This window comes from Phascolarctos cinereus, unplaced genomic scaffold (genome assembly GCF_003287225.1).
Source record: "Phascolarctos cinereus isolate Bilbo 61053 unplaced genomic scaffold, phaCin_HiC Scaffold_5;HRSCAF=322, whole genome shotgun sequence".
NCBI classification, from domain to species: domain Eukaryota; kingdom Metazoa; phylum Chordata; class Mammalia; order Diprotodontia; family Phascolarctidae; genus Phascolarctos; species Phascolarctos cinereus.
Window position 1 is genome coordinate 321,454,509 of NW_027555958.1, and position 144,179 is coordinate 321,598,687.

Here is a 144,179-nt window from a genome sequence, read left to right on the forward strand (position 1 = left end):
GGACAAGGAGTAACTCCTGTAGCTATGTGACCTTGACCAAGTCACTCCCCTCTGTGGGCATCAGTTTTTTCATCTGGAAAATGGATATTGGGCTGGATAATGATTAAGATATTAACTAGCTCTGCCATTCTGTGAGAATAGGATAATGGACCTCACACCTCAAAGTAGCCTCCTTCCTCTCCTGATTGAATGGTTCTTTCCAGAACTTCCATTTAAGGAGGGTACCCAGGCCAATTAGTTCTTCATTTCTCACCAAGCTGCACCTCGGACTTCTCTACCATGTCTCCAGCAACCTCTTCATCCTGGAATTCACATATTGAAAGCCCTTGCTGCCTCTCTCTATGATTGGGTGGCTTCTCCAGGGACTTCTATTTGAGGAGGGTACAAAATCTATTCATGTTTTCATTTCTAACCTGGCTGCACTCCCAGATGTCTCCACCATGCCCCAATCTGGCTGTCTTCATCCTTGCCCCCCTTTTCTACCCCCTTTTATGTGTTGCTTTTCCCTATTAAAATGTAAGCTCCTTGAGGGTAGGAACTATCTTTATTTTTACTTATATTTGTATTCCCAGTACTTAGCCCTGTGCCTGGCATATAATAAGCACTTAATAAATTCTAGTCAACTGACTGACTGTGACCTAGTGAATAAGTACTGACATTGGAATAAGGAAGCACTGGGTTCAAAACCTGATTTCAACATTTATTTGCTGTTTAATCATGGACAAGTTGGGCAACTAGGTGGTGCAGCGGAGACTGCCCTGTGCTTGGAAGCAGAAAGACTAATCTTCTTGAGTTCAAATCCAGCTTCAGACACTGACTAGCCATGTGACCCTGGACAAGTCACCTAACTCTGTTTGCCTCTGTTTCCTCATCTATAAAATGAGCTGAAGAAGGAAATAGCAGCCCAATCCACTGTCATTGCCAAGAAAATCTTAAATGGAAACACAAAGAGTCAGACAACCGGAAAATAACTCAACAACAAAAGGTTGGAATGTGGTCCAATTGGGTCTAAGGCCACAAATTTTGTCTCCACAGAGGCTGGTTAGCTAGACCCTGTTCTGCCCCATAAATCACCCCTCTAATCTTAGCCAACCAACTCAATCAACAATCAGCTTTTTAAAAAATGTATTACAGTCCCTCTTGTGCAGATCCCTGGCTTAAGTTCTTGGGAAAAGTCAGCATTTAGAAAAGACAAAGTCCTGTCATGGAACTGTCTAGTTGGGGAGCCTGCCCACAAATGAAGTTTGGAGTGGGGTGGAGCTTGGGGATGGGGGAGAGAACATGGATGGACTAGTGTAAATCCATTCCCACTGTTGGAAACGCACCTCAGAGTGACTGTCCATATGGGGTAGGGGCTGCTGTCAAAACCAAAACCAACATTCTTGAATATTTCTCTCAGTCCCACCACCACCCCTTCAGTACTTAGCCTTACATCGCTATTACCTGCCATGCTACTCCCACAACTATTGCAAATGAAGCAATAGGAAAATCACAGAAGAAATCCTCACCTACATTCTCCAGCCCCAGGGCCTTCCCCATTCCCTTCCCTCTCCACATCTGCCACACCTCAGGTTCAGCCCTACCCAGTTGCCCTCTCCTTTGACTCATAGGGAAGGCATGGTCTGCTGTGTACTGTCCTCCTCTCAATCCACTCTCAATGATCCACATGTGGCTTATCTGCCTCCTGGATTATGTTCAACCACATTTGATCCCAGGCTAGTTTCCCTCTATCCCTCAGCCCACCTCTAAACAATATCCTTCACTGCTAATTGGTTAGAAGAAACCTAGGAAAGATAGCTTCACTAGAGCCAAGTACAAAAAGAGAGAAGAGAAAACTTCTCCAAAACAGAAGAAAAATCAAGAAGTACTTTCAATTTTAGATCATCTATATCTCAAGCTTTCCTCCATTCACTCATCCAACCAACATTATTAACCATCTACTCTGTAGTATATGACCACAGCTATCTAGTGTTTGATAAACCCGAAGATCCAAGCTTTTGGAATAAGAACTCACTATTTGACACAAATTGCTGGGAAAACTGGAAAGCAGTTTTGCAAGACTAGGTATAAACTAACCTTAACTCATATATCAAAATGGGTACATGATTTAGATACAAAGGGTGATAATGTAAGCAAATTAGAGAAGCATAGAAAAAAATTACCTGTCAGATCTACGGATAAGGGAAGAATTTATGACCAAGTAAGAGGTAGAGAAGATCACAGAAAGTAAAATGGATAATTTCAATTACATTAAATTTAAAAGGTTTTGCACAAACAAATCCAATGCAGACAAAATTATATGGAAAGCAGAAAACTGGGAGGGGGAGAATTTTACAGGAAGTTTCTCCGATAAAGGCTTCATTTCTCAAAAATTTGGGAAGTGAGTCAAATTTATGAGAATAGGAGTCATTACCTGGTTGATAAATGGTCAAAGGATATGAACAGGCAGTTTTCAGACAAAAAAGCAAAGCTATCTATAGTCATTTTTTTTTAAAAAAGTTCTAAATCACTGCTTATTAGAGAAATGCAAATTAAAATAACTATGAGGTGCCACCTCCTACTTTTAACATTGGCTAACATGACAGGAAAAGAAATGACAAATGTTGAAGGTGATGTGGAAAAATTAGGATACTAATGCACTGTTTAGAGTCATGAACTGGTCTAACCATTTTGGAGAACAATTTGGAACTTTGTGCAAAGGTCTAGAAAACTATGTACACACTTTGACCCAACAATTCCACTAATACGTTTATACGCTAAAGAGATCAAAGGAAAAGGAAAAGGACCTATATGAAAAAAAATATTTATAGCAGCTCTTTTTGTGGTGACAAAGAATTGGAAGCTGAGGGGATGCCAATCAATTGGGAATGGCTGAACAAATTGTGATGGAATACTATTGTGCCATAAGAAATGACAAACAGGATGATTTCAGGAAAATCTGAAAAGGTTTACATGAACTGATGGAAAGTGACATGATCAGAACCAGGAGAACATTGCACACAGTAAAAGCAATTTTGTGCAATAAGTAACTGTGAGTGACTTGATTATTCTGATCAATCCAATGGCCTAAAACAATTCCAAAGGACTTATGAGGAAATATGCTATCCACCTCCCAAGAGAGAACTGATGGAATCTGAGTGCAGATTGAAGCAGAATTTTTTCACTTTATTTTTCTTTCTTTGCTTTTGCAACATGAGTAACCTGGAAATGTTTTGCAGGATTTCCAGTGTGTAATTAATACCACATTTCTTGCCTTCTCAAAGGGTGGAGGAGAGAACTCAGAACTCAACATTTTTTTAAATGAATGTTAAAAATAATTTTTTTTTAAGAAACAACTAGTGTGTGCAGAGCACTATGCTAGAAGATGGTGAAGTTACAGCGTTTAGAAAACCACAGAATCACAATTTTTGAGTTGGAAGGGACCTCGCTAGCCATCTTGTCCAATCCACAAGCCCAAGAACTCTACCATTATAACAACCAACAAATAGTTGTTTAGCCTGTACTTGAATAGCTCCAAGGAGGGTGAACCCACCAACTCTTCAAACAGCTGATTCGACCTTTGGAGATCTCTGATTAGTAGGAAATTTTCCCTGACATAAAGTCTTAATTTAGCTCCTTTGCAGCTTCTACCCACTGCTATTGAGTCTACCCTCTGGGACAAAATTGAAAAAGTCTAATCACTCCTCCACATGACAGTCTTTCAAATATGAGAGCACAATTTTCACGTCCTCATGAATTGTTTCTTCTCCAGGCTAGCACCATAAACTCCACGCCCCTCAACATTGTGGCTGCCCTTCTCTGAACACTTTGCAGGTTATCAACATCCTTCATAAACCATAGTGCCCAGAACTGAACACAGTATTCCAGATGAGTTCTGATGAGAGCAGAGCACAGTGGGACTATAATCTCCTATTCCTTGAAGTTCGGCTTCTTTTAATGTAGCCCCAAATCATATTAGCCTTTTTTGGCCGCCACCTCACGATGCTGACTCACACTGAACTTGTGATCCACTAAAATCCCCAGATCTTTTTCAAAATAATTGCTATCCATTCATACCTCCCTTACCTTATAATTTTTTTATACCCAAATGCAAGACTCTACATTTATTCCTACATCTTATTAGATGATAGCCAATGCTTTAGGCCGCCAAGAATCTTGACTGTCATCTAATGTGTTAGTAATCCCTCTCAGCTTTGTGTTATCTGCAAGTGGGATGAGCACATCTTCTACACCTCATGCAAATCACTGATAAAAATGTTATGCAGCCCAAGGTCAAGCACAGATTCCTAGCATACTCTGCTAGATACCTTCTGCCACATTGACATTGCAATATTACCAATTACTCTTTGAGTCCAGCCAGTCAACCCTGTATGAATTCACCTTATTGCTGTCTAATCTATATTTGACCATCTTGTCCACAAGAAGAGGGAGAGATATTTATCCAAAGCTTTGCTAAAATCTAGGTAAACTATAACTAAAGTACTCTCCTTGTCTGCCAATTTAAAAAAGGAAATGAGGTTAGTCTGACATGACCTGTTCTTAATGAAGTTCCTTGTAATTGCTTCTTGCTTCTTTTTCAAATATTTACCAACCATTTCTTTAATGACTCATTCTAAAATTTTCCCAGGAATCAAAATAAAGCTCACTAACCTATAGTCTTTTCTTTTAAAAAAAAAATTGGGACATCTGCCTTTCTCCAATCTTGCAGCACCACTATCATTTTCCATGATCCATTTCCCCTCCTTTCTTGGAGCTTACATTCTAGTTTCATTGTTCGGTCGTTTCAATGTTTGGTGACCCCATTTGGGGTTTGTTTGTTGGTTGGTTTGTTTGGTTTTTTTTTTAGTGAGGCAATTGGGGTTAAGCGACTTGCCCAGAGTCACACAGCTAGTGAGTGTTATGTGTCTGAGGTCGTATTTGAACTCAGGTTCTCCCGACTTCAGGGCCGCTGCTCTATCCACTGCGCCATGTAGCTGCCCAATTTGGGGTTTTCTTGGCAAAGATGCTGGAGTGCTTTGCCATTTCCTTCTCCAGTTCATTTTACAGATGAGGAAACTGAAGCAAACAGGGTTAAATGACTTGTCCAAGGTCACACAGCTCATCACTGTTGAGGTTGGATTTGAACTCAGGTCTTCCTGACTCCAGGCTTCCCCCTGTATTCTAGTAGGGGGATTAAAAATCTTAGCAGCACTTAGCATAATGCCTGGCATATAGCAGATGTCAATAAATGCTTGTTGATTGATTAAAAACACATTCACAGATAACTAATACACAACATTTCATGATAAGTGCATTGGAAAGGACCTCTTAAATAATCAAAGCAAACACTAAATGTCCATTAGGGATTGGTAAAAAATAAAGTTGTGATTATTTTGCCATCCAGGTTCACAGACCCCCCTGATTGCAAACATCTATGAATGAACCATTGATTAAGAACCACAGAGCTAGAAGGTAGCATTTGAGTTGGAGTTTACAAGCAGAACAGGAGTCTACAGGTGAAGACAGGGACGTCTTAGACACAGGAGACCACATGAAGCAGGGTGGGAAAGAACAGAGTGGATAACAATCCAGGCTGACTGGTCCACAGAATTCATGAAAGGGAAGACTACGTGATAAGGCTGGAAATATGAGGTGACATCAGATTTGGGGGGGGGGCAATTAAAATCCAGGCAAAGGAGTTCAAATTTTACTTCTGGGTCTACTGGGAGCCACTGGGATCTTGTGAACAGAATAGGAGTGACATGGCCAGATGTAAGGATGTAATTAGTAAAAGTAGCCCATTTTCAGTTTTCAATTAGACTTCTTCACAGTTTCAAGAGCAGAGTTCTCCCATTCTCCATCCTTGAGAGACCCCTTCCTATCTCAAACTATTGTGGAATAACCCCACTCCCACCCTGCCTGCAGGATGTCACCCCTCCAGTCCCACCTCAGATGGATTTCATCTTGCAGCCTGACACACCCTCCTCCTAATTACCTGGTTGGCATACTCCTTGACTATAACTCATCGTTAAATGTCTAGTATTTCTTAGTCACTGTCTTCGAAAAACCAGCTAGACTGGAATCACCTAATGGGCTTCCCTCCCACTGAGCCTCCTTGAGTCCAGATGAAAGCGTCTGAAACATCTTCACAGTTGGGGATCTCCACCCAATCCTCACTCCTCCCCTTAGCTAGTCCAACTGCAACAGCCTCTTGGGGAGCAGAGGCAAGTTTGGGGAGCCTGGGCTCATTGTTCTGAACCTCACATACTTCTTTTTTCTTTTCTTTTCTTTTCTTTTTTTTTTTTTGCTTTATGTTTAGGCAATTGGGTTGAGTGACTTGCCCAAAGTCACACAGCCAGTAAGTGTCAAGTGTCTAAGGCTAGATTTGAACTCAGGTCCTCATGGCTCCAGGGCCAGTGCTCTATCCATTGCACAATCTAGCTGCTCACAACCTCATATACTTCTGTTCTCCCATTTTAAATTGGTTTGGGTCTAGAATAATAATAATGACAACAGGAACAATGATATTACACACATATACCACACCTTAAGGTTTACAAAGCTATTTCCCAAAAATAACCCAGTGAGGAAAGTAGTCAGTAAATCTATGATTATTTCCTTTTTTATAGATGAGAAAACTGAAGCTCAGAGAAGTTAGGGGGAGATGCCCAAATTTACACATTTAACATCAGAGCCAGGATTAAAATCCAGGTCTCTTGATTTCAAGAGGGAGAGATAGAGAGAAAATAGAAATAGAAGAGAGACAGGGAGAGGGAGAGGAGAGAAAGAGGGGAAGAAGAGAGGGGAGGATAGGGTTACTACTGGAAGTCTTCAAGAAAAAAATCAGATCAATTGCCATTTGTCAAAATGCTGTAGCCAAGGATGAACTTTGAGGTCCCTTAACATGTTGAGAGAGAGAAGGATCATAGAATCATGACCATGAAATTTAGATACGGAAATAACCTCAGAAGCCATCTCATCTGAGTCTCTCATCTTTCCATATGAGGAAATTGAGACCCAGAGAGATAAAGTAACCTGCCCACTTTCACATGGAGAAGAAAGAGAAGAGGAGGAAGAGGGTAAGATAAGTCATGGAAAAAGGAGATTTCATAGAATAGGGGGAAGGTTAACAAGAAAGAAAGATAGGAAACAGAGAAAGGGGGGATATGCCCTTCCACTTAAAAACATTCATGCACACATGTGCATATACACATGTATACACACACACACGCGCGCGCTTGCGCGCGCGTATGCATGCACACAATTTTGTGAGCACCTTAAGGTCAAGGTCTCTCTATTGCCTCTTTGTGTACTCCCAAGTGCTTAGCACAGTCTGATACATAGTGGATGCTTAATAAATATTTATTGACTGACTAACACCAACACAGGCATTACAGTAATTGTGCATCCATTTCCTTTTGGCTCAGAAGTTCTGTGATTCTAACCTGGAGGAATAAAAACAGATATCCCCTTTGGGGAGTAAAGGAGGAAGAGCCTGGCTGATGAAGGCATTGCATTTTCCCGTTTCAACATGAATGTGTTTGGTCCAATCAGGGAGAGAGGTTCCAGGCCACATCCCTCCTATTTACCACACACCGTGGCCAGTTCTGGAACATATTGTAGGGTTGTGGAACACCCACTCTGCGATAAATGTTTCCTTTCCACCTGGTTCCACGTGCCTGTGACTGCTCTCCTCCCTTCCCACCCTGACACAGCCTAGTTAATACCAACTGGAGCCAAAATATCATTAGGAAGCACATATTGCTGCCAACAAATTCAGCTTATGCCCGCCTAAAACAAACAGGAATTATTCGGGGATCAGAGGCCATCTGGGCTCAACTGAGTCTGATTTCCAACAACAACATCCCTACTACCCCAGATCAGTGGTGAAAGAAAAAAGAGGGAGGGAAGGAAGGGAGGGAGGGAGGAAGGAAGGAAGGAAGGAAGGAACGAAGGAAGGAAGGAAGGAAGGAAGGAAGGAAGGAAGGAAGGAAGGAAGGAAGGAAGGAAGGAAGGAAGGAAGGAAGGAAGAAGGAAGGAAGGAAGGAAGGAGGAAGAAGGAGGGAGGAAGGAGGGAAGGAAGGAGGGAAGAAAGGAAGGAAGGAAGGAGGGAAGGAAGGAAGGAAGGAGGGAAGGAAGGAAGGAAGGAGGGAAGGAGGAAGGAAGGAGGGAAGGAAGGAAGGAGGGAAGGAAGGGGGAGGGGGAGGAGGTAGGAAGGAAGGAGGAAGGAAGGGAGGGAGGGAGGTAGGAAGGAAGGAGGAAGGAAGGAAGGAGGGAGGGAGGGAGGAGAGGAGGAAGGAAGGAAGGAAGGAAGGAAGGAAGGAAGGAAGGAAGGAAGGAAGGAAGGAAGGAAGGAGGGAAGGAGGGAGGGAAGGAAGGAAGGAAGGAAGGGAGGTAGAAGGAAGGAAGGAAGGAAGGAAGGAGGGAGGAGGAGGAGAGGGAAGGAAGGAAGGAAGGAAGGAAGGAAGGAAGGAAGGAAGGAAGGAAGGAAGGAAGGAAGGAAGGAAGGAAGAGGAAGGAGGGAGGGAAGAAGGAAGGAGGGAAGGAAGGAGGGAAGGAAGGAGGGAAGGAAGGAGGAAGAGGAAGGAAGGAAGGAGGAGGGAAGGAAGGAGGGAAGGAAGGGAAGGAGGGAAGGAAGGAGGGAAGGAAGGGAGGGAGGGAGGAAGGAAGGAAGGAAGGAGGGAGGGAAGGAGGGAAGGAAGGAAGGAGGGAAGGAAGGAAGGAAGGAAGGAAGGAAGGAAGGAAGAAGGAAGGAAGGAAGGGAGAAGGAGGAGGGAGGAGGAAGAAGGAAGGAAGGAGGAAGGGAGGAGGAGGGAGGAGGGAGGAGGAAGGAAGGAAGGAAGGAAGGAAGGAAGGAAGGAAGGAAGGAAGAAGGAAGGAAGGAAGGAAGGAAGGAAGGAGGAAGGAAGGAAGGAGGGAAGGAGGGAAGGAAGGAAGGAAGGAGGGAAGGAAGGAAGAAGGAAGGAAGGAAGGAAGGAAGAAGGAAGGAAGGAAGGAAGGAAGGAAGGAAGGAAGGAAGGAAGGAGGGAAGGAAGGAGGGAGGGAAGGAAGGAGGGAGGGAAGGAAGGAGGGAAGGAAGGAAGGAAGGAAGGAAGGAAGGAAGGAAGGAAGGAAGGAAGGAAGGAAGGAAGGAGGGAAGGAGGGAAGGAGGGAAGGAGGGAAGGAGGGAAGGAGGGAAGGAAGGAAGGGAGGAAGGATATCTCCTTCAGAGGTAGATGCTATTATGATCTTCCTTGTATAGTTGACTAAAAAGAGGTTAAGTGACTTACTCAAGGTCACACAGCTAGGAAGTGTGGGAGGCCAGGTTTGAACTCAGGCCTTCCTCGCTTCAGGCCCAGTGCTGTATCCACAGCACCACCTGCCTGCCTCTAAGGCGGCCTGGGACAGAGCTATAAGCAGCAGTTTGCAGATCTGTGGCGAGCAGTTGCTGAGGCTGGGGGTGTGGGAGGTTCACCTGGCACACAAGCTTGGGAAGGAACATGCATCTCACAATACTAAGAAGTTTCTTTACTCCTGAGCAGCAAAGAAGCGTGCCATTAGACAGTGCTTTAGGTGACCTCTAAATTACCGCCCTGATTGCCAGCACAGTGGACAGAGCACTAGGTAATCAGGGAAACCTGAGTTTAAATCTAGCCTTAGACACTTACCACGTAACCCTGGACAGGTCATTTAGTTGCTGTCTGCCTCAGTTTCTCAACTGTAAAATGGGGCTAGTAATAAATAGCACCCGCCTTCCAGGATTGTTGCGAGTCACAAAGGAGAAGATGTTTGCAAAGTGCTTAGCACGGCGCCTGGCATATAGCAGAAGCTTAGCAGATGCTTGTTTCTTTCCTTCCTGTGTATAAAGAATTTTCACGTAGATGATCTCATTCAACATCAGCTGTTGGAAGGAGACAAGAAAAGTATCATTATTCCTTTTTTTTAATCCAATGTGAAAACTGAGGCTGAAGCCAGTGCCTTGACTTGGCCAAAGTCATACAACTGGTCAATGGCAGTTCCAGGATCTGAACCCAAAGTTCCTCACTCTATTGCTCTTTCCTCTGAACCACACTGCCTCAAATTCAGGACTTGACACTCTAAGTCCAGCCCTCTCCAGTACATGGCAGGCATGGGAACAGCTGGTAAAAGATTTAACAACTAGATCCCTGAGGGAAAAAAAATTGTACCCACAACACACTTCTTAGTTTCATCTGCATTATTACTGTTTTCTCCATCACTTTATGAAGTCTAGACAAATAACAAAGCAATAAATCAAGCCCTGATTTGGAGTGTTTGATGATTTCTGAGGTATAAACACTCACACTGAAAATTTAACAATCAGCTCACTCTCTAACTGGTAAGAGCCGCTCTGGCACAGCCTTTCATGGATGTGAAGGAACATGTGGTCCGTAGGGCCTGTAAATTGATTGGAAAATATCTCTTCCTTAGTGTACATTGCAAGTAATAGACTGTCTTTTTGAAGAGTCATTCAGTATTACAAAAGAGAAATATCACATTGCCATTTTCCAGTGTCAAACATCCTTCTGTAGTTACTTCCTTGGTAAGGCATAGCCTGTGTTAGAAAGTCTCCCTCTCCTTGTCCGAGTCCTGTTCTGATGGCATGTTCGGGGATCTCACAGGAAGAATATGGAAGGATGAGAATGAGAACGTCTGTAGCTCACCACCCCGTGCTGGATAGACTGAGGTTTGCTGTAAAGCTTAACAGAAAGGAGTCTGGGCTGGCTAGGAGGAAAAACCACTGGGCTTTCACACATTCATTGGGAAAGAGCATAAAATACAAAGCACAGTTACAGAGGGCATCATTAAGTCTCTTTGGGTTTCAGTCACCCCCTTTACAAAATGGAAAGATCAGGCCTTCTGCCACCTTACACCACAAGGTGCAAGGATGGGATGAGGTAGAATGAGGTCATGGGAAAACACTTTGAAAAGTATGACATGCTATAGACATGTTGTTTTTATTATTTTTGTTGTTCAGTCATTTTTCAGTCATGTCCTGACTCTTCATGACCCCATTTGGGGTTTCCTTGGCAAAGATAATAGAGTGGTTTGCCATTTCCTTCTCCAGTTTATTTTACAGATGAGGAAACTGAGGCAAAGAGGGTGAAGTTACTTGCCCAGGGTTATACAGCTAGCAAGTTGTCTGAGGCCAAATTTGAACGCAGGAAGATGAGTCTTCCTAACTCCAGGACTGGCACTCTACCCACTGAGAGTTTTTATTAGTATCATTTTATTATGTTACAACAGATGGGTTTTTTTTAAATTTTCATATCGTGATGGAAAATGCTATCCACATCCAGAGAAAGAACTATGGAGTCTGAATGCAGATCAAAGCATACTATTTTCTCTCCTCTTTTTGTTATTTTTTCTTTTCTCTTGGGTTCTGATACTTCTTTCACAACACGACTAATGTGGAAATACACTTAATATGACTATACATGTATAGCCTATATCAGATTGCTTGCCATCTTGGGGAGGGGGAAAGAGAGGGAGGGAGAAAAAAGTTCAGATCTCAAAATCTTATGAAAGTGAACTTTAGAAACTGTCTTTACACGTAATTGGAAAAAATAAAATATTATTAAATGTTAGAAAAAAATTGTCATAGTACAAACACACTGTGTGTGTGTGACAAGAGTTTCTCCTCCAGAAGTTCACATTGCTGAGGGCTCCTTTTACTCCTCCTTCTTCTGTCTTCTCATTTTCCAGAAATTCCCTTTCTTCTAGATCATGAACACAGAAAAGGAGGGTTAGCCAGGGACCCCCGAATAAATACTCTTCATAATACCTGCTCCCCACTGAAATGACAAGTGCCTTTTTTGTTCAGGAGAAGCATGTGCAAAGTGCAATGTATTGCTATCTAAAAGCATAAGCAAGACCCTGTATCCTCCCTCATGCTAATTCCCAGCCTTTTGCATCAAGCAAGGGGATGGCTAAGAGTCAGGTTTGCCAGCATTAACCAATATGAGATACCAAGCATCCCTTGTGAACAGAAACCTGCCTTGGGCTCTGGGGGAAGATCCAGGAGGAAAAGACATAGTTCCTGCCTTCAAGAAGTCTCCAGTTGGTTGGGGTATCAGGATTGGAAGAAGACATAGACTCCATGATTGAGAAGATCCCAGTTTGATGAGAGACAGGGAATACTTCCGGGTTACAGACAGAGACAAAGAAGTAATTGCAGCTTAATCATCAGAGCACAGAAAGGATGTGGAGAATTAGTGGAAGTGAAACAGGAGGTGGGAAGCAGTATCAAAGCAGGCTTCCTAAAATGGAAGAGTTTGAACAGAAAGAAGTGAAGAGGATCAGGAAGACATGACCCTTTCTGCTAGTGGGGCAAGGGAGGTCTATGGGTATGATTCAGTAATTGTCATATGCATGTATAGATATAGATATATATGATATATTCACATGTATGTACACACACATACATCATACGCTCTCAGGGTCTCAAAGTTGTAATATTGCCCTTCTGTCGAAGAGGAACACTACGGCACCCACAATCACTTGGGGTTGGAAATGGGGAGGAGCCACGCTATTATGAAGAATCTCATTGACGCGGCTGTATCCTATGCAAAGTTAAGTAAACAGGACTAGGAGAACATTGTATACAGTAACCGTAATATTCCAAGAATAATCAACTATGAAAGATTTAGCTGCTCTGATCAGTAGAATGATCCAATGTAATTCCAAAGGACTCAAGAAAGAGAAGTGATGAGCTCAGAGTGCAAATTGAAGCATTTTTTCACTTTCTTCATTTTTCTTGCTTTTTTTCCTCTCTCTTTTTTTTTTTTGCAATATGGCTAATGTAGAAATATGTTTTGCATGACTTCATATGTACAATGGATATTCTATTTCTTGCCTTCTCAATGAGTAGAGCAGGGGGTGGAGGGAGGGAAAGAAATTGGAACTCATTAGCTAAAAACAAAAAAAGTGACTGTATCATAGTTGACACAAACCAAGACCTTGGAAGTTGGTGGGAGGAGCCCAGAGCAGCCCAAAGTGTAATGAGAAGAACCAAGAAATTGGGTTTTTAACTGAGTTAGGAGAAATTCAAGCCTAAGAAATTCTATAAGTCAAGATGTTGGTTCCATGTTGGAATCAGAACAAATTACCTGCTAATGGGGGCAAGGAAGCTACTCTAGTTATTAGGCACCACGCCTGTTAATCTGTTGCCAAATTAGGGAATTTGAAGGTGATTTATGAGCAGCTTCTAGGCTGCTTGTAAAATTGCCGTCTGCTGTATGATTTTATATGCAGTCCTCTCTTTTCTCTTTTCTTCTTTGCACATAAAAGTACTCATGTTTGTTAATGTTTATCAAGTTTATAATTTTTTTATTCTGACTGTAACAAAAACTAAATAAAATAAGCATTTCCATATGTGAAATAGACAGAAAAAGAGAATTGCACATGATGAGATTTTTTTTAAAGTATGTAAATGTGTCCTCTTTGACATTTTACCTCTTTTATTTTTTTCACTTTATAGAATTATATTTTTTCCAATTACGTGTAAAGATATTTTCCAACATTCACTTTTATAAGATTTTGGGTTCCAAATTTTTTTCCCCCTTCCCCTCTTCCTTCGCACCTCCCCAAGATGGCAAGTAATCTGATATAGGCTGCATCTGTACAATCATGTTAAACATATTTCCACATTAGCATGATGAAATTTGAGAATTGCTACTAGTAAAGGTCAAATTTTAGAATAAACAGAAGTATAATAGAACACCCCTCTCCCCATTTCCTCCAATGGAGTTGGAACTGGACCCCAGGCTCGGATTGGAATCTAGGCAGCATTCACTTTCCTACCTGGAGTGGCCTGCTTTTCCACAAGGATGTCCCAGGGTAGAGAAATAGCTGATGTGAAGGCTCATATGCAGAAGAAAAAGTTGGGAGGCTGGTGTCAGATCTGCCCCAGACAAATTTGGGAGGCTGGTATCAGATTTGCCCTCCCTACCTCCATGCCCCAGTCAGAAGATGCTGACAGACAAGTCCCAGGACCAAGAGGAAGTAAGAGGTAAAGAAGCAGGTTGGTTGTAGACATACTCAGTGTTTGAAGTGGGGCCAGGTCTTGATTTTATCATACAGGGCCTGCCCTGGGGACAGCGTGTTGACAACATCACTGTGTCCCACCAGAAGGTAGTCAGGAATCAAATAGCCTTTGTCCACTGCACACTGGATCAAGTCCTGGGCCACCTTCAGGGCTGCAGCATTGGGAGAAGTTCCTGAAAAACACCACCGCCCAGACCATCTAAAATTTGCCATGGCCGTCAGCTCAGGGGACATACATTTTCCTCCGTGATGGACCAAGGATTCACATACGTGGTTCACACCCAGTAGCCTATGGACACATCTAAGATTTGGGCCCAAGATCTCCTAGCACCAAAGTCCCTCCAATAAAATGATTTGTTTAACTCTTTTAGGATCCCTTATTTCATCCAACCTTCTGCAAGAAACCTTTGCCAGTCCTCCTTAAACTGGTGCTTTCTCTTTGAGATTAACTCCAATTCATCTTTTCTATGTCTTATTTATGCATAGTTGTTTGCATGTTTTCTCCCCAGTTAGAATGTGAGCTACTGGAGGGCAGGGAATGGTTAATTTTCTGCTTAACCTGGTACCTGGCACATAGCAAGTACTTAATAAACAACTTCTTGAAGGATTGCTTGTCCGCACTGAAAGGGTTATATTACTTCCTATACTGTCCCAGGAGATGCCCTGGGGAGAACCAGAACTGGGAATACAAACAGTAATATTTCCATTAGCTTCATGCATATTAACCTAGGGAGCACACAGCTCAATAGAAAACGTGTGGTCTCCGGGGTATGAAGACCTGAGTTCAGATTTTACCTCTGATGCTTACCATGTGACCTTGGACAAGGTTACTAATCAGCCTGAGCCTCAGTTTCCTCACCTGTAAAATAAGAGGCTTGGACCAGAGGACCTTGGAGGTCCCTTTCAGCCTTAAATCTTAGACCAAATACACCATTTAGAGGAAGCGTGTTACCTCAGGCAAACGGCCTGCCAAGCACCTAGCCCACCCATTCCCATGCCATCTTTGCACCCTGTTCTGCCTCACTTGGCATGTGCTCTGGGGAGTCTGATTCTTTTTGATGTCAGACAAAGCTTATCCAAATAGGGACTGGAAAAGTGAAAGTTTCTTTCTAAAAAGACAGGAAAGAGATCTATGGAGTTCCATAATAGTAACAGTAATAATTAATACACATGTTAGTTTTCAAAGTGCTTTACATAATACTCATTGGTGCCTCGCAACAACCTTATACCACAGGTACTATTATCCCCATTTTACAAATTGGGAAACTGAGGCTGAGAGAGGTTAAATGACTTGCCCATGGCCACCCAGCTGATCAAAGACAAGATTTTAACCTCAGTCTTCCAGATTCTATCAGGAAGATAAAACTGTAATCAGAAAGTTTTGTTGTGTTTTTTTGTTTGTTTGTTTGTTTTGCTAGGAAATGGGATTAAGTGACTTGCCCAGGGTCACACAGCTAGTCAGTGTTCTGTGTCTGAGGCTGGATTTGAACTCAAATCCTCCTGAATCCAGGGCCGGTGCTCTATCTATTGCACCACCTAGCTGCCTTGGTTGTGTTTTTTCTTAATAAACTTTCAAACTTAATCCAAATTATTATTTTAATTATGCTCTATTTTGGCACCATCTGCAAACTCTCTCTCCTCCCCTTATCCCTATTATTTGGCAACCAAGAACTGACAGCATCTGCCAGATTATTCTGAAATTTTACTACAAAACACGTGGAGATGTAGAAAGGAAATTGTCCCCTCCCGCCCTCATTCCTTAAAGGAAATAGCAACTCCAACCTCCTCTCAGAATGAAAACAAAAGAGGCATCATAACAGCTGGATTGAGATGTAATGCATGTCTCCTTGGGGCACAAATGCCTGATAGAATTCCCCTTTCGACCAAGCAAAATTCAAACTTCAGTTTTGGGCATAAGCGCCACCAAAGTGAGCACCAAAGGCAAATTCAAAGTCAATCTGTCTCTAGGTTGCACACAGAGTGTGGCACACAGAGTGTGGTTAATAAATGTCTTCCATTCATTCATTCACTCAGTCATCACAAAGAGACGTCTCACTGCCCAATAAATGTAGAATTCTGGCGTGTCCTGGATGCACCACTCTCATTGCCCATCACCCACACCCCGCACCCACTGACTGCCCGCAAGCCTCTTCCTTACCGGTGAACAAGCCAATGAAAGCGATTCCCAGACCGATGTCATTGTAGCCGTAAGTGTGAGAGCCCTCGGTGTCCCAGCCCACTCCTTCATACACTCTACCATCCTCACCTACCAGGAAACTAAAGAGGACATAGAAAGGATATTGCTATCAGAATAGGGGGAAAGAGCATCAGAAAGCAGAGAGGTTTTCATCCTGATGAAAGATTGTGTTAAATTAAGTGGGACTTGACTTGGAATCCAGGAATCATTATCAACTAGGAAAGAACAGAGCTTGTAGGGGGAAGGGAGGGGTTGATGAGAGGAAGGGAAAGAGTATTAAAGGGAAAAGGGCAAGTATCTATTAAAGGGATAAGGACACCATACTACAGGGGAAAGAGTGTTGTGTTTTCAGTTGTGTTAGACTCTTTGTGAACTCACTTTCTTTGGTAGAGATAATGGAGTGGTTTGCCATTTCCTTCTCTGGCTTATTTTACAGATGAAGAAATTAAGGCAGACAGGACTAAGTGACTTGCCCAGGGTCACACAGCTCATAAGTGTCTGAGGCCAGATTTGAATTCAGGAAGGGGAAAGAGTTCTGGATCTAAAACCAGAGGGCCTGGCCTCAAATCCCAGCTCTACTTACTCCCTGTGTAACCTTGGGTAAATTACTTGACCTCTCTGGGCCTTGGGTTTCTTTCTACAAAATAAGATAATGGGGCTAGATGATCTCTAAGATTTTTTTCAAATTCTAAATCCAATATACATTTGAAAGTGAACATTTTTTTAATCCAACCAGTGATTTCATTGGGACACAGGTCAGGGCCTGCTTTCTAACTTTTAGTCTTAGAGAGTTATAGAAATTAATTAATTTGTCCAGAATCACATAACCACTATGGTTTGCCACAGTAGCCAAGTCCAAGACAGGACTTGAACCCAGGTCTTCCTGACTCAGAAACCAGTTTTCTAATCAACGTGCAAATGCTGCCTCTTGAACACAGGCTACTCAGTAATAGACTGATGTCCAACTTGAAAGAGCTGACTCAGGTTCAAGACGAATTCAAATCAGAAAATACTGGATATTGGACTGGTTTGCCATTTCCTTCTCTGGCTCATTTGACAGATGAGGAAACTGAGGCAAACAGGGTTAAGTGACTTGCCCAGGGTCACATAGCTAGCGTCTGAGGCCAGATTTGAATCCAGGTATCCCTGACTCCAGGCCCAGCGCTCCATTCGCACTGTCCACCGTCCACCTATCTGCCCCTGATGTTGACCAATGTAATTAGATGTACTTCTTCCCCCATTAGACTATAAGCTCCATGAGGGCAGGCACCCTATCTCACCTAAACTTTGCATCTTTTCCAGTATCTACCCCGGTGATCTTCCTAATCATGGTTTGTTGCAGGGATCAATTCATAAGCAGCCCACCCGGCTGTCTATGGAGGAAAATAGAAAAGGGATTGTCACGCGTCTTACTTGTAACCTATGTCACAGAATTTCATCCTGTCGATGTGATAGGACTGGATGTCTCGAACCATTATCTTGCACTCTTCAGTCACATTGCAACGATGGCCTGCAGTGTGGATAATGATGACATACTTGGCTGGCCCAAGCAGCTTAGTGCAATAAGTTTCTCGGGCTTCCCAGGAGGAGCGAGGGATGATGTCAGGGCATTCTGAAGAGGGAGGAGAAGGAAATCAGGAGAATTAGAAGGCCAGTGGTAATGATAATAGCAGTTTCTATTCCTATTGTACTTTAGGGATTTCAAAGCACTTTCCTCATAACTACCCCATGAGGTCAATAGGGTCATGATCATGATAACAGCAATCATTTATGTAGATTTTAAAGTTTTCAAAATACACACACACACATATACATACATATATATATGTATATATATATATATACATATATATTTATATATATACATATATATATATAAAACCTTTCATCCTTACAATAACTCTGAAGTATTATTATTATTTCCATTTTACAGATGGGGAAACTAAGGCCAAGACAAGTTAAGTGACTTACTGAAGATTACACAGCTAGCATCTGAAGTCAGATTTGAACTCAGGTCCACTAGCTCCCCAATTCTTGCTATATAGGCTTCTAGCTCACAGACCCAAAGCTAGAAGGAAGCTTCAAGGTTGTGAAGTTTTACCCAATCATTTCATAAATGAGGAAACTGAGACCTCCAAATTTTAAGGGACTTGCTCAGTGTCCCCCAGGTAGTAAGTTGTAGAGCCACTATTCAAATCTATGTCTTCTAACTCCCATGCTTCTCATTTTACACATGGAGAAATCAAGTATCAGGCAAGTGAAATGACTTGGCCAAGATCATGTGGTAGGCCATTGTCAGATCAAATCCATGACTTCTGACTCCAAAGAGTCTTCTGAATCTCTCCCACTACACTACCCAACATTCTGCCACATAACTGCCATTCAGCAAGATGGGTATAGCCCTCGAATGCCAGGCCACTAATCAGAGTATTTCAGGGATCCTCCACCAGCCCAGCTCCAAGGTAAGGGCAAAAAATTATTTCTCAGCACATGTCCCATTGTCCCGTGGAGAAGTCCCATCTGGGTAATCGGGTAATCCTGGGGATGCCTTAGTGCTGACAGAGCTGCCACAAGCAGTGAGGCACAGATAAGGTGCAGAGTTATCTCAGAGCAAAAGCCCTGGGACAGATGCTGAGGCCAACAGGCAGAGAAACAGACAGAGTCTACCCAAAGAAGATGACACACCAGTCTACGTAGGCAAGGAATAGGAAAAAGATGACTGCCTACAGGTCAGCAAGCCCTTTAAAAATGATTTGTGGGCTGATGCAAAGTGAAATGTACTGCATACAAAGTAACAGCAATATTGCACGATGATCAGCTTTGGATGACTTAGCTATTCTCAGTAATACAACGATCCACGACAACTCTGAAGGACTTACAGTGAAAAATGCTATCCATTTCCAGAGAAAGAACCGATGGTGTCTGAATGTAGATTGAAGCATGCTTTTTTTTTCTTACTTTCTTTGTTTTTCTTGAGTTCTTTTGTCTATGTTTTCTTTCGCAATATGACTGTTATGGATATGTTTTGCACAGCCACACATGCATAACCTATTTCAAATTGCTTGCCTTCTCAAGAGTTGGGGGGGTGGGGGACGGAAAGGGAAGAAGGAAAAGAATTTGGAACTCAAAGTTTTAAAAATGAATGTTAAAAATTGTTTTTACATGTAACTGGGAAAAAATACGAAATAAAAAAAAGGTTACATAGAGCCAAGGGTCATTCATGGAAGATAAGAGAACCAGAGAAAAGCATGCCTACACACCAACCCTAGCCATTAAAAAATGTATTATTTGATATAAATAAACACAAAATGAAATTTTCATCTAAAAATAATAATTTGTAGTAATTATAGTTCACACTTATGTAACACTTTACCCCCATTTTCTGTATGAAGAAACTCAGAGAAATTGTGACTTGCTCAGGGGCACCTAGGTGGTACAGGGTCAGGGAGATGTGAGTTCAAATTCGGCCTCAGATACTTACTAGCAGTGTGACCCTGGACAAGTCACTTAACCCCTATTTGCCTCAGTTCCTCAGCTCTAAAATGAGGACACACTAGAGAAGGATGTGGCAAACCACTCCAATGTATTTGCCAAGAAAACCCCATGGACTAAATCTATGGCGTCATATAGATTCAGACACAACTGGGAAACTGAACAACAACACAGTAGTTAGTGTAAGTTAGCTTGGAATCAAACTAAGTCATCAGACTCCAAGACCAGAACCCTTTCTCCCACATTACACTGAATAACATGCATGAGAGTATGTAGTCACGTATACCATGCATGTATGAATAGATGTACGTATGTGAGAGGTGGCGCTCTCATAAGAATCAGCCCACCTGTGAATGGACGGATATACCTGTCCAAGTGCAGAGAAATGCCTGATCAAGGGCTTAAAAATGAATGTAGCTCATTTTAAAAATTAACTTTCATTTGAGTTTAAAAACTAATCTAAGCTAAGAAAAGACATGCACAAGCACACACACACACACACACACACATATATGTTTTAGTATGAAAAGCAGGAAGACCTGGGTTCAATCTCTGACTCTGACATATTCTAGCTGTGTGATCCTAAGCCAGCCATTGTATGAATTGCAGATGAGCTATATATCTTTATCAGTGGGAGAAAGGAAGGAAGGAAAGAAAGAAACATGCAGTCAGTAGCCAATAAATAAGTGCCTATTCTGGGCCAGTCACTGGGCTAAGCACTTCACAAATATCTCATTTGATCCTCGCCTCAACCCTGCAAGGTAGGTGCTGTTATTATCAGGCCCCATTTAGGAAATCTATTTACAGTGAGATATGTTCTTCTATTAGAATAATTGTGATAAATCAAGAACTTAATGCAAATCATGTTTGCTAAATACGCTGGAAAATTAATGGATCAGGAAAACCTAAGTTAAGGATATTGAGGCAAACAGAGGTTAAGTGACTTGCCCAAGATCACACAGCTAGGACCCAGTACTCTCTATCCCCTGTTTGCACATTGGGAGTTCCCTTCCCAGGTGAAATTACAGTTCTATTTTAAAAATGCTATTTAGTACACATAGTTGAGTGTATAATATATACACATGCAGGCCTGAAGTCAGGAAGATCTGAGTTCAAATCCAGCATCAGACACTTTCTAGCTATGTGACCCTAGGCAAATTATTTAACCTCTGTTTGCCTCAATTTCCTCATCTCTAAAATGCCATAATAACGGCACCTCCCTCCTCAGGTTTTTGTGAGGATCAAATGTGAATAAAATTTTAAAGCATTTTATATAATTCCTGGCACATAGAAAGGACTATAGAAATATTCATCTTCATCATCATCATCATTATTCTCCACCCTGAAAGACATCCATATTTTTCATCAGGAGAGACTGGAAGGGACAGAACTAGATGAGGGTCAGTTTTGAAGGTTTACCCATCCTCAGGACCCTGACAGTCCCCATTCAGGCTCTCTTTCCAAAGGAAATCAGCCAGGACACCATAGGAAGGGTCCCTCCAGGCAGGGATAAGTCAGAGGGTCTTTGAAGGGGGAAGGACTTGTCAAGGGGAACTAGATAATGCGTTACCTAAATTCTGTATTTCCCTCAGTGGCTAGCACAGTGTTCTGGCACTTGTTAATTAAAAAGAAGGGAAGAAGAAAGAGCTTTTGATTTTTTCCTTGTGTGGGAATCTCTGGATGAGGCAATCCTCTATTAATGCAGATTGGCCCTTTCTCTACAATTTGTTGATTTAGACATTTTAGAGGCTTAATGACTTGTCCAAGAACACAAAGCTAGTATGTGTCAAAGGCAAGGGTTGAACCTGGATATACCTGATTTAAAGGCTAATTCACAGAAGATCCCATTTAGTGGTTCTCGAACCCTGATGGTCCAAGGGGTTTGAGCTAAAAGTTCTTTGATGGTGCCCTTGAGCAGTAAATAATTGCCTGATTACATTACAAATAGAACCTATTCACAGTGAGGTGGTACACTGGAGCACCAGGTCTGGAATTCAGGAGATCTGAGTTCAAATTCAGCCTCAGGCACTTACTAGCTCAGACACTTACTAGCTATGTGATCGGAGGCCAGTCACTTAATTTGTTTGCCTCAGTTTCCTCAACTGTTACATGGGGATGATAATAGCTCCTATCTCCCAGGTTTGTTGTAAAAATCAAATGAGATCATAATTATAAAGTGCTTAGCACAGTGCCTGATACATGGTAGGCACTATCATTATTATTTTTTTATGTGCATGTTTGAAGCATCATGTGGTTATATTAAATAATTAATGGATCTAAAAGAATATTGTCAATAGTGTATTAAATTAGCTTGGGAGGGTCACAACATATTTTGTTGTTGAAAAAAGGTTTGCAGAACAAAAAACTTTGGGCACCACTGCACTATATCATGTTGGTGTTCAGTCACGTTGGATTCTTCCTGACGCAGTGGACCATGGCACACCAATACCATCTATGGGTTTTTCTTGGCAAAGATCCTGAAGTGGTTTGCCCTTTCCTTTTCCAATGGATTAAGACAAACAGAGGTTAAGTGACTTGCCCAGGGTCACAGAGCTAATAAATGTCTGAGGTCAGATTTGACCTCAGGTCTTCCTGACTCCAGGCCCAGCACTCTATCCACTGAGCCACCTAGCTGCCATATGGCCTTTTAATTATGCAATTACTTAATTAATGTCTATTGAATTGAACTAAAATGAAATGAAACAAAATGAAATTATATTAAATTTATTATATCGAAAGAGAATGGAGAGGGGACATATGCTTTGGGAAATGCAAGGCAAAACCAACAGCTATCAATTAAAATTTTGTTTTAAATTTTTTACAAAAAAGAAATGGAATGAACTAAGTCAAGGGCTTACCTTTTTTGGACACTTCGTTCTTCTGGGAGGCCAGACAGAACTCACTCTGAACAAGTAGTGGTTGGATGTACTTGGGTGAGAGGTAATCTCTGAAGACAGCGAAGGAGATCAAATTCTCAGCCGCAGCCAAGGCAGCAGCACTGGGAGAACTTCCTGACGAGAGACCATAAGCCAGAACATTCATTTCTTAGCTTAACTCCCCCCCCACGCCCACCTCCACCCTGGGCAGAGCTCTCTGTGCCTTTCTTTCCAAAACCCCATCTAGGAACCTCTACAAAGGGCTACAGCATCCCCTGTTCTTGTCATCCCTCAGTGCTGAGGACAAAGGGAGAGCCTGGAGGGGGCAGAAATGGAAGGAATTCATTACAAAAGGGTCCATAGCAGAGGAAGAGGTGAAGCAAGGGAGGGAAGAGGCTAGACAGAGAGGAAGCGGGAAGAGCACCACTGATGTGTGTGAAGGTTCAGATGCAGGAAAGAGGAAGGCATGAGCCGGGATGGGCGGCAGGTCACCTGAGCAGGCTCAAAGCCAGAGCTGGGGAGTCTCGGAGGAGGTCTGAAAGAGTGAGAGTAGAGAATAACAGAAAAAGATGGCAGAAAGAACAGGGGGCTTGAAATGGGCACCAAAAGTCCTGGGTTCAAATTGTGGCCTTGCCACTTACTAGCTATGTGACCTTATACAAGTCACTTCACATCTCAGAGCAATGGCTTCTTTATCTATAAAATGAGAGAGGGGGAGGGTGGGGAGAGAGAGAGAGGGACAGAGAGAAAGAGAAAGAGAGAGAGAGAGAGAGAGAGAGAGAGAGAGAGAGAGAGAGAGAGAGAGAGAGAGAGAGAGAGAGACCTATTGAGATTTGATTCCTAGCTGATGCTTGTAACACTTTCAAAACAAACCATTTGTTTCAGAAAGAAAAAAAAAAAGAAAAACATTTGGGGAGTACGAAGATTCTTACTGTGACAAAAACGGTCACTGAGAATTTGTTGAAGCTTTAATATTTCTGAAATAAATAGAATAAAATATATGGGCCACCTTGTCTCTGCCTAAACTAGCTACATAATTCTGACCTGAACCCTCCCCCAAAAAGAAAAAAACCCTGAATTAATCAGGTTGTAGGGTTCATATTTCCCGATCTATGTTGGGATATCTCTGTTCCCTTTCCTTGTAAATGATCCCAGAAGGAGCTCAGAAGTTGCTCAGTTAGGACCTGGCTGGGCTGGCCGTTACCTGCTGCACTTCCCACAAAAGCAAACCCCAGTGACTTGTCATTGTAGCCGACAGTGTGAGTGCCTTGGATGGCCCAGCCCACGCCTTCGTACACGTTGCCATCATCACCAATCAGGAAACTGTCAGGATGTAAGGAAATCCAGTGTTTAAAGGCCAATGGTACAACCCAGCTATAGGGACAGACCCCAGCTCCCCAACCCACAAAACTCATTTTTTTCTTGCAGTGTCCTGGAGGAAGCATCTATGTCTGGAGTACTGTGTTTCCTTCTCTTTTTATTTTTTTCTTAAAGGCAATTGGGGTTAAGGGACTTGCCCAGGGTCACACAGCTAGTAAGTGTCAAGTGTTTGGTCTGAGGCCAGATTTGAACTTACATCCTCTTGACTTCAGGGTCTGTGCTCTATCCACTGAGCCACCCAACTGCCTCTAAATAATTTTCTTTTAAGGCAATTGAGTTAAGTGACTTGCCTAGGTCACATAGCTAGTAAGTGTCAAGTGTTTGGTCTGAAGCTAGATTTGAACACAGGTCTTCCTGACTTCAGGGCCAGTGTGTTCCCTTCTAAATGCCGTGTTATGAAATGTACAATGGTCAATTTCTCCATTACAGTCTTATTCTGATTCTTAACAATAATGATGATGATAGTTAGCATTTATAGAGCGATTTAAGGCTTGCAAAGCACTTTATAATGTTATTTTGCCCTCACAATAACACTGTGAGACAAGTGCTATTATCATTCTCATTTCATAGATGAGGGAAAGTGAGGTACAGAAAAGTTAAGTGATTTGACCAATAATTGTCATGCAGCCAATATGTGTCTGAGGGTGGATTTGAACTCAGGTCTTCCTGACTCCAGGTCTAGCACTCTTATCTATTGAACTATCTCACTGCCTCTACATGAATCTACACTGGACCTGGGAAGTAGTGTGACTTCCTCTAGCAACATTCTGCAAAAAGTCATTATGAGCAGAGAAAGGAATATGGATAACAGAAGGTTTCAGTGTGTGCAGACATAAGCGTTGGTAGAACAAGGCAGTAAGAAAAGAGTAGAGGACAGTATTCAAAGGAATAATAGGGTCAAGACGGTAACGTAGAAAAAGTGAGACCAGCACAAGTATGTTGCACAGTGAGAAGAAAGAGAGGTATAGCAGTGCCTGGAGGCCACAGTCAGGGCGAAGAATAGACTTAGGAGTAGGAAGTCAGAAGGATAAACGATACAATGCCAAAGATGTACATGGATCTAAGGTCATAGGGTAGATCCAAATTCTCCATGCTATAGCTAGCTCAATAAAATTAGGTGCAGGGATGTCTTTCAAGTTGAATTCAGTTTAGAAAGCAGTGAAGATATAAACAAGAAAATTCTGTCTTGTTTAAAAGTATCTTATTGGTAATGAGAGTGTACCAGTATTGGTTTGCTGCATACCTAATACCAGTGCAGCTAAATGGATAAAGGAAGAGTTAACTAATTTAGAAAAGGAATTGAAAGAAAATCAATAGTGGTAGATTTAAGCATGGGCCACTAGGTGGCACCATAGTGCACAGAGTGCCTGGCCTCCAGTCAGAAAGACTTATCTGAGTTCACATCTATGCTTACTAGCTGCGTAAACCTAGGCAAGTTATTTGCCTCAGTTTCCTCATCGGTAAAGTGAGCTAGAGAAGGAAATGGCAAACCACTCCAGTATCTTTGCCAAGAAAACCTAAAATGGGGTCACAAAGGGTCAGATGCAACTGAACTAAAGATTTAAGCATCTTTGCTAACAGAATAATAAATAACAACAAAAAAGGTGGCAGAGTACAATGAAAGAGAATTGGATCTAGAGAAAGAGGACCTGAGCTCAAATCAAGTCAGAAGGTATGCACACTATTTGTGTGACCTCAAGCAAGTAATTTAACTTCTTCCGTGGGCCTCAGTTTCCTCATCTGTAAAATGAAGAAAACGTTCTTGCTTCTCATCTCCTGGCTTCCTTGCATTCCTTTAAGTCTCGGCTCAAATCCCACATTCTGTAAGGTACCTTTCTTGGTCGTTCCTACACCGCTGACTCACATGATCCTGTGTTGTTCAGTCATTTCAGATATGTCTGACTCTTCATGGAGCCCATTTGGGGTTTTCTAGGCAATGATACTGGATCGGTTTACCATTTCCTTCTCCAGCTCATTTCACAGAGGAGGAAACTAAGGCAAACAGGGTTAAGTGATTTGCCCAGGGTCACACAGCTAGTGAGTGTCTGAGATCAATTTTAAACCCAGGAAGATGAATCAGGCAGACTCCAGGCCTGGTGTTCTGTGCACTATGGCGCCACCTTCTGGCCTGTGCTTAAATCTACCATTGACTCCAGGCCAGGTGCTCTATCCACTGTGCTATCTAGCTGGTCCCTGTAGTCTATTAAAAAGCTCATATCTTTTGCAGACAAATAGCTATCTAGTCATGGCTTTCCTACCCAGTAATCTCTTTGAGGGGATTATTTCATTTCTTTCCTGTGTATGCATATTTAGCACAGTGCCTGGTACAGTGTTTAATAAATGCTTGTTCAGTTTAATTTAATTAAAGCCTTCACCTGTGAAGTTGATTTTGGGAACCCGTAGGACCCTGCGACCTTCTCATCCCGGCCCATTTTTCCTGCCTCCAGACTTCTTCTTCTATTGGGAGTTCTCTCTGGCCTCTCCCTTTTGGAGAGGCCAGCCAGCCCTCAGTCCCCTCCTCTCCCCCTCATCCCTTTTCTGCTCCCTTTTTTGTATTGTCTTCCTTTGTCAGAATGTAATCTCCTTGAGGGCAGGGACCATCTTTCTTTTTCCTTGTATTTGTATCCCCCAGCACATGGCACAGTGCCTAGCACATAGTAGGGCTTAATAAATGTTTGTGGCCTACCTGGGCCTGCCCTTGAGTAAGACCACCATTTTTTCTTATTAAATTCCTTTGCCAGGTCATGCTTGTCAAAAAGCAATAAATAGAACGTTGAACCAGGAGTCAGGATGTCCTGTGTTCAAAACCAGCTTCAGATACTTCCTAGCTGCATGATCCTTGGAAAGTCACTTAAGTTCTGCCTCAGCTTCCTCAACTGTAAAATGGGTGTAGGATGATTTTAGAGGGGAACTTCCTCTCCTTTTCTGCAACTTATTGTCCTAGCAAGTTACCTGGGACCCTGAGAAGTTAAGTGATTTGCATGGGATCACACTGACAGTGTGTGGCATAATTAGAACCCAGGTTTTCCTGACTGAGAGGCAGCTCTCTATCCATTATTACCACACTGACTTTCACATGTATATGCACAATATTATTATTATTCAGTGGACTAAATTTCCACTGTCTAATAAATAGCTTGTCCACACCAGTGAAAACAGGTGCTGTTTTGTAAGTGGTCCAACCCAACCTAGTGCTATGAATAAACAGGCCTTCCAAAAAAGAACCCTGAAAATAATGATGATGATGATGATGATGATGATGACAGTGATGATAGAAATAACAACTAACATTTGCATAATGCTTTTCGGTTTATAAAGTGACATTTGCATATTACCTCATTTGATTCTCTCAACAATAGGAGATAGGTGTTGTTATTATCCCCATTTTATAGATGACTAAACTGAGGTTGAATGACTAAGTTACTCAGGGAGACCTGGGTTCAATCCTGACTGGCACACAAGCAGCACACTATTATTCACTGAGCTACCTAGCTGACTAAATAAGGATAACCATGGAATGAAGAAGGACAGCTAGGTGGTGCCATAGTGCACAGAGAGTTGAGCCAGAAGTCAGGAAAACTTCACCTTCGTGAGTTCAAATCTGGCCTCAGAAACTCACTAACTGTGTGATCGTGGGCAAGTCACTTCACCCTGTTTGCCTTAGTTTCCTTATCTGTAAAATGAGCTGGAGAAGGAAGTAGCAAACCACTCCAATATCTCTGCCAAGCAAATCTTAAATGGGATCACAAAGAGTCAGGCACGACTCAACAACAACAACAACGGGTGGGCCTCATTGGCCGGCCTGGAGGCCCCTGCCTCCGTGTCTTACTTGTAAGCCACATCACACCAGCCGTTCATTTTGACATGGAGCTCGTGCAGGCCCTTCACCTTCTGCTGGCAGGTGCTCTTCTCATGGCACTCCTGCCCAGCAATATGGTGGATGATGAGGTATGGGGTGGGAGTCCTCAGCTGGATGCTGCAGCCAGAAGGCCCTGCTCCCCATTCTGGTCGAGGGATCATCCTGAAGGAGCCTGAAGGGGAAAACCCACAGAGACTTCACTTGATGTTTTCTCCTCAGCGTTTCTCAATAGACCCTCCTCTCCTGGGCATCCTGTCTGGGCTGGTGCTTTGAAATCAGGGGTTTCTGGGGAAGCCAGGTGGCACAGTGCCCTGGAGTCAGGAGAACTTGAGTTCAAATCCAGCCTTAGATATTTACTATCTGTGTGACCCTGGGCAAGTCACTTAACCCTGATTGCCTCCAAAAAAAAGAAATCAGGGGTTCCTCTCCACCCCTAATGTTTAATAGAGGCATAGAAATAAGGCCCTCTCCCATAACATCTTCTCCTTCCCTCTTCATTATCTTGTCTTTCTTTCTCATGAATGCCCCCTTCACCCCCATCCCAGTATAGACTTTCTACCTCCAGCAGCAAAACCCATGAGCTGGAATCACCCTCTGCTGCCTGTGGGTGTTCCTGGTCTGGATAGGCCTCTTCCTGTGCCCCTGAGACCTGTCTCCCCCCTCTTCTTCACAGATCTGCCTCATATCCTCCTCCTCCATTTAACCTTCTCTAATGAGTTGGCCTCCCCAGCCAAACCCCAGCCCTGTCACCTGTCCAGATTCTTCTCCTTCACAATAGCATGAGCATTGTGTTTTAAAGCAGGAAGAGACCTTAGAGTTCAATTCATCCAACTCTCTCATTTTACAGATAAAGAAACTGAGGTCTTAAGAAGAGAAATCATTCACCCAAGATAACATACATAGTAGTAACACATGTAGTAAGTGTGAGGCAGGATTCAAATCCAGGTCCTCTCATTCCATGGCCAGAGCTCTTTGTACTGTCTGTGGTGTTTTGGTACATCAAAGCCCACGTGTCACCCCCAAGTCACACTTGTATTCATCTTCTCCTTCTTGTGCACTAATTTTGTGCTTGTTTTTCTGTCTCTCTGCATCCCAGATGTGTACTCTAATTTTCCATCAACCAGCAGCTCTCTGAGGATTATGTTTATGTCTCTCTTATCAACCCAGGAGCAACGTGAGGGCAAGGGCTTCAAACGTCCTTTGTCAGCCTGGTAGCTTCAGGGCGGTGGCTGCGTCTCACCCCATCTAACTCAAGACTCCGTGAGGGTAGAAGTTGTGTCTCCCCACCCCTCATCAGACTGAAGGCTCCCTAAGACTCTAAGCCCAATCTGCTTTCTCTAGACCTTCTCCTCTTCCCATCACCTGTACCAGTGCCCAACACCATCAAGGCCATTGGCAGACTAATGCCTCTTTAGGGCTCTTCCCCCACTTCCCCATCCCCAACCTCCAACACAGCTAGTAGAGGCTTCGACCTCTCCCAACCTCTCCCAGATCCATGCTGTTGACTGGTGCCTCTCCACCTCACCCCTTCCTAAACCAGCAGAAACATTCAAGACCCACTGAATCGACCCAACCAGCCTAGAAGGTCACTCACCTCCGTAAGGTATCTTGGCCTTTCTAATGAGCAAAGTGATATTGTTGATCAAGTTTTGGAAATCGTTTGCTATGGAGTCTGTCTTGCTTTCATTTGAAGTAAGGAGGTTGGGAACGACATCTGCAAGAGAATATGCCTTCTCATATCATTGGGCCCTAAGTGTTTCTTAAGCAGAGCTCTAGTTCATTTATTTTAATTTTCCCTCTTCTTATTACGAACTTGAAAAACAATGACAAATATGAGTGTTTTCCCACACAAGAAGAGAAAAAGAAGACTGCTTATGACAGAGTGAATCTCCTTCATGCATGATTTGTTTGGGTTTTTTTTTTAAAGTATTCCATTTTAAGGAAATTCAATTTTAATTCAAATTTCATTTGGTAATTCTAACACTGATCTGCTGTCTATGGCCCCTTTTGAACCTCAAGAGGAAGTTCTTAAAGGCACATACCTCCTCCAGCTGGTTAATGCCTCAGGCATTGGCCACCACCCAATCTCTTCCCCCATCTTTCAAACTGCTCTCCCTCCTCCTCCTCCCTCACTTCCTCTAAGTCCCAGCTAAAAGCCCACTTTCTACAAGTCTTTATCTAACCCCTCTCAATTCTAGGGCCTTTCCTCTCTTATAAACTCCCTATTTATCCTATATATAGCTTGTTTGTACATGTTAGTTTGCTTACTGTCTCCCCCATTAGATTGTGAGCTTCTTGAGGGCAGGGGCTATCTTTTGCCCCTTTTGTATTCCCAATTCTTAGCATGAGGCCAGGCACATCTTCTGTCTCTTGTTTGGTCATGAATTCTTCCCCTCCCCATAAATCTGACAGGTAAATTATTCCTTGTTCTCCCAGTTTGCTTGTAGTATCAGCTTTGATATCTAAATCGTGAACCCATTTTGACTTTATTTTGGTGTGTGATGTAAGATTTTGGTCTATACCTAGTTTCTGCCATACTCTTTTCCAGTTTTCTCAGCAGTTTTTGTCAAATAGTGAGTTCTTATCCCAAAAGCTGGGGTTTTTGAGTTTGTCAAATACCAGGTTACTATGATCTTTGACTACTGCGTCTTGTGTACCTAACCTATTCCACTGATCCATCACTCTATTTCTTAGCCAGATAGCTTTGATGATTCCTGCTTTATAATATAGTTTGAGATTTGGTATTGCTAATTTACCTTTCTTTATATTTTTTTCATTAATTCCCTTGTTATTCTTGACCTTTTATTCTTCCAGATGAATTAAATGTGTGTAGTCAAGCAAAATAAATTCTCTTGTCGGCCATGCCCAAAAAAAAAATCTTAATTTGCATTTTGATATCATCACTTCTCATATCAGTAGGAGGTAGCAACAAACCACCTCTTTCACACAGGAGAATCACAGAGCTGGAATGGATCAATGATTGGCTAGTCCAGCTCATACCTGAACAATAACAATAGGTAACTAGGTGGCACAGTGGGTAGAGTTCTGGGCCTGGAGGCAGCAAGACCTGAGCTCAAATAAGGCCTCAGACACTTCCTAGCTGTGTGACCCTAGGCAAGTCACTTCACTTCAGTTAACCTTGGTTTCCTTAACAATAAAATGGGGATAATATAGCACTCCTATCTCAGGGTTGCAAGGATCAAAGGAGATCATACTTAGCACAGCAGCCAGCAAATAGTGGTTTCTACATAAATGTTAGCGATCATGAACAAGAATCTTCTTCTCCAACATGCCCAGCAGGAAGCGATCAAGCTCTGCTTGAAGGGTGAACCTCCCCCCCCCACTTCTCAAGGAAGCGCATTCTACTTTTGAATGGTTCTAATTGTTAGGAAGTGATTCCTTACATTGAGCTGAAATTTGCCACTCTATAACTTCCACCCATTGCTTTAGATAAGCATTTTGCAAACCTTAAAGCTCCATAAATGATAATTAATACTAATAACATCTATTGACATGCTTACACTAAAAACTGCTTGGGAAATAAGAGAAATATAAGACAAACACCCTGTCCTCAAAGAGCTTATCTTTTAGCCTGGGGAAAAATGTTAACCCGAATGAAACAATTAAGACTATAATATGTATAAGGTTTAAATTGTGTGGTACGGATACAATAGAGTTATAAGTTATATCTATGCCCTTTGTCTTCACCATGTTGACCCTGTGTTTCATGTTGGCTCCAGCAATAAGGCTAAATAGAGCCAAAGGAATAGGGTACAAATAGTAGGAAAGACTGACTGGTTGGAACTTATAGGGATGGTGGTTCAAGGCTGACAGGGAGGATTCACTCTCCATGCCTGGCCTGCCTTTGTCAGCATGCATAGATCTATTGCCCACCTGTTTACTCAAAGCCATTATAATCCAAGGAGGAGAAAACTCACCACAGTGTCCAAGGCCCAGAATGGAGAAAAAAAGAAACCACACAAACATCTTCAAGGAACCCAGGAAGGGCCCTAAGGAGACAGACCACAGACAGCTGCCCTGGGAGAGATGTAAGACATTCAGCATTAAGGCATGGATCCACCTCATGTGGCCAAGCATCCTTGAGGGGCTTCAGAAAATTTCCATTCTGAGGGGAGGAGACACATCTCCAACCTAACGTGGAGCACAGTGCTTGGCAAAGAGTAGGTATTTAATCAGTGCTTGTTCAGTTGAATTGAATTGAACCCTGGAAGCTTCCCAGTAATAGAGTCTTAAAGTTGAGAGGGATATTGAGATGTCTATAGACCCTTTACCATCCTGGGCACTGGCACTGGGCATGCTTCAGATGGCATTTGGTTCAACTTCCCACCCAATCTGGGAATCCCTTCTACGCCATAAAGTTGAATTCAACAAGCAGCTAGCGAGGACTTTCTTGTACAAGATGCTATTATGCTTCTTTTCTTTGCTTTTCTCTCCATTTTATGTCAGATGGGTCTTCCTGGTTCAGCACTCCTTAGGCATCCTAGGGCCCCCCCCCATCATAGTCTCACCATATTGGTGTCATACGGTGCAGACACTTGATTGACTAAGTTGCCTCTACCTCAGAACTGAGTTCAAGTGATCTGCCAGCTTCAGCACCCAAGTAGCAGGGATTACAGGTGTGTACCACTGTGCCCAGTGGGCTTCTCTCTCTCTATCTCCCCCTCTCTTTTCTCTCTTTCTCTCTTTCTTTCTCTCCCTCTCTTCTCTCTCTTTTCTTTCTCTGTCTTTCTTCTCTCTCTTCCTCTCTCTCTCTCTCTCTCTCTCTCTCTCTCTCTCTCTCTCTCTCTCTCTCTCTCTCTCTCTCTCTCTCTCTCTTCTTTTCTCTCTCCCCCCCCATTTCCATCCTTTCTGTCCTTTTTTCTGTCTTGCTTCTTACTTTTGGCACTATGCTACTACAGTGATCATGAGACCTCTACTCAAACACTCTATTGCTAGAGAGTTCACCACCTCACAAGGCAGTCCAGTCAAGTGTTAAATAAACCGTATTGTTGGGCAGTTAGGTGGTACACCGGATAGAGTGCCAGGCCTAAAGTCAAGGAAGACTCATCTTCATGAATTCAAATCTAGCCTCAGATGCTCACTAGCTGTGTGACCCTGGACAAGTCACTTAACCCTGTTTACCTCAGTTTCTTCATCTGTAAAATGAGCTGGAGAAGGAAATGGCAAACCACTCTAGTATCTTTGCCAAGAAAATCCCAAATGAGGTCACCAGGGGTCAAATACGACTGAAATAACTGCGAAACAAGACCATATCATTAGAAGTTCTTCCATACACTGAGCTGAAATCTGCCTCTGTGGTTTCTGTTTGCTTGCCGCAGAATCACAGAATCTCAGCACTGGAAAACATTAATCCAATCCACGCCTGATCAAGAGTCTCTTCTACAACACTCCCAAGAAGTGGTCATTAACCTTGGAGAACACTATTGAAGGATTACTGCTCAATCTACTGCAGTGGCTCCTACTTCTCCCAAATCCAACTGATGATAATGATAATTATAAGAGCTAGAATTTACACATCTATTTAAGGTTTACGAAGTGTTTTACAAGTATCTCCTTTTATCTCTATAACAACCCTGGGAGGAAAGTGTTATTACTGTCTCCATTTACTGGTGGGGAAACTAAGACAGACAGACATGAAATGACTTGCCCAGGGTTACACAGTAAATGTCTGGGGCTGGATTTGAACTAAAGTCTTCTCCAGGTCCAGTACTCTTACCCACTGTGCCTCCTATCTGACTAGGTGACATAAACGTGACCCTAGATTCTCAAAGACAGTTACAGTAAAGCTCAAACTCTGGAAAGTCCTACCAAGCTAGAAAGATTTTAAGTGCATCCTAGCTTAATTATACAGAGGCAGATGTGACTTTTAGGATGATGACTTTTTTTGGACACAATAACTCTGGAAAACTTCTGACTAAGCTATTTAGGGACAGACGCACAGATAAAGAGGCTGCATTATTCAGATCCTTGAAGTATTGACATAAGAACCAACCAAGTTAGAGGCAGCTGGTAACCCAGTGGATAGAGCTGTAATCCTAGACTTAGGAAGCTGTAGTTCTTTGCGGTTCAGTCTTTTTCAGTCATGTCTGACTCTTCGTGACACCATTTGGGGTTTTCTTGGCAAAGACATTAAAGTGGTTTGCCATTTCCTTCTCCAGTTCATTTTACAGATGAGGAAACTGAGGCAAACAGGGTTAAATAACTGGTCCAGGGTCACACAGTTGGTATGAATATGAGTCTTCCTGACTCCAGGCATAGCATTCTACCCACTAAGTCACCTAGCTGCCCCTAGTTGAAAAGACCTACATTCAAATCCAGCTCCAGACATTTACTAGCTGTGCGACTTTGGACAAGTTACTTAACTACCATTTGTCTCAGTTTCATCAACTATAAAATGGAGTTATTGCATCTACCTCCCAGAGTTATTGTAAGGATGAAATGAGTAATGTTTGGGTTTTTTTAATGTAAAAAAAATGTATTTTTAAAAATCACTTAGCACAAAGGCACTATACAAACGATTATTCCCTTCTCCCTTCCAGTTTAGTGGGCAACACTTAGTGGAGCACAGTAGTTGTCTCCAAATACTTGAAGAGCTAGTCTATGGAATAGGGTTCAAACTTATTTTTTTTTGTAATTCTCAAAGGAAAAGCTGAGGAATTAATAAGTTGTAGCAAAATGTATTTCACCCAGCAAAATAAAGAGTTTTCTATAAATTAGAGCTGTCCGAAATAGAATGGGATACTTTGTGAAGTAGTGAGTTCTCCATCGCTAGAAGTCACAGAATAGTAGAGCTAAAAGGGATTGCAGAGAACTAATCTAAACCCCCTCATTTTACTAATTAGGAAACTCAAGCCCATAGAAGCTAAATTACTTTTCCAAGGTCATTCAGACAATTGGTTGCAGAGCCAGGACTAGAACCTGGACTTCCCTGAAGACAATATTCTAGATGTGGTGTCAATAGGGCAGAACTCTCACTTTCCTTCATCTGGACACACTACATTAGGCTGTCTAACATTCTGTGCCATCTGTTCAAACAAAAGCTCAATGACCACTTATAAGCCATTGTAGCAAACCTGGAAAGACTTGTGTGATCAATGCTGAGTGAAATGAGCAGAACCAGGAGAACGTTGTACACAGTAACAGCCACATTGTGCAATGACTAATACTGATAGTCTTAACCCTTCTCAGCAATACAAGGATCTAAGACATCTCCCAAGGCCTCCTGATGAAAAATGCTATCCACAGGTAGGAAGGAAGTTAGACTAGATATGTCCTCAGGTCCCTTGAGATTTTAGATTCTATTTGGTTTCTGAAATGAATTTACAATTTATTTTTTATCTCTTTTTAAATAAATATACCATCTCATCGATCCCTAACCCATGGATTTAGCTCAATCACTTAAGCAAGCATATTTTGAGACCATCTTTAGAAAAAAGGGGGAAGAAGATCCAGAATCCATGACCTAAAAAAAAAAATGCAAGATCCACCAATTTAAGGAAGGAATACCATAGGAGCTTTGTGGTTTATGATAAGCATCTCTGCTTTGGAAAGGAATCTCTGGGGATTCATTTACTTGGCACAGTTAAGAAAGAACAGAAAGGAAAGAAGCAGTAAGTGAAAAAGGAAAGCAAAGAATGTACCTTGGGGATAGGAAAAAAGAGGCAGAATGGACACTTGTATCCTCCAATTCTTCCAGGCCTGCCAGGAAATGACCAGCAAATGGAAGAAATGAAGACAAATTATCTCGGACTTATTCAAAAGCAGAGAGAAGCATTTCATAGAAGTGAATGTTATGCTATTTTGCTGAATGTTAGATTTCAGCTCCAGAGATAGGATGAGGCTCACTGAAATAGAACACATTCAAACATCACAATACCTGAGTGTTGCTGATGGTAGTCGACGAAGTCCAAAAAAAGAGGTTATTCTGGTTTCATCCAAGAAGATTCTCTTTCCTGAGGCTCCCAGAATAGATGGACAGTGTTCTGTCTGGCAGAGTTCTCCTACAGAGCAGGTCTGAATGAGGTGGCCATTTGTTAGATCAAAGTTTTCCTCCTGACAGACATGTCTCTCTCTCTCTCTCTCTCTTTCTCTCTCTCTCTCTGCCTCTGCCTTTTCCCTCTTTCTCCACTTTCTCTCTCCCTTTTGGGGGCTCTTACCTTCCTCTCTCTTTTGAATCCTTTGTAATCACAAAGAGAAAGAGTGGATCTTAATAAAGAAGAAAGGGAAAGAGAACAGAGTTCTGTATATTTCAAGACTGCTTCTTTTGAAGCAGTGAGCTGATTATGAAACCTGACACAATTCAGAAAGAACCTGCATAAACGGCCAGACACACCCAGTGAATAAGCTCAGGTGTTTGGGAAAAAACCTGTTGCCTAACCCTACCCTACTCATTCCCCAAGCTTCCTTTTCTCCCTCAGTCCAAAAAAAATGAAAAAAACAAAACTTCAGGCAACACAGCTAAAGAGGAAAAGTTATGTCTACCCTTTGGGAATTGTTTATCTCAAAGTGAAATTCTCTGCTGAAACCTGGGGCCAGAGGAGCAAGTGAGGAGGGTTGTAAAGTCAGGTCGCTCATTCCTCCACACCCCAACAACCAACGTCACTGGCAGGACTGGGATGATGAGGGCGGGAAATCCTAGATTTCAAGTGGGAACTTCTCATTACTTCGCAATAATTTATTCTAATATCAGAATTGTCACTTCCTGCCCACCCCCTCAGACCTCACTGGCAAACCTACACCCTAAACCAATCACACCAGGGAACAATAGATACATTTTTTCCCCACAACCAACACTAATCAATCAATTAATAAATAAACATTTATTATGCACCTGTTTATATACAAGGCATATGCTAGAAGCTGGGGCTACAAAGATGAAAATTATAAATGGTCTCTGCCTTCAAAGAGATTACATCTTACTGAGGGATAGTATGTATAAACAGATAAATATTAAAACATTTGAGGAAGGATCACTAACAATTAGGCAGAATAAATGAAATAAAGGGTGTCAAATTGTGAAAAGCACTTTGAAAAGTATGTCATTCAAATGTCATGTTATCATAATTGTAATAATGTAATACCTGGAAACACTTTCCAATTCACTGAATTGATCTCCCAGGTAAGACTAACCCAGGTTCAAAGGACTCTGGACCACCTCCATTTAAAATTTTAGTTCATGAGCCCCATCCATCTCAAGTCTTCACCTTTAATGGTTAATCAGAGTAAAAAGAAGAATGGTAAAGAATCCACAATCACGTGAAAGAATATTCTAAATAAAAAAATAGGTGAAATGCACAACAAAACAACCCTGAGGTTTCACCTCACACCCTGCAAATTAGCAGATATGATTTTGATTTTCTTTTAAAAATTCTTGTTGTCTTCTGAAGTTATCAATTTCTATTTGGTCAATCTTGACTTTTAGGGAAATTTGTAAGTAGGGTAAGTTTTGTTAAACTATTGATCCTTTTAAAAATTCTCTCCTGTATGAACAGACAGTTTGCAGAGGAAAAAATTTAAAGCTATTTATAGTCATGTGAAAAAATGCTCTAAATCACTATTGATAAAAGAAATGCAAATCAGAATGACTCTGGGATACCACATCACACCTATCATATTGGCCAACATGACAGAACAAGACAATGATAAATGTTGGAGAAGGTGTGGGAAAATTGGAACACTCATGCATAGTTGGTGGAGTTGTGATATGATCCAACCATTTTGGAGAGCAATTTGGAACTATGCGCAAAGGGATATAAAAATGTTCATACCCTTTGACCCAGCATAACACTTCTAGGGCTATATTCCAGACAGATCATACAAATGGGAAATGGACCTACATGTACAAAAATATTTATAGCAGCTCTTTGTGTGGTGGCAAAGAATTGGAAATTGAGAGGATGCCTATCAATTGGGGAATGACTGAACAAGTTGTGGTATATGAATATAATGGAATACTATTGTTCTATAAGAAATGATGAACAGGCAGACTTCAGAAAAACCTGGAAAGACTTGTATGGTCTAATGCTAAGTGAAATGAGCAGAACCAGGACAACGTCGTACACAGTAACAGCCACGTTGTGCTATGACTAATATTGATAGACTTAACCCTTCTCAGCAATACAAGGATCTAAGACATCTCCAAAGGCCTCATGATGGAAAATGCTATCCACATCCAAAGAAAGAACTATGGAGTTTGAATGCAGATCAAAGCATACTATTTGCTATTTTGTTTTCTTCTGTTGTGTTTTGTTTCCTCTTTCTGGTGGTTCCTCCTATTGGTTCTAATTCTTACCTACTACATCACTAATGTGAAAATATGTTTAATAGGAATATATATTTATAAAAAAAAAAAAAAGAAATGATGAGCAGGCAGACTTCAGAAAAACCTGGAAAGACTTATATGAACTGACACTGAGTGAAGTGAGCAGAACCAGAACACTATACACAGTAACAGCCACATTGTACAATGACTGACTTTGCTTAGGATTGATATTGCAATGAAGAATAACCTAGCCAGCAAAACTGAGTACAATACTTCAAAGGAAAACAATGGATATTTGATGAAACAGAGCACTTTCAAGCATTTCTGATGAAGGCCAGAGCTGAATAGAAATTTTGACTTTCAAATACAAGATTCAAGAGAAGCATAAAAAGGTAAACGTGAAAGTGAGATCATAAGGGACTCAATAAGATTAAATTGTTTCCCTTTCTATATGGGAAGATAATACATGTAACTTCTAAGAACTTTATCATTATTAGGGTAGTTAAAGGGATTCCACATAAAAAGATATAGGAGTGAGTTGACAATGTTGGGATAATGTAAATGAAATGGATAGATAAGAAAGATGCATACTCTAGGAGAAGGGGGAAGGGGGAAGGAGAATGGGGGAAATTATCTCACATAAAAGAGGCACAGAAGGAAGGGCTTTTACAGTGGAGGGGAAAATAGTGTGAGGATCAGACAATGCTTCAATATCACTCACATCTATATTAGTTCAAAGACGGAAAAACATATGTACATACTCAATTGGTAATAGAAATCTATCTTACTTAATAGGAAAGCAGTTGGAGAAGAGATTTAGAAAAAGGGCGTGGGTGATAAAAGTGAGAGTGGATAAAAAGAATCGGTAGTCAGAAGCAAAACAGACTTTAGAGGTGGGTCAGAATAAAAGGAGAGACAGGTAAACAGGAAAAAATAGGATAGAGGGAAATGTACAGTTCTAACTGTGAATGTGAATGGGATGAATTTACCCATAAAACAGAAACAAGTGGCACAATGGATTAGAAACCGGAATCCAACAATATGTTGTTTACAAGAAGTACACCTGAAACTAAGAGACATAACACAAAGTTAAAATAAGAGGCCAAAGAAAATCTATTCTGCTTGAGTGATATAAAAAAGGCAGGGGTAGCAATCATGATCTCAGAAAAAGTAAAATTAAAAATAGACCTAATTAAAAGAGATAAGCAGAGAAACTGCATCTTGCTAAAAGGCAAAGTAATATCAATGAAGTAATATCAATCCTAAACATATATGCACTAAATGGAATAGTATCCAAATTCTTAAAGGAATAGTTAAATAAATTACAGAAGGAAATAGACGATAAAACTATACTAGTGGGGGATCTCAACTTTTCCTTCTCGGTACTAGTAAATGTAACCAGAAAATAAATAAGAAAGAAGTTAAGGAGATGACTAGAATCTTAGAAAAGTTAGATATGATAGACCTCTAGAGAAAATTAAATGGAAATTTTTAAAAAGAGTACATCTTTTTCTCAGCTGTACATGGCACCTTCACAAAAATTGACCATGTATTAGGGCATAAAAACCTCACAACCAAATGTAGAAGAATAGAAATATTCAATGTACCCCCTTCAGACCATAATACAATAAAAATTACGTTCAATAAAGGGCTATAGAAGAATAGATTAAAAATTAATTGGAAATTAAATACTCCAATCCTTAAAAAATGAGTGGGTCAAAGAATAAATCATAGAAACAATTGATAATTTCATTAAAGAGAATGAGAACAATGAAACAACATTCCAAAATTTGTGGGATGCAGCCAAAGCAATACTTAGGAAAATTTTATATCTCTAAATGCTCACATCAATAAAAGAGAGAAAGAGCAGATCAAGAACTGCGCATGCAACTAAAAAAGAAGAAGAAAAACAACAAATTAAAAACCCCCAATTAAACATTAAAATGGAAATCCTGGAAATCAAAGGAGAGATTAACAAAATTGAAAGTAAAAATCATTGATATAATAAATAAAACTAGAAGCTTTTTTATGGAAAAAAAAAAACAATGAAATAGATAAAGCACTGGTTAATCTGATTTAAAAAAAAAAAAAGAAGAAAACCAAACTACCAGTATCAAAAGTGAAAAGGGTTAATGCACCATCAATGAAGATAAAATTTGAGCAATTATTAGGAGTTAATTTTGCCCATTTACTTGCCAAAAAAACAGACAATCTAATGAAATGGATGAATATTTACAAAATATAATTGCCTGGATTAACAAAAGAGGAAATGGAATGCTTAAATAACCCTACTTTAGGAAAAAAATATTGGACAAGCCATCAATGACCTCCCTAACAAAAAATCACCAAGACTGGATGGATTGACAAGTGAATTCTGCCAAACATTTAAGGAACAATTAATCCCAACAGTATATAAACTATTGAAAAAATATGTAAAAGGGTCCTACCAAATTTCCTTTATGACGCAAATAATGACTTTTATCCCTAAACCAGAGAGAACAAAAACAGAGAAAGAAAACTATAGGCTAATTTCCTTAATGAATATTTATGCAAAAAGTTTAAATAAAATACTAGCAAGATTACAACACTATGTCACAAAGATGACACATTATGACTAAGGGGGATTTATACCAGGAATGCAAGGCAGGTTCAATATTAGGGAAACTATCAGCATAACTGACCATATCAATTACAAAAACAACAAAAATCACATGATTATATCAATAGATGCAGGAAAAGCCTCTGACAAAATATACTACCGATTCCTATTTTAAAAATACCAGAAACCATAGGAATTGATGGAGCCTTCTTAACATTATTGAGAAGTATCTATCTAAAAACAAGAGCAAGCATTATCTGTAATAGAGATAAACTTAAGGCCTTCTCAAAATGATCAGAAGCAAAGCAAGAATGCCCATTATCACCACTATTATTTAATATTGTACTAGAAATACTAGCTATAGCAATAAGATAAGAAAAAGAAATCAAAGAAATAAAAATAGGCAATGAGGAAACAAAACTATCACCCTTTTCAGACAATGTGATGACATATTTAGTGAATACTAGAGAATCAACTAAAAATTAGTTGAAAAAATTAACAACTCCAGCAAAGTTGCAGGACATAAAACATATATAAACCCAAAGTTGTAGGACATAAAATAAACCCACTAAGTCATCAGTATTTTGATATACTTCTATTGTAAACATTTCTATATACAACAAAACCCAACAGAAAGAGATAGCAAGAGAAATCACATTTAAAATAACTGCAGACAATATAAAATACTTGCGAGTCTACCTGCCAAGACAAACCCAGTGACTATATGAACACAATTAGAAAACACTTTTCACACAATTAGAGATGTAAATAATTGGAGAAGTATACAGTTCTACCTAATTTACTTATTCAGTGCCATACAAATCAAAATACCAAAGAATTATTTTATAGAGCTAGAAAAAATGATAACAAAATTCATCTGGAAGAACAAAAGGTCAAGAATATCAAGGAAATCAATTGTTGTTGTTGTGTTTGTCCTTTGTTCTCAAAGAGGACCATGACATCAGAGAGATGATGACATGACTTGCAATTGACTTTGATTTGAGGGAGGGAGCCTCACTTTCTCCTCCAGAGCCATCCAGGTCCAGTGACTGGATATTCCTCAGGACAACTGGAGATGGCCCAGGATGCAATGGGAGACCCTGGCCTATGGTCTTTTCAGGTTCCAACTCTGAGGTAAAACCAGCTTAGTAGTACCAGATTTCAAACTATATTGCAAAGGGTAATCATCAAAACAATTTGGTATTGACAAAGAAAAGATTTCCCTGGAAAGATTAGAATTGGTCTTGGGTCTAGATTTTGTATTAATTAGGGGCTAGAGCTGGGCCTAGCCACATCATGGCTCTTACTTTTTTGCTACTCATCAACTCTAGATCTGCAATAACTCAGCATAGCTGAAGAACTACTCCATTTTCAGGCAGACTTTAGAAAAACCTGGAAAGACTTGTATGGACTGATGCTGAGTGAAGTGAGCAGAACCAGGAGAACATTGTACATAGTAACAGCCACATTGTGTAATAACTAATGTTGACAGACTTAACCCTTCTCAGCAATACAAGGATCTAAGACATCTCCAAAAGTCTCATGATGGAAAATGCTACCCACATCCAAAAAAAAGAACTGTGGAGTTCAAATGCACATCAAAGCATACTATTTGCTCTTTTTTTTTCTTCTATTTTGTTTTGTTTCTTCTTTCTTGTGGTTCCTTGCTTTTAATTCTTCCTAGCAACATGACTAATGTGAAAATATGTTTAATAGGAAGGTATATGTAGAACCTATATCAGATTGTATGCCATCTTGGGGATGGAGGTGGAGAGGGAGGGGGAGAAAAATGTAAAACTCAAAAGCTTATGAAAGTGATTGTTGATAAATCAAAATGAATCAATAAATAAATATTTTTTTAAAAAACTACTTTATTTTTCTTCAGAAATCTTGGTCCAGGAGTTCCTCCACTGGATGGATGAATAAAAGTGGTAGAGTGAGAGGTATGGAAAAGCCCTGTTCTTCTGTCCCCTTCAGTATGAATAGATTAGAATGCACTCAAAATAAAATAAAAGAATTAATGAATGAATCAAAAAAAAAGGATGGAGGAGAAAAAAGAAAGGCATTCAAAGGGCCTCAAAAGGGAATAACTTTGAAGATATGAACAAGGAAAGAACAAGGAAATGAACAAGCAGCAAGAAAAAAAAATCTCCCACATTAGCCCTTGGTTGGTCCTAGACCTAGACATACTAAAAGTTTCTGAAGATTATGGTCAAAAGAATCATTGATAATGAACCAATATCGATACTAAACACAAATGTAACAAGAGGTATAACCTCTAAATTAATAAAGGAATACAAATCACTAATAATAAAAGAAAATCCTGGGGTTCTATCTTATGCTTGTAAATTCTTCAAAAGATGGGAATAGTCAGTGTTAAAGGGACTTCAAAAAATGACAGGGCATGTTAATACACTTTTGCTGGAGCTATAAATTGGGCCAAAATCAGGAAGGCAATTATAAATTGGGCTAAGAAAGGGAATAAAATGTCCATACACTTTGTCCCAGAGATCCTATTGCTAAGAATATACTTCAAGGTGATCAAAGGCAGAAAAAAAATATGGTGCCCCATATGCACCAAAATACTCATAACAGCACTTCTCTGGTAAAAAAAAAAAAAACAACCAATTAATAATAATAGTTGTAAACGAAGTAGATGCCCATTCATGTGAGAATGTTCAAATAAATTGTAGAATGAGTGTACAATACATTATTATTGCTCCATAAGAAACAATGAATAAGAAAAATACAGAGAACTACAGAAAAATGTATATGAACTGATTCAGAGTGAAACTAGCAGAGACAGGAAAACAATATGCACAATGATTACCACAATGTCAATGGAATGAACACAAAAGAAGTAATTGAAAGCTGTGTAAATATACTAATCAAGGTTGTCTTAAATAAGAGGTGAGAAAATGCACTTCCCTTCCCTCTTTGAAGTCCATGAGCATGGAACATATAATATACTGCCAAGCTGGGTTGATGTGTTGATTAGTTTTAGTAAAAAAAAATTTCTTATCTGCTGTTGTTGTTACAAGGACTAACAATGGATAAATAGGGAGAGGGGAAATGAAGATGAAATAGAAACAAAAGATCAATAAATTTTTTAAATTTCAAAGTCCTAAAGATAAGCCATCAAAAGGAAAAAATAACAAATTTACTTCAGTAATGGCCCAAAAAGTGAAAGTGAACCTAACAAAAGACATATCAAACTAAATCATAGACACTTTAGAGGAAATGAAGGAGGACCTGGTGTCAATAAAGATCTGGTATCTAAAATGAAAGATTTGTCATTGGTAAAAATGAAATAATTAAACAGGTAGTCATTTTGGTCCCTATCTGAACACTGACATCCTGTCGTAGTTTCATCTACCCAGTTTATAACCTAAACTTCACTGCACTTAGAAAGATGACTAAAGATGGAAAACTCAGTGACAGCGCATGGGGAATAGTATGGTGTTTGAAGGATGAATAGGGAAAAGGGATTCAGTGCAACCAAAGACACAGCATTCCCTTTGCAACTGTGTATGCTAGATTGATTATCATGTTATACCACATGGGAAAAATATGGTATATTTTACCTGTGTACCACCACTACCCCCTTTTGGAGCATAATGAATAGGGAATACAAGCATATGAAATTATGAGAGGAAAACCATTGTACTGGCATGGTTCAGAGTACCCACCTATTAAAAGATTGATAACAAAGTCAAAAATGTGGAGAAAGCTGTGGAAATTTTAAATAGAGAAATAGAAGTAATAGGAAATAAAATCTTCTGGTTGAATCAATCAGATGAGGGAGCAGAAAGTACAACAAAATATGATTTTTAAAAGTCCGTACTGGAAAAAAAGACTTGGAGACATACAAGCATAGTACAGATGTGGTGCCAATCCCAACTCTCTCCAGGGTTTTTCTCTCCCGGGGCTGGAGCTAGATCACTCACTCTACCTGTACACACAGTGGCAGATTGGGGTGGTGTCCCTAGAGGAGTGAGCCAGCCACAGGTGGCTATCTATACCACTTCAATTCATTCTCTCAGGGTCCTATAGGTAATCTTGGTGTGAGGAAGTTCTACTCCTACTACTCACCATTGTAGTTCCTGAACCCCCACCAGTGTGCTTCACATTTATACAAGTCGCTAATAATAGCATTAATTCTTAATCATGAAATATTTACAAATAGAAAGAAAAACAATAATAATTACAAGATAACATTTATTCAACAGAAGGCAAAAGCAGAAATGATCAAAATGTAACATAGCATAGCAGTACACTCATAAGCCTAGGTCACACTCTCCCACCAAAGCAAACAATGACCATGGAGAGTAGGTGCACACTTACAGAAAGATAATGAAGAGTATGAGTAGGGAAACCACATTCATGGGGCAACTCATGATTCTGAAAAGTAAGCCTGACAATTATTGCATTTAGGGAATAGTCTATACCAGTGGTGGGGAACCTATGACCTCAAGGCCACATGTGGCCCTCTAGCTCCTCAATGCAATCTTTTGACTGAATCCAAACTTCACAAAACAAATCCCTTTGTTCTTTCAACTGACTCACCCCAAATCAGCAGCTCTTATCTTCTGATTCTCTTCTTTCTTTCAAAGAGCAGGAGTCAATCTCCACTGTCAGTTTCTCTGTCCTCTCATTCTACTATTTTCTAGCTTCTCATCTCTTCTCTTAACCTCTATCTTCTAATACCTCCAATCAGGACCTCCTTATGGGTAGTGACCCATTTCTAACTCAGTTAAAACAACAACAGCAACAAATATATACAATTTTCCCCTCATTCCCAAACAGTTCTGTGATTTATAGTTTCTCTGCTATATCCTTCAAAACTCTACAAAGAGTCAAACATAAATGAAACAATGGACAACATTTCCATGCAGCCATCCCCTACTGCTTTCAGTATTTGTGCCCTAGCACTGCCTTCAAACAGGTCCTCAATTTTTCTGAGAGGCAATTTTCTCTTGATTTCTCAAAGTTTTCTCAAGCTACTTTTCTCATGTGAATGTTCTTTTTCTGCGCCATTCGACAAATAAGATGTTAATATTCAAAAGGGACAGTACCTTACACCAGCAAATACAGAAGAGCTCAGAGAAATGATGTGAGGGTCTCCAGATTACCCAGAAAATATGAGCATTCTAATCATTATTTTTTTCCAGAAAATAGTTCAAGAAAATTTCCCAGAACTAATGTGGTCAAGTGCTAATCAGTCAAGGAGCTAACTACCATTTATTTCACCAGAATACAAATCAATAAAGTTTACTAGGTGCTCTTGGAGAAAAATATTAGATTCATCTCATCCAGAGACGTTGTTATCAAACTCTAAGGTTTCAGTGAGAAATAAAGAATGTTAAAAGGAGCTTAAATCATTTTTTAAAAACCCTATTACAAAAAATTATTCGGTTGTGAAAAATGTGAGAAAAAACTGGAACATGATTTGCAGAAAGTCAACAGAAAACATAGTTTATCCCTAGAGTCTTCCACCACTCTAAATTATATGCACATAAAAATGTGGGTTTTTTATTCAACACAAAATTTTCTAGAGTTTCCATGGGAAAAAGAAAACTCAGCTGGAACTTCTGATTTGCAAATCACCCCAAGAGCAAACCTTCAGGTAATTTCTGAAAAGATATTTGACATGTTAATAAGGAGTGATTATGAAATTAAAAACTCTAAGTTATTAGATCACTAAAAGAGGAGTTCATGTAAATCATATGCTAAGTTAGAAAAATAATAGTGGAAGTGCTGTGATCTGAAGTTATCATTGTAGGAAGAGTAGAACTGGTAGGGTATCATGACTTGCTAAGCATGAGCAAAAATCTCAAAAGGTCATGATTTTCAGTGATCCAGGAGATGGGGATTTGACTTTTGGGAAGGGAAACGCAAGTAAATTTTGCCCAGAATTTGAAAAAGAGAAAATCCAGGAGAAGAGGGTGATCAACAATGGCAAAGGCTACAGAGAAGTCAAGAGCAATGAGGTTTGAGAAATGGCCAATTAAGAGATCATGGTTGGCTTTGGGAAAAGCAGTTTCAGCCAAATTATGAGGCTGGAAGTAAAGAATTTAGAAGAGAATGAGAGGAGAAGAAATGGAGGCATCAACTGTAGACACTTTCTTCAAATTTTAGGCAAACATAGGAGGACAGATATAGAATGATAACTATGAAAGCTAGCAGGGATACACACATATATATATACATATTTACATATATGTATGTATATATTGTGTCTATGTATACATGTGTATGTATATGTGTGTTTATTTTAATAAGCAGAAGTAGAAAAACAATGACTATAGCCATGTGAATTTAAAAAACAATAAAAATTAAAATTCAAACCCGTACAATTATAATCAACTTGCAGCATGGATAAGAGATATGATAATGCACATCCTTCTCGTATTTGCAGAGGTAAGAGTTTATAGATGTGAAGTACTGCATATACTGTCATCCTTGAACTAGCTGTTGATTAGTTTTGATGATTTTTTACTTTTTTTCTTTTTTCTTTGTTATAAGTGAGGATTTTGTTTTGTTTTGTTTTGTTCTCGTTTGTTTTTTAGGTAATTGGGGTTAAGTGACTTGCCCAAGGTCAGACAGCTAGCAAGTGCCAGGTCTGAGGCCGGATTTGAACTCAGGTCCTTCTGACTTCAGGGCCAGTGCTCTATCCACTGTGCCACCTAGCTGCCCCAAGTGAGGGGGTTTTTAAGGATGAGGGAGACATGTGATTGCAGTCAGTAAGGAAGGAGACAGTAGATAAGGAGAGAATGAAGATTAGGGAAAGAATGAGGATGATAGAGGAAGAAATCTGCTGGAAAAGATGGAAAGAGATAGCATCAAGGATGTATGTTGAAGAATTTGCCTTGGAAAAAGAAAGGTCACTTCTTCATGAGAGACAGAGATAAAGAAGGAGGTAATGGTGGAAGATATCTGATTGATATCAGACCAGGAAGAAGAAACTTGTCAAACACTCTCAATTTTTTCAGCGAAGCATGAGGCAAGGCCTTCTTAGATTGTGAGCTCCTTGGGGACAAGAACTATCTTTTGCCTCTTTTTGTAACCCCAGCACTTAGCACAGCACCTGGAACATAATAGGCTGACTGACTGACTGCCTCAGCTGAGAGAATGGGTGGAGGGATGGAAAGTTTTGAAATAGCTGTTGTGATCAGTGAAAGAGCAAAACTATTAGGTAGGTGTTAAGGGAATACCTGGTAAGGGCCCAGTTAAGATTATATAACAAATTTGTAGTATGGACTCCAACCAGCACCATCTGGTGATTTTCTCTAGATCTGTTCAATAGCAAGGTAATATGTATGACTGGAAAGGAGAGATATACAAGAGATGTTGTGAAGGTAGAAACAATAAGATTTGGCAACAGATTAGATATGTGGAATGAGTATGAGTGCTGCAAAGACAATAGATGATGGGAATAACACAAGCCTGGGGTTTGGCCATGATGGCAAAACATAGCAATGGAGCAAGTGACTCAGTGTAGAAGATAATATAGAGTTGAAATGATTCACCAAGGAACTTATATGGGAAAGAGAAGGAAGTATAAAGTACTACGGGGATGATAGCCTAGGAAAGAACTGAGGAGTGAAAGGATTAGAAGAACAGAGCGAGTGGTCAGTCATAAGGTGAAGGTTGTGATGGTTGTGATCAGACAAAGGAATTTCAGAATTCATTAACATGGATATGGAACACTTGTGGGAGATGGCAAGATTAAGAGTATGACCATCTCTAAATGTAGCTGGGGTGGAGTGGAAGAGTAGGTCATGGGAATGGAGGAGATTGATGAGCAAGGAAGGAAGCAGAGGCATTCTGGCAAATATTTAACAACAGCCTCTTTGGGGGGATATAATCACAACACAGTTGTTAAATTATTAACTCCATCACTTTCTTAAGACAATCAACAAAACAATAAATCAATCCCTGATTTGTAGGGTTTTTTTAATTTCTGAATTGAAAATTTAACAGTGGTTCTCTCAATCCAGTACAATACAACAAGAATTAAGGGTATTTGAAAGAATATCATCAATTTGTGTGTTGAAGTCTCCTAATATGAAGGTAAGGAATATCCCAGCTTCTCCACCATGACCAGTGAATCAAAGGGTAAGAGTGAAAACACAACCATAGCTTGAAAAGGTGGTCAGTGATACTGTGTCATTAGCAGGAGCTATGTCTCAATAAGTGCTACAAGATGGAAGGAGTGGAAGGTTTAAGGTTGAAAGGTTTAAGATGAAACTAAGTTTCTTAATCAAAAAGACTGTAGAACTGATAAAAACTAAGTCCTGTTTTTTTAAACACTAAAAATATGATAAACCATTAATTGATTGTTTAAAAAAATAAACAAAAAAGGAAAATCAAATGACTAAAGTAAAATACTTACAAAGTTAATTCATAACAGAAAGGATATTTTAAAATTATACAAAATGTTATACAAAACTGAAAATTAAAAGGTAACTGGTGAGTGGCTACAAAAATTGAAAATATGTAAACAAGAAAAAGAAATCAATCAAACTATAAATGAACTGCTAACATTTTAAGGGAAAAAATCAACTGAATCACAAAAATCTAAATAGAAAAGCATTAATAGTGGGGGGGTTTCAATACCTCATTTTCTGAACATGACAAGTTAAACAAAAACCAATAAGGAAGAAGTTATAGACTAAATGCTAAAATTTTTGATTTGCTAGATTTTTGGAGTGAAATAGACTTATTTGACAATTTATCCAAATGTGCTCAGTACACTTACAAAAATTTCCTACATCATAGGACATAAAGAAATTATCAAAAATGTAGCATAGAGTCTCAGCAATACAATGATCCAAGACAATTCTAAAGGACTTATGATGAAAATGCTGTTCCTCTCCAGAGAAAGAACTGGTGGAATCTGCATGTAGATTGAAACATATTTTTTCTTTATTTTTATTTGTGTTTTTAAATCTGTGTTTTCTTTTCACAACATGACTAGCATGGAAATACGTTTTGTCTGACTGCACATGTATAATCTATATCAAATTGCTTGCCTTCTCAATGGGAGGAGAGAGAAAGGGAGAGAATTTGGAACTCAAAATTTTTTTTTAAATTTAATGTTTTTACATGTAACTGGGGGAAAATGAAATAATAAATTTTTTAAATGTAGCAAAGGACAGAGCTAGTGTCTGAAGTGAGATTTAGACCTAGGTCTTCCCAACTCTTAGCCCACCACAGTATTTACTACATAATGCTGCCTCTGAACTGAAGATACTTCTTAAAAGTTTTTTTCGACAAGGCATTTTCTTCTTTTGTTTACGGTAATCTCTCAGAAATGTTCTCTTCACAGATTTTGTCATCACCACCCTAAATCTTGGCAAATCTTCAGATTGACACGCATGTTTTAAAGTGAAGACCACTGAACTCTGCCAGTACTATGTGAGACATAATAGTAGAACTATTGGTGCAAAATCAATTAACGAATCTGTGATGCAGTTTATTGACTGATAAATTGATCGATCCTAATAAGAAAAGCAAATCAAAATTTATGGTTCAATCAGTGTTTGCTCTGACCAACACCTCAGTTATGGAAGCAGTAGAGGAGGCAAAATCAGGAGATTTTATGATTTTGTTAGATATGTGTTTAAATTGCCAGCAGGGAATGATAAACCATATGATGTACAAATAAATAAAATTATAGCCACAATGGCATTGATGTTGGAATCATCTGTTCCATCTAAATCTGTACATTCTTCTTTGCATAGTATCAAGGCTCAGAAAATCACAGAAGAATATAAGAGGCTACAAGTAGCAGTTAAGAGATTACTGAAGGGATTGCACATCATCTTGGGGAGGGGGGAAGAGATGGAGGGGGAGAAAATTTAAAGCTCAAAGTCTTATGGAAGTGAATGTTGAAAACTAAAAATCAATAAATGAATTGTTTTTTAAAAATAAAAAAAAATTTTAAAGATTACTGAAGGAAAACAATACAAGGAAGATGGGCTGCAGATGAGGAAGACGTAAATCAACAGGCCAGTTGCTGCTTTAGCCACCATCATAAAGAAGGAAGAGCTTGATTCCTGACTTCTTACTGCTTGTCTGTTTTTTTATTGTTGGTGAAATTATAGGGTCAAACACTCTATGCAAAGGCTGATTAATTGGATTGATGGATCTGCCACATCACAGGATTTAAATTTATTCTTGGGAATGTTTAAAGAAATTAACATATGATACCTCACAGGTCTTGCCTCCATTCCTGCACAAGAAATCTCAGAGGTTTAAAATGTGAATGATTGGAGTGGCAGGGGGGAATTTTTTTAAATATCTTTACTAAAGGTCAAGAAAAATACTGGGTCATACTCCAATGATATGTCACAAATGTCATTTTAAACATTTTTAAACTTTGGCACATATTGTGGGCAGCTAGGTGGCATAGTGGATAGAATGCCAGGCCTGGAGACAGGAAGACCTGAGTTCAAATCCAGCCTCAGACATCTATTAGCTGTGTGACCCTGAGTAAGCCACTAAAACCTGGTTGCCTCAGGTTCTTCATGTATGAAATGAGCTGTAGAAGGAAAAGGCAAACCACTTCGGTATCTTTGCCAAGGAAACCCCAAATGGGTTTTCTCACAAATAGTTAGACATGACTGAAGGATTACCTCTTTTAAAATGAGAAACTATCCTTCAACTGTTGGAGCTGCCCCCTTAGATAATGGGAGTCAGAGAAAAGCAGAAAGGGACAATGACCTATGTAAAATATATAAATCCACATGCTTATTGACTTAAGAGTTTATCTCCATGTTTTCAATGCTGAACAAGTTCAATTTTTTGAACAGAGTGAATAGAGTCATGTAAATCCTTCCAGATCTTTTTGAAGTTTGCCTGCTCATCCTTTCTTATAGCACAATACTGTTCCATTACATTCATATACCACAATTTGTCCAGCCATTCCCTAATTGATGGGCATCCCCTCAATTTCCAATTCTTTACCACCACAAAAAGAGCTGCTATAAATATTTTTGTACATGTGGGTCCTTTTCCCATTTTTATGATCTCTTTGGGATACAGACCTAGAAGTGGTATTGCTGAGTCAAAAGGTATGCACCATTTTGTAGCCCTTTGGGCATAGTTCCAAATTGCTCTCCAAACTGATTGGATCATTTCACAACTCCACCAACAATGTGTTAGTGTTCCAATTTTCCCACATCTTCTCCAACATTCATCATTGTCCTGTTTTATCATGTTAGCCGATCTAATAGGTGTGATGTGGTACCTCAGAGTAGTTTTGATTTGCATTTCTCTAATCAATAGTGATTTAGAACCTTTTTTCATATGATTATAAATAGCTTTAGTTTCTTTCTCTGAGAACTGCCTGTTCATATCCTTCGACCATTTATCAATTGGTGAATGACTTGTATTCTTATAAATTTGACTCAGTTCTCTGTATACTTTAGAAATGAAGCCTTTGTCAGAGACATTGGTTGTAAATTTTTTTTCCCAGTTTTCTGCTTCTTTCCTAATCTTGGACGCATTAGCTTTATTTGTGCAAAAACATTTCAATTTAATGCAATCAGAGCCATCCTTTTTGTATTTCTTAATGGTCTTTATCTCTTATTTGGTCATAAATTCTTCACTTCTCCATAGACCTGAAAAGTAAACTATTTCCTGAGCTTCTAGTTTGCTTATAGTATCAGTCTTTATATCTAAATCCTGCGCCCATTTTGACTTTATCTTGGCATAGGGTGTAAGATGTTGGTTTGTGCCATACGTTTTTCCAGTTTTCCCATCAGTTTTTGTTAAATAGTGATTTCTTATCCCAGAAGCTAGAGTCTTTGGATCTATCAAATAGTAGATTAGTATAGTCATTTACTGTTGTGTCTTGCATACCTCACCTATTCCACTGATATACCACTCTGTTTCTTAGCCAGTACCAAGTAGTTTTGATGATCGCTGCTTTATAATACAATTTAAGATCAGGTACAGTTAGCCCACCTTCACTTGCTTTTCTTTTCATTAGTTGCTTTGATATTCTGGACTATTTGTTCTTCCAGATGAATTTTGTTATTGTTTTTTCTAGTTCTATAAAATAATTTTTTGGTAGTTTGATTGGTGTGGCATTTGAATAAGTAAATTAATTTAGGATGAATTGTCATTTTTATTATATTAGCTCAGCCTACCTATGAGCAACTGATATTTTTCCAATTATTTAGATCTGACTCCATTTACACAAAAAGTGTTTTGTAATTGTGTTCATATGGTTCCTGGTTTTGTTTTGGCAGGTAGACTCCCAAATATCTTATAATGTCTACAGTAATTTTAAATGGAATTTCTCTTTCTACCTCTTGTTTCTGGGTTTTGTTAGTAATACATAGAAATGCTGATGATTTGTGTGGGTATATTTTATGTCCTGCAACTTTGCTAAATTTGTTTATTATTTCAAGTAATTTTTCACTTGATTCTCTAGGATTCTCTAGATATACCATCATGTCGTCTGCAAAGAGTGATAGCTTTGTTTCTTCTTTGCCTATTTTAATTCCTTCATTTCTTTTTCTTCTCTAATTGCTAGAGTTAACACTTCTAGAACAATATTGAATAACAGTGGTGATAATGGACATCCTTGTCTCACCCTCAATCTTATTGGAAATGCTTCAAGTTTATCCCCATTGCATATAATGCTTGCTGATGGCTTTTGATAGTTGCTATCTATCATTTTAAGGAAGACTCTGTATATTCCTATACTCTCTAGTGTTTTTAATAGGGATGGGCATGGCCTTTTGTCGAATGCTTTTTCTGCATCTATTGAGACAATCATATGATTTCTGTTAGTTTTGTTGTTGATGTGGTCAGTTATGCTGATAGTTTTCCTAATACTCAACCAGCCCTGCATTCCTGGTATAAATCCTGTCTGGTCATAATGTATTATCCTTGAGATAAGTTGTTGTAATCTCTTTGCTAATATTTTATTTAAAATTTTTGCATTTATATTCATTAGGGAAATTGGTCTATAATTTTCTTTCTATGTTTTGGCTCTTCCCAAGTTAGGCATCAGCACCATATTTGTATCATAAAAAAGAATTTGCTAGGATTCCTTCTTCCCCTATTTTCCCAAATAGTTTATATAGTATTGGAATTAGTTGTTCTTTAAATGTTTGATAGAATTCACTTATAAATCTATATGGCCCTGGAAATTTTTTCTTAGGGGGTTCATTGATGGCTTGTTCAATTTCTTTTTTCTGAAATGGGATTGTTTAAGTATTTTATTTCCTCTTCTGTTAATCTGAGCAATTTATATTTTTGTAAATATTCATCCATTTCATTAAGATTGTCAAATTTATTGACATACAGTTGGGCAAAATAGCTCCTAATTATTGTTTTGATTTCCTCTTCATTGGCAGTGAAATCACCCTTTTCATTTTTGATACTGGTAATTTGATTTTCTTTTTTTTTAATCAAATTAACCCAAGGTTTACCTATTTTATTGTTTGTTTGTTTTCATAAAACCATCTCTTAGCTTTATTTATTAGTTTAATGGTTTTCTTAATTTCAATTTTATTAATCTCTCCTTTGGTTTTCAAAATTTCTAATTTGGTATTTAATTGGGAATTTTTAATTTGTTCCTTTTCTAGCTTTTTTCGTTGCATGATCAATTCGTTTATCTCTTTTTTCTTTATTTTATTCATATAAGCATTTCAAGATATAAAACTTCCCCTAATGACCACTTTTGCTACGTCCCATGAGTTTGGTATGTTGTCTCATTGTTGTCATTCTCTTGGATGAAGCTATTGATTGTTTCTATGATCTGTTGTTTGACCCACTCATTCTTTAGGATTAGACTATTTAGTTTCCAATTAATTTTAGTCTGTCTTTCCATGGCCTTTTATTACATGATCTAAAAAGGATGCATTTAATATTTCTGCCTTTCTGCATTGGATTGTGAGGTTGTTATGGCCTAGTACATGGTCAATTTTTGTGTAGGTGCCACGTACCACCAAGAAAAAGGTATATTCCTTTCTGTCCCCATTCAATTTTCTCCAGAGGTCAACCATCGATCTCCTTAACTTCTTTCTTGTTTATTTTGTGGTTAGATTTATCTAATTCAGGTAGGGGGAGGTTGAGGTCCCCCACTGGTATAATTTTGCTGTCTATTTCTTCCTTCATCTTCCTTTGCTTCTCCTTTAAGAATTTGGCTGCTATACTACTTGGTGCATACGTGTTTAGTAATGATATTACTTCATTATCTATGATACCTTTTAGCAGGATATAGTTTCCTTCCTTATCTCTTTTAATTAGGTCTATTTTTGCTTTTGCTTTGTCTGAAATCAGGATTGCTACCCCTGTTTTTTTTACTTCAGCTGAAGCATAATATATTCTGCTCCAGCCTTTTTTACCTTTGCTTTGTGTGTATCCCTTTACATTAAATGTGTTTCCTGTAGATAACATATTGTAGGTTTATGGTTCTTAATCCGTTTCCATTTTATGGGACAGTTCATTCATCCCATTCACATTCACAGTTATGATTACTATCTGTGTCTTCCTCTCCATCCTATTCCCCCCTGATTTATATTTTTTCCTCTCCTTTTTCCCTTTCCCTCCTCAGCAGAGTTTTGCTTTCGACCACTGTCTCCCTTAGTCTGCCCTCCCTTCTTTTAGCCTCCTCCCTTTTCTTTTCCCTTTACCCTTTCAAATTCCTATAGGGTAAGTTAGATTTCTATACCTAACTGATTATGTTATTCCCTCTTTGAATCAAATGTGATGAGAGTAAGATTCAAACAATGCTCATCTCTCTCCCTTCTTTCCTTCTACTATATTTGGTTTTTGTGCCTTTTCATGTGATATAATTTATCCTTGTCTGCCTCCTCCTTTCTTCTTCTCCCAGTACAATTCCTTTTCATCACTTAGACTTTTTACCATCACATCAAAGTCAACTTAAACCCATGCCCTCTGTATACTCCTTTTTAAATGCCATAATGACATTACAGCTCTCAAGAGTTACAAGTGTTATCTTCCCTTGTAGGGATATAAACAATTTGCCTTATTAATAATATGCTAGGTTTTTTTTTTCTTTTCCTGTTTACTTTTTAAGCTTCTTTTGAGTCTTGTATTTGAAGCCAAATTTTCTGTTGAGCTCTGGTCTTTTCATCGGAGTTTGGAAGTCCCCTATTTTGTTGAATATTCATCTCCTCTCCTCAAAGATTATGCTCATTTTCACTGGGTAGTTGATCCTTGGTTGTAATCCAAGCTCCTTTGCCATATGGAATATTGTATTCCACTCCCTCTGATCTTTTAATATAGAAGCTGCAAGGTTCTGTGTGATCCTGACTGTGGTTCCATGATATTTAAATTGTTCCTTCCTGGCTGCTTGCAGTATCTTCTCTTTGATCTGGTAGTTTTGGAATTTAGCTACTATATTCCTTGGCATTTTCAATTTGGGATCTCTTTTAGGAGGTGATCAGTGGATTCTGGTCCTAGGACCTCAGGGCAATTTTCTTTGAGGATTTCCTAAAGGATGTTGTCCAGGCTCTTTTTTTTTTCATCATGGTTTTCAGGTAGACCAATAATTTTTAAATTGTCTCTCCTGAATCTATTTTCCAGGTCAATAACAATTTTTATTAATGAGGTATTTTATGTTTTCTTGTATTTTTTCATTCTTTTATTTCTGTTTGACTGATTCTTGCTCTGACATAGAGTCATTAGTTTCCACTTGCCCAATTCTAATTTTTAAGGAGTTGTTTCTTCTTTTAGATTTTGTACCTTCTTTTCCATTTGGCCAATTCTACTTTTTAAGGACTTGTATTCTACAGCTAGTTTTTGTCCTTCATTTTCCAAGCTATTGACTCTCTTGCATACCTCTCATTTCTTTTCCCAATTTTTCTTCTACCTGTCCTATTTGACTTTTAAAATCCTTCTTGAGCTCTTCCAGGAAGGCTTTTTAGGCTTGAGATCAGTTCATATTCACCTTTGAGGTTTCGTATGTGAGTATATTAACAATGTTGTCCTCTTCTGAATGTGTGCCTTGATCTTCCCTTTCCCCAAAATAGGAATCTATGGTTATTTTTCATTTCTGCTTTTTGTTCATGTGTTTGCCTGTTATCTGACTTTTTACATTAAAAAAAAAACTGTTGAGTTCTCCTACTGGATCGAAGGTGGCATTTATCCAAGCTTCTTTTCCTGCTCACCAGATGTTTGGCTCCTGGTTGCCCGGAGCCTTGCTCAGTGAATATAATGTACAGATGTTTTGCTGCTGGTGGATTTCTGTTAGTCTTGAGCTTCCTTTCTGGAGTTGTGCTTCCTAGAGTTGTGTTGAGGTACCAGGTGATTTCACTGCTGGAGGACACTTTTGCCCGTGGTCGTTTTCTGAGCTAGTGTCTACCAGTTCTGCTTCCTGTATTGAGGCTCTCAGGGGTTCTGGAGTTGGCACTTGCCTGTTCCACCAACCTGTGTCTCAGGATCTCCCCCTGGTATGCTGAGGTGGGGCTTGCCACTGGCTTGCTGTAATGCCTCCAATCTCTCACTGCTCCCTCCCCCAGAGCAATAAAGACCTTTTCTGTTAATCCCCCAAGCTTCCTGGGGTACAAGACTGCTGTGCTCTGCCTTTTTGCTGGCTCAGTGTTTTTCCCGGGACAATATTTTCTGGACTTTCACAAGTCAGTGAGGAAGGGTGAGAGCCAATGGAACCAAAAGCAGACATTTTAAACACTGATCTTATAGACCACACAATTAGAATGGTAACTGAGGTAAATAATAATGAAAAGATACAGTCCTAAATGGAGACAAGAATGATTGGCTTAAGAATGATTAAGTTAAGGGGGCAGCTAGGTGGTGCAGTGGATAGAGCACCAGCCCTGAAGTCAGGAGGACCTGAGTTCAAATCCAGCCTCAGACCAAGCACTTGACACTTGACACTTACTAACTGTATGACCCTGGGCAAGTGACTTAACTCCAATTGTCTAAAAAAAAAATAAATAAAAATTTTAAATGATTAAGTCAAAATCCAAAGTTATAAAGAGAAGAATAAATTCTGTCAAGGATAATTGCGATAACAATACAACATGCAAAAATATACAAGATGAAGCTACAACAGTTGTTAGTGGCAAATTTATTTTCCTGAAGGCTTAAAAGAGAAGATGAGCTTACAAAATTTGACCACTAGATGGTAGCAAAGACTGATTATTCATGATGTGATGGCCCTGTAGATGTACCTGGAAGCCACCACCTTCAGGTTGATTGCAGATTCCAGTATTTATGACCACATACAAATTACTTAACTTTCTGGAGTTTCAATTTCCTCATCTGCTAAACTGGAGTAATAAGACTTACACTATTTCATAGAGTTATGGTGAGCGAAGTTATGGTAAATTCGTTGTTGTTGTTGTGTCATTTTCAGTCATGGCCAACTCTCCATCACCCCATTTGGTGTTTTCTTGGCAAAGATAGAGGAGTGGTTTGCTATTTCCTTCTCTAGCTCATTTTACGTGAGGAAACTGAAGCAAAAAGGGTTAATTGACTTGCCCAGGTTCACATAGCTAGGAAGTATCTGAGGCCAGATTTGAACTCAGGTCTTCCTGACTCTAAATTCAGCATTCTATCCACTGCACCACCCACCTGGTAAATGCAACTGGATCTGTAATCTTGTAGATAGTGGTATTCCCTTCTGGGGGCTTGAATAACAATGCATGCAGACCTTTCTATCCTACCAAATTCTTATTTATGTGCTCCCCTAAATGCTCTGTAGAGCATCTACATGTCATGATGAGTTATAGCACTAATACATATGGCTGGTTTTGCCTAAGTACTCTTACATCTGGAATATGTTCCATCCTCACTTCCACCCTTCAGAATTCCCAGATTTCTTCAAAGCACAGTCCACCAATAAACATTTATTCAGCACCAACTATGTGTCGGGCACTGTACCAAGCAATGAGGATGCACAGAAATACAAAAGACAAATGCAACAACATAAACAACAATGTACAAGTAAGATATATATGGGATAAATTGGATAATCAGCCACGGGGAGGCATTAGAATTAAGGGAGATCAGGAAAGACCTCATGTAGAAGGTAGGATTTTAGCTGGGACTTAAAGGAAATCAGGAAATCTAGGAGGTGAAGATGAAGAAAAAGAAGAGTGTTCTATACATGGGGGAGAGCCAGTAAAAATGCTCGAAGTCAAGAGACAGAATGTCTCGTTCAAGGAAAAGCAAGCAGGCCTGTGTCAGGGGAAGGAAAGGGGGAAGGATATGTAACATGTAAGGAGACTGGAAAAGTGGAGGGATTGGGAGGGGGCATAAGTTATTCTCAGGCTTTGAACACCAGAGGATTTAATCCTTGATCTTAGAAGTAACAGGGAGCCACTAAAGTTTACTGAATTGAGAAGGGGAGATGGGGGAGGTAGAGGTGATATAGTCAGACGTACACTTTAGGAAGATCACTTTGGCAACTGCACGGAGTGTGGACTAGTGTGGGAAAATCTTACCTGATCCCTCTCTTCCTCCTAAATGTCCTTCGTACGTACTTTGTCCTTACTTTCTTATGTGTGTGTGTTATTTCCTCCATCCACTCCTCTCTTAAATATAGGTTGCTTGAGGGTAAGAACTATTTTTTTTCATGGGTATGCCTTAATAAATGTATTTTGAACTTAATTAAATTGGGAAATGGAATGATAAGACAGAAAGAGCTCTGACCTGGGAATCAGAAGCAATTTGAATGGGGATTTGTATTATTCACATTAGTCATGAGGACAGAACTATAGATAGTCACCAGGAATTTCCTGGTTTGGGAATTTAGAAATCCCACCGTTTTACCACTGCCTCCTCCCTATCTTTCTCTTCCTCCCCCACTGTTGTGCAGCTTCTCCAGAATAGAGACCAGTGTTTTTCCAAAGGACAGACTTTTGGTCAAATGGTGTGGAAAGATCTCCTTCCAAAATCCAGGTCTGATTTCATCTCTTCCGTGAAGCCTTCTTCCTACCACCACCCCATCACATCAGCCAATATGCTGACTTAGTCTTCAAGTGGCATAGATTTAGTTCTTGAAGGAATTTTAGAGACCAGGAGTCCATTTTACAAGTGATGAACCCAAGCCCCAGAAACATTGTGTGATTTTCTTAGAGTCACACAGGCTAGTAAGTTGAACCTGAGGCAAGATTTGAAGACTTTCTGACTCCACGTACAGCAATTTATCTACTGATCCTAACCAAATCAACATGCATTTATTGAGCACCTACTAAAACATTGTGCTAAGGGGATTCTGGGAATACAAAGAAAGGCAAAAAAATCCCCTCCTCTGAAGGAACTGCTTAGTATTTATTAATTTAATGTTCTAAGATTTTTTCCCTCTAATTCTTTCATTTGTATGCAAGTCACTCATTCCACAAAAGGATGTGGTTTGACATAATGGAATCATAGCACTATAGAACCTTCAGCAAGTCACTTCCTCTCTTGCGGTCTCAGTTTCTTAATCTGTAAAATGATGGGATCAAACTAAACAGTATAACATAACCTTCCGGCTCTAATATTAGATGATTCTAAGGATCTGTTAAACTATTGAGCTGAGTCTTAAAGCACCAACCTGTTCCTTCCCCAGGGACTATTTTCTCAAGCAAAATAAGCAAATGGAGGGAAAAGAAGAAAAGTGACACTTGTAGTTTTTCTTCACGATTGCCCTATGTAGAAAGCATTCACTATTAATACCTACATGTTAGAAATGAGGAAGCAGGAACGTAGAAAAGTTAAATGACCTCCCTGCAGTCACACAGCTGCTAAGTATCAGGCTCAGATCTCCTAACTCTAAGCGTACTGTTTTGTTTTTTGTTTGCTTGTTTTGGTTTTTGCTGTTTCCCCCATAAAACTATTCTGCTAGTTAGAGCACTACAAAGGGGTAAGAATTAGAGGGACGGTTACTGTCACCAAGAATAGGAAACGAGTACCAAGGACAGGAAATCAGTCTCCTATTTCTCAGTACTTATTTGTTCAAGACATGTTTTCTGACTGACTGATGCCCACCCCACTGAATTAGAGACCAGACAGTATTTCTAAGAGGCCTTTCAGAAAGGACCCCAAAATGGGCATTTTCCTAAACAACTCACACAAGACAGGCACTGCTTTCATTCTCCTAGTTGATCCGCCAAAAACAAGGAGACAGTCAAATTTTGTGAAATCATAAATATGGCTGAAAAGAAAAATTCTGATAATACCGCAATTCCTAGCCTTGGTCATTGTGAAGTCTCAGCTCTCGCTTCCCACAGCAAATGTAAAATCTGAGGAAGGCCACATGAGGGCACCAGAGGCCTTCCCTGTTGGAACACTTGTAGGTTAGGCACAAACAGTCAAATCTGATTTAATCGTGAGGGGTTATTTGTCTTGGGATCCTAGAATCCGAGCTAAATCCCTAGCTAGCTGCCCCTTGGGCCTCCCACTGTCAAGCACCAGGGCCAGTTCAGGAAATTCAAACCCACTGAAGCCAAACATGGCTGGGGCAGTTCATCTGCTGTCTGGAAAATAAATAAATAAATAGATGAAATTCATCTCACCAAGTATACCAAGTGCCAACAATGTCACTTTATATAATTTTTGCTTCCCATCCATGCCCCACTCCCATCAACCTAAAAAGTAGAGGGCACATTGACTGTAGAGAAAGTTTACCCAAGGTTTCACTGAAAGATTCATGGGCTTTACAGTATTTGCACAATCCATTCATTCATTCCACATGTATTTACTGAGCGGCTATGGTGTGTGCAACAGCCCCCACTTAGATCCTATGGAAAGATGTAGAGAAAATACGGCCCCTGCACTCTGAGAACTTACAATATAGACAAGACCTATATTCACAGAGTGAAGTGATATGAGGCAGTACAAAAGAAGTGGACAAAAAATTAAATGCTAGTGCTTGAGCACCTCAGGGGTTCCTGTTCATGCATTCTCTAGGTATAAGTTGTGTACTGATTATATTAGATGGTCTCTGTGGTCCCTTCCAACTCCAAGATTCTATGATTCTGGGAAGAGTTATTAGAGTGTGAAGATCACTGTAAGCAGCAGTTGTCAGGGCAAGCTTTCCTGAAGGAATTAGGACTTGCACCTGGTCTTGAGGACGTTAGGGATTCTAAGAATCAAAGGTGAGGAGGGAGCGTATTCCAGGCCCAGGAGACACTTATTGTCTCCGTTAAGGTTCCGCATCTGGTTCCAAGGACTCCAGAGCCTGAGAATTCAAATAAACAATTTCTTTAATAAAAAATATATATATATCTGACAACCCCCAGCTCACAGCAATCTAAAAGGAGATTTTTTTTAAAAAAAATAGTCCAGAGAAGTAAAAACAAGTAAAAGCCATAGTCAAGGAGATTAAATAATAGCTATCTGAAAGGAAGTTCCCTGAAGTGTCAAGAATGTTCTGCCAAAATCTTGAAACTGTTTTTATATCCTTCTTACCCAAAAGGCCCACATCTGGGTCCCAAATCAACTTACCTGGGGGTAAATTGACTCAAACTGCCCCAACTCCATTGCTTCTTGGTTTTCACACACATACACACATGCGTGTGCACACACACACACACCCCTGCTGATATTATGGTAGCTTCCCTAGTTCTACTAGCATCGTCGCCCACAACACCGTACAAAAATCAGAGGTGAGAAATGGAATGCCAGGTCTGAGGAATGGTAAGCAGGCCCAGACGTGCAGTGAGTGAAAGGGAATAACGTGAAATAAATGTAGAAGAATCTTCTGCAGTCAGGTTGGGAAGGACTTTAGATACCAATATGAAGAGTTTGCATTTTTTCCTGAGGTGATAGGGACCCACTAAAGCTAATGATACAATCAGACTTGTACTTTAGGCATTTTATTTTGGCAACTGTGTGGAATGTGGATTGGAGAAGAGATAGATTGGAAGGTGAGTGTCCAGTTAGGAAGGAGACTATTGTGATAGTACAGGTGAGAAGTGATGAGGGCCTCAAACGGGATGGCAGCTGTAAGAGTAGATAAAAGATGAAAGAAATGTTGAGGAGGCAGAAGCTGCAAAACTTGACAACCAATGGATATGGGTAGTAAGAGACAGGGGAGGATCAAGGATAATGTCAAGATTTTGAACCTCAGGGATTGGAGAGATGTTATTGCCCTCAACAGAAATAGGGAAGTTTGGAAGGAGGGGGGGATTCCCCAGCCCCACCCCAATACCAGTATGAATAAAAATCTAATACCAAGAAATGGCAAATATTCCTCAGGGCACTGCACAGAAACTTGGGCAGCCTGTGGGGCAGGCTTACTCTCTGCAGGTTCCTGGCAAAGGCAGGTACACTAATACAGACTCACATGAAATAATGGGATGATAGCAAATAGGAGTGCTAAGCCAGTGTAGAAAGAGGAAGTATTTACAAAACTGTGCATTCCCTCACAATGCCTCTTGCATCTGGCCCCTCATTTCCATTCTCATGCCTAGTAACTCTTTTTCACCACCTCATTGCTAATGCAATTGTCTCCTAACTGGCCTCCCTGCCTACACAAGGCTGCTAGAATAATTCAGTGCATACTTCCTATAAAATTAACCTCAACCCCACCTCATCCACTGACCGGAAGCTTCCAGTGGTCCTCTACAGTCTTCAGGGTCAATTTCAAGCACTCCTAGCCTGACATTCAAAGCCTTCTCTTCTGGCCCCTTCGCCCTTTCCCAGTTTTTACTGTTCACCACCCTTCTCCATGAACCTCAGCTAACTGAATTACACAGCTCACTTACTGACATGTTCGTGGACATTCCTTTCATGCATACGTTGGAGTAGATGGGTATTATCCAACTCTGAAATTCTGTGATTTCTGAGCTGTGATTCAGTCAGACAATTAGCATTTTTTTTTTTAGGCAATTGGGGTTAAGTGACTTGCCCAGGGTCACACAACTAGTAAGTGTCAAGTGTTTGGCCTGAGGTCACATTTGAACTCAGGTCCTCCTGGCTTCAGGGCAGGTGCTCTATCCGCTGCGCCACCTCGCTGCCCCTAACATTTCTTATTAAGTCTCTTCAGGCGTAGAGTCCCTCTAGTCCATGGGCTCTTAACCGTTTTGTGTCTTGTGTCACGGATTCCTTCTGAAGTCTGCCAAAGCCTAGTTGCCCTTCCTCAAAATAATGTTTTTAAATGAATAAAATAAAATACATTGGATTACAAAGGAACCCAATTGTGCTGAAATAGAATTACCAAATGGGATTTCCCTCCCCCAGGGGAAGATCCCCTAATCTTAGTCCAAACCAAACTTGAGAGAGAACCCCCTTATAACACACATAACAATTGGTTATTTAACAAAAAAAAAAAAGACCTCCACTGAAGGAATCCATTATTTCCCTGGGCAGTCCATTCCACTTTGGGACAGTTCTAATTATTATAAAACTCTTCTGAACATCAAGGTGAAATCTGTCTTTTGAAGATTTACAGAACAAGTATCTCTTTCTCTTCCACATGACAACCCTTCAGATGTTCAATGCCAACTATCATGCCCTCCTCAACCTACCACTTAGTCTTCTGTCCTCCAGGCTACACATCCCTAGCTGCTTCCATCAAACCTCAAAGGGCCTGGTCTCCATTCCCACAGAATCACATAATTTCAGAGTTTGAAATGACCTCAGAGGATCACCTAGTCCCACTGATACATGAAAAAGAACTACTCCTCTTTTGATTTTGCCTTATCACTTCCTTTCTCGGCACTATGCCTCTATTAATACAACCTTCATAGACTTTTGGTCTGCCCTGCCATATTGTTGGCTCATATTTAGTCTATTGTACGCTAAAATTCCAAGGTCTTATTTACATAGGCTACTTTCTAATCAGGTCTTCCTAATCCCATCTTTGTGAACTTGACTTTTTGAACCCAGTTGTGGAACTTCACATTTATTCCTATCAAATGATATCTTCTAAGAGTCAGCCTGTGTTTCTAGCTTATAGAGACCTTTTGAGATTCTAAATATGCACTGCACTAACTATCCCTCCCAAGTTCTTGTCATCTGCAAGTATGAAAAGCATGCTGTCTGTGCCTTCATCCAAGATGCTACTGGGGAAAGAAAATTAACAGCAAACAAGGCCAATTCCATATACATTTAGCTTGGCATTCAAAGCATTGTACAGTATGAACCCTACCTTCCTCTCCAGCCAGAACAATCTGCCAGCTCTCTTCCCCACACTGGCTTAGGCTTTTTTCAAATGGGAGTCTCCGTTCACATAAATCTCCTAGCCCAAAATGCTCTCCTGGAATAAAGAAACTGGGAAGCCTTTCTGGGCAGAGAAAGCACCCTTTATTAAGAGAAACAAAGGTGAGGTCTACAGTCTGTCCAGTATTCAGGGTTTGAGAACCTGAATAACAGAATTCACAGTTATTTATAGTTCTCTTGATTCACTTTTGGTGCAAGTAGGCTGGCTATGGTGTAAATGGTCAGCACCCTTTTACTCAAGCAGGCTTTTGGCTCAAGCAGGCCATGGTGTCTCAATACACAACTCTTTACATATGATGTTACAGTAAGTACAGTAAGTTTATTTTTATGGTGTTACAAGAAGCAAACCTTTTTACATTATAGGCTAGGTCCACCTTTTACCCAGTATATTTTAATATAAAAATGATTATAATTATATTCCTAAAATTAACTTAGCACAGGGATTTCCCTGGCACTACATCTTAGTTTCTGTTACACACACATGCTTTTACCTGGGACTATATTCTTACCATAAATCACAATTACCTCTTATCTGATTAAAATGATTGTAGTTGATAAAAGATTAGCAAGGCAATACAGAGCAAAGCCCTCAAGGCATTGATTATTGATTTTACATATTATACTCCTCATCCCATCTTTCTGTATAAATTCTACCCATCCTTCAAGATCCCTTTCAACTTAGATACCATCTCCTCCATTAAGTCTTCCCCTGAATATTCCTCACAAAACCCCTTCTCCCAGCCAAAAGAAATCTGTCCTTTCTCTGAATTCCTAAAGTACTTTGTAATTCTCAATGTAGTGTAATGGAGAAATCCTTGGTCTTGGTGTTAGAAAACCTGAGGACGCATAAAGAAGATGAGAGGCAAAGTGAAAAGACCTAAATTCAAGTTCTGTCTCAGCCAGTTACTCCCTATGTGATCTCGGACAAGTCGCTCTGAGATTCAGCTTCCTAGTTTATAAGAGGAGGGGGTTGAAGCTAAATCCCCAACTTTATCACCAACTCTAAATCTCTGATTCTGTGGTAAGTCTGAGTCCTGACCCTCATGTATACTAGCTGTAGATCTTGGCTAAATCCCTTAATCTCTCTGGGTCTTTCTTTCCTCATCTGCAAAATGAGAAAATCAAACTAGGTGGCCACTGAAATTTCTAGCTCTCAAGGTATATTACTCTTATTCTTATTCCCTTATACTCTGGCTTATATGTTAAGTATTGGTAGATATCTATCTACAAGATGGGCTTCTCAAGAAAAAGTTTCTTAGTTATCACATATACCCTAGCTGACAGGGGTGGGGAACTTGTGGCCTCGAGGCCACGTGTGGGCCTTTAGGTCCTCAAGAGAGGCCCTTTGAGGACCTAGAAGGCCACAGGGTCCCCACCCTTCCCCTAACCCCTCACACCAGGCCTAGCACATAGGAGACAGTTAATAATATTTTTTTCTTATTGAATTAATGAATTCTAATTACTGTGTGTAGAACATTATGCCAGGAATTAGAGAAAACACAAAGTTTAAGAAAGATATGATCTCTGTCCTCATGGAATTTAGTCCCTAAATGAATAAGAAACGTATACAGATAACTCTAATATGCTTAATTACAAGATAAATGCCCTTTGAGGCCAGCTGTGGTGGTGAAAGCCTGTAGTACCTGCTGCTGAGAAGGCAGAGGCCAATTTATTTCCTCCCAAACCAGCTTGGAGGGGGAGGAGGGCAGAAGGGGGAGTTGGGGGGGGGGGAGAACTGCGAATTTCACAAAAAGACAAAGGAGAAATGTAAACAGTTCCCTTTCCCCTTCCTCCAACCTCTGCCCTGCCCCCCACACCCTTCCGGACTGTGACAACCCCGCTCAAAATTACCAAACTACACACCTGTGAAGCAATCACTGAAGAAAAGAACGAATCATCTTCCACTGGCAACCATCCTGGAGCCCAAGCAGGGCACTCCTATAAATGTCAGGCCTGCCCCACTCACTCCATTCCTCTCTGTGAAGCAGACGGCTCTCCTCCAGTCTGCTCTGTGGTAAGTCAAGGACCTCGTTGATTTCCCTGAGTCAGGGAGGCCAGGGCTTCCACCGCCACCACCTCATAGCCCTTAGCTTGTGCATAGGCTACTTCCCATCTCCCACCCCAAGCCCAGGGGTACTTCCACCTCCTTCCTTTGCTACTTGGCATCCCCTTAACTCCCTCCAAACTCTTCTTAAAAGGCATTTCTTTCAGAGATCCCTCTCTGATTAACTCTCATTCCATCTTTTTGTATTTAATTTGGATAACATTCCTCTGAATCCTTTCTTAGCCAGTGTGAGTGACCTTAAGACTGAAGTCCTGTATATGTGTCTCTCCCTAATCCATCCCATCCCATCCCCTCTTAAGTTAGGCTGCAAGGGCAAAGGCTCATGGGCCTCCCTTTATGTAGTCACCCACCCTCCCTCCTTAACCCTCCTTGACCAGTGCACAGGGAGACAGATTCCAGCACCCCAACTCACTCTGCTGCTTCTCCATGCAGACTGACCCAAGGTCAACTAACACAATGGAAACCTGTTCATTGAAAAGTTCCCTGAAGATCTTTGTTGATGTCTTCCACAAATATTCTAAGATTTCTGGAAACCTAGATGCCCTGAACAGGAGGGAAATGAAGCAGCTGTTGAACAAGGAGATGCCACATTTCATCAAGGTGAGGTCTGGGAGCAAAAGTGCTGAGGTGGGGAGAAGTGGAGTAAAGAAAATGGCACAGCTTGGAAGTCCCAGGAGCTTCAGGGGACACCTTGGTTTGGGCCAGGACAACAACAGGGGCCTGAGTTCCTGAAGGATTGCCTCCTGAGGGTCATTATGACTCTAGAAGGCTATTGCTCTTTGAGTCCATGATGGGATGATCCAGGGATGCAGGAGACCAACTTCTTTGGCCCCATTTTTAAAAATCATCCCAAGAATCTTAGGGTCATAGATTTAGAGCTAGAAGAGACCTTAGAGATCATCCATCTCAACCTATCATACTTTACACCCCCACTTTACAGATGAGACAACTGAGGACAAAGAATAAAAATTACTTACTGAAGGTTTCACAGTCCTCTGGTAATAGAGCTTAGACATAAAGCCAACTCCTCTGACTCCAAATCCAGAGATCTTTCTACTACCCACAGCTGCCACTCTACACCAGTATTTTCCAGACCTTCCTTCTATGCCCCTATAACAGGAAAAGCCCCATTCCTGTTTCCCTCTCCTTCACATTCATCTCTCCCTCCCCTGCCCATATCCCCACTGTCAACAAGCAAGTGTTTTGACTCCACAGAACCAAAAGAAGGAAGGCAAAAAATAAAAAAGACTGGATATTGTGCCAGGGCAAAGTGAATCGATCCTAGTTAGGAAGATGAGACTGTGGCCCAAGGTTTGGGTGAGGCCCTTGGGTTCATTTTTTCTGCTAGGCAGTAATAGCAATAATATTATATAGCATTTTAAAGTTTGGAGTGTGCTTTTCATTTATTATCTCATCTGAGCCTTACAACCACCCTGGGAGGTAGGTGCTGCTACTATCATCATCCCCATTTTACAAATGAGGAAACCAAAGCTCTAAGAGATTAGATGAGCTGCCCATAGTTATATACTTAGCATGGGTCTGAGATAGGATTTGAACCCAGACTGACAGCTGGTTGCCTGCTGCATGGAGTGCCTGAAAACAGATTAAAATGCAATTGGGGAAAGTTTAACAAAATAAGTAAAAATAGAATACAACATAGATAATGTAAATTTGTGGTTTTCTAAGTTCATACATCAGAGATCCACTTCTATGTGAGCATGATACCACTAATGTAGCAGATACAGTACCACATATGGCACTGGGAAGGATCTGAGTTCAAATCCTGCCTCAGCCACTTCTCCTTAACCTAGGCATGTTATTTAATCTTTCTTAGCCTCAGTTTCCTCTTCTGTAAAATGAGACTAGTAATAGCACCTATGTCACAGGACCGATGTGACAATCAAATGAGACAACACAAGTCAAGTACTTAAACTGCTATATAAATGGTAGCTATCATCATTTAGTATTATCATACTTCCTTGGAAGCAAGTGTAGACCCCAAATCCACTGTATCACTAGCTGAGAAGCCTCTCTACATGGTTGACATTGCTATGCAATTTTAAGAACTTATTTAGCCATCAACCCTATCTCCAGTGCTGGTGTTATCATTACTGCACTATTATTTATAGAAGATGGGGAAGGGGCGAGCACATCTATACTGCCCACTAGTGATATAATGTTGTCATAGCCCTGGACTCTTAAGGGTACATCCTCACTAGTGTGGACAATCAGTATGGGGTTTTCCCAATGCCCTACAAGAGATCAGGATCATTGCCAGGAGTCCCAGGCTATGAATTTACCTTGCTCCTTACCACACATCTTCTAGTAACCAACATATCTCTTTCTTCCCTCTGTCCCAGAACTCCAAGGATCTGAAGGATGTCCAAAGTCTCTTTGAAGAACTGGACACAAATCTAGATTCTGATATTGACTTCAAGGAGTTCGCTGTGATGATAGCACGTGTGGTCATGGAAACCCATGAAAAGATGCATGAAAATGCACCTCCCGGGAAGCACCACGGGCCTGGCCTTGAAGGGCCTCACTGATGAGAGGCAAAATCTCCCTCTCCTTCGCACTCATCTTTCCCTCCCCTGCACGTAGCCCTCCCCCAACAATGAAGTGTTTCGACTCCATAGAGCCAAAAGAAGGAGGGCAAAAAATAATAGGGAAGGGGGTGCTGGGGTCCTGATGACAATTGGGGACAATAAAGTTTTTCTTTGAGTCATTGTTTCTTCTGGTTATTCATCTTTCCTCTTCCCCACCCCAACATCCCCAAGGCTCTGTCCATTAGGCAAACCTCACACTACTTATGCCTCACCATCCCCCTAAAACAGTGACTTGCCCCCTAAATCTATCCATCAGCTAATCCATTTATTGAGGAAGACAAAGATAGAAAAAGGTATCAGAATTAGTACCTACCTCCAGGGAGTTTACAATCTAGTTAGGTAGACTAGGTAACCATACAAGCCATGAGAGTTATGGGAGTTCTGGGGAGGGGAAAATCATCATGGCCTGGGGAGAACAGGGAGAGCTTCACAGAGGAGATGGCCTGTAAGCTGAGCCTTCAAGAATGGGCAGGATTCTGACAGTAGGATACTAGGGAAAGGGCATTCTACATTGTCAGGAGTAAATAGCATAAGCAAGGTATAGATTGGGGGAAGCCAAAGAATATTTAGCAAATGTAGAATAGAAAAAATAGAATATTTAGAAATTAAAGTGTTTGGAGCAGAGGTTGCCTGTAGGAAAGTAGAGGCAGACAAGACGAGAAAGGTAGGCTGTGGCCAGATCATAGGATCACAAATCATATATTTAGAGCTGAAAAAGACCTTAAAAGTTATCTAGTCCAGCTCGTTCATTTTACAGATAAGGAAACTGAAGCTCAGAAAGGCGAAGTTATTTGCCCAAGATTACTCAGATAGCAAATTGCAGAGCCAATGATTTAAACCCAGGTTCCATGAACCTGAGTCCAGAACTCTTTTCACTGTGCAAAACTGGGCACCCCTAAAAAAATACGTTTGCAAAGAGAACTAAAGGAGCCCACTCCCTCACACTTCTACCCTTAAACCACCAATATGGGCGGATCTTGCCCATGGTCTGTAGATATAGGACTGAGAGCTGATGCCAGAACTGACCTTTCTCTTGGGCCATCAGGAACTATCCTCCACTCCTAAGGAAGTTGATTGACTGAGACTGTGTGGTGTCAAGGCAAGAGCACCAAGCTAGGACTCAGGAGAATGGGTTCTAGTTCTTATTTCTACCATTATCTTGCCATGTGACCTAGGGCAAATCACTTATCCTCTCAAGGCATCGGTTTCCATGCCTATAAAATGAGGAAGTCTGGACTATTTTATTTCTAAGGTCTTTTCTAGATCTAATCATCTATGAGGAAGCATACACAAGTTCACTCCTCCACAGGTAAGAGACAGCATAATACTGTGAAAAGAATACTAATTTCAGGCCCAGAGAGTCCAGGTTCAAATCTTACTCCTCAAACTTCCTTCCTGTATGACCTTGGGCAAGTCATTCAATTTCCCTGGGCCTCAGCTTCCTCATCTGTAAAGCGAGAGGGTTGAATTTGAGGACCTCTAAAATCCTTTCCATGTTATGTGCGTATGTCTGTGTGTGTATTCAGAACACAGAAGGGACAAGATCTCCAGAAGGAACTGTCCAGAAGGACATAATTAAAAAGCCAATTGCCTGTGAGAACAGATAGCTGCTCTCACTTCTAATGTGGAGAAAGGGGTAGAAGGAGATCCTTAGAGATCATCTCTCCCAATACCTTCATTTTACAGATGAGGAAACTGAGGCCTAAAACAGAAGGGACAACTTTTTTCCCAACCTCATAGCTAATAAGTGGCAGCACTACCAGAGGGCAGGTCTTCTGAATTCTGATCCAGTACTCTTTTCACCAAACCACACTTCATCTCTTAAATTAAACAGGTTGGCTCCTATCACCATGGAGGACACAGAGATCCCAGTCTTAAGGAGATAGAAGAAGTGAAGAGGACAAGGAGGGAGAAGAGTGAACATGAGGACAACAATGGCCCAAGACTATGGACTTCCCCAGAGGTACTAACTGAGGAAGGCAAGCAACTTGTAGAGAGCCAAAACAGGAGTCCCTTGGCAAACAGAGAGCATTATAAAGTTCTGGGTTATCAAGGGCAGGCTCAAGGTGGAAATATGGCTTAGTTGATAGATTTCTTCAGAAGACAAACCAATGTCTTGTTTTTATTGTTGGGGGTGGCAAAAAAAAATGATGAAACCAGAGTTGGTGCAGAAAGAAACTGCATTTAGAGAGGCATCATGTCCACAAAGAAGCAAGTGATAGTCACAGAAGCATAGAATCTCAGAGGTAGAAGAAATCTCAGGGGTCATCTAGTCTAACCTGGACCTGAGCAAGGAACCCCTGACAAGTGGTCATCCAGCCTTTGTTCAAAAACCTCCAGTGAAAAGAAGCCCATTTACTTCCCAAAGCAGTGCATTTCACCTTTGAATAACTTTAATTGTTAGGTGTTTTTTCCCCAACATTAAACCGAATCTGTCTCTCTGTTCATTGATCTTTTGTTTGCCCTCTGGGACCAAATAGAACAAGTCCAGTTCCTCTTCTACTATGTACTTGAAGATAAATATCATGTCTTCCTTAAGTTCTCATTATTCCAAGATAAACATTCCCAGTTCATTCAACTTGCCCTTATCTGCTGTGATCTTGAGGGCCTTTACTGTCCTGGTTTCTTTCCTCTGGACACTCTCCAGCTTATCATACATAGACCGAAGACCATACTCCAGATGTGTTCTGACCAGAACAGAGTATATCAAGATTATCACTTCCCTTCTCCAAGACATTCTACCTCTCTTAATTCATATTGCATTAGCTTTTTGGCTCCCATGTAGCATTTTTTACGGACATTGAGTTTATAATTTACAAAAGACTCATTGTTTTTCAGACAAACTGCTATCCAGCCATGCCTCCCCATCTTGTACTTGTAAAGTTGATTTTTTTTTCTAACCCAAGCACAGGACATTTCATGTACTCCTATTAAATTTGATCTAATTAGATTTGGCCTAACATTCTGACTTGTTGAGATCTTTAGCACAGCATGATGGGAAGAACAGGGGAAAAGACAGCAATTTCATTACTACTTTAATAAGTTTAATATATACTTTTTTAAAAAAATGTTCACAATATATAACAGAAGTTCATGTTTTCATATAAAATCCTTCTTTTCATCTTCTTTGCACATTGAAATGAGTGTGTTACTAATAAAAACATTTTTGTAAAAAGATATGTAGATTAAGAGACCTAGATTCTGATGCCAGCCTTGTCACCTACTAGTGTGGCTTTAGACCAGTCCCTTACTTCCTCTAGGCCTAAAAGACCTCTAAAGTCTCCTCCTCTAAACTTCTATGGAATCAAGTCGACCAAAACTGGTTTTCTCAGAGTTTTTTTTAACTTCGCGATATAGCTGTTTCTCCTCCCTCACTGCCCCACCCCTCAATATTTTCCTATACACTATATAGTCTGATAGATGAAGTTGACAGAGGTGTAGGTGCAGAAGGCGAAAGGGAGGTTGAGGGAGGAGAGAATGGAGAGATGCCACAGAAGATGAGTAGAAACTAGAACCTGAGAGATTTGAGAGTGCTTTAAGGTTTACGAGGTAAGCAAGAGATGGCACCTGCTAGGTGGTACAGTGGATAGAGTGCTGGACCTGGAATCAGGAAGATCTGAGTTCAAATCCAACTTCAGACACTTATAAGCTGTGTGACCCTACATAAGTCACTGAATCCTATTTGCCTCAGTTTCTTTATCTGTAAAAGGGGGAACCTACCTCCCAGGGTTAACTATGTAAGTATATAGAAAGGATCAAATAAGGTAATGTTTAAGCACTTTGCAAACCTTAAAGCATTATCTATGTAAATGCCAGCTGCTATTTTTTTAAAGTTCATTCATTTGACCAGAAATTGCTGAGCACCATTCTAGACACTGAAAGAAATGTAGAGATGAATGTGAGACATCTTTACGAAGCTGACAAACTGGTTAGTGATAGAAGACTAACACCTAAAAAAGACAGCTCACGACACAAGATCGTGATAAATGTCCCACGAGTAGTACCAGGCAATAAATTCTATGGGAGTTGAGAAGGGAAGGGTGATTTGAGATGAAGTGGTGAGAAGAGGCTTTATGGAGGAGATTGTGTGAGCTAGGCCTTGAAGGATAGGTACAATCTGTAGCAGCAGAAAGGAGGAAAGGGAAGGGGATTGCAAGGTGGAGGAAAGGAAATTTCAATTAAGCAAAGGAAACCAAAATGTACGGACTCCTGTTGGGTGAGTTTTATGCAACAAGGCAATGATCTTCAGCGTGGGGACGTCCAAAATGAAAAGAGCTTGGTCCACTCCCATTGATGCCTTGTGAGATCCTACCTGGCTCAATGTCCACGGGATTTCTCCAAGCTGGATGGGTGATACCTAAAGGGAAGCACAGGGCAGTAATTATAGAGTAAGAATTGAAAAGGGTCCACTTAAGAAACTCTTGTCTTTGTCAATCCTATTTTTTGCTTCAGTAACTAAAATGTCAAAATCCAAGATGGGAGACTTTTTTTTCTTTCAAAAAAATTTAGCAATCCTAAGGGGTCGGAGTAGGATTGTATTCTAGAGTTTGCTTCAAAACAGGGCTTGTGATATTCTTGTGTAAGATTGCCCCACCAGAAGCTGTTGAAAGCCAGGACCATTGCTTCCTGGAAAAGTCTTAGGAAACCAACATTATTTCATAGACTCCTGAGGCTGGAAAACAAGTCAGAAGTCACTTAGTCCAACCCCCTGCCCAAAGCATGACTCCCCTCTATAATATTCTTGATAAGTGATCAGCCAGCCTCTGCTGGAAATCACTATCTGCTTCCCTCCTCACTAGGCAGGCCATCATATTATTTATGCTAATAAGGGCAAGGAAGAGATCTCAAAGAGCACATTTGAAGTCTAGGAACTGGACTGTGTTGATACCAAATGCTTAATAAGTGGCTATGGCTACTTTAACTGAATTCTGTTGAGTTGAACTGAACTGACTGAACAAGAATTGAATTGATTAATCCAGTGTCTAAGAGTATTGCCATTTTTTCTAAAACCTAGTCCCAAACTCACTCAGGATCCTGAGTAAATAATCTGGGTTCTGAATCAGACCTCTGATTAGCAAATGTTAGTAGAAGCTGCCTAGAGACCAGGGTAAGAGACAAGTAACAAAGAGATAGGGGCTATTCAATAGATTGTTAACTATTTCATTTCACTTTGATTTTTATATTTGCAGAACCTCTGTGGAGAGGAGCAGGCCCCTGTAGCTAATCCCTCTTCCTCTACCCAGGGGAGAAAAATAGGCCAAGTTTTCCCTTAGTACCCCAAGGAATGAATCCCCATTGACCTCTGAGTTAGTCTTTCAAGCCTCACGCATTCAAGAAATAGAGAGATAGTAAATGATAAGCCCTCTCTATTAGTCATTGAAATGGGGAAAATTCATTTTTCCCCAAAGAATTACCCCATTGCAGAAGCAGCTGACTGCCCTTGCCCCAAGGAAGACTGACCATGTGAACAAACCAGGAATTAGCTGGAATGTAGAAAGAAGCTCCATTAACTCAACAGAAAGACTGTTCTGGGGCATGAGTAGAATTAAATAATTTCTATTTATTTTTTAAATGAGACATTTAAAAAAAAAAAAAAGAAAGCATTTCCACAGGGGCCCTGGTAAATGGCCGATTGCCGTATCTCATTTTCCAGGAACCTGGAGAGGTACACACACACACACACACACACACACACACACACACACACACACAAATCTCACAATCAGGAGAGATATCTAGGGTTATCTAGTTCAATACTATCTGAGCAGATATTCCTCCCACAACATTCCCTCAAACTGACTTTCTGCCTTATGCTGATATAATAGCTTTTATATTTATTATGTATTTAATAATATACATTTAATATATAAATGCTATACTTAATAGCATTTACGTAGCATTTTAAGGTTTGCAACATGCTTTACAAATATTATGTTATTTGATCCTCACAACAAGTCTGGGAAGTAAATGTTACTTCTTATCCCCATTGCCCAAGGTCTCACAGCTTATAAGTGTCTGAGGTGGGATCTGAACTCAAATCTTCCTGTCTTCAAGTCCAGCCTATCCATCCACTGTGCCACAACGCTGCCTAGTGATATAGACCCCCAATAATGGAGGACTTGCAACCTTGTGGGGCAACTCACTCCATTTTTGACCCGTCTTCATAAAAGCTCTCCAAAGAAAATAAAAAAGGAACAATGGTGGACAATTTCCTGAGCAACTCTCACGTCTTAATGACTCTTCCCTTTTCCCTTGTCTCTGGTCAACAAGCATGTTTCTGCTAACTCTCACTCACAATATCCTGACTCAGCTAGTACACAAATACACCCAACCACACCTTAGCATGTAAATCCACCCCCCCCGTGACACCCTAATCCCTAGTACCTACCAGCATTCCTACCTCCAGGGGAAAAGATTACACTCAAACACCATCTAGTCAAACTATTTTGGTTTTCAGATTTTGTGATACTTTAAAAGCAGATAGCTAGATATGGTGGATATTTCCATTCTAGAACTAGTTTTCTCCTGCTATCAACAAACATTTTATTAGTAATCATAACTTACATTTGTAAAGCACTTTAAATTTTGCGAAGCACTTTGCCTACATAATCTCGGTTTAGCCTCATAAAATCCTGTAAGGTAGGTGCTACAGGTGTTATAATTCTCATTTTATAGGTGGGAAACTGAGGCTCGATGAGGTTAAGGAACCTGCATTTAAGTCATGAAGCTAATAAGCACCAGAGACAGGATTTGAGTATTTCTAAAAATCCCAGAGCTAGAAGAAAACTCAGAGGTTTTGTAGGTCATTCCACATCTGTGCTAGGGATTCCTTCTACAATGTCCCCAACAAGTGGCCATTCAGTGTCAAATGAAATCTTCAGTCAATCACTGCATGGCATGAGCTAGGTGGCACAGTGGAGGGATAGTCTGTCCCTGAAGACAGAAAGACTTGAGCTCAGATCCCACCTCTAGCATTTCACCATCCTGGGTGCCCTTATCTGGACACTTTCAAGTTTCCTATAATATGACTCCCAGAATCGAACACAATACTCTGGATGTGATCTGATCAGGACAAAGTAGAGAAGGACCATCATTTCTCTCTTCCTAGAGTCTCTAGACACAACTACTGATGTAGCCTAAGTACTGCATTAGAATGAGTTTTCAGCCTTCTAAAGTCTCCAGATCTTTTCCACACAAGCAATCATCTATCTACATTTCCCCACTTCTGTATTTGTGCAGATAGTTCCTTGAACCTAAATGAAGTACTTCATATTTATTTTTATTAAATTTCATCTGAGTAGATTTGGCCCAATTACTTAAGTCATTCAGATCTTTTTGGATCATGATTCTGTCATCCAACACACGGTCTCCTTCCCAACTTAGTGTCATCTGAGGATTGGATAAGCATGTCATCTATGACTGCATCTAAGTCACAGATAAAACTGTCAAACAGCCCAGGACCAAGAACAGATTCCAAGGACATTCCACTAGTCAGCTCTCTCCAAAATAATGCTCCTTAGTGAATAATCTTTGGGTCTAGTGTTCAGCTGGTGTTGAATCCCCATAGCTGTACTATCACATAGTCCCTATCTCAAAAGGATAGCATGAAAGAATCTATCAAAGGACTTACTGAAATCCAGCAAAACATAATACCTTGTGTACAGTAGGTTAAGCTAACATGGAACATTCTTGTTGAAGCCAAGCCAACTCCTAGCCATCACCAATTCTTTTCCTTTTTTGCATGTTATTATTTTTTAATTAATTTATTTTGAATTATCAACAATCACTTCCATAAGCTTTTGAGTTTAAAATTTTTCTCCCCCTACCTCCCTCCCCAAGACGGCATGCAATCTGATACAGGCCATATATATATACATGCCTTTTAAGCATATTTTCACATTATTGACATTGTAAGTAAGAATTAGAACCAATAGGAGGAACCACCAGAAAGAGGAAACAAAACACAACAGAAGGAAAAAAATAGCAAATAGTATGCTTCGATCTGCATTCAAACTCCATAGTTCTTTCTCCTTTGTGGACAGCATTTTCCATCACGAGGCCTTTGGAGATGTCTTAGATCCTTGCATTGCTGAAAAAGGCTGAGTTTATCGACATTAGTCATCGCACAACATGGCTGTTATTGTGTACAACAATCTCCTGGCTCTGCTCACTTCAATTCTTTTCTAGAGATCAAAAACATCTTTCCAATACTACATTCTAGAATTTTTTTGAGGAAGCAAACCCAGTAGTTTGAAATTCTTGTCCTCTTCTATTTTTTGAAAATTAGGACAATATTTCCTACCTTCAGTTCTTCAACACTTCCCCTCTATTCTTTATTTTCAATGATCACTGGCAGACAGTTCTTTCAGAACATTGATATATGGTTAACTAATCTGAGCCTGATGACTTCAAATTGTTCAGAGTGCCTAGGTACTCTCTTACTCTCTTCCCAATTATCTTTGGTTTAAACTCACTATTAATCATTTTAAACCTATACTTCCCAGTCAAAAAATCATCCTTCTTGGCAGAGCAAATGCAAAACTTAAAACTGAGTAGCTCTTCCTTATTTCCCACATCATTATAATTACCTCACATACTCCAAATACTGATCTTATCCCTTCTTTTCTCTTTCTCTTTTCCATTTTATAGTTCAAATAAAGCCCTTTTTGTCATCCTGTGTGTTGTAATAGATAGCTGGCAAGCAGGGTGACCAGGTTCTAGTCATGTCTCTGACACATAATGGTTTTTTTGACTCTTGGCAAATCACATCCCAGTGTCCCGGACAACTTTAAGTTGCAAATAAGAGGCAAAACTGCATTGACAGAAGGAATTTCTTCACCTGGGAGTGCCCTATACCAATTAATTCAAAGGTTCAGTCTAACATTTCTCACCAGCTCATGCTCTTTCTGAACTGAAGCACTGATGAAACAGTTCCTACAGAGCGATGCCCTACTTTTATATTCACACTTAGTCATTGGAATCAGAAGGCCCTGGTTTAAATCTCAATTCTGTTCCAATCTGTGTGATCTTTGATGTGAAGATGTGATATCTGTCTTACATTATTTAACTTCTCTTGGCCCCAGTTTTCTCATCTATAAAATGAGAGGTTTGATCAGTGGGGTCAAACTCATTTAGAAATGGGGCCACAAAGAATTAGAAATTGAGGGGAAATCGGAGGATGGTTGAGCAAGTTGTGGTATATGGCTGTGATGGAATATGACCGTGCTATAAGGACTGATGAGCAGGCAGATTTCAGAAAAACCTGGACTTATATGAATTGTTGCAAAGTGAGGTGAGCAGAATCAGGAGAACATTGTGTATATAGTAACAGAAATACTGTATGATGATCAACTGAATGACAGCTCTTCTCAGCAATGCAATGATTCAAGACAATTCCAAAGGATTCATGATGAAAAATGCTATCCTCCTCCAGAGAAAGAACTGACAGAGTCAGAATGCAGATCGAAACACACTATTTAAGGCAGCTAAGTGGCATAGTGGATAGAGCTCTGGCCTTGGAGTAAGGAGGACCTGAGTCCAAATCTGGCCTCAGACACTTGATACTTACTAGCTGTGTGACCCTGAGCAAGTCCCTAAACCCCTGATCACCTCACCAAAAAGAAAAAATAGACTAAGAAATATACTATTTTTCACTTGTTATATTTTTGTGGTTTTTTTCTTTTTCTTTGAGTCTGTGTCTTCTTTCACAACATGACTAATATGGTAATATGTTTTGCATGATTGAACATATATAACCTGTATCAAATTGCTTACTATCTCAGGGAGGAGAGACATGAGGCAGGGAGAGAGAAAATTTAGAACTCAAATTTGTTTAAATGAATGTTAAACATTGTCTTTACATATAACTGGGGAGAAGCAAAATATTATTTAATGAATTAATTAAATAAAAGCTAAAATAAATAAATAAGTTGTGGGAGCCAAGAAACAGGGGACCACTAAACCACACATAAGGATCTCTGCCAATAAATGTTAACTTAGAAAACAACATATTAACATTATCTATGTTTTATTGTCTTTTCATTTGTTAAATATCTCTTAATTATATTTGAATCTGGTTTCCAACACACTCAAAAGTATTACAGCTGCCTTGCAACCTAGATAATCTATAAAGTCTCTTCCAGCGCTCAATCCTATGGGTCTCCCTTCCTTGATGAGCTGCCACTTAGCAATCTCTCCCCTGTTTTATATTTGCTGGGAGAATTATAACACTGTGTCATATGCTTGTTTATATATGGACTTATGAGCGCTGTCCTGGTGATTCTATAAATGTGTGTGTGTCATAGCTCCCCAAACAGATTAAGCAGGAAGCATGTATGAAACTTCCTGGTCTCTGTTTCCCCACACAAACACCTTACCCTGACCCTTCCAATACTAAGTCCTTAATAGCTAATTCAGTTAATACTCAACAAATTCTCATTGAATCAAAGTGAATTGAATTTACTTCCTGAAGATTAAGACTCCTCCTCTCCTGCCCTTTCTGGTTTCTTCAAACAAAGGGGGGCCTTCAGTCAAAGACTGACATGTTATATGTAGTTGCTGGGGACAAGAGTCTTTCTTAGTTATGGTGGAATTGAACCATTCAATTGCTTCTGAAATCCCTTCCATGTCTGAGAAGCTGTGATTTTGGATCCATTACTACACTCCTGTTCATCATTTTCCCTATCTACAGTTAATCAACAATATGTGAGAACACAAACCACCACCCAACATACTTACCGTTTTACCCCAACTACCCAAAAGCATCTAGTCCCATGGAATAGAAGGAAGAGTACTGGGTTTGGAATCAGAGGGTTTGGATTCAAATTTTGGCCCATACACTTACTATCTGGGTGACCTTGGGAAGGTCATTTCCTTCTTCTGGGCCTCAGTCTCCTTAATGAGGGTGTTGTATTAAGTCAGGAGTTCCCAAACTTATTTGGCCTACTGCCCCCCAAAAAAAAAACTATTTTCTTTGAGTCTTTAACAATTTCTTTTTGAAATTTATTCCATTTCAAAAAATAAAAGAATTTTAATGATGCATCTTAAATTTAATAACATATTGTAAATTTGTGGGGTTTTCCTACATTGAAATTTTGATGACATAATATTGAATCTTCTAACTATATGGCATCAACTTGTAAATAAGTCATTATATGTACATATTCCTGCTGATGCATGATGGACTTCCTGATAATACACAACATGCTTGCCTGCCAACACTTGCTTATTAAGACCTGTCAGTGTACTTGACCACTGATGGGTTATAACTTGTACTTTGTGTGTTTCTAAGGAAAGGAAAGAAAAGGAAAGGAAAGGAAAGGAAAGGAAAGGAAAGGAAAGGAAAGGAAAGGAAAGGAAAGGAAAGGAAAGGAAAGGAAAGGAAAGGAAAGGAAAGGAAAGGAAAGGAAAGGAAAGGAAAGGAAAGGAAAGGAAAGGAAAGGAAAGGAAAGGAAAGGAAAGGAAAGGAAAGGAAAAGTAGGCAACCTAGAATTGCCTTGCTGATTCCAGCCCAATACCAGGTAAGCTGCCAAAACCCTACAGCCTCCCATTGCCAACATAAGAGGCCCCAGCACACAAAGCCAGTGACCAAGACCTAGGCTCCCAACACAAGAAGCTTGGGTCAGTACCCTCTGTTCCCCAGCAGGAGAGCTCAATCTCTTTAAAGGCCAGGGAATAAAGAAACCATGAGTAAAAAGAAACATACCATAGATTCATATTACGAGAAGAGTGAAGATCAAGACAGAAATTCTGAAGAGGACAACATTGTCAACAAACCCACATCTGCAACATCAAAAGGGAATATGAACTGGTCTGAAGCCCAAAAAGCCTTCTTAGAAGAGCTCAAGAAGGATTTTAAAAGTCTAATGAGAGAGGTAGAAGAGTCCTTAAATAATACAATTGGCCAATTGGAAAAAAAGTACACTGAAGATAATGAGTCCCTAAAAAACGCAATTGGCAAACTGGCAATAATACAACATTGTGTGATGATCAACTATGGATGACTTAGTTTTTCTCAGCAATACAATGATCTAAGACAGTTCCAAATGAATTGATGGAAAATGCTATCCATATCCAAAGAAAGAACTGATGGAATCTAAACGCAAATCAAAGCATGCTATTATCATTTTCCTTATTTTTTTCATGTTTTTTTTTCCTTTTGGTCTGTTTCTTCTTTCACAACATGCCTAATATGGAAATACATTTTACATGATTGCACACATATAACCTTTATCAAATTGCTTACTGTGTTAGGGAAGGGGACAGGAGGAGAGGGAGGGAGAAAATTTGAGCTCAAAAATTTTTAAATGAATGTTTAAAATTGTCTTTACATGTAATTGGAAAAAATAAAATGCTATTTAAAAAGAAAAAAAATTGAGGGGAACACACATATCATTGCCAAACTATTCCACTGAAGTCCTTATCTTTTTACAGAAAAAAAAAAAATTATTTAACAACTACTTATTCACAAAATGGAGGCTTAAAATAAAATGGAATCAGTTATGTCAAGACAATAAACTTATTTCCCACCCAAAGATAATCTCACATGAGGATAGTAGGTGTGAATTTGCACAATTGCAAAGAAGAACACTGAGCTCCAGTTAGAATTACCCTGAATGATCCCTTTTCTAAGACCTTCCTTGAAAGAAGATGGGGCTCATGTGTGCCATCAAACTTGAGGACTAGGGATGGTCAGAAATGTCTTGTTTCTAGTTCATTCCCCCTAACAAGCAGAGATGCTTCATTAGGAAGCTATTAAATACTGAACTACAGTCTTACTTGACTGCCTAAGGTACCTCCATCAAGGAAATATTTTATGCATCAATACAGTGGCTACCATCCTTGCTCTGCTTTCTTGATATACAGCCCTTCCACTCCTTTGTTTCTTATGACCAACAAAAACCTTATCAAGAAGGAACAACCCAGGAAAATGGAGATGCAGTCTCTCTCAAGGTCTTTCAATAAGCTTTTTAAGCAAGGATATGCTACAATAAGCTCTAACCAGCTTATAGCAGATTGTTAAATTTTCATTTAATAACTAAACACATTTTTTTTCATTTGTGAGTATTTACACCACAGAAACTATCATGCACTTCCAGAAATAAGTCCACTAAGAAACCTCCACATGGATTGGCAGCAGACAGATACTGTGTATGCTCTAAAAACTGGACCCTCATTGGCCAGTCCCCACATTACATGTTGGGGGAGGGGAAAAGCATTGATTGGATTGGGGAGGTAACACTGATAACTGGAGAAAGATCTCTTGAAGGAAGTGGTATTTAAGCTGAGCTTTGAAGGGAAATAGAGATTCCAAGAGTCAGAGTTAATAGGAAGAGCTTTCCAAGCATGAGGGACAGCCAGTAAGAAAGTACTGAAGTAAGGAATGGAATGCTGTATACTGGGAATAACAAACAGGTCAGCTTGGCTGAAGCATAGAGTATTGGAGGGAAAGTAATGTATAAATTGTCTGGAGAGATAGAGTAGAGTCAGATTAGAAAGAGAGATTTTCTGTTTGTTTACTTTATTTTTTCCAATCACATTTTTAAATTCCAATTTTTCCAATTCCAATTTTTTCCAATTAAAGGTAGTTTCCAACATTCACTTTTATAAGATTTTAAGTTCCAGATTTTTTTCTCACTCCCTGACCTCCTGCCTCTCCAAGATAGCAAGCAATCTGATACAGGCTATACATGTACAATCATATTGAACATATTTCCATATTAGTTGTGTTGTGAAAGAAGAATCAGAACAAAAGGGAAAAACCATGAGAAGGAAAATAAAAAGAGAGAAAATAGTATGCATCAATCTGCATTCAGACTCCATAGTTCTTTCTCTGGATGTGGATAGCATTTTTAGGAAGAGTTTTAAATGATATAGAGGAGAGTTGGTATTTATTATCATCATTGTTATTAATTAAGCACTATAGCGAACCACTAGTTTCTTGAGAAGAGTGACAAGGTAAAACTTGAACTTTAGAAATATAAACTTGGCATTTTGTATGATGGATGGTTTGGAGAAGAGAGAGATTAGAGACAGGGAAGGTAATTAAGAGGTCATTGCAATAGTCCCAGCAAGAGATGAAGAGGGTGTAGTCTAAGGTGATTGTGGTGTGACAAGGAGTTAGACACAAGCAATGATAAGGATACATAACCTACTTGACAACTGATTAGATATGAGGAAGTGAGAGCTACAGCAAAAGCCAAGGATGATTCACAGGTTACCAGTCTGTATTACTGTAAGAATGGTGGTGCTTTTGACAGAAAGGAGGAAGTTAGGAAGAAGATTGGGTTTAGGGGGACAATGAGTTCTATTTTGACTATGTTGGCTTTGAGACAGCCAGGTGAATATATCCAGTGGACAGTTGGAGATTCGAGGAGAACAGGGAGGTAAGCAAGGGACATCCCCAGTTGCAACTCAATTTTAAAAAATGAGGAGAAGGGGAGACAAAACCAGTCCCATAATTCCCTGGCTTAAATTCACACAATAACTCAGATTATGATAAACTTAACTCAAATTCATATCCTTTTGCTTGATCCATTTGGTATGTGGCTTATGATGGTCTCAGACCAATAACTCTGGGTACTTCCTGAGAGCTAGCTGACTCCTTTCTGATCACATCTTCAGTATATACAGACTCATCCCTGCCTCTGGCCCTTTCCTTGGGATAATGCATTTAAGTTTGCTCATGTGCCTCACCTTCCTGGAAACAGACATGACATTTACAAAAAGTCTCACCCATTGTCCATAACACTAAATCCCATTAAACCTCCACCTCTACCATCAAAAATGTCAGGCTCATACCTTACCACCAATGTACCTTACCTTGCTTAGTGAAACAAGAACTAGAGAGTGCATGGAGCTCCTCTTACCTAATATCCCCATTTAATAGATGAGTGTTCACATTAAGGAGACCAAGACGGTGAGGACATCAAACAGCTGCAGATGCAATCCTGAAGAATGCACTACACATTCTCCCATTCTGAGGCTGCCTACAAGCAATAGGTAAAAGCAAAGAGAGTCAGAACCTCTGGACTAGTGTTGTAGGATACTACAGTTATAGGCAGGAGTATGCTGGAGCCAGCTCTAACCAGCTCATTGAGGATAGTTGTTAAATTTTTTTCAATGTGAGCATTTATACTTCAAAAATCAGCAGTCCTTACAAATCAAGGTTTATTATTTTGTTGATTGCATAGACTTAAGAAAGTGTTAATTATGAAGATTAAACCTAAGAGTATGTGCATGCTTTTTTTGGGGGGAGAGCTTGGTTGTTAAACATTTCCCAGTACATTCTCATGTTGTTCTATAAACATCGCTTGAGCTCAGCAGTAGAAGCGGTAGAAGACTCAGGGGATGAAATCACCACCAGATTGGAGACCTGGTCACCGAAATAATAATAGTAATAGTAATAATAATCAATAATAACTGGCATTATGTAGCACTTTAAGGTTTGCATAATACTTTACATCCATTATCTCATTTGAGCTTCACAACACCCCTGGTTGTAGGACTGGTTTTCTTTCAATTCAATTGAACAAATGTCAATTCAAAACCTCTTGTAGTTTATTAAGGAGATATGACACCTACAAAGGTTACTATAATATACAATGGTAAATAAAGAAATACAAAATGAGATGCTATGGAAGGCTGGATGGAAAGCAGAAGGATCAAGGAAAGCTTCATGGAGAAGGTAGCATTCATTTAGTCTTTAAAGTATGGCTAGAATTTCAAGGAAAAGGGGGACATTTAGGCAAAGGAAATTACATTAGCTACTGACTCTCCAGAGGTCTACTCCCAGGAAAAAAAAGTTCTCTAGTTTGGGACTCACATGAACCAGCTTCAGTTCTAGGGGAACCTGAACTCAAAGAGAAAGGAGTTGGCTTTTTTCCAGAATTCTCTGGCTCATTAACACCCACCCTCCTCTCTATACCACTCCCCCAATAAAGTGCCAGTGACTAGAATATCATGAGACCAACCAGGAGCTACTGGTTATGCATGTCTTTTAGCAAGGGGCCAAAGCATGTGGATCACTGGAAGTGGTTGGGGCACATGCTCAGCACCATCATGCCTGTTATACTAGTAAAGATATGGGAGCAGAAAAACCCAACTTGGCTGGAGCTAAGATGTGTGGAGGGGAATACTATAAGGTAGGATGAGTAGTAGAGACAGAATGATGTAATGGTAATGTAAAGTAATGGTGAGGTGGAAAGAGGTCTGGACTTAAGAGTCAAGGGCCTTGGATTCATATCTGACTTTGACACTTACAAGCTGTGTTAGGGCAAGGCATTTTCTCTTTTTTCTACTTTCAATTGGAAAATGTCATTTAAACAGTAAAAAAAAAAATGCATGCCACAAAGTATGCTTCACAAAATTATTAATCAAAAATGAAACAAATAACAAAAATGAAAAATTGAAAGAGCTAGTATATCAAACAGTGTATATTCATCATTTATTCAAAGAGAGGCTAAATGTTAACTTTAACAAGGAAGTACCAATATAATTTATTGGATGTAACCTTTTTTTAACCCTTTAATGTTGTCTTCATTTACAGTCAGTATATATGTCATAGTTACTTCACCCTGTTTGCCTCAGTTTCCTCATCTGTAAAGTGATCTGGAAAAGGAAATGGCAAACCACTCCAGTGTCATTGCCTAGACAATCCCAAATGGGGTCTTGAAAAGTCAGACGTGACTGAAATGACTGAACAACAACAAAATATATTATGGACTTGTGTTCTCACTTTTGCATATGAGTCTTCCTGTATTTGTTTGAAGTTTTCATATTAATTCTTCCTAATGAAAGGCAGCCTGGAATAATGGATAGAAGGGCAGCCTGAGTCAGGAAGATTTGAGTTCACATTTTGCCTCTGACACTTGCTGGCCTTGTGACACTAGACAAGTCCCTAAACCTGTCAGGGCCCCCAGGGAATTGTGCAAGACTATAAGTCTTACACTATAGAATGATAGCTAATCTATATTGGTAAAAAGAAATTACTGACCAGGATGTCCCTATACAGATGATATTATAGGTATAGACCAAAAAAAAAAAACCACACAAACAAGCCCAGCCCTTCCGTATAGCACAACAATATTTAGTCATATTCATATGTTATCATCTGCTCAGCTGTTCTAAAATCGTGTACTTTGTTTCCAACTTTTTGCCGTTATGAATAACTTATCTGACCCTCAATTTCCTCATGTATAAGATAGGGATAATACTTGCTCAACAGGGCTATAGTGAGAAAAGTGCTTTGTAAATCTTTAATTGCTAAGAACTAGAGTATAGAATGAGTGGAGTAGCAATGTGAGCTAATGCTAGAAAGACAGAATGATGCCATACCAAATAGACAATTAGGGAATCAACAAAAACTTGTAAGCAAAAAAGCAATGTGACCAGATCTGTGTTTAATAATGACTAGACAGACAGTAGCGTGAAGAATGGATTAGAGAGGGAAAAGAGAAAACCAATCAATCAACAAGCATTCCGATAGGTACTGGGCATACAATGACAAAAACAGAAAGGAGAAATGGCTAGTTTGGATGTTTTTTCGATGGCACATGCAGGTGGTAATGACGATCTCTGCTATTACAGTAAGAGTGAGAATAAAGAGGAGGGACCTGATGTGAGATATATTAAGGGGGTAGAATCAACAGTGTTTGATTATATTGTGAGAACTGAGGGAGAAAAAAGTCAAAGGTAATATTAAAATTTCAGTTCAGTCAATTGGATGATTCCAATGGTGCCACTGATAAAAATAAAGAAGTGAATGAGATGGAGGAGTGAGTCTTGAAGAAAAAATAATCTCAGTTTACAGCCTGATGAATTTGAGGTCTCCTCCTATGGAACATTTAGGTGATGATCTTCATGGTCTCTTCCAGCTCTAAATTATTAAGTTTATGAACTTGTAAGCCTCATGTAGATGGGCATAAAAACACACAAAACCTAAAGGAAACCAAATGCAGCAAATAGTGTGAACTTGGGAATTCTATAACCTTAATATGCCACTCTGTGCTGATCCATGGACCAAGCTTCTTTGTTCCCTTCCTGAACTCTCTTCTGATCCTACTACAAGCTCCTGCTCTTGAATCAGTTCTCATCTCTACTTCTAACCCCTCAGCTCAGCCTCTTGCATCCCAGGCAACCAACCCTAGCTCCACTTGCCCAAATCAATGCTTCTGGATTCTCCTTACCAGGACCCTCCCAAAGAACACCTTTCAGCTCAGTCCATTGGGCAAGGCTATTGCTACAGGCTTAGCCCATTGCATGGCATTTCCTGGTGAAATAACCATTTCCCAATCTTACTATCTTCTTCTTTTTGCAGCCTGGGGAAACAGGAAACCAGAATTCTCTTCTCCCTCTGCCAGGAGAGTATCTATCTAGGCATCCATATTCCATTTAACGATATATTCTAGAACCTTGCCAAGAAGTAAAGTCAAGCACACTGGACTACTTTTTGAAAACCCTACTACCCTCTTCCTCTGGGGGAAAATGGCAAAAAACATTTGTATAACTTTAGTCCAGTCATGTTTTCTATCAATTCTCAAAGATCCTTGAGAGTGACTAATAACTCAGCAATTTTATCTGGTAGTACTTTCAGAATTCTGGAATGCAATTTATCTCATCACAACTATTGGAACTTTTTTTTTTAGGCAATTGGGATTAAGTGATTTGCCCAGGGTCACACAGCCAGTAAGTGTCAAGTGTTTGGTCTGAGGCCAGATTTGAACTCAGGTCCTCCTGACTTCAGGGCCGGTGCTCTATCCACTGCACCACCTAGCTGCCTCCTACCTTTGCTTTTGTATTTGTATCCCCAGCACTAAGCACAGCACTTAATGTATAATAAGTGCTTAATAAATGTTTTTCATTCATTCAGGTGAAGGAAAAGGGAAAATCAAAGTTAATCCCAAAGGGGCAAAACAAAATTGACTTAGTGAGTAGTGGTACAACAAATAGAAATAGTAACAGCAGAAGGAGGATCAGATTTAAAGCAGTAAACTAAGCTAAGTAATAAAGTAATAAGTAATAAGAACTAAATATAGAGACAAAGAAAGCTAGTTATATAGGCATAGGTGCCCTAGGATAGCAGCACTGGTCCTGTTTCCAACCCATTCTTTACAGAGATTATCTGGAGAAGCTATTCATGTAGAGAAATGGCCAGCCATCCTCACCAATTGCCACACACAGGGTAGGAAAGCCAGCCTGGGTGAAGCAGGAAGGAACCCTGAGGGAAAGAGGAAACAGCATGTGCCAGGCGAGTCAAACCACCATCTTGACTACCAGCTCCCCTCAGAACCTGATGGAGACCCTGAACCCAAAACCTTGGGAACAGCAATGCTTCTAAGCCAGTGTCCACAGGCATCATTTGAAACAGCAGCTCTTACAGAGATCCAGCCTGGCAACTGTTCCTACCACTACTATAGCCACAACTACTAGAGACCGAAAAAGGAAAGTTCTTGCTACCAAACTTACTGGCACTATCAAATATCAGAAACTAATATGGCTCAATATCAGAAACTAATATGATTTCATCAGTGGAAATGATAATAATACTAAACATTACCATTTGCTTTGCCAACACACTCCAAGGACCACAATATATTTCCAGATGGCTTACAGCTGAAACTTTCCATGTGTGTTGTCTCCCTCATCAGAATATGAGCTTCTTGAGATCAAGGACTTCTTACTTTTTTATGTATATCCCTAGCACTTAGCAGAGTGCTTATAAATAGTAAGCCCTTAACAAATGCTTCATTTATTCATTCACTCAGAGAAGGGAACAGGTAGGGGGAAAATGGGAATGGGTCAAGGGGTCAAAGAGTGAAGAATCATTTTAGTGTGAATGAGAGCATGGCAAAAGGAGGATAGAAACCTGAGGTTGAAGAGTAGAATTTCAGAGTTCCCATATCCATCGGGGGAGAGGGGGGAGCCAAGAAGGAAGAGTTTCCAAGAGATGGTGATGTCCGAAGTGAGATCATGACAGTGTGTGAATGAAATGGGGCAGAGGTCTTTGGAGTTGAAGAAGTGGAGGAGTTGTGAATACTGAAATTCCTGAGAATGATAAGGGTTGAGATAGAAAGGAAGACTGTGATCCAGACATTGAAGTTATATTCATAGCTACTCATCGAGAAAGTTGAGAGATGATCTAAGGGTCAGAAGATGACAGCAACAAATATGGGGAGAGAGTAGCATGAGAAGATCATATAGACCTCAAAAGAGGAAAGATCATTGAGGGATGGTGGCAAAAGAATAGTTTGGAAGTCATAGTAGAAGCAAGGAGTATTACCACATATCCTTATGGCACTGTGGAGGGCAGAGTGGGATGAGTAATCATCACTTGTAAGGGAGTTGTAAGGAATGTAGTGTGAAGAGGAAGAGGAGGAGGAAGAAGAGGAGGAGGAGGAGGAGAAGGAGAAGGAGAAGGAGAAGAAGAAGACAAAGAAGAAGAATGAGAGAAGAAAAGGAGAAGAAAAAGAAGAAGAAGAAGAAGAAGGAGAAGAAGAAGAAGAAGAAGAAGAAGAAGAATGAGAGAAGAAGAATGAGAGAAGAAAAGGAGAAGAAAAAGAAGAAGCATCTATATAGTGCAAATAGAAGAGTACATGGTGGCAGGAAGAGTATAAGATGTAAGATGACTGGAAACTTAGGAATGGGCCAGGTTATTGAGGACATTAGGGTCCAGAGGATTTCATATTTGATCCTAGAAGCAATAGGGAGTCGCTAGAGCTGATTGAATAGGGGAATGACATTGTCAGATCACTTTGACAGCTAAGTAGAAGATAAAGTGAGGAGAAACTTGAGTCAGGGAGACCAACCAAAAAATTACTGCAGCAGTCCAGACATGAGATGATGAGTGTCTGCACCATAGTGGTGATGGTGTCAGAGGAGAGAAGGAGGTGTATATGAGAGATGATAAAAGGTAGAAATGACAGGACTTGGAAACTGATCAAGGTAAGAGTGAGGAGTTAAGGATGATACCTAGGTTGTAATTTGGGGTACCTGAGAGGATTGTGGTACCTTTGACAGTAACAGTTAAGAAGTTAGGGAAGTTAGGAAGAGAGGAGTGTTGGGAGGAAAGGGAAGATAAAGAATTAAGCTTTGGACATGTTGAGTTTAAGATGCTTGTGAGATATGCAGTTTAGGATGTCACATAGACAGTTAGGAATACGAGACTAGAAGTTCAGAGAGAAGTTAGAGCTGGATAAATAAATCTGAGAATCATCTGTGCAGAGATAATAACCAAATCCGTGAGAGCCAATCAGATCACCAAGTGAAATAGTATAGCGAGAGAAGGTCTCAGGGCAGAGGTTTGGGCACACCCATGTTTAATGGAAATGATCTGGATGAAGATCCATCAGAGGAGAATGATAAGAAGCAGTTAGAAAGGTAGGAGAAGAACCAGGAGAAAGCAAAAATATGAAAAACTAGAGAAAAAAATATCCTGAAGAGAGTGATCAATAGTATCAAAAACTGCAAATTAGTTGAGAAGAATGAAGATTGAAAAAAGGCAATTAGATTTGGCATTTGAGGGATCACTGGTAACTTAGGAGAGCTTTTATTGTGCTATTACTTCAAGTTGCAAACCCCCTGGGAAGGTAGCCAGAGGAACCAAAGGTTTGTGGAAGTCTTAGATACTGAGAGTCAGCTTGGTGCCTCCCTGTTGCCTGAGGGAATGTCTTCTGGTATTAGTAGGCAAGTCCATAATGATACAGCCTTTCTGAGAGAGTTGGGAGTTACCTCTCTAGTATGAAATCTGAATCTCTGCCTCATCAGCCTCAGGAGTGGGTTGAAAACATACAGATAGAATGTCTCAGCCTCCTCAACAAGAGCTCGCCATAACTTATTGCTTCAAGATTTACAAAATGCTTTCCTCACAACAAATCTATGAGGTTAGTGATCAAAAATGATCATATCTATTTTGCAGGGTAGAAAACAGGCACATATAGGTTCTGTCACTTGCCCAAGATAAGTGTCAGAGTTGGGAATCACACCGAGATCTCTTGACTCTGAGTCCAATTCTCACTGTACTATTCTATGCGGGCTCTAATTTCCATATCCTATATCTCTATTTGGCTTAATCCACCCTCCAGTATGGCCACACAGTAGACCCCACACCATCACTCAGAACTATGCAACTCCTAAGATCCTGAAATCTGAAATTCCCCTCTCTGACCACAACTTCCTGTTCTTCCACACATACCAATCTCTCACTCCCATGGAACCCAGACGTCATCTTCAATATGACTTCTGGTTCTTCTCTTCCTCCCTAGACTCCCAGTCCCTAATCCAAAATTCAGGTTCCATTTGCCTCCCTATCCTCTCCTAACCTAACCACATGCTTAATCACTTTAATGATTCACTAGCAAATTATAACCCAAGGAGTGGTTCTGATGTTTCAGAACTGTGAACTTCCTTTTTCCCTGAAATCACACTTGCCTACTCTGCTTAAAAGCATGTTTCCTCAATCCCCACCTCAACCCCATCTAAAATCACAGAATCTCAGGCCTACCTAAAGGACATCTCAGATGTTATCTGGTCTAACCACCTGATAGTGCAAAGGAGGAAATTAGGGCCTAGAAAGGGGAAGTGACTTGCCCAAAATCACAAAGTGGTTTAGGAGCAGAGGTTTCCTGGTGTTTGTTCTGAATAAATGATAAAGGAAAACAGGGGATAGGGACAGCACTTGTAATTTCATTGCATAGTAATTAGATACCTGGCCTCAGAATCCAAAAGACCTGTGTGTAAGGTCTTGACCTACTGGTTGTATGATCTTGAGGTCACACTATGTTATCTCTCAGTGCTCTGGGCAACTCTCTAAGATCAGAAGTTATAAAGATAGTAATACAATATCACATACTTTGGTCAGCCTTCTTCCAAATAACAATAACTACTAAATCCTGTACCCGATATAAGAATCTTTTTTTTTAATTTATGAGCTACTTTTCTACCCCTTAGCCAGCACCAGATAATTTTGATAATTACTGCCTTATAATATAGTTTAAGACCTGATACTGCTAAACCTCCTTCCTTTACATTTCTTTAGTTTCCTTGATACTCTTGACTTTTTGTTCTTCAATTTTATTATATTGGCCTTGTCTACCTATGAATAATTTACATTTCTCCAATTATTTAAATCTTCTATAGTTGCTGGGTTTGTTTTGGTAGATGTATTTCTGGGTATTTTATTCTGTCTAGAGTTATTTTAAACGGGGCATCTCTTACTACCTCTTCTTGCAGGGTTTTGTTTGTGATATATCTAAAATTATTGTTTCAACTAACTTTTTAGTTGTCTTTGGGATTTTCTAAGTATATCATCATATTGTCTGCAAAAAGAGATGGTTTTATTACCTCGTTCCCTATTTTGATTCCTTCTATTTCTTTTTCTTCTCTTATTGCTATTCTAGGATTTCCAGTACAATATTGAATAATGTTGGTTACAGTAAGCATCCTTGTTTCCTACTTTTGTACTAGGAAGGCTTCTAGCTTATCTTCATTACAAATAATGCTTGCTGATGGTTTTAGATAAACATACTTTTTATCAACTTAAGGAAAAATCCATTTATACCTGTATCAAAAGCTTTTTCTGCATCTACTGATATAATCATATGATTTTTTCTTCTATTATTGATATAATCAATTATATTAATAGTTTTCCTTATATTAAACCTTCCCTGCATTCCTGGTATAAATCCCACTTGGTCATAATGTATAATCTTTGCAATATATTGTTAATCTTTTTGCTAGTATTTTATTTAGGATTTTTGCATCCATAGTCATTAATGAAATTAGTCTATAATTTTCTTTCTCTGTTTTTACTTGCCCTTGTTTTAGGTATCAGTATTATATTCGTTTCATAAAAGGCACTTGGTAGGATCCCTTCTTTGCTTATTATTCCAAATAATTTATTTAATATTGGAATTAGTTGATCTTTAAATGTTTAATAGAATTTCTTTGTAAATCCATCTGGTCCTGCTGCTTTTTTCCTGGGAAGCTTATTTATGGCCTGTTCTGCCTTTTAAAATTATCAGACAGATAATATAAAAATGAAAAAATAATTTCAATTTCTTTAATATTATCAATACAGTTTATGTGTAAAATCCTTAATTCAATTTTGAGAACTTATTACTAAAACATACTGAAAGCCTGAATTTCAATGATAAATAAATTTGGAAGTCAGTCATGCACATCTGTATATAGTTCTTAGAGAAAACAGTCTAATCCTATTGCTTTCTCAAATTTTTCTATTCCATTTATTTAAAAAACTTTTTACATTACATCTTTGTCTTATTACTTTGTCTAATCATTTCCCTCTTAAGAGGATATCATCCTTATATTATAATCTGACCACAAATATAGGTTAAGATAATAAGATATTCATACTTGCATCCTATTACAGTAACTCAGAGATGTTCCAATATCAATCTATTATCTAATAGATTTAGTATTGTATTTACAAAACTTCTAGATTATAGAAATTTGCTATAAAAGGGAAAAGAGGGAAGTAGTTATAACAATGTCATGTGTCACAACAGAGGGAAAAATTCCTTTAGTTCTGTTTGATTCCAAGCATGAGTCATATCTGACAGCCAATCATGTAGTTACAGGGTATCAAAAACAAAGCTCAGGATTAACCAGGTGAGAATTCTCCTTTCCAGAAAGGAAATAGCCCAATGGGAAAATAGAGTCAAGAAGACCCTACCTAGGTTGTGCCCAGGTCATCCAGATTTAAAAGTTGTTTTGTCCAATAGCATTTTTGTTATGATGGTCTCTCAAATTTCACATCAGTAGATTTTTTTTTTAATGTGGTCAGATCTATAATTGGCATTTGTAGGGGCCCAGTGCCAACTTCACAAAATGCCACCAACTGGATGAAGCTGCACGAAAAGCATCCTCAAATCAACATTTTAAGCCAAACACAGTTGGGAAAGGAGACAGAGGCCACAGGACACTGGGTCCATATACAGAGTCCCTGAAATATTGTAAAGATACAGGGATATAGTGAGAGATGTAGTGAGGCTGCTGTGGATTAACAGGATGAAAGTAGGGAAATGAGATTCAAGTATGAGTACAAAAACCAAGGAAGAAATTAAGGGCTATCTAGTAGCTTGTTTTTTAACAAATTATTCTGCTAAGTTCAGTTGTTTCTATCCTGTTAAAGCATCCTATACATTCTATTGCCCTAGTACAAAGCCTTCGTCACCTTGCTCTAGATATCACTTTGCACTCAAAGGCAGCATGGTGTAGTAGAGAGAACAGTAGGATAGAAGTCAGACGATCTTAGTTCTGATTCTGGTTTTTTCATTGATTTGCTTTGCAACTTTGAGTAAGGAATTTCCCTTCTCTGGGACTTAGTTTTCTGCTCCATAACACGAGAGCATGTAGGGGTCAAACTAGATGATATCAAATACATCTTCAATTCTAATTTCTGAGACTAAGTCAAGCATTCACCACTGTAAAGGATAGAGTTGGGATGTGTCCATAAAGCAGTGACATCAAATGTTTTGAAACAGGCCAAAATTACTTTCAGCAAGACTCTCCTTGCACAGAATATTTGGGGGATTCCTCTCTGGAAATTATCTTAAGAACCTGCAGCATGTTCTTTCTATTATTCGTGGTAAATCCTCACCTTCTGAGTGAATTTTATTTTTTAAAAATCATCAGAAGACATTCAGAGTCAAGTTTCATGAACAAGATGGGTGAAATTGAAAAGGCCATTCTGGAGCCCAAATGGGGCATGACAATAAAACAATGAGTCAAACTTTCTTTAATGGACCAATCATTTCAGCTCTCTGAGCCTCAGTTTCCTCATCTATACCATTTGGAGTTTGGACAAGAGTCCATTCCAGTTCTAAATCTTATCCTATTAGGGCCTTGACTCTGAAGAAATGTGTGAGACCTACCAAAAGTCATTTGGATATATTAACAAGGTTGTGCTAAAGTCAGCTTGGACCAGCTCATGAGAGCTGATTGTTAAATTTTCAGTGTGAGCATTTATATCTCAAAAATCAGCAAACTCTACAAATCAGGGTTTGATCTATTGTATTGTTGATTTCTTGGACCTGATAAGATGGTGGAGACAATATTAATAATGCAGATTAAACATTTAAAAAGTATGTTACATAAGCATGTTTGAGAGCTGGTTATTAAACATTCACCAGCACACACCCTAGATGGGTAAGATCTGTTCATTAAAGAAATAAAATCAAGTTAATATTTATTTTCTGGTCAGAATGAGCCTAAATTTGTTCGGCTTTAAAAGTGATTCTTACTGGTTTGCATACTTATGCTATAATCCACACCTCATCTCACCACAGTTTAATCCCTTCTTTATCTGGGATTCTTTCGCAGGGTTCCCCAAGATTTACCTGTTCTCCCTCTCAGTCCAAGCTGATCAGTTGCCAACAAATTCTGTTCTCATTGTAAACCAAATTATTTCTGTCTCAAGATCTGAACTGCTGCTGGTGCAAGCTGAGTTCCTAGTTCAAACCCAAATGCCTGAGAAATCTGTCTTCTCACTAAAATAACCTACTTCCTAAATTTATAATATATATAAATAAAAATTATAAATGAATCATCATAAATATAAATAAAAACTATTTTTTCTGATTGTTTTCCTCCCTCTGGCCCAAACAGAGGTCTGAGCCAAACAATCCATCAGTATTTTCTATGCAGTAATCCTTGGGACAGTGATTCTGTCAACCAGTCATCTAATCCCATTCATCCGAGACAAATGAGCCTCCCCAGACAGGCAACAAAGAGCGTGACATGTTACAAAAAAATAGCATACGCATGCAGAAACCATAAATAATAGCTGACAATTATGAGGAAGATTAAATCCTAATTCCTAACTTACTCAACAACTTTTAAAAGTTTTAAATGTACCTCTTTGCTAATCCCTTGAGACAACTCTCCTTTTCTCGGTTCGCTCTTCCCTTTCCCCTGACCTCTCTATTCCTTACCCCTTGTAATGCGAGTAAAACATTTAGGAAACTGAAAATTGAGTCTCAAGTAGAAGGAGCCAGGGAAACAACCTTGAAATGAGGGAGTAGAGATGGGGTGTTTTTCCTTTCATTTTCAGGATGGTCTTGAAACCATTCTGCTGCATTCTGGTGTTCTTACCATTAAATGTATGTGCTTTAAAAAAACCCACTTCTCCCACTTGACTCCCCTGTCTGCTCCCATGATCTGGTAGAGCAGCACAACCTAATCAAAGGTCTTGTTCTATGGGATCCACTTAGCAAATTTCCCTGTTGCTGCTGCAGTCTCAGCTAACACACATTCCCTCATCCTGGCTCCATCATTCTGTGGCAACAAGCAACAGAACATAATTCTGCCTTTGCCCCTGAAGCCCAATAGCCCTGTGCAGAGAAGGTAGAGGTATAGGAAAACAGACACACTCTGCCCAGGACTTTTGTGCTTCTATTATAGCAGCATTCAGCCAGAGAAATAAAAAAATGGAAGAAACTAGGAGAAAGAACCGGAATGCATATGGGTCTCCACCAGACCTCAAGGAAAAGGGGACTGAAATTCAGCTGGACTGAAATTCAGTTCTCTCTCCCTAGAAGTCACTTAGAACAAGGACTGAGGCTGGTGAAAAGTGAACTCCTCCTTGAGGGGCAGCTAGGTGGTGCAGTGGATAAAGCATCGGCCCTGAAGTCAGGAGGACCTGAGTTCAAATCTGGCCTCAGACCAAACACTTGACACTTACTAGTCACTTAACCCCAATCACCTAAAAAAAAAAAGAACTCCACATCACTGGAGGAAACTTAAACGCCTTTTAATACCAGCTCTTGGGGGACCTGCCGTCAAAGTGGAAGGAGTCAGAAAGTAAACAATAAATGAATAAAGGAGGTAAGAATATGGAAATTACCAAATATCTCAGGAGGAAGAACAATTCAATTGAAGACACTGATCACAAACAGATAAACTGAAAAAGAAAATATTAGAAATAAAAGAGAAAATGGCCACCAGAAAATGGCCATCTAAACAATTTCAAATATTTCAAATAAATATTGCAAAACAAAAGAAATTAGACCAACATCTGAAGAGAGGATGGATTCCAAAAGAGCATAGAACTACAACAGAATGTTCCTGAATGGTTGAAGGGAGAAGTACAGGTCACGAGAACAGATTTTATGACCTGCACAGCAGAAATCACTGGCAGGATGAAAAAGCTTGACTACATGGTAGTTAAGTCCTTCCACAGAAGCAAAACAGAATAGCTGATTGGGAATACAAATATACCAAAGTACAGTCTGGAAGAAGAAAAGCAAAAACCAATCATATTAAAAAGAACACATGACCTTTATACAAAAGAAACACATTAATCTCAAAGATGGAATGTATAGAGACAGCTAAAGACAGAATTATAGAGAATCATAGGTCTCCCAGAAGAGCATGACAAGTCAAAAACAAAAAAAAAACCTGAATGCTGCAATGCAAATAATAATAATAATAATAATTCAAGAAAATAGCCCAGAATTTTTGAATACAGAAAAAAGTGCTAATCAAAAGAATCTACAGATCACCTCTGGAAAAAAAAAAAACAACCTATAATGCAAACTCCAAGAAACATAGTAGTTAAATTGAACAATTCCTATGATAAACAATAAATTCTTCAAGTACTCAAGAGTTCTTCAAATATAATAAAAAGGAAATTTGAATAATACAAGATTATTGCACACCCACCAGAAACCACAGAAGGAAATGGAAAAATATATTCCAAAGAAAGGAGCTCAGGATGTAATCCAAGATGATATGCTCTGAAAACCTGAGCCTAATCATCAATGAAAAGAAAAAGTGAATGGCCAGTGAAAAAGAGGCATTTGAGGCATTGCTAACCCCACTCTAAAAAAGAACATGAGCAGATTATGCACTCTGCAAGCACCCCACACAAGAGAACACAAGAAAAATAAATAAATTCAGCTACCAAAGAAAACTAAAATAACAAAATAAATTACTCTGGGGGGAGGGTGAATATAAAAAGAAAGAGAAGTGTGGGATTAAAAATAATATCAACAACAACATAACAACAGAGGGACCATTAGGAGATTTCTCTATAAATGTACACACAGATATAAAAATGAAATTGGAATTCAGACAGTAGAAGTGGTGGTGGAAGAATAAGCTTGAAACACCATGGACCAAACCTCACAATATCCCACCTACAGATGAATCAATGCCTTTCGTGGGAACATCAGAATAGGAGAGAGTATAAGAAGGAAGGGAGAAAGAAAATAGAGGAGAGCATATGATGTACTCTAATCAAATCAATAGTAAACAATGAAAAGAAAATAACTCCTATAGTCTCTCAGAAAGAACAGAGGCTACAAGAGAATGGGGGAAGTGGCAAAGGGAGAGATTGAAATGGGGAAAGAAAGAAGGAAATCTCAATTCACTAGTAATAGGGGGTACCACTGAAGAGCACCTTTATGGGAGGAGACAGATTTTCTGTAACATGAGATGGCAGCCTTTCAGTGGGTATGATCTTCAGGGACTCAGTTCTCAATTAGTGCTCAAAAAGACCTCTACCTCTGAGATGGTATTATATTTCCATAGACAGTATCCTGCCTCAGAAGCAGGGGAATCAGAGCTCCTGAGTCAGCTAGCATCCAGAAAGGTGGAAGGGTATATAGACTTAGAGAAAAGATTGCATGGCCAAATTTTCTTGGAAGAAAATGCAGGAGATGAAAATGTTTCACACAATGGGGGACACAGGAAAATTTCCACCATAGGACAATATTGTTATTCTTTCTACCCCCTTCAGGAATTGCTCCTTCTAAGAGTAAAGCAAATGGGGAAAAAGGAGTGAGGAGGTTATAGAAATTGTTCAGAAGATCTAATTCTGTGAGGAATATGGTCGAAAGAAGGAATAAATTAGTATAAGGATCAAGAATCAAAGAATCAAAGTTTAAAATAGAAAGGCAATCGAAATCAATGAAGAAAATAAGAGAAAGAAATGGGTTTTTTTCTGAAAAAGTTTCAGAAAATAAAATAAACCTAACAAACAAAAGAATTTGAAAGGGAAGAAGAGGGAGATTTATTTACTTAGTGAGAAAAGAAAGGGAAAGCCCTTGACCCCTGGAGCCCATATTTAAGTAGGATCAGAGCTCCTAAGGTCTCCGTCCAGTGGTTCATCTCTAAAGATGTTCTATAAACCCAATGTCATGTGAGAGGGCCGTAGAGTAACACAAACTTCTTTACTCTTTTCCCTAAGCATTCTTTCTAGTTTAAGGCTATGCACCATCATCTTCAGTCTTCTTGTTGATCCCCACATAAGCGCCTGAAATATTTGCTGGGATCCCAACGCAAGAGAACTACCATGTGGCTTTTTTTAATGTATATAATCAAACATTTTAAAATTTTTATTATTTATTTACTTTTAACACTCTTTTTTTGTTCCAAGTTTTCTCCCTCCCTCCAACCTCTTCACCACCCATTAAGAAGGCAACCCACATATCAATTATAAATGTAAAATCATGTAAAACATATTTCCACATCAGCCATGTTGGGAAAAAAGCAAGACAAATAAAGTAGAAAAATCATATTTCAATTTGTACTCAGAGTTCATCAGTTCTCTCTCCTGAGGTGGATAGAATTTTTTTATCATGAGTCTTTTGGAATTGCCTTGTGTCATTGTGTTGATCAGAGTAGCTAAATCCTTCATAGATGATCATCATTACAATATTTCTGCCACTGTATACACTGTTCTCCTGGTTCTACTCACTTCACTCTGCATCAATTCATATAGGTCTTGCCATATTGCTTCTGAAACCACTCCTCTCATCATTTCTTTGTTTTTTTAATTTTTTATTCATTTTAAACTTAAATACAAAATGAGAAAAGAAAAAAAAAGACCATTTCCATGCACCCAGCAGAACATAAAGAGAGGTTTCAATATAAAACAATAAATTTCCATTTCAAACTGTTTGCCTTTTTTTAACCTATGTAATAAATACTACACATTGTTTTCAGAGCTACCCAGCTTTTCTCTGCTTCCTTCTAAGTTTTCTTTTGTTCTCTGCTGTGCCCTTTTTACTCTTTTTTCCCCTCCCTCCCACCCCGACCTAGAGAAGCCTACAATTAAACACACACACACACACACACACACACACACATATATATATATACACACACACACACAAACATATATGTATATATATACATATGCATATATATCTATATACAAACATATATATCTATATACAAACATATGTACATATACACATATACATATATGTAAAATCATACTATACATATTTCTATTTGTCAATTCTTTCTCTGGAGGTGGATAGCATCTTCCTTCATAGCATAGGTTCAAGTCTTCTCATGTTTTTCTAAAATAAAGCAGCTCACCATTTTTTCAGCAAAGTAGTATTCCATCACAATCACATACCACAACTTGTTCAGCCATTCCCCAGATGATGAGCATCCCCTCAATTTCCAATCTTTGCACCCCAAAAAGAGCTGCTATGAATATGTTTGTACATATAGGACTTTTTTTCTTTTTCTTTGATCTCTTTGGGGTAGAGATCTAGTAGTGGTATTGCTGGGTAAAAGGGTATGCACAGTTATATAGCCCTCTGGGTATAGTTCCAAATTGCAACAGCAGCAGCAGCAGCTAGCATTTATATAATACTTACTATGTGTCAGGTACTATGCTAAGCGCTTTATGGTTCTTATTTCATTTGAGCCTCACAACAACCCTGTTTGTTATGTGATATTATTATCCCCATTTTACAGATGAGGAAACTGAGGCAAATAGAGATTAAGTGAATTGCTAAGTCACAGAGCTACTAAGTGTCTGAGGCCAGATTTGAACTCAATCCCTCCTGTCTTCAGGCCCTGCTCTATTCTCTGTTCCAGCTAGCTGCCTACAAGAGTAGATGTTTAATAAATGCATGCTTCCTTCTCTTCCCTCCCAGGGAGCTCCTGAAATGACACATATGAAGTTTGGACTCAGTGGGTTTGGGGAATGACTTCAACTATATGAGAGTCTGTTAGCTGTGGTAAAATTGGTTCCTTCTCTAGGACTGAATTTGCATGGGGGCAGAGTAGAAGATCACTTTCCAGGGCTGCTGGCTAAACTGCCAGGACTACTCTTGACATTATACCAATCATTCATTCATTTAGATTATAAAAAGTTTTTCATCCATCAGAGGCCCATATTAGAATGCAAGACCGTGGTCAAGGTAATAGGGAACACTGGTTTCCTGTTTTCTTGTTCCATCAAAAGAGGAAGGAGGGGAATATTGGGAAATAACTATTTCATTAGAAAACCTCATGCAATGGCTGAGACCAGAGTGGAGGCCACTGCCCATAGACTAGGCCCTGGTTCATTTACTTTTCTGGGCTTCATGGGCAGTTTGCCTGGAATGGCAAGACAATTGCACAGTCAATTTTTGGCTTCCAAATTCAAGTAGGATCTTTATGACCTTAGGGTTATAGAGAACGTCCAGGAATCAGGAAGCTGATCATATGGTGGTGGTCTAAATGGCTCATTTGGTACAGAAAAGCCTACTTTGGAATGACCAGGCTGGATCATCTGTTGTTACCTCTAAAATAGGAAGCTATTGTACTAGCCAATTGTATAGTGGAAAGTACACAGGATATGGTATCAGAGGGCTTGGGTTTGAAATATGGCTCTGCTATTTGTTACCTGTGTGACCTTGGGAAAGTTGCCTCCCTGGGTATCAATGAATTATAAAATGGGGTATTTGGGTTAGGTGGTCTTTGGGGCCTCTTCCAGCTATCTTTCTGTGATTTGAAACTACGTGAATTAAATTCTTCAGATTCTAGTAAACTGAGGCAGTGGACTTGCTAGAAAAATCCTTGGACCGTAGGAGGTGCTTAATTAAAAGTTATTTTTCATTTCTATTGATAAAAATCAGGGCAGCTAGGTGGAGCAGTGGATAGAGCTCCGGCCTTGGAGTCAGGAGGACCTGAGTTCAAATCCAGCCTCAGACACTTGACACTTACTAGCTGTGTGACCTTGGGCAAGTCACTTAACCCCAACTGCCTCACCAAAAAAAGCAAAAGAAAAAAAAAAGATAAAAATCATATTAACTTCTGATGTTGAACCATCTAGTCAGCTAGGAGGTCCAGTGGATAGAGCACCAGGCCTAGAGTCAGGAAGAGCTGAGCTCAAATGTGACCTCAGACATTTACTGATTGTATGACTCTGAGCAAGTCACTCAACTTCTGTTTGCCTCAGTTTGCCCATCTATAAAATGGGGATAATAATAGCTCATATCCTCCCCTGTTATGAAATAATATTTGTAAAGCAATTAACATAGTGCCAGGCACTTAGTAGGTGAAGTTATTGTTATTGTCGTTATTCTCATTATCTGACAGTGCCAAGGACTTTGATAGCAAAAACTCTTTTTTTCTAGTTCTTCAATAGATGTGGCAGTAGCATCTTCAGGAATAGTTGACAGTCTGCCTCTCTACAAGAGTTTCTTCCTAGGATAATGATGTGGACCCTAGGCTGAAAGCATTACTATCCTTCCTCTGGATTAGAGCATTCTTTCTCTCCATGTTTGAATTGAGATCTTATCTTGTTCTCAGAAAAAAAGAGCTCATCCACTCTTGTGTATTCTTCGGTATATTCTAATCTATATAACTTCTCCGATTTCCATTTTCTCTTTGGATAAAAGGATTTACTAAATAGCTGTTATGTGTAATGGTCTTTTGTGTAACCCTGGTTTGGTGGGAAGCAAGGAGAGAATGCATTCTAGGCATGGAGGATTCCTAGTACAAAGGCATGGAAAGGAGAAATGGAATGCCATGTATGAAAAATGGTAAGAAGGCCAAATTTACCTGGACCCTAATGTGTGTGAAATACAGTAACATATAATAAGGCTGGAAAGGTAGTCGAGTAGAAGAGGGCTTTAAATGCCAAGAAGAGGGGCAGCTAGGTGGCACAGTGGATAGAGCTCTGGTCTTGGTGTCAGGAGGACCTGAGTTCAAATCTGGCCTCAGACACCTGTTGCTTACTAGCTGTGTGACCCTGGGCAAGTCACTAAACCCCCATTGCCTCACAAACATGAAGAGGGGACTCTATTTGGTCCTAGAGGTGAGCAGGAATGAGAAAGCATTTTACAAATTTCAAAATGCAGTTACCTGGGATTTGATAGAGCAAACAATGATTTCTTTTTAAAAGATGCTTTTATTTGATCATACACGTAAATTGATAATATTACAACAATAATTTCCCAGATTAAAAAAAAAAACTCTATCAGAGACATCTTTGCTGGTTTATAGCGTTTCTTATGCAGTAGCTTTTCAAATTTTTTTTAACATCACAGTCATTCCCCAACACACACTCCCTTTCCTTGTAACAGAAAAAATATTTGAGCAAAACCATGTAACACAAGGACTAAGACTGGCAACATTGTATGAAAACTGCAGTCAGATTTAGTCTTAATGTAAGGAACAACTTCATAAAAATGTGGAAGTCGAAAGGGATGCGTAGGTGTATCATCTATTTCCCACTACCAGAGGTCTTCAAGAGGAGATTGGGTGATCATTTGTCAAGGATGTTGCAGAAAGAAATCTTGTTCAGGTAGAGGTTTCACTCAGTGACACTGAGGAGGGAGATGTGCTTCAGCATCTCTTCCTGGGCGCCTGGAATGGCCAGTACAGAAATCAGAGTTCAAATGCTTTTTGGTATTCTTTCCATTTACATTGTTGCAGTCACTTTATGTTATTCAGAGGCAACTAGGTGGTATAGCGGATACAGTGGTGGACCTGACCTCAGGAAGACCTGAGTCCAAATATAGTCTCAGGCTGTGTGACCCTGGGCAAGTCACTTAACCTCTGTTTCAGTTTCCTTATCTGAAGGATGGGGATAATCATAGCACCAGACTCCCAGGGCTGTTAGATCAAATGAGATAATATTTGTAAAGTGTTTTACAAACCTTAAGGTGTTATGTAAATGCTATCATCATCATCCTGATTCTATTTACTTCCCTGTATATCAATTCATACAGATTTTCCCATACTTCTCAGGAGATCTCATTTTCATCATTTCCTATGGTCCTATGATTTCTTTTTGAAATGAGATTTTAATTATTGGTTTCTTTCCTTCTTCATTCACTTATTATTCACTCTCCTTATATTTTCCTAGAGCACTCTCTCTGTGGCTCTCCTTTGTCCACTACCACTTTACACAATCAGAAATTGAAGAGTTGCAAGACGCTTCCATCGCCATCCTATCTAACTCATATACAAAAGGAACCCCCACTAGAACATACCTAATCGGTGATTTCCAGCATCTCCAAGACTTCCAAGAGGCAGGAATCTTTCCTTATTTGTTTCTGCGTATGGGATCCATTCTTTTTTCCCAAGACTCTCCTTTCTTCCTAACTTCCATATTTATATTGTGGGCACCATCATCCTTCCAGGCACACAATAGAGTTCTTTTTTTTTCTCTCTTTCCTTCATCCCTTATAGCAATCACCCAATCAACAAGCATTTATGTATTTATTTGTTTGTTTAGTGCTTACTAGATTTCAACATTTTTTTAAGTACTGAGACTACAAAGAAAAAGCAAAAACAGCCCCGATCTTCAAGGACCTGACATTCTGATGTGAGAGACAACATAGAGATAAATAGGCACATATAAGATGTCTACAGAGTAGATTGAAGTTTTAGAGGTGAAGGTACAAGCATCCAATAGGTAGCTAAGTCTTGTAAGATCCTACTTTTTTTATCCGTCCTCTTGTCTCCACTCAGATAGTTCAGACTTTCCCTCACCTTCCGTTATGATAGCCTTCTAACCTGCCTCCCTTCTCACCGGCCTCTCCTCCTTCTCATGCCCCTCAGTAGAACTGCCAAATGAACATACCTAATGTACAAGCCTGACTACAACACTTCCCTGTCCAAGAGGCTCCAATGGTTTATAGGATAATATACAAGCACCCCTTTGAGGCTTTTAGAGCCCCTCACAATCTGGCTCTATCTAACTTTCCCAGGATTATTGCACATTATTCTCACATACCCTGTGTCCCAGTCAAACTTGCCTGCTCCCTGCTTCCCATACATGTCCTTCTATCTCCAATCTTTGCACCTTTTGCTCAAGCCATTCATCACCTCTGCTTTACAGAATCCCTTACTTCATTCATAGCTCAGCACTAGAGCCACCTCCTGCAGGAAGCCCATCTCATTCCCCTAGCCACTCCTTGTGTCCCACACACCCACTTTCCCACTCTGTTCCATCCCATCGTCCTGATTTCCCAACCAAAATCACTTTGTATGTATATGGCACTTAATTTTCTATGTTTCTCCAATATATAATTTAAGTTTCCTGAGGGTAGGGACTATTTCATTTTGTCTTTGTAACCCCAGCACCTAGCTGGGCACATACTATACCCTTAATAAATGTTTATGGAATCAAACTAAATTATCATGGATTTGAATTGAGTTGAATCAGTAGCCTGAGAGACTTCCATGATGCTATGGCATGGAGGGGGAGAAAAGGAGACCCTGCCCCCAGAAAATGACAAACACAGCTGGTCTATGTAGTTGTCCAAAAGAGGCATCTGGCCCTTCTTCTCTAGTCCCAGTCACCTTAGGACAGATACTCAGTAAAACTCAAATGGAGTATTGCAATATGCAAGCTAATAGGTTATCCCACCTCCCCTTAAACCATCCTTCATGCTATGGCCAAACTTCATAGGACCACCATAGGAATTATAGACTTCAAGGTAGAAAGAACTTTAGAAATCATTCAAATGAATCATCCTCATTTTATAGATGGGAATCCTGAGGCTCAGAAAAGTTAGATGACTTCTCCAGGGTCACCAAGCCAGTAGGTGCCTGAGATGAGTTGGTTCCATTGCTAAGTGCAGTGCCTAACCATGCTCCCACACTGCCTCATCTTCCTTGAACATAACCCCTCACTTTATATATGGGGAAACTGAGGCCCAGAGAAGTGAAATGACTCCAAGCTGCCTGCAGCAGGTGATCTGGTTATGTCATTCATTACCTGCCACCTCCTGAATAAAGTTTTTTTTTGCCTGACATTCAAGGCCTCATTTGATAGTCTAACATTATCCTGATTTCCCATCTTTATTGCCTAGTACTCTTTCCCACATGCTCCCTATTTCAAACTAGATTGCTCCTCATATACAGCCTATACTTTCCCACAAGTGTCTAAATGGCCTTCTCCCTCCACTCTCTGCCAGCTAATGTCTAAGCCAGGGGTGAGGAATCTGCAGCCTCAAAGCCGCATGTAGCCTTCTAGGTCATTGAGTGCAGCCTTTAGACTGAGTCTCAGTTTTACAGAACAACTCCTTTTATGAAGGGGATTCATTCTGTGAAGTTTAGATTCAGTCAAAGGGCTGCACTTGAGGACCTAGAGGGCCACATGTGGCCTTGAGGCCAGAGGTTCCCCATCCCTAGTAAGGCTTCCTTTAAAGCTCTCCCCAACTACCACCGCATCCAAGAAGCCTTTCCTAATCCCACCCATCAGTATTGCCTTCCCTCCTCACAAAGACCTCACAAAGCACTTTTTTTCTTTCCCAGATCTCTTGGATGCACTCATCCTGTATGGTTTTCATTATAATTATTATAGACCCATGTATTTTTGTCACATCCAGCTATCAGTACTGCAAACTCCATAGAGTCTTATGTCTTATCTAAACTTTGTGTTTCCCAGGTACAAAGTATGTGTTTAAAGAAGGGTCATTCAATTGAATTTCTAACTTATTGAAAGCTATATCTAAATCATTTTGTCAGGGTCCCCAAACTCAGCTTAGAGAATATTTCAGAGACTCTGCCTTTCCTCCCATCACCAAGGGAAGCACCAGTAGCCACCTATGGAGGACCACTTAGCAAAGCCACCCAATGCATAGAATCGTGGTTGCAGTGGCCTGGAAAGCTAGAAGGGACCTTGAGAATTCATTTCACCCATGAAAGTGATGAGAACATTGAGGAAAATCCAGTTAAGGAAAAATGGAAATAAAGGACTTGGGTTGGGAGGTGGGGAGGCTTTAAAATTATCATTCTTTTAGTTTCTCTAATGCCTGGTTCTGCCCACCCCACCTTGCTCTCCCCTCCCCACCTAGGACTCCTTCAGAAGCTATCAGCCAGTTCTCAATAGCTAAAGAAAGATGCCAAGAGTGAATTGAGGTATCAGTCACTTTATTGCCCTATAGATACCCAACACCAGGTAGGTCCTCTTGATCCCCGCTGGAACAAAGATGCAGCTACTCGTGGGAAGCTTCATGGGCATCCACCATCAGTCTGGTTATCAGGAAGAGGTATTCCTCAAAGCTCATCAACTCATCTTTGTTGCTGTCCACCTCTTTCAACAAGGCCTCCAAGGTTTTGGGATCCTTTGGATTCTGTCCAAAATCAAGAGTCAAAGGTTGGGGTGGGGTTGGGGGAGGAGGGAGAGGAGATTTAAATTAAGGTCCAGAACCAGTACTGGGAGCTGGGGTCACATCTTATTACATAAAGGAAGGACAAGGGTCAAGTGAACCATATCTTGTTTAGAGGCTTTAATCTCTCTTCCCTTTCCTTTATCCTGGGAGGACATGTGGTAACAGTGGAAAGGTAGCTAGATTGGAGTCAGAGGACCAGGGTTTGAATACCAGCTCTGCCATTTATTAACTGAGAAAGTCACTCAGCCCTTCTTGACCTCAGTTTCCTCATCTATAAAAATGAGAGAGTTGAACTTCTAAGGTACCTTCTAGCTCTACATCTATAAATCTATAATCCCACCTTGCCCTCAAAAAACCCCCCCTTCCAATATCCCTCCAAAATCCAAAGCATAGAATGGGCCTGAATACTCCCACTTACTTTAAGTGGACAAAAGCCCAGCTTCTGGTCTATGTAGCACAAAACAAAACACAGGGAGATGAACCATCATAGATAGTCAGACTGAATAGTTCAGTCCCCTAATCTCCCCTTTGTGAACATGAACTCTCTGTCAGGATTCTCCCTATATCCACCTAGTTAACTTGGGGGCTCCCAACACTCCCTCTTGCTTTAGGCAACAAGGACCTAGTCTAACACACTGTGCTCCTTCCAGCTCTTCCTCCAGCCCCAAGCCATGGAGCTCTGCACCCTGCCCTCCCATACATACACCTTCCTCACCGTCAGAAGCTCTGGACACTCTGTCTCTACTAGTTTCCGAAATGACTTCCTGTTCATTGCATGGGGATGGCCATGCCCCAAGGAATACTTGTGGAAGACAGTCACCATACAATTTATAGCACCTTCAAATTTTGTCACCATCTTTGCAAAGATTTAGGTCTACCTGAAAGAAGGAGAATAGTCCGTTGACAGCTGAACCCTTTCAGGGGCTCAGGGAACTCTGGGATCTATGTCCTCAAGGAGGAAGATAAAGGGAACTCAGGCTAAAAATCTACATTGTTGAAACCCCAACGAGACTTTTGAGCCTTCACTAGCCCCCAACTAAGTATAAAGCCTAGTCAACACAGGATGGGATAAGATGAGCCCTGGACTGAGATTCAGAAGATCTGGGTTCAAGCCCCAACTCTAGTAGCTGAATGGCCTTGGACAAGTCCCTTCTCTTATTTGATCCTCAGCTCCCTTAGTAATGTGTAGAAAGCCTCAGATCAAGCCTAGGTGAGCCAGGCCAACTGAACTAAAAAGGAACCTAGTAGCTCTCACTCTCCAAGGGGCTACCTTCAGGGCTACAGCCTAAGGAAATCCGAGGATAGGGAAGCACTCTATATTTCCCCCTAGGTTATCAAGGCTTTCCGGTCGGCCTCTTGGTTCCCAGGGTAAATCTCCAAGAAAGCCATTAAAAAGAAGTGATTTTAAATCTCAGCTCTTGCACCTACAGGATCTCAAACAAGTCCACCTCTCTGGGCCTCAGTTCCTTACATATAAAACGAAGAGGGTGGACCAGATGGCCCCTAACACTCTCAGCTCTAAAACTGTAATCATCTGTGTTCCTTCCTTGTCCTACCCCTCATTCCCAACTCTGTGTTCTCACTGCACTACACTACCAGCCCCACCTGGATAGAGGAGGGACAGCCACACTTACCTAGCTCTCCTTTAGAATGAAGAAGCAGACAGAAGATATGGGGAGAAGAGAGATCTCTCCCCTTTTATAGTCCCAGGACTTCCCGGTGCCACCCGCTGCTGCCTGAAAGTTGCTACAACCTCGCCCTGTTTCCCAACCTGATGAATGTGTCAATTTCTGGTTAGAGTAAGGTTTTTCTTAGGGTGTAAAGTTGGGGGTGGGGAGAAAGGAGGAAAAAGGGAACCTTGATCCACAGAGTGCTGTCTGGAGCCAAGTTCAAGTTCAAGTTAACTCATTCAACTCCTAAATCCATTTGATAAGTTACCAGACAAAGCTAGGCCACCACCACCACCACCACCATCACCACCATGCGCTGCTTCCGTTAGTACTAGAACCCTGACAAAACCCCTCCAGGGCTGACAAATTAAAATCCAGTAAACATCTGTCAGTAGACTGGGAAGAGCTATAAAGCTTTGGTGCGATAAAGCCAAGGGGACTTTTGCTGCTGACAAATGTTCATAATAAAGGCAGGAATAAATAAAGCATTCCTATCATAATAAAGACAGGAATAAAAGATGTCCAAAGGGTGGAGGTAACAATCTTTCCACCTTCCCTTAGTTTTTGGCCTGGCTCAAATTTATTTGAATGAAAAAACCAGAGAGATTTGATTTCAACCTTTTCAAATAATTGTTTGGGGTCAATGAACTATGTGTTTCCTCTCTGAGACACAGGGAGGTAAAAAGGAAATACTTACTTACCCTTAGCTTCCTAGCCATCTGTCTGACTTTTGTTCCACAGCCCTTTGGGCTGAGTGTGTTGACTGGATGCTTTAAGGCCGGAGAGGTAGGCTGATGCCAGGTTAGAAGTCCTCAAATGCCAAGCATTGGAGTTCAAACTTTGTTTTTGGGGGAGGGTGAACTCTCTTTGTACAAGGAAAACATATGCTGTCACTGAGATTCATCCTTCCTGCAAAGATATTGTTTTATTTTGCAAAATAGAACATATTGTCTGCCTTCTACTTAATGTGTCAACACTTTCTTGCTGAGTGACCCTGAGAAAACCAATTAACTTCCCTCCAGCTCTGTTTCCTCACCTGTAAAATGGGTATAATAATGCCTATTGTAGCTACCTCACAAGCTGAAATGAGATGATGGACTCAAAGCACTTTGCAAGCCATGAAGGGTTTATGTCAATGATTTTCATTATTATACTTGGGAAAGGTACAGACAGAAGAGAACGAAAAATGGTAAGGGAAGGAAACAAGCATTCATCTCACACCTAATATGTGCCAGGCATAGTATTAAATGCTTTACAAATATTACCTCCTTTGATACTAACAACAATTCTGTGAGATGGATACTATTATTACTCCCATTTTACACTTGAGGAAACTGAGGCAGGCAGAGGTTAAAGTCACACAGATAATAAGGGTTTGAGGCCAGATTTGAAATCAGGTCTTCCTGACACCAGGATCTTGGCCTTATCTACTGCGCCATCTAGCAGCTGCATTTGGACCCAAAAAATGTCCAAAGAATGCTGTCTTAGTGAAAAGAACACCAAGGGCTAGGAATTGGGAGGGTCTTGTGGTTACTGTTTGGTGAGTGGACCGCCATCAAAGCTAACTGTATAAAGTGTGACAGCCACAAAATATCCAATGTGGAATTTCCTAACCCTGGGTTGTTAACAGCAAAGACATTCTGGCTTTATTTGTTCAGAAGCTGCTTGTTAGAGGGAATGTTGTCCATATTCAAATCAGAAATGAGCTCTAGAAGAAGCACAGCTGATTCTTTACCCTTCACCATCTGCCCCCACATTATCCTGACAATGGAAGACTTTCCATCTCTTCTTCCCAGACATCTCTCGCTGAAGTTTTCTGTTTCAGGCTTGCCATGCCTTCTCTGAGTCCCTGCCTTACCACCAGGTGCTTAATTCAGGATAAGACAAGGCACTTTTAAATCATCAAACCTTCAACAGGGAGGTTGACTTTGCCCTAACACAGCAAGAACGTGTAACAAGGATATAGTGACTTCTCTGGACTTGGAGACTCCCTCATCTCATCCAGGTCCCAAGGGGAGGCATTGTCTTCTTTTAGGTAAAGCTGCCTCCATATCACGGGAAAGAAGCTGTCAGAGAAACATCACTCTTATCACATGCCTCTTAGGACCTTCAATTTTTTCGGTAATTCAATTTAACTAGCTCTTCGCTTTTAGCTTGTGGTTAATGACTTGTCCTTTGGCTCTGGACAAGCAGTAGGGATCCACTGAAAGTTTTTGAGAGGAGGAATGACAAGACTATTTAAAAAATACTCTGAAAATGGTAGGAATGGTGATTTGGAGAAGGGAGAAAGCAGAGCAAGGAAGTCTGATGAGAGTTTATTGCAAGTAGGAGTGTGGTGAAAATTGAGAACAGAAGTTTGAAATCTGAGATATTGGGGAGGTAGAATTGATAGGACTTGACAACTAATTTGATACAAGAGGTGAGAGAGAAGAAAAAGTCAAAGAGAATCCCAAGGGCTTTCACTCTTGGGTGAACAGTGGTGCCCTTTAACTATCACCATGGATGGAAATCATGAACTAAAAATGTCTGTACTCTTTCTACCAAAGATCCCACAGCTAGGCACATTATAGGTCAAAGGTCAGACCTGTCAAAGAAGGTCAGAGACAGAAAGATCCTATATACACTAAAACATTCGTAACAGCATTTGTGGTAGCAGAGAACTGGAAACCAAGGAAGTACCTATAGATTTGGGAATACCTAAATAAAGTATGGAATAGGGATGTTATAGATTATTACTATAAAGGAGTATGACAGATATGAACAATTTGGAGAAGCCTTGGAAAATGGATATGAAGTGATGCAGAATAAAATAAACGGAACAAGGCAGACAATATACATAAAGATTACATCAACATAAATGGAAAGTAAAACATAACGAAACTAAACACCATGTAATTATGAGAAAGTCAGGTCATACAGAAAAGTTGGATAAATGCACCTTCTTCCCATCTCTGTAAAGGTGGGTCATTATGAGTATGAAATATTGCTTATACTTGTAAAGACGGTAAATGTGTTGGCCAATATTACCAAGCTGCTTTTTTTTCCTCTTTTGTGATCTTTGTTACTAAGCATGGCTCACCAGACAAGGAGGAAAGATATATTTGAAAATAAATGTGGTATAAAAATGAAAATTAACAATTAAGATAATAATAGCTGATGCTTACATAGCCCTTATGTGCCAGGAACTGTGCTAAGTGCTTTACAATTATTATCTCATCTGATCCTCACAACAACTATAGGAGGTAGGTGTTATTATTATTCTTATTTTATAGATGAGGAAATTGAGACAAATAGGTTAAGTGACTTGCCTAATGTCGTACAACTAGGAAGTGTCTGAGACTGGATTTGAACTTGGAACTTCCTGACTTCAAGCCCAGCACTCTGCCTACTGTATCATCCAGCTGCCCTAGGTGATTAGAAATGTTTTAAGATACAGTGAAGTTAAAAGGAAGATTAGGTTTTGAGATAATAAATTTGGTTCTGGAGCTCTTAAGTTAGACATACCGATGGGACATCCAGGTAGAGATACTGGATAGGAAATTGGAGGTGCAAATCTGAACCTCCAGAAATACTGTGGAATAAGAGAAGAGGTTCCCCAAAACCTGGGAAAGAACCACCTCAAAAGATGAGGGAAAGGACAAGGAACCAGCAGACAGAGAAAAAGGAACTAGCAGACAGAGAAGAAGCAACCAAAGGAAGAGAACAGAGCAAGTATGATATCTCAGACGCCAAGAAAGGAGAGAGTACCTTGTGGGGCTTAGAGAGGGCAGTCAAGAGCAGAAAATGCTGCCAGAGGAAAGAGGACCTAAAACAGAAATTGTCCCAAGCCTATGAGTAAGATCCAGAGCAGATGTTCCTCTCACGGCCCCACTTACTACCCTGGGCATAAAAGAATAAGGTTGGTTGAAATAAAATGTCAGGTTATCAATCAACTATTGCTCTATTGCAAGGCAGCCATGTGGTATCATAAGAAAAGTATTGATCTAGGACTCAGAAGATGCAGGTTCTGATCCTCATTCTGCCCTTCACTAACCCTACGCTCGTGGCCAAGTCACTTCACTTCTAATAGGTAAAACAGATTTCTAAGCAGTAAAGTGAGCTCTCTGGACCAGAGAACTTTAAGAAGCTTTCAACCTCAAGAGTTGTATGGACCTAATATGAGAAAAATAATAATATCTGATATTTACATGCTGTTATAAAGTTAACAAAGTGCTTTATAAATACACCTCACGGAATTCTTACTGTGACCCTATGAAGTAGTTAATGAAGATTCCACCCTCTTTTCCAGGTTGGAAAATGGAAGAAGCTTAGAAAGGTTAGGTGATCTGTCCGAGGTCACATGGCTAATAGTCACTTGGGATTTGAACCCAGATCTTCCTGGCTCCAAGTCTAGTACTTTATTTACGATACCACTGTGATGTGTCAAAACATTAATAATACATGGCTCTCCTATAGAACTTTTATACTTTTCAAGGCACTTTGACATCTAAAAACTCAAAGGGGCCACCCAATACTTATAAGAGGTAGGCAAGGTATTGTTGCCCCATTTGACAGATGTGGAGATTGAGGCACATGGAAATGAAATGGCCTTCTCTAGATGATAAATTATATGATCTATAGTATCATATCTTTTCAGAACTGAAAGGGACCTTAGAGATTATCTCAATTAACTCTTTCACTTTAAAGATGAGATCAAGTGACTTGCCAAAGGTGGTACAGGCAGGTAACATACAATGATGTTTATTGTGTTGGATCAGGTAGTGATTTTATTTTTCATCTGACCCAAATACATAAGTCATATGTTTTAGGAAATACAGAGAGAACCTATATTTTTTTTGTCTTCCAAGAAGAAATGCCGTATGCTGAGCTTCTCATTATTCTACCCAACATCTCTAACTTTTGGGAAACATGCCCAGCCTGTTATGGATTACGGGGGTAGGGAAGAGAGGAGATGGAAGGGTTAGCCCTCCACTGGGTGTTCAGTCCCTTTCTTGCCATTCCATTTTGTTTGAGTCTTTAATTCAGAACAAGACACTTTATCAAGCCCTTACAAGCACAATGTTTTCTGCAAACAGATGGGTACACAAGGAATCTGCTCACATAGTGAGCTCCGTGGGAACATGGGATGTGGCTTTTCAGTGATTCTCTTTGGAAATCTGTTTATTTGGGTGCAAAACCAGGCTCCTGGAAGGCATTCAGTAAAAGGAGAGGAAGGAGGAAGTGGATGGAGAAAAAGATAAGAAGGAAGAACAGGAGGGCGGTGGTGATGATGAAAATGATGAGGAAGACAAGGAAGGACTCATCCATTACAATTATGTTGCTGCCTCTTCTGACCAAACCTCCCCCTCCCTCACCCCACGTCATTCTGGAGATAATTCAAATGTTTTCCTTAGACTATTCACTGACCCTAAATTCTCATAATAAAAGTGCTTTCTCCAACCAACAATAAAAGGAAAGGGATTTAAAGTACAAGAAGAGAAAGACTTAAGGAGGATACAAGGTAGGGCTTTAGCTGATGTATATTTTGGAAGAATTCTAATTCCATGGAATTCCAATAAAGAGAAACATTCCATGGGATAGACATCCTTGTCATTTTGTGACCTTAGGTAAGTTGCTTAACTTCCCTGGGCCTCAGTTTCCTCATCTGTAAAATGAAGGGTTTGAACCAGATGGTCTCCAAAGTCTTATCTAGCTTTAGATCTGTATGATTCAATGATAAGCTTTTGGTACAACACAGATGTGCCATATGAGATGATGACTTGAGATGACCTGTCAGGCACCAAGTTTCTTGTGTTGGGTAAGCAAGTTGGAGAATGCTTTGTGTGTGTAATCAGAAATGGAGTAACCCAGAAGGAACAAGATGCCATTTGTGTTGCCACAACCAGATCAGCTGCAGGGCTTATGTCCAATCTTTGCTTAGACTAGGTCTTCCCAACCTCGCCCCAGGGCTGAAAGAAACCAAAACTGGGCAGTGTTTGCCTGAAAAAGGAAGAAGAATGAGCCTTCTTCCTTTGATCCACACCCTGGAGCCCTGAAGGTACGTAAACACTCACTAATTTCTAGGACTCCACCAAATCCAAGGCCTTGAGTCTCTGCACATTGAAATGAAGGTACTTTGTTAGCCTGAGTTACTCAGCTAAGTACCACCCAGAGGACCAAGGCAAAGACCAAGGTTTCAATCCACTGATATCTCCAAGTTTACCACCTCAGAGTCTGACTTGTAGCAAACAAGGATCTAAATGAGTCCAGTTCCTGGTAATATTAGTGGTACAATGGAAAGAGCATTGGCTTTGGAGTCAGAGGACTTGAGTCCATTTCCTGACTCTGTGACTGAATATATGTGTGACCTTGAGTAAGTCACTTTACCTTTTGGGACTCAGTCTCCTCATATGTAAAATAAGAAGATTGGAGTAGGTGGCTTTTAAGATCTCACATAGCTCTGAATCTGTAATCCTATACTCTCATCTGGCCAGTGTAGACAGCAAATGAGGCACAACTAAATAAGAGCCTTGAAGTATAAGTTAACCCTTTTTATAGAATCATAGAGGGTAGGATTTGAAAGGACCTCACTCATAGGTCATCTAATCTCATCCCTGCCTGAGCAGAAAAGCCCTATAACCTCACTAGCAAGGCCTGAATCAGTCTACCTTCAGTGATAAGAACTCTACCATCTTAGAAGCCCATTCTATCTTGAAGCAGCTCTCTTTGTTAACAAGGTTTTTGATTATGTTACACCAAAATTTGCCTCTTCGAAATTTTCACCAGTTTAGTTTACATCTACTTTTGCCCTCTAGGACCAAGCAGAATAAATGGAAGTCTTCTTCCATATGCCAGATCTTCAAATACTTTAAGACAACCAAGTTTTCTTTGATGACATGATTTAAAGTCTTCTCAAAATATGACTTCCAGAACCGAACACCCAGATGTGGTCTGACCAAGACAGAAGACAATCATTCATTTCTAATACATTCAATTCACGTGTGTAGGGTATGTGTGGACAGTCATCAAAGATGGAGTTTTGGCTGGCTCAGATAAGGCAGGGATGAAGATCTGACCTGGGATCTGGCCCACCCATCTCCAAAGGAGACCACGATTTCCATTTTTGTGGGGAGTAAGAAAATGATCATATTGGCACTATGGAGAGGATAGCAGGGCAGAAAAAAAAGCAGAATTCAGGACATTGTGGCTAGGCAATTTCTCTTTTTCTCAACTATTTCCAAGAGGGGTACCAGGCTGGAATTACATTTATCTACCACGCAATAAACATCTGTAGTCTAACAGAAGGACAAAAGGTTGTGGGGGGGGGAGGTATTTTTCCTGATTGCTCTAAAGGGAAGGATAACACTTAGCTTACTATTGCCAAATTAGCCGCCTCCAACCAAGTGGCAATTATATTAAAAGGCATCATGAATATCTAGTAAATCTCTTTATTAAGATAAGCAGTAAACAGAAATCAAATTAGGGTAGACAATAAACTACACCAGAGCAAATTAGCTCTTTAACTTGGTAACAAAAAATCCATTTGACAAAAGAGAAAATGATGGGGGTCCGGTCTTAGAGTCTCTCAGGTGCCAGGAATTAAGGGAAGGGGGATGAGTTAGCTTTACCATATGTCTGTAGCTCTCAGGAGATTTCTTGTCCACTGTTCAAAAATTCCCACTTGCTTGTCTCAAACTCCTTCCTCAAGCATCCTTTTTCCAATAACTCTTCCCTCATGTATATTGTATCTAGTGTCTCAGATTCAAATGCCTTCTGGCCAATCAAGAATTACATGCCCTCACACATACATATACAGCATCATGGGGTTAGTGGTTCAACCCATATGAGATAGAACACAGACTTCCAGTACACATAGATAGGGTCAAGAAGAGCCCTTTCATAGGCTTTTTAGAACAATGAGGGATGTGAGAGAAGGAACCTGTTATAATGGATTTGAAATCAGAGGACTTAGGTACAAAAATGCCAGCCCTGTCACTCACTTACTGCCTGTGTGACCTTAATCAGCTCAACATCTCTGATCCTATTTGCTCATCTTTAAAATGCAGGGACTGGATTAGATCAGAGCTATCAAGTTCCTAGCTGTGGGCTGTAAGCAGCTGGCAGAATTCCCAAATTTAATTGGGAAATAGTTAACAAAACGAATAAAAATGCAATACAATTTAGATAATATCAATTTGTGGTTTTCTAAGTCAATATGCAGAAGGCAGGGATCTGTCTCTATTTGAGCTTGACGCTGCTGGCCTAGATGATCTCCAAGGTTCTTTGTAGCTCTTGCAAAATCCTTTATTTTACAGATGAGGAAACAGAGATTCAAATAATCAATTATTAAGTGCTTAATTTGTGTCAGATACTGTGCTTAGGGATGGCCCAGAGATAGAAAGTGATTTGACCAATGTCACACAGCCTGTTGGGAGCTAAGGTAAACTAGCCTAAAAACTTAGGGTTCCCTTTCTTCTTCCTCTGGTAGTACAATGGATAGAACACTGGGCTTGGAACCAGAAAGACTCATCTTCTTGAGTTCAAATCTGGCTTCAGTCACTTATTAGCTATGTGACCTTGAGCAAGTTACTTAATCCTGTTTGCCTCAGTTTCTCATCCATAAGATGAGCTGGAGAAGAAAATGGCATTCTAGTATCTTTGCCAAGGAAACCCAAAATGGGGCCATGGAGATTAAGACATAATTGAAAAATGACAGTCATCACCACCATCTTCTTTCTCTAAATTCTTAGTGTCTCAAGTGGAAAAACAATGTCAGGTCATTATATGCTTTTTTTTTCATTTTTTAAAGCCTTTTGTTAAAATCAGACTTGGGTGAGAAGTATGAGAGAAGAGAAGTTGATCAGGTCCTTGGGTCTTGAAAAATCTAAAAATGTTGAGGAAAGCATAGGAATTTAAATTCAATCTTTCTGGTCTGCTCTGGGACCACTGAGGTAAGGCATTGTATGGAATGTAAGGTATATGGAAGGCAGGGGTGGGGGGGTGGAGAAGGGGAATGTTAGGACAAAGAGTTAGTGTGGTTTACTGGACTGAAAATTTGATTTGCAATCAGAGGGGCTTGGGTTCAAATCTCAGCTCTGCCCCTTACTACCTGCATGATCTTGGGCCAGTCTCTTCTCTTGGACTCACAGGGTTCCGCACATGCAACATGAGGGAGCTGAACTACCTGGTTCCTAAATCCTATGATCAAAATCTCCAAAGGTCCCAGCTTGCATTCACCCACCTGATCAAAACTCAAAGACCAGTAAATGCCAGAGAGACACCCACCAGCCCCACCCCCAAACCTGGACTGCAAGAATTGCCTTGTAGTCAGGGCCTCCAGCTTCTCTGAGATCATTGGAAAGAGGAAATGGTTCTGGAGCGTGCCAATAACAAGTCCTCTTTGGTCAATATGTCTTATCTCTCAGGTGCCCGGGGCAGCTCTCCAGGGTACTCAGCCCCACTACCACCAACCCAAGCCATCTCAAAGAAGTGCTACCTTCTGGTGCCCTCTCCTGGTGAGGAGCAGTTCTGCATTTAACTAGTTCAGCGTGCAGAAAGGAGATTCCGTTTTTTCCTTAGGACCACTGGAAGCTTTTCCAGTTTAATAGGATTGTTGACAGAGAACCCAGGATCTTCTCCAAGTATTGTGGCCACAAAATAGAATAAGTGAATATGATTTGTTTTGCTTTGTTTTTAAACCAGACCTCTGATTTCTTTGGTCTAAGGAGTTCTTGGTGAATAACTCTTTCTACCAACACAGATCAACACCTGCTCCTGGGAGACAAATGCTTGCTAATTAAAAAAAAAATTAATTAAAAAGAATCCATGAACAAACAATCCCTAGAAAGAATCACAGGACATAAATATGGATCATTTTTATTTCATGAAATTCAAATGTTTTGATACAAACAAAATGAATACAGTTAAAGTCAGAAGATAAATTGTTAACTGGGGAAAATTTATTGCAGTATATTTCTCTGATAAAGATCTTATTTCCAAAATACATAAAGACATGATTCAAATTGATGAGTCATCCTCCAATTGATAAATGATCAAATTATATGAACAGGTTGTTTTCAAAGGAAGAAATCTAAACTATCAACAACCACATGAAAAATGCTCCAAATCACTAATAATTAGAAAAACACAAATTAAAGCAACCGTAGGTTCCCACCTCATACTCATCAGACTGCCAAATATGACCAAAAAAAAAAAGGAAAATGACCAATTTGGAGTAACTTTGTGGGAAAAGGCACATCGATGTTGATAGAGTTATGAATTGGTCTGGACATTCTAGAAAGCAAATTGGAACTGCACTTAAGAAGTTAAAACTGACTCCATGTAGCCTATGACCTAGCTGTACCACTACTGGGCCTATATCCCCAAAAGATCAGAGAAACAGGGTAAGGACTCTTATGTAGAAAGATATTTTGTATGGTGGCAAAGAATTAAAAGAATACTTACCAATTGGAAGATGACTAAGCAAATTACTGTAAATTAATATTATGAGATACCATAGTATTATAAGAAATAATGAAAGGATGGCTTCAGAGAGGACTTGTATGAATGGATGCAGAGTGAAATGGGAAGAACCAAAAGAAAAATTTACATAATAACAACATTGGATAGAAAAACAACTTTTTTAATTCTTCTTTTTCAATTTGCAAAATATCTTCTCTACTTTCTGCCTTCTCCCTTCCTTAAAAAGAAAAGAAAAAAAAGGCAAAGCCCTTGTAACAAATATGCAGGATCAATTAAAATAGATTCCCACATTAATTATGCCCCAAAACGATTTTGTTCTGCCTCCTTCCCCTGAGTCCATCACCTCTGTCAGGAGGTAAATAGCACACTTCATCATTGGTCCTCTGGATTCATGGTGGGTGGATTGAAATTCTTAAAGTCTTTCAAAGTTTCTTGTTGATGAGTAACACACTGGTGGAGGCTCCAGTATTGGGAGACCCACAGGGTTACCTCTAGAATCTGAGATAATAGTTACCCTCTAGGTACCCAACCTGCAAACATGAGTTCAAGTTAGAGAAGTAGCCCAGAAGGCACACTATGCTTTGGAAACTTCTCTGAGATGTATTGAGTCTCCTCTGAATGTGTAGGGCCTCACTGGAGAGATTCTTCATCCAGAAATCTCTTTATTGGAAAAAAAAATAAGCATTTCTTCTTTTGTTTTAGACTGTAATTACAAAGTCAGCTTTCTTGCATATTTCCTTTACAAGTCAGACCACCTCCTTTGAGATAATTTCTGCATAAATGAATGTTTATGTACTGATATTATATGTCTATGCCTACTACCAATACGGAAGCTAATGAGTTGAATGGGTTTTGCGTCTATAGAATAGTGTTTCACCTAGCACATACAATGGGAGCTCATCAGCATTTTTTTTCCTTTTTTCTTTTAAGCAGACCTAGACTGTTTGCCTTATTGTGAGATAAATCCAGATAATTTGTCTGATCTTCCTACGAACTGTAGATCCACAGGATAACATTTGCCTGCTAGCCTAGGAACCCTAAGCATTTAACCTCAAATGCTTAAATCCTTGGGGGGGGGGTGGTAGGAGGCAGGCACACAATTCTGTGGAGCTTTCCTGAGGTCTTCCTTTTTTTTGTTTGTTAATTTTTAGGCAATTGGGGTTAAGTGACTTGCCCAGGATCACACAGTTAGCAAGTGTCAAGTGTTTGGTTTGAGGCTGGATTTGAACTCAAGTCTTCCTGACTTCAGGGCTGGTGCGCTATCCATTGCGCCACCTAGCTGCACCCCCTTTTTTTTTCCTTTTTAAGTTATCCTGCTTATCCTCAAGACGGGTAAGTTGGACCTTCAGTTTGATTCCCTATATGTTTCAGAAAACACAGAGGATACAGAGTGAAGTTAGAGATCACGCCAACTAGCATTTATTAAGAACCTGCTAGTACCAGGCACTGTGCCAAGTGCTAGACACACAAAGAATTTTCTGCCCTCATGGAGTTCACAATTTAGTAGTAAAATTGATAATACATACCTGTTTGTGTTTTTGAATATACAGAATAGACACAAGATAATTGAAGAGAGGAAGGCAGGCACTAGAAGCTAAGGAAAGGCTTGATGTAGAACTTGACATTTGAGTTGAGTCCTGAAAGGAAGTAGGGATTCTAAGAAACAGCGGTGGGGCAGCCAGGTGGTGCAGTGGATAGAGCACTGGTTGTGGAGTCTAGAGGACCTGAGTTCAAATACCGCCTCAGACACATGATACTCCCATAGCAGTGTGACCCTGGGTAAGTCACTTAACCCCAGTTGCCAGAAAGAAAGAAAGAAAGAAAGAAAGAAAGAAAGAAAGAAAGAAAGAAAGAAAGAAAGAAAGAAAGAAAGAAAGAAAGAAAGAAAGAAAGAAGGGGAGTGCATTACGGCATTGGGGATTGCCAGCGCAAAGTCACGGTGACAGAAGATAGAATGCTATGGAGGGGAACAGCAAATGAATACTGTTGGGGTTAACCATCATGCGCATGAATATAAGTCATGTATAAATAAGACTGAAAAGGTGGACTGGGGACAGGTTGTAAAGACCTTTGGAAGCATAATACAGGAATTTGTACTTTATTTTAAAAGTAATAGGAAGCAAATGGAGTTAATTGAGTAAGGGAATGATTTGTGCTTTAGGAAAAGCTTTGTCTGGGGGATGGTTTTGAATGGCTAGAGACTTGAGGCAGGGAAAACAATTAGGAGACTGTAGAAATAATCTGGGTGGGATGTGATAGGAGCCTGAAGAAGGGGAAGGCCTGTGTGAATGGAAAGAAGGAAATGGGTGTGTGAGATATTGTGGAGGTAGAAAACTACTTAGCAACCGATTGCTATGAAGGGTGAATGACCATGAAAAGTCAAAGGTGGAACCTGGGTGATACTCTCTACAGCAAAAGGGAAATTTGGAAGAGGATGGACTCAGAGGAAAAGATAAGAATTAAGTTTTGGACACATTTCGTTTAAGATATTAATCAACATCCAGTTCTAAAGTCCAATAGGCAGTTGGTGATGAGGAACTGGAGTTGAGGAGAGATATCAGTCAGACTGGTCGGTGTCAAGATGTGACATAAAGTGCCAGTGCTGTGAGTAACTCGGGTCCAATCAGGAGTGATGCCAATACACAGTGTTTATTGTAAAGGCGGGTGTAAAAGCCTAGGGCCAGGGATGGTATTGGGCAAGACTGGTGGGAGCTGTCTGCCAGTAGCTGTCTGTGCTTACAAGGACTACCTGTTAGCTACCAGATGGTGGCTGCCTTGGGCAGAGTGAGGCAGGCTCCCCCATCCTGCCGACAAGTCAGCCTTAGTGACCAAGCTGTCTGGTCTGTTCTGGCTAAGGCCGGATAACTCGTGGACAAAATCATGGGTTTTTATACAATTTTTAGAAGGGCATAACTGTGTAAGGGATGAGGTTGAAGGTTTATCTGGGATACGCACACATTGTGAGCTCAGACAATGTGTTGTGACCACCTAAGCTTATCTTCATGAAACTTATGTCTAGAAGGGTATGACTATGAAACTTATATGCTTCTTTATATTAAAAAGAGTTATTTTGCTAAGGGGTGGGGAGAGGGTGGCACATGCCTTGTGGTTAGATTCATACATAATATGGGGGCTTGAGAAGTTTCAACTCTTTTTGTAAGCAGGGGTCATAACTTTCACAACATATAGATAGGACTTGTTCAGTTATTTTGTTCAGTCATGTCAGACTCTTTGTGACCCCTCTTTGAAGGGTTTTCTTGACAAAGATTCTGGAGTGGTTTACCATTTCCTTCTCCAGCTCATTTTACAGATGACGAAACTGAGGCAAACAAGGTGAAGTGATTTGTTCATAGTCACACAGCTAATAAGTATCTGAGGCCAGATTGAAACTCAGGAAAATGAGTCTTTCTGCCTGCCACCAGAACCTGCACTCTGTGCACTATGGCACCACCTAGCTGCCCTAAAAGAAGCAGTAGAATCACTGTTGAGGTGGATGGTTAGCAGGGGAGTCTTGGTACTTCCTGATCGACTGATTTACTCTTCCACCCTTACTCTCCAGCTCAATTGATATTTATAGAAACTAAAGGAAAGATAACAGAGTTAATGAAGTTTTAATATGTTAAATCACACATAAATTTAAAATTTGAAGTTGTAGAAAGTAAAGGGAAAATAGCAGCGTTAATGAAATTTTAACATGTGAAACTAAGTGCAAAAGCACATCTACTCCCTGATATCTCTTTAAGAAATATTTTTTTAAAAAATAAATGTTTTCCTAATTGCATTGGAAAGGGAATAAGGGAATAAGCATTAATTAAGCACCTACTATGGGTCTGGCACAGAATAAAGGGCTAAGTACTTTACAAATATTATCTTATTTGATCCTCCTTGAGTAAGAACTATGATTATCCCCATTTTACAGCTGAGTAAACTGAGGAAGACTGAGGTTAAGTAACTTGCCCAGGGTCACACAGTGTTTGAAGCCAGATTTGGACTCATGTGTTTCCAATTCTAGGTCCAGCACTCTATATGCTATACTACCTCACTGACTTTAAATTGGAAAGGGAATTTGACCCTGGCAGATCCAGAGACTGCACACATACCTGGTGGACCTAAAAGAAGCAAGCTTGCCAGCTCTATTTATTAAAAAAAAAAAAACAGCTCTCAAGGAGGCATGCTGAGCTGAAGGAGAGAAGGCCTAGAGAAGCCATTGGAAGCTAGGAGAGTGGGCACTCAAACTGATGGGGCATAAGGACTCCAAAAGTGGGGAGGCTAGGTATGCATGCTGTCAGTGCAGATTGTGGTCTGAGGGCCCCCACAGGAAAACTCCAAGGCAATAATTCCTTATTTCCTTTCTTTTCTTGGGAACCTAAAGCCTTTCCTCTGGGCACAGGAAAAGTCTGTTTTTCTTTGTTTTTAATATTTGCTTTGTTTTTTAAGCTGGTAGTTTAAATGGTGTTAACAACAAATATTTGCTCATTTGGATGTCCTTATTGAGAAACAACTGGATAGAGGCTATGGAAGGTAATATTCTGGGAGGAGGGCCAGGTAGATGGTGCAGTGGACAGAGGCACATAATAAATGCTAATTCCTTTCCAAGGCAGCTAGGTGGCAAAGTAGATAGAGAGCTCGGCCTCACTTTCTGAGTTCACCACGAGCCTCAGACGTTAGCTGTTTGATCCTGGGCAAGTCACTTAATCCTGTTTACCTCAATTTCCTCATCTGCAAAATGAGCTCGAGAAGGAAATGGCAAACCACTCCAGTATCTCTGTCAAGAAAACCCCCAATGGAGTCACAAAGAGTCGGACACAACTAAAAAACAACCAATGGAGAACAGGAGAGGCACCACAGACTAGAGAAGGGGAAATATTGCCCCCATTTTCACAGAGAGAGAGAGAGAAAGAGAGAAGAGAATCTGCAAGCTATGAGCCAATGAGCTTAAGTTCTTTATGTCTGGAAAAATCCTAAATCATTAAAGAGATTATTAGGGAACATCTAGAAAAGGAAGTAAGTGAATACCAGGAGCCAGTGTGTATAACTCCATCAAGAGTAAGTCATGCCACACTAACCTTATTTTCTTTTTTTGACAGGGTTAGTAAAATAGCACATAAGGAGAATGCTTTAGATACAGTTTGCTTAGGTTCTAGCAAGTCATTTTGTAAAGTAGTTCATAGAATTCTTGGAAAAGGTGGAGATAAGTGCATGAAATGACAAGATGATTGTCTAAGACCAGCTTCTGACCATGCCCAGCTCTAACATGGAGCTGTTTCTGAGGGGTCTCTTCAAGCATGCTCAGTTTGCCTGACATGGAGCCCAATGCATCCACATAGGTGGGGTAGTCTCATTTGATTGAATGGCTGCCTGTGTCTTTAAAACTGAGGAAACTGGGAGCAGCTAAGTAGTGCAATGGATAGAGCACCAGCCCTGAAGTCAGGAGGATGTGAGTTCAAATCTAGCCTCAGACATTTACTAGCTGTACGACCCTGGGCAAGTCACTTAACCCCAATCGCCAAAAAAACAACAACAACAAAAAAAATCACTGAGGAGACTGAGCCATTCATTCTCTTTTCTGCCATCTTGTGAGGCTTTCTTTGCCCTTTTCTTCCACTCTTTTTGGCTCATCTTTTCCACCATTCTCTTTTCAGAAGCCTGGTTACAGATAAATATATTCAGAACTGGTTGAATGGCCAGACTCAAAGAGTAGTTGTTAATGGTTCAAAGTCAACATGTTGGAATGTCTCCAATGGAGTATGATCTGGGGTGTCAATGATTTAGAGAAAGGGATAGATGGTGGCATAGTGGCAGCTACGTAGTACAACAGATAGAACAATGGTTTTACAGTCAGGAACACCTGAGTTCAAATCCAGCCTCAGACATCTACTAGCTGTACAACCCTGGGCAAGTCACTTAACCCTTATTTGCCTCAGTTGTTCATCTGTAAAACGGGGACACATTGGAGAAGGAAATGGCAAATCACTCCAGTATCTTTGCCAAGCAAACCCCACAGAAAAAAAATCCACGGGATCACGTAGAATTGGACATGACCGAAGGACAGAACAACAACAATAATAGATGGTGGCATTGGTGTTGAGTTATTTCAGTCTCGTCTGATTTTTCATGACCCCATGTGAGGTTTTCTTGACAAAGATATTAGAGTGGTTTGCCCTTTCCTTCTCCAGTTCATTTTACAGATGAGGAAACTGAGGCAAACAGGGTTAAGTGACTTGCCTGGGGTCACACAGATAGTAAGTGTCTGAGGCAGGACTTGAACTCAGGTCTTCCTGACCCCAGGCCGGATGCTTTATTCACTGCACCACCTACTGCCTCTATCCTTCTTTTATACTTGAGGAATTTGGGAAAGATAGAAGTGAAATGACTTACCTGGGGTCACACAGTTACTAAGTGTTTGAGGCTGGATTTGAACTCTAGGCCCAGCTTTCTATCCACTGCCCCATCCAGATGCCTCCAGGAGCAATGGGTAGGCATTGCAAAAAGGACGTTTTAAATTTGGTATCAAGAAAATTTTCTAACAATTAGTTATACAAAAAGTGGGATGGCCTGCACCAGGAGGAATTTGGTATCCCTATCTGGCAGTCTTCAAGCAGGGGTTAAATTATAGAAAACTCCCTATCGGGTCCAGCCTCTGCAGAGGATTCCTGTTGGATCTAAGTTGGAATGGATGGTGCTGAGGTTCCTTCCTATTCTGAAATTCTGTGATTCAGTCATAATGATACTTTGCACAGATAACACTGTACAACACTGAGTGACGCCCTCTCCTGACCCCTGCCCGGTCCCTACTCCTCTAGGATTTTTATCTTGCCTTTGGGTCCTCACTGGAGCACATCTGCTCCCTTCCTCTAATCTTAAAACAAGAGACTTTAGTCACCCTCCCTGATGATCCTTTGTTTAAGACAAAGATTACCTCCCCTCCCACTGAGCCAGGGTGACTCACAACTTTAAAAACCACAAGATACACCAGTTGAAGCAGCATCTCTCAGAGAGAAGAGCTCTGGATTTGGAATCTGGGTTCCAATCCTGACTCCTTCATTGCTCCATTGAGCAAGTCATATAATGGCTTTGGGCTTCAGTTTCCTCATCACGACTTCTAAAATCCCTTCCAGGTCCCTTCTAAAGCTATTTTCCCAAGATCTTCATTCTCACTCACAGAACAGCTGCCTTCCTTCCTCTCTTCCTCCCTCTTCCAGCTCCTGAAACACCTTCTCTTCCCGGCTTGATTCAGTTTCTGCTCCCAGTGTCCTTCCTCCTCAGTACTAGGATCTAGGGCTCTGACTGGCAGGATTATTTACCTTCTACTGTCTGTGGGGTCAACACGTACAGGATGTAGGAAGCCGGCGAGAAACAGTTGTCTGAAAGAGATCTGTGGGTGTCAGGAGACCGCAAGCTCATTGTGAGTCAACAATGTGACACCCCCATAGCCAAAAAAAAAAGTTTCCACAGTCAGACTGGTCCAGAACTCCCAGGACAGGAAATCTCCCCTATCATACTAGGAGCTCCAGAGGGTGGGTCTCCTCTGTCAGACTGAGTTTTCTGAGGCCTGAAAAATCTCTCTTCTTGCTTCTAGAGGCCCAGGTTCTGCCCACAGGTGAGCATTCAGTGCAAGATTAGTAGGAACCCCAAAGATAGGAAGTTACCTTATTTATACCCCTGTATCAGTGTAAATAAAAAAATAACAAGAGCTCATGAAGTGCTCTCCCCAAAACAACCCTTTGAGGTAGGTAGTGCAAGTGTCATCAACATTTTACAGATGAGAAAACTGAGGCTTTGAGAGGTTGTCACTGGCCCATGGCAAGTGGTAAAGAACTGCCTTTCCCTACCCCTACCCTTGTATCCCCATCCCATCTCCCTGCTAAATAAGCAATGCCTGGTTCCAGATCCACCTTGTTTTTGTTTTACAAACTGGAATATCTCCCCATGCCCAGCCCTGGTCTCTAACTGAAAAATATTCCCAGGTCCGTAACCTTTCGGGATTACAAAAGTAATTTTCTCAGAACAATCCTGTGAGGCTGGCATTGCAACTCTTATTATCTTCATTTTACAGGGATGGAAACCTCTTTTCAGAAATGTAAAATGGCTTGCCCGTGATCAAACAGTTATAGAATGCCAATCAAACCCAGACTGAAAAAGCAGCTCCACTCCCAGCGTCCCATATGGCCTGGTAACCCACAGGTACTGGCATCCTGAGGCCCCCCGGGGCCGCCGTGGCAGGAAGAAGTCAGGAGGAATCGGTGCATCCTTCAGTACGGGCCATTTGCCCGGCAGTAGTGGGCACACAGCTGCCGGTGGTACTGTAGGTGATAGTCCTTCATCACCTTGCCCACAATGTAGATAAATTCATCAAAGCAGATCTGGTTGTCTTTGTCCTTGTCGGCCACTTGAAACAGCTGCTTCAAATATTCTGGCTGACTCCGGCCCTGGAGCAGAGCAGCGGGAGTGATTGATCAGCCGGGGATCATCAGAATGACAGACATTAACACCACTGTCTCTACCATGCTCTACTTTGCTCAGATTGTCCCAAGAATCCACAAAGGCAGGTAGTACGAGGATCATTACCCCTGGTTCAATGAGGAGGAAACTGAGGCTCAGAGAGAGGTAAGGTGGTTTTGCCCAGGTCAATCAGTGAACAATTATTAAGCACCTACTGGGTGCCAGGCAGGAAGGCTGCTAAGCTCTAGATCCCACAACTAGCAACTGGCAGAACCAAGAGCCAGACCCAGGTCTTTTAGCTCCAGAGTTTTCCACCATGCCAGTGACTATGCCTGCCCTATGTCCAGGCCTATTCTAGTCTCTTCTAGAAAAGACTAGATTTAGGGTCCCTGCCCTCAAGGAACTTCTACTCTAATGAAGTAAATGAAACAGGCCTTTGGTGTTTAGTCTTTTCAGTTACATCTGACTTTTTGTGACCCCATTTGGGATTTTCTTAGCAAAGGTACTGGTGTGGTTTGCCATTTCCTTCTCCAGCTCATTTGACAGATGAGGAAACTGAGGCAAATAGGGGTAAGTGACTTGCCCAAGGTCACACAGCTAGTAAGTGTCTGAGGCCATATTCAAATTCAGGAAGAGAGGGAGAGTACTGGGAAGCAAAGGGAGACAATATTGGTTGGGTAGAAGCATTGTGGCCTAGTAGATAAGGCACTAAACCTGCAGCTGGGGTGATCTAGGTTCAAATCTCCCCCCCCTTAGACATTTAGTTTGACCTTGGACAAGTCATTTAACCTTAACTGTACAATAAGGTCATTGCACTAGATGGCTTCTAGGGTCCCTCCAGCTTTTAGATCTAGGATCCAAAAACAGAATTAGAATGGTCTAGGATAGGATTGGGTAGCTAGGTAGGAGAAAGCTAGGTGGCACAGCGAATGGAGCACTGGGCCTACAGTCAGGAAGACCTGAGTTCAAATCTGGCCTCAGATACCCACTCGCTGTGTAAGCAAATCACTTGACCTATTTGCCTCAGTTTCCTCATCCGTAAAGTGAGCTGGAGAAGGAAACGGCAAACCACTCTTTGGGCAAACCCCAAAAATGGGGTCATGAAAAGTTCAGACACTACAGCAAAGGGCCTTAAAAGCCACACCTGACCTTAATACTCTAAGACTTGAGGCAGACAAGAGGAAGACCAGTAACAGGATAACAAGGAGGTGTGTCAAGGAGTTTAGCCATGAAGAGTCACAGCAAGAAAGCAGGAGTGTGGTGACAGGCAGAATCCCTAGAGGTTTGTGTCACCGGTAACAGAAAAACATGCCCTGGTTCTCCTCCCCATTCTTGGCCAGTGCTGGCTATCTGCATCCTCTCCTACACTTCTGCCTCCTCCCCGAACGTCTGTCTGGTCTGATCAGCTATGAATGTGATGGCTTCCTCTCAACCCACCCACAGCTCACTCCTGAGGTGGCATTTCTATTGTTCTCAATCTGACTCTCTGGCCCCATTATGTAATAATTCCTGCTCCCAACCCCACCTTTAAGATTCACCTCCTCTGATCTCTTAGTATTATCATTCTGTTATCTCTGTGTCGCGTTTCATAGACAGACACATGTATCTTTCCATCTGTCTATACATATCCTTTGTGTATGTGTGTGGTTTTCTTTTTTTCTAGTGTGCATTAATTATTTTTTCTTTTTATATTAATTTTCAATTCATGGAATAAAATAAGCATTTCCATAACCTAGTACAATAAAAAAAAATGATTGAATGTGAAACTGCAGATCTACCATGTACAGCCTGCTATTGTTTCTAAATATACAACAAAGTTGTCTTGTAAATTTCTTTTTTTTCCCTTTTTTTCTTCCCTCCCTCACTACCCTAGAGATGGCTACCTTTAGATACAAATAGGTATATATATGTATGTATGTATATGTATGTATGTATATGTATATATGTGTATATATATACACATATATATACATATATACATGTGTGTGTGTGTGTGTATGAAAAGCATGAGTAATTTGACCCTTAAATGATAAGGACCAGCCCACTGTAAGCCTGGAGGTAAAGGGACTTCCCTGACTGTGGTAAAGTGGATAGAGCATTGGATTTGAGTTTAAAACTTACCTGGGACAACTTACTAGCTGTGTTAGCCTGCCTGGGGAGGTCATCTTATGTCTGCCTCCCTCAGTTTCCTCATTTGTAAAATGAGGACAATAATAGCATCTACCTCCCAGGATTGTTGTGAGGATCAAATGAGATAATATTTGTAAGCGTTATATAAATGCTAGCCATTATTATTCCCTATCCAGGACTCTCAGAGCTGGCACTCCCAGCCAGTCTGTGCCTCCCCCCACCCCCCACTTCCTTTGCCTGAAAGTGAGAGAAAGAGGCTTAAAATGGATGCTATAAGGTAGATGGTTATAAGGTTTTCCTGGCAGGAACACTTCTGGAAAGGTTAGTTAACTTCTAAAAGCCTCTGGGCAGTAGGTAAGAGGTCAGGAAACTAAATAAATATCCTGTGACAGCTGGCAAGACTGCAGGCAGTTCCTGAAGAACCTGCTCATTAGCTTAATTAAGGAGCTGAGCTGGACTTGGCTTGATGACAGAACAAGAGTGGAAGGAGACTGAAGGAAATGGAGATTGGAAATTGGTGCTAAGTTCAGTAGAGACTTCCATGGGTGGGGGAGAAGGGTGGCCTTTAGGGTTAGTTAGTCTGTGCTCCTAGAGTTAGGGGGTGGTTGGGCCAAGGAAGAAGGGGATGAAGGAAGCCAGGACTGCCCCCAGGTTCAGGAATAGTAGGAATATCCCTAAACCAATCTTCTCCTTCCCCAGGCCCTCAGATAGGAATGTCTCGTCCCTTTCCTGGGAGCTCTGAGAGCAGAGAGAAAAAGAGATTCCCTAATCCTTTCCTATACCTATCCCCATCTCCTTCATATTCCCCTCCCCTCCAGGGAAGAAGAGCTCTTGGCTGCGTTTAGAGTCTGGCTAGGGAGCTGGCTGAGAGGTTTGGTGGTCCCAGAAGGAGGGGATGGAACTCAGCGGAGCCTGTATTTGAATTAAGAGTCGGGAAAGGGCAGGGATTTCAGGCCTAGCAGGCTGGGCCTGGGGGCACGAACAAGACAAAGGTTTAGATTTGAGGTTAAGGGCAAGGATGAGCAGGGGCAGGAACTGGTATAGAATTAGAATCAGGATAAAGGGCCTGGTCAGGTTTAAGAGTCGAGAGTGGGACTAGGGCACATATTCACAGCTTATGCCCACCAGGTTGAGATCTCATGAAGAGCAACTTCATTCCCCCAACCCCTCTCTATTCACCCCTAGCTTTCCCCATAACCCTCCAAGGTAAACCTTCCTATAGTCAGAACTAACCTGGAGGTCCCATTCTAAATGCACCATTCCCTCTACCCCTAGGGATCTGACCCCAGAATCCCCTGGCATCTCCCCAGCCATACCAGACCCTCCATGAATCGGGGCATGTTTTCTGTGAGCAGGGCATCGAGCTCGTCCAGGCTTAGGGTGTCCACATCCCCCTCTCTGGCAGCATAGAGGTGGTAGCAATGAATGATATGGAAGATAGAGTCTTCTATTGGGGTGTCAGGCATGTTCAGTGAAGGCTGATTTCGGGATCTAAGTCAGAGGAAAGTCCTAGGAGTAGAGAGGAGAGGGGTTGAAAGAGAAGAAAGGACAAAAAGAATGGGTAATATGGCCCCTTAGGGAAAGTGGGGACCAGAGGAGACCATGGAAAGAGAGGGAAGCCTGGTTTGACAAATATACTAGAATTGGCCCTTCCTCTGATGATCCACCGTCTCCTCATTCCAGGCCCTCCCTTCCTCCCACTGTACATCCATCATTTCCGTCCTTCTATGCCTCGTGGAAAAAAAAAAAGACCTTCTTCAGGAAGCCAATCCAAATTAATCTCATCATAGTCCACTCAGTGGACCCAGGGACACTCTAATCCTCTGCTTCTGTTTCTCACTCTCTGTCTCTCATCTCAGACTGTCCTCAGTCTCCTCTCCCCCATTAGACTAGAAGCTCCCTGAGGACAAGAATTGTGTTTTTTCCTAAGTGATTGGGAATTCCTTGAGGACAGGGGCTATTTCCCCCATCAGACCTGGAACTCACCAAGCATCTGCTAGGTGGTGACAGTGTATACGGCACTGGAGTCACGAAGATCTGATTTCAAATCCAGCCTTCAACACCTACCAGCTGTATGACCTAGGCAAGTCATTCTCTGCCTGCCTCAATTTCCTCACTGTAAAATGATGGTAATAACAGCCCCCACCACCGAGGGTTTTTATGAGAATCAAATGAGATGGTTTTTGTAAAGTGCTTAGCACAGTACCTTGTGCAACATAACTAACTCCTGATCAGTCCTCAACAATGAACGCGAGACTATGAATAGGGTCAGCTCTGACACTGATACTTGGCTAGCTCTCCCTGGAAGGTCCCTATGTACCACTCCCATCAAGGTCTTGGATTTTTAGGCCCCTGAATTACTCAACTACATTACCTACACAGATGCACAGTGTAGATGGCCTATCTCCTCTATAGGGGTGCTACACACACCCCCATGAAAGTAAGCAATTGTCCAAGTTTGGCTTTTGGGGGTAGCAAAGACACACAGCATAATCTAATCCCTGAACAGCACCCTACCATCCCCACCAGGAGTATATCCTTGTCCCCAGGCCATATCCTCCTCCCAGCAGCTCCCCCCACCATGGCCCTTCTTAAAGGAGACACTGACCTGACTCCTGGAGTGGCCAGAGATGAACTCTGAGCCTGTGACCTGGCCTCAGTCCCCTACCGATCCCAGGCAGGTGGCAGCTCAATGAGCAGTGGTGGCATCCCTGAGCCCAGCAGCCCTTATGACCTCCAACACTATTAGCCAGCTGAGAGCTATGACTCTTGCTTTGAATAATACCTCTAATTACTTGTCTCAGATGACATCACAAAAACACCTGATTTCTGGACTGAGCAGCCCTTATGACCTCCAACACTATTAGCCAGCTGAGAGCTATGACTCTTGCTTTGAATAATACCTCTAATTACTTGTCTCAGATGACATCACAAAAACACCTGATTTCTGGACTGAGCTCATCTGGTTTCAGGGACCCACCTTATCTTAAACTCACCAACATCCTGGCAGATTCTTAAAAGGACTCACCCCCACCAAAGGATGATACTTTCAAATGCTGTCAGCTCAAGAATCTTTCTTGTGGGTAAAAGGAAATTTATCCATACATTAAAAACAAACACACCCTCCCTGCATCTCCCTCCCACTTCCCCTCCCCCTTTCCCACATCATCTTCCAAGCCTACCCATTAGGAAATCCTGTCTGGAATCTAACTTGGCAAGGAGGATAAGGAGACAGCTAAGGGACAAATTACTGGACTGAGGAATAGGGTTTGGGATATGGCTAAATGCGTCTAAAGCTTGAGGAAAGGTAGGAAGGAGAGGAGGAGAAGATAGGAGAGACAAGAAACAGAAATCAAAATTATTGGTCCAGCTTCAAAAATCATACGATTCTAAAGTATGAGGCAGTAGTCTCTCAAGTTGGAATTGTGTGTCCCACCTTCCCATGATAGCCACTCATGGGCTCATCTTTAGCATAACTAAACAGACCCCGAAAGCCATTGTTGATGAATACTCCACCATACTCCCCCTCACCACTGGTCTTCCCTGGCTCTGGGCCCTTCAGGGCTACTATAGGCAGAGAGGGCAGGCTGAGGCAGGGCGGGCAGGGGAAGTGGACCAACTCTGTAGAGGACAGTGGTCAGTGAATAAGGACCCCACCTTTTCATTTTCAGTGAGATGAATTATACCAGAGGAGCAAGCATGAGTGGGTTGCTATTTGTATCAGAGAGTTCATTAAAGCCTGACTTAGACCAGACTGATGGTTTGGGTTCAAGATCAGAACAAAAGGAGATATTCATCAAACATCTAACAGTTAAGAAAAAGAGTTTTAATCAGCCCTAGTAGAGAAAGGATATTCAGCCAGAATATAGCATTGATTCAGTTTAGGATGTAATTTGCCAGCCTCTTTGTTGTTCGTCCTGATCTGTCAGTAAGACTGAGGAAGAAGCTCTCAACTCCTCATTCACTGGTTTTGTGGGCTTAAGTCATTGGGAAGCTGAAACAATATCCAGAGCCCTGGTCCCCTGGGCCAATTAAGTCTCAAGGATAATTTCAATATTTTTAAAAGGAAAAACCAGCCTAGTCTATATGAAAGATGTTGCTCCTTTGTTGTTGTTCAGTTGTTTCAGTCTTGTCTGACTTTGTGACCCCATTTGGGGTTTTCTTGGCAGAGATATGGGAGTGATTTGCCATTTCCTTCTCTAGCTCATTTGACAGATGAGGAAACTGAGGCCAAAAGGGTTAAGCAACTTACCCTTGGTCACACTGCTAGTAAGTGCCTGAGGCTGGATTTGAACTCACAAAGATGAGTTTTCCTGACTCCAGGCCTGGTGCTCTGTGCCCTATGGTGCCACCTCGCTGCCTACTACCTGCCAAAAACACACCCCTCTTCTTCCAGCCACTAAGGTTCACATCTTTGGTAACAAACTCAACATGTCACTCCCATTTGGTCCACATATCCAGTCACTCGTCAAATCTTCTTGCTTCTATCTCCACAGCATTCCTTGAATGTCTACTCCACTCTGATGTGGCCGCTGTCCTAATTCACACATTCATCACTTCTCATCTGGACTATTGCAAAAACCTAAGCAGTCCCACTACGTCCAGTCTTGTCCCCTCCTCCACCACTGCCAAAGTGATTTTCCTAAAGGACAGTTCTGACCATGTCATCCTCTTAGTCCATCAATAAACGTGTATTAGGTGCCTCCTACGTGCCAAACATTGTGAAAAGCTCTGAGGATACAAAGAAAGCCAAAAAACATGGTCCCTACTTACTAGCTGTGTGACCCTGGGCAAGTCACTTAACCCCAATTGCCTTTAAAAAAAAAAAGGTCCCTGCCTTCAAAGAGCTTACGTTCTATTGGAGGGACAATGTACAACCAACTGTGTACAAGATGTAGACAAGATAAATCAAGTGTCATCACAAAGAGAAGGCACTAAGATTAAAGAAGTCTGAGGAAGCCTCAATAAACTCGTGCTGCTCCCTACAGACTCTAGCATAAACTATTGTTTCATCTCGATCTCATCCTTTTTAAAGTTCTAGTTTTGTGAAAGTTTTATGATGGACATAAATATTCATACAGTCAGGACACAAGCATACAACTTACAAAGAAGTTAGTATATACATATCAGAATCATGCTTTAAAATTGTTTACTGGTAGGAGTACACAATGAAAAGAAAATAATTTGGAGACCATTGAGATAAGAAACATTAAGCCTAGCCTTTTCATCTTTGTAAGGCAGCTCTCCAACAAGGTGTCACCCAAGCAAAGATTCCTTGATAGCAGCAAGTACAGAGATAACGATGTTTAATGATCTCTAATTATCGACACCAGGTTGGCACGGAACAGGGAAACAAGTTCACCAAGGTCATGGCCACTGTCACGGGGATGATTGAGGGCCTCTGGCGGCTTCTGCTTGCAGATGACCTTGTACTGACTGCATCCAGTCCCTGATCCCCTCCAGGGTCTTTTCAATGACATCCATGGCCATTCAAAAGCAAATGGACTGGCAATCCACACTGGGGAAAAACAAGAAGGTGAAGAATGTATACTGCCCCAATTAGGAAAACTGCCTAATATGCAGATGAAGAAACTGAAACCTGTGGGGTAAAGTACCTTGCAAGGGTGTGCCCAAAGGGCTATAAAAATGTGCGTACCCTTTGATCCAGCAATACCACTTCTAGGGCTGTATCCCAAAGAGATTATAAAAACAGGAAAAGGACCCACATGTACAAAAATATTTATAGCAGCTCTTTTTGTGGTGGCAAAGAATTAGAAATTGAGGGGATATCCATCAGTTGGGGAATGGCTGAACAAGTTGTGGTATATGAGTATAATGGAATACTATTGTGCTATAAGAAATGATGAACAGGCAGACTTCAGAAAAACCTGGAAAGACTTGTATGGTCTGATGCTGAGTGAAGTGAGCAGAACCAGGAGAACATAGTACCCAGTAACAGCCACATTGTGCAATAGCTAATACTGATAGACTTTAACCCTTCTCAGCAATACAAGGATTTAAGACATCTCCAAAGGCCTCATGATGGAAAATGCTATCCACATCCAAAGAAAGAACTATGGAGTTCAAATGCAGATCAAAGCATACTATTTGCTATTTTTTTTCCCTTCTGTTGTGTTTTATTTCCTCTTTCTGGTGGTTCCTCCTATTGATTCTAATTCTTCCTTACAACATCACTAATGTGAAAATATGTTTAATAGGAATGTATATGTATAGCCTATATCAGATTGTGTACCATCTTGGGGACGGAGGTGGGAAGGGAGGGGGAGAAAAAATTAAAAACTCAAAAGTTTATGGAAGTGATTGTTGATAAATCAAAATAAATTAATTGAAATAAAAAAAATTTTTAAAAAAAGAATAAGGATCCCAACTCAAGCCTGGTCAAGACCAAGTCCAGGGCTCTTTCTATTACACTATCCTCCTTTCCTTCAGGCTAGGCCTTCCAAAAACTTCCACTTCAAGCTTGTTTAAGCGAAGGTCAGAAAAGTGACTGGATAACAACAGCAATAGAAATCATAAGGAAAAAAAAAACAAGTTTTTTCCAAAACTTTTTTTTTGGAGGCAATTTGGGTTAAGTGACTTGCCCAGGGTCACACGGGTAGTGTCTGAGGCCATATTTGAACTCCAGTTCTCCTGACTCCAGGACCCATGCTCTATCCACTGCACCATCTAGCTACTCCTATTCCAAAGCCTTAAAAAATATTTTCAGCCCCCCAAAATTAAAAAACAACAGCAGCAACACACAGGTAAAGAATTGGGTTCTGTTTTGGGGGGTTTTTTAGAGACAGACTACATCTTTACATTTATTAAATGTGATCATTTTAGGATACACAGTCCATTTTTATGTTTCTCAACTAAATGATATTAGATCCATAAAAGAAAATAAAATCTATATTGCACATATTTCTATTTTCAAAAAAAAATAGGGAGTTTTTTAATTCTCAATATTCCGATGGACCTGTGAACTCATCCCTGTGGATTCTTTCTCCATTACTCAAGAACACAGCCTATCCAAATCTTTTCCTCTTAGGGGTCTGTTATCTACACTCTCAAGGCCCACCCCATATTTAAGGTAAGAAAGCTCTCAAGATCCCCTGGCATTTTACAGATGCTGATGGACCATGAAAACTCTCTATTTGTTATCATTCTCTACATGCCCAACCTACCTCCTCTCCCACTCCATGTCTCTTCCTCCCCACTGGTAAAATCCCAAAGCATATTTGCACCACCACCACTCCCATTGCCTTCTGGGTGAATTGAAACTTTTGATTCCTCAGAGATTTTGTTTTTCCATAGATCACAGACCTCCCCCTAGCAATATTGTTCAACAATAATATTGGCGTTTTAAAAATGGGCCTCTATTTCAGGGAAAAGCCTGGGGTCAAATACCGCATAATTCACTATGTATATTGAAGCCTGTTCCTTTCTCCTATTCAGTTCTGGGCCCAGTTCAATTTCCCAGGAGCAGTGTCAGTCCAAGATATATGTACTAAGTTGGACCAGTTCTTTAGATCACACATCCATCTGCATGAGAATATGTAGTTTGGGAGATAATCATTCTTCATCCACTTGGTTTTTCCTGTTTGAATGGTTAGGCCAGACTCTTTTGAGTGACTGATCTCATTTAGGAGGCTCTGCAACGTTCTGGAGCTTGATGGCAATCAGTACATTTGTGCTGATTTATAAACCATACCTTGGGGAATGGGGGAGGTGAGGCACTTCATCATCGATACAAATTTTCATGTCCATTGGGATTCAGCACTGGGCATTCTTCATGCTCTGGAGAGCATATTCCTCTCTGGCAGCTAGGTGGCAAAGTGATTAGGTGATTGGGCCTGGAATCAAGAGGATTTGAGTTTAAATTTGGTCTCAGATACTTCTAGCTATGTGACCCTGGGCAAGTCACTTAACCGCTATCTGCCTCAGTTTCTTCAACTGTAAAATGGGGATAACCATAGCACCAACCTCACAGGGTTGTTGTGAGGACTAAATAAGATATTTATAAAGACTTGGCATATTGCCTAGCACATAGTAGGCATTTAGTAAAAGTTTATTCCCTTTCCCTTCCCTGCTTTATACCTCACTTGATATTAATTATCAGAGAACTATGTAAAAGTTCTCCCTGGGGTTTTATGACTTTAAAATGGGTGTAAATGTTAGATTTCACTTCATATCATAAGCCTTCACTCTCCAAAATCCACCAGTCTCTACTAGAAGCTGATGATGCTGACCCACTCAATTCTCTTTCTCTCTATCTCTATGTCATTCTATCTGTCCCTACCTTTCTGTGTCTCTCTCTATCTCTGTTTCTCTATCTCTCTTTCATCCCTCCTCCATTTCTGAACCCATCCACTAGCCCTGTCCTTTCCCTCTATCTTAACTATAATAAACACTGCTTTCCATCAGTGAATCTTTATAGGTTGATCCCTTTCCTTCCCAATGGAAAGAAAATTATTTTTCTCTTCAGTGCATATACCCCCTCCACCAACATGTTAAAATGTCTTCATTAATTGCCAGGGCCAAAAAAAAAAAAAATCATCACCTAGTGGCCACTTTTCATCTCTGAATTGATGCAGTTTGGGGTTGCTAGGAAACTCAAAATGTCAGGGTATAGGGCAGCTTCCACCTGGAAAGAATTCATGAGGCAGCTAGGTGGCACAGTGGAGTCAGAAGGTCCTGAGTTCAAATCCGACCTCAGACGCTTGACACTTGACACTTAATAGCTGTCACTAGGCAAGTCACTTAACCTCGATTGGCTCAATTAAAAAAAAAAAGAAAGAAAGAAAATTCATGCACTCAAACTTTCTTCCATTCAAAGTGGTCCATGAGTCATTGGATAGAGACTTCAATGAAAGAACAGTTTGGATAAAAGCATTAAAAATCACTAGAGGCAAATTCAAAGCAAAGGCTGGATGGGCATATGACAAAACCATATTCATGCTTTGGTTAGGGGTTGGAATAGATTGGTCAGTCAACCAATGAGTATTTATAAAGTTCCTGCTATTGTTCCAAGAATTGTGCTAGGCACTATGGATACTAAGCCAAAAATAAAACACACCCTACCCTCAAGGAGCTTACATTCTATCTCAGCAGATTATCTCTGAAGTTCTTTCCAACTTGGAGATTCTATGATTTTAGGTTAAAAGGCATGTGTACAGAGGAGAGTGGGGAGGGAAGCAGTTGTCACCTAGCCCAGGATAAAGGGTGAGATGGAGCTAAATGAACCAACAACTTAACATTTCTGTGAGCTTAATCATCTAAGTTTTGTGTCTCTTTTTGCTTGATGGATTTAGATCAGAAGTACAAATCTTCTCTCCTCAGTTCCAGAGCCCAGAAAGCAGAAGGCAAAATTCCTTGCCCTCAGGTCTCCTAGCTACAAAAGTACAAAAACCAAACAGCTCCACCACCACCCACCCATCCCCTCACATTTGGAGATATTTTAAAGGCAGCCATAGGATAATTGGAATATCTGACCCAGCTACCCGGGAAGAAAATGGCAGACACAAAGACAAATATGGGGAGAATGGGAGTGCCTCTTTCAACCCCAAGACTCATTAAGAGGTAGTGACTCAAATGAGAGGCATACTACCTGGGTGCTAAGAGCAGGAGGAAAGAAGCAGGTAAAACTGACTCACCCCAAGGCAATAGAAAACAGACACCTGTTCATTTGGTCAAAGGAGGAATTCCACTTGTGAATGTAATGGGTGTTGATGCAGAGATGGTGATCAAAGGTCTCATCCTACATATAGCCAAGAGGATGGACCCTCATGGGTCCTTCCATGGTGAAGGATTTAATCCTATCCCTAGAGGTAGAAAGAGAAAGCTATCTAGTAGGATTCTTACGGAGTTGTCCTAACTGTAGCAAACAGCTTCCCAGGTGCTTCTTGGACCAACATAGGTTTTCAAATGTAAAAACTGATTTGCATATAATTTCGTGAATCAATTAGACATTTAGCTCATATGCTACTCTTCACCCTGGCTTTAAGCTCCCTAGTTGTTGCAGTGGATTAGAATGTAGGATTTAGAGTCAGGAAAACCTGAGTTTGAATCCTGTGTCAGGCACTTATTAGCTGTGTATGACCGTGGGCAAGTCACTTAACCTTAACAAGTCCCTTTGTGACTTGTCTCCCTGTGCCTCAGTTTCCTCATCTGTCAGAATAGAGATATAATTGCACCAGCTCCTCAGGGTTGATGTAAGGATGAATTGACTTAACATATGTAAAGTGCTTTGCTAACTTAAAATACTATATAAATACTATCTAATATCATCATCATCATCATCATCACCATTATTATTATTATTATTAATTTCCCCATTAAGTTTCATAAGTTTAATAAGACCAAAAAGGACACATTATAGTTTGTTTTGTTTATTTATCTTCCATTTGACTGATTCTGCTGTTCAAGGAATTATTTTCTCTCTTTTTCCAAGCTATTAATTCTCTTTTGATATTTTTCTTCTTTAACTCTTTCTTCTTCTTCTCCCACTTTTTCTCCTACAACTCTCAACTGGTTTTTAAAATATTTTTTTCAGCTCCTTTTTGTAAAAGCTCTTGCTTTAACTCTTCTGTGAATTCTTGTTGAATTTGTGTCCAAGCTTTGCTTATAGATGATTTGGAGTCATTTTTTTTTCTGTGTTTGTGTCTTGAGTTTCTCTGTTCTCTGCTCGTTATGGTCAGGTTCTTTTTTTTTTGTTTGTTCACTCATTCTTCCAGACTATTTCTTGACTCTGGGTTTATGTGAGTGCTGGGCTCTGCACACTTCTGGGGAGGATGTCTGACTTGAATTTCTGTCCTCTTCTGTCCTTCTGCTGTCTTCATAGATTTGCAAACTCTCACTACTCCCAAAGTGGTGAGATCTAGGGTGAGGTCTGCTCACTTAAACCCTCCTGGTTTAAGCTTTGTAAGTTCCTGACCTAGCAGGTTTTGGTGGAGGGGAGATGAAAGGGAAGGGAAATAGAATTTACATAGAGTCTACTATGTTTCAGGCACTGTGCTAAGCACTTTTTACAAATATGATCTCATTTGATCCTTACACAACCCTGTGACATAGGTGCTATTATTAGCCCTATTTTACAGTTGAGGAAACTGAGGTAAACAGAGGCTAAGTGACTGGCCAAGGATCACACAGCCAGTGTCTGAGGCCAGATTTGAACTCAGATCTTCCTGACTCCAGGTCCAGGACTCTATCTGGTGTGCCACCTCGCTGACTCATTTGGGTCCATCAGCTTTCCCCTGGTTAGGAATTTCACTAGACAGCTGCTGGACTCATCCACTATTTAGCCATCTGAGCGATTCAGGAGGTTCAGAGCCATTGAACTGCAGGCTATCCTTTGATCTGGGACTCCTATCCTGGTTATTCTACCAGAGGTTTCCATGCTGAACTAGAAGCTAGAACTGAGTCCCCTGCTTTGCTTCTGGGATCAGAACCACACATAGCTATGCTTTGCTTCTGGAACCCTTTCCTTGCTCAGTATCCTGCTCAGGTCCACACTAGTGACTATTCCTCCCCACCCTGGACCTGTGACCTGAAAATCAGGAAAGAATCTCATCTGTGACGTGGGACAGTGATGTTTCAACAGTTTTCTTCAACTACCAGGAATTCCTGTTGGTGGTGGTGGTGGTGGTAGTCCTTCATTCTCAAAGAGGACCATGATATCAGGAAGGTGATGCCATGACTTGCAAGTGAATTGGACTTAAGTGAGGGAGGGCTGTGCAAAGTCACCAGCCTCACTTTGTCCTCCGGAGTCATCTGGGTCCAATGGCCAGATATAGATCAGGATGACTGGAGATGGCACCCACCAGGAACTCTAGAGATAAAAGGAAGATCGTCCCGTAGAGCCAGAGCCAGAAAGAACCGATGAGGCCATCTCATCCAATGTCTCATTTTGCAATCAAGGAAACTGAGGCCCAGTAAGGTTCAGCAGCTTGCACAAGGTCACATAGATACTAACTTTAGAGGTGCAATTTGAGCCTAGGTCCAATGGTTCTGCCTCCTACTAGCAAGTGACTACCTCTATGAGATACTGACCTCATTTGTGAAATAAGAACATGAAAACAATGTTTATATTACCTGCCTCATAGACTTGTGAGAAAAGTGATTGATTAACTTTAAACTAAGTACTCAGTGCTCAACTAGTAGAAGGAAGTATGATACAGCAAAAGAGAGGCCCTGAAATCAAGAGACCTAAGTTCAAATCTTGCTGCTGATACTACTTGTGGGACCTTGGACAAATCACTTGATCATCTGTTTTCAGTTTCCTTATCTGCAAAATGGGAGGGGAGAGGCTCTGAGCTTTCCTCAAGGTCTAGATCTATGAGCTCATGTACCCCCAGGAGAGTTTTGTCTCCTGTTGTCTCTATAAGGATCCTAACAGCCTAGGTAGAAAGAAGAGGGGTTTGCCATAGCCAATTTTGAGATCATGTTACTGGAATGGAATTGCCCCCTCTGGGATCATCCTGATCCCTCTGTGCTGTAGAATTATGGTTTTCATAAGAATTGATTTATGTGTAATGAATATACTAATAGATTAGATTTTTAAGAATTGTCTTTTCCAGGTTGTGACCCAGAGCTCACAATGAAGCTTAAAATGATCAATCAGACTTCAACAGCACTCACAATCACTGGCATCCTTGTGCCTGTGCACCTAAAGTAACACGAATCAAAGATGATAGAACCTGTTCCTGTCACAGAACTCTGGTCTTGTGAGCCACCAAGTAATGACCCCCAGAGACTTGAATAATGCTGTTCCCACAGAACTTCAGGACACCCATACCGTAGTACTGTAGGATTTGTGGGCTGGTTGTGGGAAATCATTCTGGTCCTGGGAACAATTGTCTGTAATCTACCTTCCTCCCCTCTCTTCCATTGTGATTGATGTCTGTCTTCACTCCAGCTAGGTGGAATTCTGATCAGGAGGGTTGTTCCTCTCTTCCTCATAATGAAACCCATTAATTAAAGCACTACTTGATTACTGGCACTTTGTCTCTGGCCTGTTGTTTCATCATTCTCAAGTTAGAGACTGGCTCAGTAAAATCCTGTTAACAGTGCCAAGGAGCCATACCAGAGGATAAAAGGGATGCTATCTGCATTTATGCCATCTTGGCCTGATTCAGACTTCCAGGGGGTCCAGAGAGACTGTAGCCAGAGCAACGACAATTAACTGAGGCAGCCGAAGATCATCTCTACCCAAATTCTGCAAGGACCACAGACCACTAATAAATCCAATCCATGACCAGACTGATAAGCTACAGATGAGGCAAGATACCACAATTTGTTCCCTTTTTACTAACCTTGGGAGTGACTGGTTGTGAAATACCCCAACCACGCAAAAGATTCAGAGAGGGGAAGGGGGAATGAAATCAATCAATCAACAAACACTAATTAAATACTCACAATGTATTGGTCCCCCCACCCCCCACTCCAGGTTTAAGATGAGCTAATTACTGTATTAGGATATTACACCAAAAAAGAAAATAGAGCTACAGGACAATAACTTCAGAGCATGGGAGAGCCTAACGAAGGGAGTTTTGTTTTAAGGATGGGG

The 144,179-nt window shown here is 40.4% G+C and overlaps 4 protein-coding genes and 1 pseudogene across 5 annotated transcripts; 2 read left to right on the top strand and 3 right to left on the bottom strand.

Moving 5' to 3' along the window:
- Positions 1-13,909: 13,909 nt before the first annotated feature.
- Positions 13,910-31,861, bottom strand: LOC110212096 (peptidoglycan recognition protein 3-like). The gene is made up of 8 exons (XM_020991947.2): positions 31,765-31,861; positions 29,421-29,540; positions 27,797-27,998; positions 23,792-23,910; positions 22,570-22,722; positions 17,633-17,831; positions 16,181-16,299; positions 13,910-14,195 (listed from the first exon to the last, which is right to left on the bottom strand). Exons 1-8 carry the CDS (start codon positions 31,811-31,813, stop codon positions 14,017-14,019), a joined length of 1,140 nt encoding a protein of 379 aa, XP_020847606.1. The 5' UTR covers positions 31,814-31,861; the 3' UTR covers positions 13,910-14,016.
- A 16,945-nt stretch (positions 31,862-48,806) lies between these two features.
- On the top strand, positions 48,807-50,842 carry LOC110211859 (vesicle-associated membrane protein-associated protein B/C pseudogene; annotated as a pseudogene).
- A 15,930-nt stretch (positions 50,843-66,772) lies between these two features.
- LOC110212143 (protein S100-A12) lies at positions 66,773-69,656 on the top strand. The gene is made up of 3 exons (XM_020992026.2): positions 66,773-66,880; positions 67,364-67,531; positions 69,292-69,656. Exons 2-3 carry the CDS (start codon positions 67,388-67,390, stop codon positions 69,475-69,477), a joined length of 330 nt encoding a protein of 109 aa, XP_020847685.1. The 5' UTR covers positions 66,773-66,880; positions 67,364-67,387; the 3' UTR covers positions 69,478-69,656.
- Positions 69,657-107,653: 37,997 nt separating this feature from the next.
- LOC110211843 (protein S100-A8) lies at positions 107,654-109,657 on the bottom strand. Its single transcript, XM_020991419.2, has 3 exons — positions 109,547-109,657; positions 108,628-108,790; positions 107,654-107,873 (listed from the first exon to the last, which is right to left on the bottom strand). Exons 2-3 carry the CDS (start codon positions 108,766-108,768, stop codon positions 107,736-107,738), a joined length of 279 nt encoding a protein of 92 aa, XP_020847078.1. The 5' UTR covers positions 108,769-108,790; positions 109,547-109,657; the 3' UTR covers positions 107,654-107,735.
- An 18,402-nt stretch (positions 109,658-128,059) lies between these two features.
- On the bottom strand, positions 128,060-133,681 carry LOC110211828 (protein S100-A15A-like). 2 transcript variants are annotated; one of them, XM_020991413.1, is made up of 3 exons: positions 133,596-133,681; positions 131,932-132,124; positions 128,060-128,472 (listed from the first exon to the last, which is right to left on the bottom strand). In XM_020991413.1, the coding sequence occupies exons 2-3, from the start codon at positions 132,079-132,081 to the stop codon at positions 128,296-128,298; spliced, it is 327 nt and encodes a 108-aa protein (XP_020847072.1). In that variant the 5' UTR covers positions 132,082-132,124; positions 133,596-133,681; the 3' UTR covers positions 128,060-128,295. The 2 variants fall into 2 exon arrangements, with proteins under 2 accessions (XP_020847072.1, XP_020847071.1); XM_020991412.2 differs by lacking the exon at positions 133,596-133,681 and adding an exon at positions 133,224-133,379.
- Between the last annotated feature and the right edge of the window lie 10,498 nt (positions 133,682-144,179).

Excerpts from the sequence above, each read along its gene's own strand:
- LOC110212096 (XM_020991947.2), bottom strand. The coding sequence starts at position 31,813 with ATGTTTGTGTGGTTTCTTTTTTTCTCCATTCTGGGCCTTGGACACTGT. Across the intron at positions 23,911-27,796 it reads TGGTGTGATGTGGCTTACAA|TTTCCTGATTGGTGATGATG; the intron begins GTAAGACACGGA and ends ACATCCTGACAG. Across the intron at positions 14,196-16,180 it reads TTTCATTGGCTTGTTCACCG|GAACTTCTCCCAATGCTGCA; the intron begins GTAAGGAAGAGG and ends GGTGTTTTTCAG.
- LOC110212143 (XM_020992026.2), top strand. The coding sequence starts at position 67,388 with ATGGAAACCTGTTCATTGAAAAGTTCCCTGAAGATCTTTGTTGATGTC. Across the intron at positions 67,532-69,291 it reads AGATGCCACATTTCATCAAG|AACTCCAAGGATCTGAAGGA; the intron begins GTGAGGTCTGGG and ends CCTCTGTCCCAG.
- LOC110211843 (XM_020991419.2), bottom strand. The coding sequence starts at position 108,768 with ATGGTGACAAAATTTGAAGGTGCTATAAATTGTATGGTGACTGTCTTC. Across the intron at positions 107,874-108,627 it reads AGTGTCCAGAGCTTCTGACG|AATCCAAAGGATCCCAAAAC; the intron begins GTGAGGAAGGTG and ends GATTTTGGACAG.
- LOC110211828 (XM_020991413.1), bottom strand. The coding sequence starts at position 132,081 with ATGCCTGACACCCCAATAGAAGACTCTATCTTCCATATCATTCATTGC. Across the intron at positions 128,473-131,931 it reads CCCGATTCATGGAGGGTCTG|GGCCGGAGTCAGCCAGAATA; the intron begins GTATGGCTGGGG and ends GCTCTGCTCCAG.